This window comes from Heloderma suspectum, chromosome 10, assembly GCF_057233095.1.
Source record: "Heloderma suspectum isolate Gila_16-S chromosome 10, 16-S_ref, whole genome shotgun sequence".
Taxonomy (NCBI): domain Eukaryota; kingdom Metazoa; phylum Chordata; class Lepidosauria; order Squamata; family Helodermatidae; genus Heloderma; species Heloderma suspectum.
This window is the reverse complement of record NC_139467.1, coordinates 24,899,591-25,021,792: the sequence shown is the minus strand read 5'-3', so window position 1 is coordinate 25,021,792 and position 122,202 is coordinate 24,899,591. Positions and strand designations below refer to the sequence as shown.

Sequence of the window (122,202 nt, the reverse complement as noted above, 5' to 3'; positions counted from 1 at the left end):
TGTTCAGTGGCACAAACCTTACAGCTGTGAACACCTTACCATCCACCCAGAAGCGGCCCTCTGCTGTGCCACCACTGTGTCCCAAGCTGAATGGCTGTGTTGTCCTTGGGACTGTAGCACCAGATATTACCTGTCCAACAGCAGAGTGCCACATGGTCACCTCGATTCCAATCTAATTGTGGTTTAAATAAGTATTTACTCCTGATTTGTGCCAGAATTGGAATTAGGATTAGGGTTGACTTCAGGCTTAAAGCAGGGGGGGGGATCTCAGCATGGGGACCCCATGGCAGGAGGTGGCCCCTTCTACCTGGATGTGGAGGCTAATAGTTGAGCTTGCAGTAGGAGGATGGAAGATGACCACCTGCAGTTTTAATTGTTCACAATGCCACAGAGTAATATAGCTAGGGATGTACGAACCCATCTGGGTTCTCTGGGCACGTGCCCAGCCCCTGCTTGCCGGTCTCCACACCACGCTCGAGCCCCTCCCACGCTCGGAGAGCAGCCCGTGCTCAACCTGGCAACCTCATCGAGCTCTGCAGTTGCCATTTTTTGAAAAATAAAATGGTGTTTGCAAAATGCGCGTATTTGTGCATGCACGGAAATGTGCATTTTCACACATGCACAAAAATGCGCATTTGCAAAATGTGCATGTTCACATCCGCAAATATGTGCATTCGCAGAATGTGCATGTTCACATTTGCAAATACATGCATTTGCAAAAACGCGGATGTGCAAATACATGCATTTTTGCGATCATTTTTGCAATTTCATAAAACATGAAATTTTATGTTTCAAGAAACGGCAGCTGCGGAGCTTGACAAGGCCGCCAGGTTGAGTGCGGGCCATTTGCCGAGCACGGGCAGGGGCCCAGCAATGGCAGGGGCCCGGTGACTGGGGCCCCGGGGCTGCAGGTAGGGGCGGTTCCACCGGATTCCCCGACGGAATCAGGCACCCACGCCATCCCTAGATATAGTGTCGTTGTGGGACACTGTGACAATTAAATGGCGGCTGCCCTGAGCTCATTGCAGAAATGTTTGGAAATGGGTCCAGGCGAGCAGCGTCAGCAGTGGTGGGCCTCCAGCAGCTGCTTGGGATGCCACCTGATGTTGCACTTGACAGGGATGCACATGGACAACCAGATGTAAATTTGTATGCACATCAGATTCATTTCGGCAGTTTCTTCTCCAGCAAGTGATATTTACTATTTGTTTACAGTGTTTGTATACCACGCCATATCTAAAACAGACTCCAAAGTGTTGAACATAAGAAGTAAAACAGTAAAAAAAATACAAAGAATTAAAACACCATTATTAAAATTGTTATTTTAAAAACAGAATGCCTGTAAAAACTGTGGCTGGTTAGTTAAGGAATGCTTCCTGGAAAAGTGCCCCTTTGCCAGGAAGCATTCCTGATGCCAGAAGCAGCACAGGGCTGGGACCTGCCTGACCTCCAGGGGCGGGGAGTTCCAAAGAAAGGGGGCCACCCCCCTGAAAGCTGTTCTCTGGGTGAACTCCAATCAGGCCGTAGGTCCATGTGGAACCACCAGGAGCAAGCCCTCTGATGACCTCCGGGACCAGGCAGGTTGGTAAGAGAGATGGTGCTCTCTCCAGTATCCTGGTCCCAAGTTGCTTAGGACTTTGTATACTAGTATCAAAGCCTTAAACCTGGCCCAGTAGCGAATGGGTATGCACACTGCGTTGTTTTCAGCTGTGTTGTTTTATTGTTGGAATTTTTTTTGGTTAAACTTTTTTCGTTCAGTTTTTGTTTTGTTGTGTTATGTTGTTTGCATATATGGTCTGTATGCTTTTATGTAAATGGCTTTTAAACTTTGTATATTGTAATGCTTTAATTTCTGTAAACCGCCCAGAGAGCTTCAGCTATGGGGTGGTATAGAAATGTAATAAATAATAAATAACAATAACGAAGACCTGCTTACATACGCAGGTCCCCTTAGCAGGATCACGGCTCTTTCAGTCCAAGGGCCAAATTTAATTTTGGAGACGTTCTTGTGGGCCGCATTCCAGCGCTGGGTGGGGTCAAAGTCAAAACAGAGCAGGGCCAAAGAGTAAAGCGGCAGAGGCAGAGGCAGAAAAACAAAACGAAAAAAACCCAGCCTATTTTAGCTTCAAGCTCCTACTGCCAGTAGCTAAGCCTTCAGAGAGGCATTTCAAGATTTAAAAAGGGGAAGAACTGCACAAAAGCCAGGAAATCAGCAAACCATGGGTGTTCGGCATGGGGCCAAGGGAAGAGGACACGGCTGCCTGGGGAACACGGGAGTGCCAGATTTGGCCCACAGACAGTGGAGGCTGGTGGCTCCGGTCAGTAGGGTGGGGAGTGAATCAGGTTTGGGCTTCAGTCAGAACTCTAAAGGAGTTCAGCATCTAAGGTACTCCTCTGGGTGCCTCCTCCTGAGGGAAGCTCAGAAGGTGGCAATGAGGAAGAGGGTCTTCTCAGTGGTGGCCCCCCACCTGTGGAATGAGATCCCTGCTGAGGTCTGCCTAGTGCCAGCATTGTTATCTTTTCGGCACCAGGTTAAGACCTACCTCATTTCCTGGGCATTTGGCAGCACATGATGAGTTTTAATTGGTCTTGGATGTGTGTTTAGTTATGACTGACTGTTCGAGGTTCTTTTTAGTGCTTCACTGACTGAAACCCCAAGTGGATCCACCGCCCCACTGACACCAGAGCCACCAGGCTCCACTGCCCACAGGCCTGCAGTTCAACACCCTTGCTTTAAAAGTATAAGGAAATGGTTTATCATGGGCTCTTTAGAAGAACTGAACCACATAATGAAAAAACCATGGATGTATTAAAAATAAAAATAAGAGCTCCTATATTTGGCTCATCAGGAAGTGAAAAAGAGTCTTGAAGGCAGGGAGTGCAAAAACACCACCCATTTTAATCCGTTGAACTGCACAAAGTCAGAAAAATACACAAAATCCAAGCAACTATTATTTGATCAAACATATTTGACTTTTAAAATTACAGAACTGGAAAAAATATTGACATTACAAATACATTTATATATATATATATATATATATATATATACACACACACACACACACACACACACACACACCAAGCCAAAGATTTCCAAGCACCAGTGCCATAATCTGTGATTTTTTTAAAAAAAGATTTTTTAAAAGGGGGAAGTTGATGCACAAAAGGAAAATGGATTTATTTGCTACCAAATCTTGAATTGTGGCAATTTTGGGGCCATCCTTCAATAAATACACATGCACATACACATTTTTAACCACAGGAGATGAAGCACATTCTCATTTTTTTAAAAAAATACCCTTAAAACCGGATTGATTTTTCACTCATGCTTCGATCTGTTTTTGAAAACGGGACTACAACCAGGGTTGTAGACAACAGGGTTGCAATGTTAGGCCCACTTACCTGGGAATGTATCCTATTCAAATTATTGGGACTTATTTCCAAGGAAACATATAGGTTGGGTGGCACTTCTATGACACAGTGATGATGGCACACTTCATGAAAGCCCATTTTACACTCTGCTGACTGATTTGCCAGCCTATGTATGGAAGGGCACCCATTTTGCTCATCAGGAAGGGAAGGGTGGGGAGAAGTAGCTTTCATATGACTTTGCTAGGGGACAAAGGGCCCTAAGCCAAGCTATTATCAAGCTAATTACCAAAAGTGTATGTTAGTATGAAACAAGAACGGCAGGAGTATGTCAACTAGAATCCCAACATTTTGTACGTGATCAGAATTAACCCCCGTCCTTCAGGAAAGCATTTCAGGTCATGGGTAACCCATGTCTTTCTGTATTGGCAGTTTTCACCGTGGCTGATCTAGCATCAGATTGGAGGCGAGGGGAAAGATATTGCAAATAAAGCCCAGGACTCAGATGGGTGGGATGGAGTTTTGCAGTGGTATTGGTTTTGAACAGACCTTTCCTCCAATGCTAGACCCCAGAGTGGTTTTAAGATGAGCAAATGATCATCCCGCATTCTGGGTGGCTTTGTCACAGCCCAACCAGGCAGGCAATTCACCATGTGGACTACATGCCTATCACAAATCCAGCTGTCAATCGCCCAGTACCAGACCCCCACCCTGCATATCCTCACTAAGGTGGGAACTACGTGACCCTGATCCTGCAAGGATGTTTCCTGGAAAGAACAAGATGTCCAGGTTAATGGGATATTAGGGAGCCAGTGTGGTGGAGTGGTTAGAGTGTTGGATTGGGACTCAGGAGATCTGGGTTCTAGTCCTTGCTTGGCCACATGAAGTTCACTGGGTGACTTTGAGCCAGTCACTGACTCTTAGCCGAACCTACCTCACTGGGTTGTTGTGAGAATAAAATGGAGAGGAAGGAGGACCCTTTGGGTTCCTTGCAAGAGGAAAAAAGGCAGGATAAAAATGCAATAATAATAGTAATAGTAATAATAATATGATGCTGCATCCATTGTCCAGCACCCTTAAATCCAAATGGTCCTGCAGCTTAAGGAGGCAGGGGGGACAGAACTGGCATGATCTGGAAAGAAGGAGTACTACAAAAAAAGAGAAGGGCTTAGGTAGGTTTACTTTCCACTGAATGCAATAGGATGGGTGCGGACCTCTTTCAGCCCAATGGCCAATTTCAATTTCAGAGAAGCTCTCAGAAGCCACATTCCCGCAGTGGCTGGGGCCAAAGACAAAAGGAGCAGACGGGGCCAATAATAATAACAACAACAAAGTACAAGCATGTTTTAGCTTAAAGCTCTTACTGCCAGTATTAAGGCTTAGGAGAGGCATTTCAATCTTTTAGAACGGGAAAAACTAAACAAAAACTGGGAAACTACCAAACATTCAGTGGTTGGGAGAAAGGGATGGAGCCAGGGAAAAGGGGACAGGGCCTTCTGGGGACCCCAGGAGGGCTGGATTTGGCCTGTGTTCCTAAGGCTCTGCACCCTGCAATAGAGCATGGGCGCCCAGTTAAATTTGTACATTTTATTCACTTCAGTGGCATTTAGGCGTATCCAACTTTTTTGCTCATTGCATGCCAAACATTTTGTTCTGCCTCCAACAAAACTGAAAGGTGAGCATTAGAAAAGTGATGATAAAATTATTACCAAAAAAGGGAGCAATCGCTTTAGATGATGCGAGGCCACAGGCTGAAAGAGCAATGGAAAGGGACATAAAGTTAGCTTGTTAAAGCAAAATGGGTCTCAGCCCGGTCAGAAGACAGAGAGGAGTTGTACTGGAGCCCCCATGGAAGGGGAGGCACCAGAGATCAGTGGCAGTGCACCCGCTTTGCAGGCAGAAGGTCCCAGGTTTGATCCCTGGCATCTCCAATTAGAAGGACCAGGTAGCAGGTGATGTCAAAGGCTTTTCCCTGAGAACCTGGAGAGCCACTGACTGTCAGAATAGACAGTCCTGGGCTAGATAGACCAGTAGTCTGACCAGGTATAAGGCAGCTTCCTATGTTCCTAAACCACTTTGAGCTTCTCAAAGGAAGATTCAGATCCATGTGTAATAACTGAGTGCCAGCGTGGTATAGCGGTTAGTGTTGGACTGGGACTCAAGAGATCTGGGTTTTAGTCCCCACTCAGGCCATGAAGCTCACTGGGTGACTTTGGCCCAGTCACTGTCTCTCAGCCTAACCTACCTCACAGGATTGTTGTGAGGATAAAATGGAGAGGAGGAGGACCAAGTAAACCATCTTGGGTTCCTCGCAAGAGGAAAAAAATGTGGGATAGAAATGTAATAAATAAATAAAAACAAAATAAACTTAAAAATACTTTAAAAAATGCTGCAACGACCAAAGGGGGAGTAAATGCAAAGGAGATTAGTACAACTTTATTTCATTTTTTTAAAAAAAATCAGAGAGTGTACTTTAGAGTCGAAATGGAATGAAATTTGGGGTGGGGAAGGATTTTCAAGGAAATGCTCCTAACTTGAACTGGCTTGCAGAATTTATATTGGGGCTGCATCATTTAATCTATCATGGATGTAAACACTTTGACTAAAAGAGCATCTCCCATTAATCTGGCAGTAGATTTAAAACATGGGTACAGAACAGTATTGGAGGGCGGGGGCAGATTGACCACACCAGGCCCTCCGTGGGCCAGAAGCCAATGATGGGTGTGGCCACACCCCCTGACATCATCACCTGCCCCGCCCATTTTCATACAAACAATGATGTGTATTTTTTTTAATTCAAAGGTTTATATAAACAGCAGACCTCAGGGACAACCTTACCAAATGCATTTCCACTTCTCTCCCACATACAATGCCCCTTCTGAGATTATGCCTGCTGCAACGCATGTGCATCACTATAAAATGGCACCCCCTTCATGCGTTACTCACATGGAATATTATGTGAGTACTGGGGAGCAGGGCCATGCTCCTGGCCCCACCCTTGGCAGCAAGCGTGCCTCCTGGTCCTGCCTCTTAAGTCTACATTAATGTTGTTTGCAGTGGAGGATTCTGTGTGTGAACTGATGCTTGCTCATAGAATTTCACGCAATTAGAATACCCGATTGCACCAGCGTCCCATTCACATGGAAGCCTGCACATGAACAACTGCTTGTGCGTAGGACTTTTCTTTAGATGTACCATGGCCGTGCCACCATGTGTACGTCTAGACATGGGGCCAGGGATGGAATTCCAGTCCCCAGCACTTGTGTGATGCTCTTTTCTCATGAGTAACGCTCCTGAACTATTTTAGTCCTATGCAAAATGAATAAATTAATTCATCAATTCATTGACCAAAAAACTGCAACCAATCAGCTACGGTGGCAAGCCTAGTTGCTTATTGGGGAGTTAAGTTCTACTGAAATCAGTGGGGCTTACGTGTGCATAAACAAAGACAGGATTGTGCTGGAAGAGTTCTTTAGTCATGTGACAGTCTGAATTTATATCTTCCCCTTTCATCCCCCTGTCCCCTGGATCAGTTATGGATCCTGTTGGAAAGGAGGTTTTAATGCAATATTTATTATATTTGTATACTGCCGTATAGCCAAAGCTCTCTGGGCAGTTCACAACAATAACTTAATAACATGAAGTTACAGCTTGCAAAATGTTGTAAGTTGTAACCTAACATCATTGCATTAAAATTAATCAACAGTATTTGTGCTTTTTATTTTAAAGCAGCCCTTGAACTCAAAAAGTAAAATTCGCAACATTCAAAAAGTCAAAAGAACTTCTGAAATATTGCTCATATTTTTAATTTGTAAAATAATAATAATATAGCTTTAAAATAAATTAAGGACACAGTCCTATGCATGTTTAGACAGAAAAGAAGTCTTACAGCTTCCAGCATGCTCCAGCCAACCATGCTCCAGCTAAATGATGCACAGGACTGTGTCCTAAATTGCATCTGTAAAAAAATGTAGCGTAAGTATGCTACATTGGCTCCTTAAAATGCATCTATTTATCTGGAACCGCATAACAGCATTTCATTTTTCAGTATTACCCGAGAATACAGACGGGCCTATGCTGGCCCATTTAGGAGCAGTTTCAGTGAATGTTGATGTCCTTCCTTGCTTGACAGTACAATCCTATGCATTTTTATACACAAGTAAGTCCCACTGTATTCAATGAGGTTTCCCACCTAGTAAATGTGTTGGGATTGCAGCCTGAAAAATCCAAAATCCATATTAGTGTCATACCATTCTTAGGTCAACCAAAACATCATAAGAACTGTGCAAGCTTTCAAGATCTCCAGATCTCCTCCTCAGGTAAGATGTTACACAAGCAGGTTGGGGGTGAGAGGAAAGTGTGGCGGGGGGGGGGGACCTCACTTGATGTTGAAGTCATAGCATCTGCTTGATCGCAGTCTTGAGAAGGAGAGGAGGAGGAAGGGTCTATAGAGATCCAATCTAATCTCAATCACAGCCTGAGCAAAGTGGACTGGAACAGCAGCAGTATTGCTATTCAAATACATAGTTAAAAAACATAAGAAATGGGTATGTCTGAATTAAAAGTGGGTCATGTGTCTGAAAAGGCTGAAGGTTACTGCTTTAAACAGGTGATGTGATTTCAGATTTCACCTGCTGTTGCTGGAGCTACCGGAAGGAAGGAAAATTTTTGATGCTCCATTTTTGAAAATATAAAATGCAGCTGTTTCCTCAACAATGTCTCCATCTTGGGCAAAACACACAGGCTCCTTTGGCAGTGGAAATGAACAGAAAATAGGCTTTCCAGTAACAAAACTCAACAAAGTGATCTTGAAAGCTTGCCTACTTTTGACAACCTTTGGGTTAGGCAAATAAAGCAATTACACCTGGGCTCTCCAACATGGGCACCAATGTGTCCAAGGACACCTCTCTTGGCACCTGTCAGGCCCCCTGCCCGGCCCCCTCCTATTCTTTAATTTTATTAAGATTTGATTATTTTTTAAATTGGAAGACTGGTGTGCTGCAAAGCGCTACCCTTCAGTGCCATCTGTATTTGAGTTCAAAGGAGGGGTTTTGTGTTTTGGAGCTCAGCCCCCACCTCTGCCTTATACTTAGGTTTTGGGGGAAGCTACTTTTCTTTTAGTGTTACCAGTTGCCTTTTGTGTTTCGTAACTGGCCATGCCCACCATGGTGGCCATGTTATGAATGGGCAAGTCCAGTCCCCACATGGCGCCCATTTTGTGAGAGGCCCTATGGCACTCTCTCAAAATTCCAAATATGCCCACTGACCCAAAGAGGCTGGGGATCCCTGAATTACACCAATATAGCTTTTCGAATTCTGCTTATGGTCAACACGGCCACATTTTCTTTTTGTCAGTCTTAAAAGTGGTTTTGAGAGACAAGATTTGGAAAGAGTGTATGTCAATTACAAATTCAAGTGAATGGGTTTAGGGCAGGGTGGACTTAGGGAAAATTACAGTCCATCATTGTAAAGGCCTAAATCCAACACTGCTCCATTTGTTTCTGTAAGAGGAGCTCAGTTTCTCCAGTTCAACAGCCCCTGGTCCCCATTATTACAGAACAAATCCAGCCAGTGGAAAAAGTATTACTTCAGATGAATCCAGCCACTAAGCTTGCAGGTTGCTTTGTCAAGCAGCTCATGTCAGGCATATTTGGTTCAGGAACAAAAAAACATGATGGCACATTGATTTTCCTATTCTTCCAGAAATACCAGTTGGAGGCAGGGAAAAGGAGCAGACCTCAGCACCCAGGGTGCTTCCATCTATAGGTCCCCAACTCTTATTTGTCTCTTTCTGCCATGTAGAAGACTTAGGAGATTTTCAACTGCCCCCAGTAAAACTGACACATGGCCCTACCATTAGGCAATGGTTACATTTGGTACAGAATTAACCAGATGGTTAGAAAGTTGTCTCATCCCACATTTTTCTAACCCAACTACTTATGGTTTTTTTTTATTTAAAATATGTATGCCCCACCATCAAGCCCCCACAGCTGTTAACAAATCCAGAATAAAATCAAGAGAGAAGCAAAGTAAAATTCATCCAAACATACAAGTCAGTAAAAGAAACGGCAGCAAGGAGGCAAAAATTCAGCCAACGAATGCTTGAGAATATGACCCGGTTTGCACGTCACAGTGGCAAATCATGGGTTATTTAACAGAATTCGCAGGGATGAATGCCTTTTGCAAGCCACTTCCAATTTCTGAAAACAACCTCAGATCAGAGGTTGTTTACAGAAAAGAGAAGCAGTTTGACAGTGCACATTCTAACAAATGGTTCATGATTTACTGGCGTGATGTGCAAAGTGGTCCTATAAGACTGTTTGATTTGGCGCCTAACACATGGTTGGCACCAAAAGAACATTTCTGGTGTGGGTGGGGGCACCACCCTATCCCTGTACTTTATCTCTGATCACCCGCCACCCACCTAAGCTGTGGAATTAGGGGCAGTCGTAGAATTTAGTTTGATTTTACTTAATAAGCTTTATAATGCTTTTCCAAAGAGTTCAAAGCAGGTTGCAGCATGAAAAGAATAGAATAATAAAAACACAGTACAAATAATTCCAAATGAAACAACAGCACACATTAAAACAGCCACAGATGAATCAGATCAGCCAGGTACCGGTCAGAAAGAGAATGGCCTTTCAACCTCTCCAAAAATTGAAGGAGGAGATAGGTTTCCCAACCTCTTCAGGAAGTAGGTGCCATAACTGCAGAACTGTCACCAAAATTTCCAGTCCCTAACAGGTGCCATCTTCACTTGCCATAAAGACAAAAGTGCAGAGGGTGGACAGGACAGCTATCTGTTGGCGATGCTGCAGTAGCATTCTGCATTGCAGATCCTATACTGAGCAAAGGTGGTGGGGTTGGACTGGATGACATCTAAGGTCCCTTCCAACTCCTGTGATTCTAGGAACGCTTAATGGCTAGACCAAAGTTGGTGAGAATAGGCCCTCAGATTATGATCTTAAGGAATGGGCAGTTTCATGTGGGAAGGTCTAAACCAAATGTGACCGTCTCCTAGGGATGTCGGAGGAATCCAGCCAGGGGGGTGAAGCTCTCTGAGTTTTCATCAGCTCGACCCCCTGGACTTCAGCTTGCTTTCCTGTGAGCTGGCCAGACTCAATCTGCATGAAGTCAGGCCAGTTTGCAGATTTTTTGGTGTTTTTTTTTTTAAAAAATCCACGTAAAAGCAATTTCCGCAAATCTCGGCCCAAATTTGTGTGATTTGTGCATATTTTAGCTGTAATTTCTGCAAATTTCAGACACAATGTGAAATTTCAGACTACAATTTGACTGTCATTTGCATCATTTGCATAAATTGCTTTTTATGCCAATTTTAAAAACAACTGAAAAAGTTCCCAGATTTCAGAAAAAAACTGAAGCTTGGCTCGCAAATGCAAGCCAAGTTGGTGACGGCACAGAAATCCAGTGAGCCCAGAAAGGGTGGGATTTCCCAGCCCTACTGATGCCTAGGTGTAAGGGCATCAGCCAGCCTCCTCCCACCCTCCAGCCCCCAGCCAGGCCACTGAAAATCCCACAACTTAAACAGGTTGTACGCAATTGACTCAGTGCTATCAAGGGTTTCACTGGAGCCCACACTTACCAAGGCTCAGCCCCATTGTGTATTTAATGTCAATCTTGGAACGTATGAAATGCTAAGAAATAAAAGAGTTTTCTGAGCATGTGCAGACTGTATTTCTCCCCACAGTGAAATAACTATTTCTTACACCCACACCCCTGAGATTAGGGGGCATAGCTTCCATGACTGAGTGTGCAGAGCAGGGGTGGGCAAGTTGTGGCCCCCCAGATGCTTTGGCCTACAACTTCCATCAGCACTCACCATTGGCTGTGCTGGATAGGGCTGTTGGAAGCTGTAGGCCAAAACATCTGGAAGGACACAGGTTGCCCATCCCTGATAAGCTGACATACTCAAGTCCCAGGACAACTTTTTCTAGGTTTTAACCACAAGCCATGTATCGTTCACAGTGTTTGGTCAGTTAACTCAACAGATTTCCTCTACTGGGAAACAAAATCAGCAAGATAAATGAATGGTTTCTGCTTTTCTTTAACCATGGGAGGGTACATTTCGACTGTGTAGAAATGAAACGTTATTGGGCAATGCCCAAGATGGTCTCGAAGCTCACACTATGTGCTGTAGTCAGATGGTCAACTTCTACTCCAGGCAGAGGTCAAATGGGGAGGGAGAAATGCTTTAGTGAGTTTGCAGCAGAATTAGATTGCACACAGCACTGATTGCCTTGTTCCGAGATGTCAAACCCCCCCCCCCCAATCTAAGGAGCAGTTCTGTAACTTTAAAAAAGGATTAAAAAAATAACAGTAGGGCAATGGACAAACATCTACTTGAATATGTACATACCGTGATTTAAAACATTAAAAGGTTGATCGTTCACCTGAAATTTAGGGATACGGGCAAAATAGATGACTGAATCAACACTGGATTCACAGGTGTGTACATCTGTCTGTCTTTTGCATAGTGAAGTTGGAAGGAAGGTGGGCTCACCCAGTGGGAGAAAATAAATGATATATATGTATATGTCAAAGTGGCTGCTGTTGTAATAGTATGCTTGTATGCAGCCTTACAAGAACAAATGAATTTGGAAGAATAGCTGAGACTGCGATCCTCATGGTAAGAAATATCTGCAAATATAAATATGTGACAATGCTAAAGTGGTGCTCAGAGCCAGAGAGAGAGAACTCTTTCCTTGTCAGCCTTCAGTGGAGAATATATTATGATGATGCCGTTGATGAAAATGGCTTGACAGAAAAGCAGAGAAACTTTGTTACTCATGGGCCCTCACACAGAGCTGTTAAATTTGCATTTGGCTTGGATCGACAGGAAGCGCTTGGAGCCAGAATGAGGAACTGGCAGCCAATTTTGAACAAGCTTGTCCAAAAAGCAAGTGGAGGCATTATGGGTCCATAGTAGCCTTCCCCAACCAAGAACCCTCCAAATGTATTGGACTACAACTCCCATATTCCTCAGTGAGTGGCTGGGGAGGATGGGAGTTGTAGTCAAGCACCAGATCAAAGAAGGCCAGCGTTAGGGTTATGACAAGTTATGGCAACACAGCCCCAAAGTAGAAATTCTGGATTCCTATTGACCGGGGAGCATCCAGCAATGGGAAATTACAGAAATGGTCATTCTTTGTGGGAAAAAGGAGCCTGTACCACCAATTTACAAATAGAAATCCAAAGAGTCAGCAGTTAGTAAAGTGATACTCAGCCCCTTCGGAAGACATTTGTCATCTTACCAAAAATAGTTTTCAACAACCTACAGGAAGCATCAAGTCACACATAATCTTGTTTCGAGGACTTTTTAACGTGAAAAGGTACCATTGCCAGCTCAAAAGGAAACCCACACATTTGTCACAATATGTATGAACTGAACTCTGACTTCATGATTAAATAATTATTTTTGCCTTCAGGCAGCACTGGTATTTGTTTGTTTTAACTGATGCTCGTTTAAATCAAGGTTGGGAACCTTTTTTTTAATTTCGAGGGGAGCATGCTGGCAGTGCCAAAGACAATAGTGTCACCCCTTCTCTCTCTCTCTATCTGTTTCAAAAGTGTCACCCCTTCTCTCTCTCTCTCTCGCTCTTTTTCCCCTGTCCCATCCAGTGGACTGCCAGAGGAGTAAGGGATCACTCTTGCCTAGGGATGGATGAGAATTCATTGTTCACAATTCACAAATTTCTTCATAAATGTGACAGAAAGAACTTGAGATTAAAAAAAAGGAATCAAATGTGGGAGAAAGCAAAACTGACAGATTCATGCAACCAAGCAGAGGGCTCTGAGTGCTTAGCTCTTGGAAGTTTAGATTTGAATCCCTGTGTTTACTGATGGAATTTGGCCTGTGCAGATGGGTGAGAATTTGGTTTCGTTTGTTGTTGATCAGAATTTACCAGAATCCACAGATTTCTTCATAAATGGGACAGAAAGAATGTGAGTCTTTTTTTTACTTTTCTTTTTTACCCAAATGAATGTGGGAGTAAGCAAAACTGACAGATTACTCTTTGTCAGAGAGAGGTCTGATCACTTGCTGGGGGCTTTTCAAATTAGGCAGAGGGCCTCATATGGCCCACCCCTATTTTAAACGGTCAAACGGATTAGAAAACATTGTGAGGAGGAGGAGGAGGAGGAGGGGAAAACAGATTTCAGACCCTAATGAACCCTCCCTTTCCAGGTGTCACCTATTTCACTCTTTATTGCAGTGTATTGCAATGTATGGGTCACCACATTGCAAAGCCATTTGCCCAGAAGCAAATGAGACAATAGGAAGTACTTTTGTTTAAAAAAAAAAGAAAAGAAGAAGAACACTGGAAAAAGGTCTTTCTTAGAAAGGGCTTCTCCTTGTCCTCTCTTTGAAGCACAATATCGCCCTTGCTTGAGGTTCTTTATTTGCTGGGGTTACCAGCTATACTACAAACACTGGCCAGCAGGTGGAGCGTTGAACTTCTTTTGGTTCCTCAGTCTTTGAGTGGAAACCATTTGCACATATAGGAGAAACACCCTTTGCCGAAGGTTCAGACGGTGCATGGAAACTCTTGTGGCTACCCAAACAAAGGGTGAAAAAGAGCGTGGGAGAAAGCAAGATGGAGTCACTGTGTTGTCTCTGGGCTGAACGCGGACCACACCAAATCTCTGGCAGAGATGTCTGCCGTTTGCCTTTGGAACGGCTTATCATATTCAGCATCCTGCTTGCCTTGCATCTTTGCAAACGTCCCCAAAGGCCAGTTCACTGTAGGTAAGGAAACAGTTATCCAGAGCTAAAGGGACAAAAATAAGCAGACCGAAGGCGTAAGATTTAGGCCAGGGGCTGGAACCAAAGCACAACATGGTGCAAAACAATTCTAAGGGTAATGTGTCCATTTCAGAATGAATGAAAAAAACCAGAGCAAATGGAGGTCCCATTTGGTCTGAATTTCCATTTGTTTGGAAGCAGACGAAGAGAGGAACAAATGGGTATAGATGAGAATTTGGAAGTATAGATGAGAATTTGGAACTCGCATTGGTAGCCATTAATTCCTCATCCGTATGCACACACACGGACAAGCCAAAGGCCATGAAAGAAGGAATATCACATCAAAAAAATACAAATAACTAGGAAATAAAAAAAATAAATAAAAAGAGGACTATGTATACAGTACAGTTTGAATCCTAGACCCTGGATTCTTCCAACATACCAACAAAGTTTGCTCTGATTTTCTTGGTTTTCCTTGTCTTCTTTCCCCCGAGCCAGGGGTGGACAACTTGTAATCCTCAAGATATTTTGACCTACAACTCCCATCAGCCCTAGCCAGCATAGCCAATAGTGAGGGATGATGGGAGTTGTAGGCCAAAACATCTGGAGGACACACAAGTTGCCCACGTCTGCCTCAAAAGAACCATTGCTGTGTTGTTACAGGGTAATACGGAGGAAAAATGTCCACTACCAGTGGGGGCCACTTTATCTTTGTGGAAGCTGCCCCTGTTTTTCCCAGAATGCCCTGGAATGGCACAATGTCTGGGTATTCAGAGGGGTGGGGAGGGTGGAATGGCAGCTGGCTGAAGGTGCCCCCAAAGTCAGTTCTAGCCCTGCTGCCATTACCAAAGCAGCACCAAAAAAGAAAAATTGTCAAAGCAAAACAAAATCCAGCCACCAGCAAAGACTAACATGACTTGAAACAAATACTGGAGTCATGTGAGTTAGTTGCTCTGCAAGCATATTTTTCCATCCTTTCTCCAGAGGAATACTGCATTTTGGATTGCATAGACTAGGGTGAGGGAATCTGGTGCCTCCCAATATTTCGGACCACAAATTCTATAATCTCTAACTATTGGCAATAGGAGCTGTAGTCCAAAGCATCTGGAGGGTGCCAAGATGCCTAAGCCTAGCCTGAAGAGCAGATGATGGGGATGGGTGTTATTGTCACAATATCTAGGGACATCAGGCTGGCAAGTTGTTGGAAACAGGATCCTGGGCTGGATGCACCCTTCCTCTGACCTAGCACAGGCAGCTTACAGGTCTTTATAGGTGTCAGGGCAGGCTGGTGGGTGAAAAATCTCACCGAGCTGCAGAAGCTGGACTGGACCAATCTAAAAACCATCTGATGTCCTGCCCCAACTGGAGTCCTGCTCCTCTGAGGGGTACCCCAGACCAGGGACTGCCACCAGACCCACAGGAGCCCGAACCCTCAGGGGAAGTGGCTGCAGAGCCATCCTTGCCAGGATAAAGGGACTCTGCCTCAGAGGCTGAGCCACCCCGTGATCCCCAGGAGCATCGTCACCTCAAGCGACAGGCTAGCAGGGCTCCTGTGCGAAGGAGTGCTTGCCTCCAGAAAAGAAGTAGGCTCTGGAAAGGGCGCTCTGATTGCTGCAGCTGAACTCTGGGTGGGTCTGGCTGGCTCTGGGCTTAAAAGCCTTCACTGGAAATCCAGCCAGCATTGGAATAGCTTGGTCCATCCAGCCTCTGCCATGTGCCTTGCCTCCTGAATTGTGCTCTGTGTCTGATGCTCTGTTTCCTGACCTTTTGGACTGCTCAATGACCCTGATTCTGGACCATGTAACATACCTGACTGTTTTACTGCGTTTGACCTCTGGTTTGTGATCTTGACGACTCCTGCTGCTGCCTGATCCTTGTTGTCTGCCTGACTGCCAGTGTTCTGACCTCTGCCTGGATTTTGACCACTCCTGCCTTAGCTTAAACCTCCTTGGACTGAAACTTGTGTGCTTGACCATTTGCTTGCCACCTTGACTACTCTATTGCCTTGCTCCCTGTACTTGCTTGCAAACAGCCAAGACTCGATCTAGAGCCATCCCCTCTCTTGTCACTCAAGAGCATCTTTTTGTCCCACCTTGGGCCACATTGGAGGATACGCTTTATCCACACACCTTTATGCGAATGGGGAGTGAGCATGGGCTTTCTCTCCTCACCAACCCAGTTTGCCCTTCCTGTCTTCTGCTGCCACTCAACACCCGTGTTTCTGTGGAATGTTTAAGTAGAGCAGGAGTAGGCAACATGGTACCCACAGGCACAAATGTGCCCCTAGACACCCTTCAAGAGTTGTTTAATGTGCTGGTGCTCGGACCCCACCTTTGCCTTGTAGTTAGTCTTTGGGGCAGGTTACTTGCCCTTTGCCACACCTCCCATGGCAGCCATTTTGCATTAGTGCCCAGGACAGTTTCTCAAATTGCTAGGTATGCCCACAGCCCCCAAACGTTGCCTCTTCCTGAAGTAAAGGGTACATCAGGCCTGCGGAGCCTCCTGGGTTTCTCCAGGGGGTGGGGCTCAGCTTCCAAGCCCCACCCCTGGGAACAATCCCCCCTGTTATCTCTGATCCCAGATTGGGAAATACATCACGGAAGCAGGCAATGTCTTCCTTCATGCGTCCCTTTCTCCATGCCTCTCTCAGCACCGAGAAAGGAAAAATGGGGCTGGGGTGATGACATCAGTAGGCGTGGCCACACCTGTTGACTTCATCAGGCCCAAGAAAAGTCTGGTAGGGACAATTTGCCCCCTCACCTTAAATGAATTCTGCACCCTTGGAGGACTGCATATGCTCAGATTATATGGCTACCATCCCAGATAAAATTTAGGAATGCTTCAAACATTCTACCCACATACAGATAGCTAATGGAATTAGAGGCAAGGTAAGCGCACCCTTTTGGGAGGGGGAAATATGCTATCACTCCCCCCCTGCAACATTTAGGAAAGAGGATCTGGGTAAGGGTATCTTCTGATGGCCCCTTGAGCTCCTCCGTGCACATCCCAAATCCCCAAGTATGAGAAATACTCACGTATACAAAGGCTGTAGCTGCAAGTGTGACATCTTTTGGGGTGCCTGGTAGCCATATGAATCAAACCCTCCAATGAAATCAACTGCAGGATGAAAAGATGAGAGGTAAAGCATCTATATCAAACAGCTCAGGTGCAACACACTAAGACATATATGTATATGCAACCTCTTATAGGCATATATATGTATGCCTATAATATATATGTATATGCAACCTCTTATAACATATGCAAATATGTTATAAGAGGTTCCTCTTGACCAGGTTTGGAAAGACTGCAGGCTTGTCAGATCCACTAGTGTTTTGCTTTTGTTTTTTTACTAGAACCCCCAAATCCACCAACCAAAGCCAGATGTAAATGACATACAGTTACAATTAAAGAACAAAGGTGCCTCTGAGCACATTCTGAGTCCAGGAGTTTGTTTTTGTTATCAGAACTGAAGTGAGTTGGCAGTCCTTTCAAGCTAAAGTCCACTCCTGGTTACCCTAAGTTTGCTTCATTAACATTATGGTTTTATATTATGTTTTACCATCTTATTGTATTTTTATGGTTTGAAACTTTGTCTTGTAAAACACCCAGAGAGCTTTGGCTAATGGGCAGCATGGAAAAGTTATAAATCAATAAAATAAATCCAGCAGCCTAATCAGGAGAGCAATCCTATGGCCCCCAGACAACATTCCGGGGGCGGCATAGGATAGTTTGGATTCCTGGATCTGACGTCGGGGCCAGCACTCTGACCTCTCTGCTCCTTCCCCCTTGCAGCCAGTGCAGGAAGAATAGCCCTAGCTGCCTCTCCAAAGTTGCTAAGGGAAAGGGGGGAGTCCTGTGTGTGGAGAGGGGACTGGGGAGGCCGGCTTACAAAGAATCCTCCAGCTTCCTCAGCCTCTTTCCCTCCCACTCCACAGATCCCCAGCTAGATGGGTGAAAAAGCCAGCCTAGCAAAAATGCAGAGTGAGAGGAGCATGGAGGCAAAGATTGTCTCCACACTCCTCCTGGTCTGCATAGGATGCTCATCAGCCTCCGAGTTTGGAGGCTGACAGCGGTCCTGAAAGGATTACACCCTTAGAGATTAATCCTATGGATTGCTCTATCAATAGACAGGAGTCCTCTGAGCCCTCTGTCTATAGTATGCCCTGTTGGCAAGAGCCAGGCAAAGTGGGAGGAAGACAGAGGCAATTTGGCCTCCTGTCCCCTTTTTAAAAATAAAACTTTCATCATGGTTCTCTCCATGCTGGGAAAAGCTGTACCTATTGAATTTGGCTGGTGCAGACACGTGAGAATTTTCTTTGGCTCATTTTGTGATAAAAACTCACCAACATTCATCAATGTATTCATCAACAGGACAGAACAAACTTGAGATCACAAAAGAAGCAGGACAAAAGTATTTTAAAATAAAAACATAAAACAGGTGTGCAATTTTTCATGGGTGAAGCTTAAACCTCTAGCAGGTTTTCACTCTCACTTGCAACTATGCCTGTGTGTGTGTAACACTTAAAGGATGCACAAGACTCTACAGAAAAATATGCTGCCTTGTTCCCTCTCGGATAGAGCTGTTTTTATTTTATTTTTGTAGCAGCACTTCCATGCCTTTCGCAAAAGCAAGCAAAGCAGAAATTTCCCAGCAAATAGGTTGTGCTCCTAACCACACTTGCTCACAAGTAAGCCCCCGCCAAATGTAGCGGGACTTAACTTCTGTGTGTCACCTCCTTGTCCTCTCCCTTTGCAATCAACACACGCCAGGAAACAAGGCTTCGAACTACACTTCTTTATTAGTTAACAACTCTCTAAGAACCTATCAGACTGCATAGAAGCAGCCAAACCACACAGCTACGAATATCAATAGAGGAGCAGACTGCATAGAATCAGCTAATCCGCACAGCTACAAATATCAATAGAGGAGACAAAGTGGAAATTAGAAAAGTTGCCAGCAGTCCTGGAAGGAAGATCATGGCCAGACTTGCTTTGCAGGGATGCCCCTCCCTTAGGGTGGCTCCCTCCTATGCTGGCTTTCATGAAGGGCCAACTTGGCATAGCATCCAAGCCCTGCCCCTAACTTTTCCCACTTCACTCTGTGATGGGCCCTAGCATCCCTCAAGTCATGCCCCTCACGCTCCTCCTCCTCCGAAACTCATGGGGGATCAGTTCAGCCTGGGCCATCTGTGTGTCAAGGTCTTGGGAAGAAAGTCTCGCTGTATCTGGGCTCACTAGAGAGGGTGCCTCCCTCTGGTCTGGCTGTTCTCATCCTGATTCTGAATCTGGGCTGCCAGACATCTCCACATGCTCAGATTCATTCCTCACACTGTGTAAACACATATAGGATTACACCATAAAACAGGGGCCCAGAACCTCTTTCAGCCTGAGGGCCAAATTCCATTTCGGAGAAGCTCTTCGGAGGCCACATTCTAGTGGTGGGTGGGGCCAAAAAGACCAGCATATTTTAGCTTAGAGCTCTTAGTACCAATAACGAAGCCTTAGGAGAGAGATTTCAATCTTTTAGAATAGGGGGAAGAAACTGCACAAAAGCAAGGAAACCTCCAAATGATCTGTGGTTAGTGAAAAGGGGCTGGGACCAGGCGTGGCCTTCTGGTGAACCCCGGAGGGCTTGATTGAGCCCCCCAGAATGCCAGATTTGGCTCCTGGGGTGAAGGTTCTTCACCCCTACTGTGAACGAAACAGGGGATCGCTAGAGAAAACACTGGCAAAGCTACTCTGACATCTGATCCTAGTTTTTGCAATTAAATACATGGAAGGCATTAAAGATTACAGCTGTGCACAAATGGCCTCTCAAAATTCTCCAGCCTATTTGTGGGCAGAGAAATGGGGAGGGGGGATATCACCGAATTTCTCCTAGGGGAGGAGAAATTCTCCCACACGTTCTCGCAGATAGGGCTCACTCTTGATAGGGGTTGCAGCACAGGTTTGTTCTTTTTTCCTAAGGGTTTTTGGTTTATTGCACTGCTTCTGTTAAGTGGCGACAGCATCAGCTGTGTTGAGGCTTCCACATTTCTGAGGCAGAATTTTGAATGTCTTTTGGTGTTTGAGCTTACCTAATCACTGCGAGGTGGCCAAGGGTCTGTATGTGTGTTTCCCCTCTCTATTATACATCTTTCCATTGCTCTGCAGCCTCCCCAGCCACCTCCACATCCTGAACTGAAAAAGCCCCATGGAAGGAATTGCCTCATGACATCTTCCTCATGATAGTTTTCACTGAAGCCAAGGAGTCTACAGGCTGCCAGAGTTTATTGCACGAATACAGACAGGACATGCATGCACATTCCTCAGCCACCTCATACAAGAAGCCCAAACCTAACCCATGATAATTTCTCCAAAATCTCTCCTCCTTTGAATTTCTTTTCAAAAGCAATTTCTTTTCTATCAAATTGAATGAGAATGGTCGAAAAAAATGTGCGAAATTTTTTTGGCACAGCACTATTAAAGATCCTCTCGTCAATAACAATAGGTAGTGTGATCATATATCACCCACCCATTATGTTCTACATAATACCTAGCAAAACGCACAGCCACTCTGATACCGCAACGCCCCTTTTCATGCTTTTTCATTCTGTATTGTGTGAGGCATTCAAAGCTGCTTTGAATTCACTTTCAATATTAATTTTGCTGCAGCTGAAGCTCATTCTGATCTTTTTAATGGAGTGTCTTATTAGATTTGGAAATGAATGAATGAATGTCTCATGCACACACACAAAATCCCAGAGCTCCCTGTTAGAAAAGGCAAACAGACTAGGAGGATCTGCTTTTGCCTTCATTCCAAGCTCTAGGACTCAGGATATGATAATACATATCATTTACTGTTCCCTAAACCTTTATTTTTTTCATGTGTCAGTGTTATTAATAAAACTTCATTTGTGTCAAATAATACAGTTCGGAAGCCATGAGAAGCAAATACAACACAAGCAGCTTATTAACAACAGATAAGCAGCGTCCTTTTTCACATAAAAGTTTTAATTTCCCACTACATCTGTTTGGAATGTTATCGGAACATGAGCCCTGATTTCTTTGGAGAAATGCCCTAGGTTTCACTATGCAATAAGAAACATTTATTTAATTTTATTTAACTCTAACTACCATGTAAGCTGCCCTAAACAGTTTGGGGAAATAAAAGTGGTAATTTATGCTGTCAAGCATGCCTATTTTGTGCGTGTGTGTGTGTTTTAAAGAATTGTCTTTGCTGCAATCTGCCTTGGGAGCCATTGCAGCTGAAAAGAAGTCAATAGATATAGTCAATAACACACTGGTTGAGTTCAGACAGCACGATAACCCACAGTCAAGGGTTGAGTATGGGTTGCTGTTGAACTGTGGGTTATTGCTGAAATGTGGGTTAGCGTATTGCCTGAACCCAGCTGCAATAATAAACCATGGTTTCTTAACCACATGCAACCCATAGTTCACAACCCAACAACAAATCATGGGATCTCTTCAATTTTGGAGAAGTCTCGAGGACGGGTGGGGGGTACGTACCTGTGGTGGAGAGGGCCAAAGGGAAAAGGGGCAAGCCAAAAGGTACCAGCATATTTTAATTTAAAGCTCTTAGTGCCCAGTAACTAAGCCTTAGGAGAGGCATTTCAACTAGTGCTGTGTTGAATCCTGCCCCCTATTTTCAGGAACTTTTTCTCTCCCTGCAAAAGAAGCATTGTTTTTTCTACCTCTTTCGCAGGGAGGGGGAGAATTTCAGAGGATTTTCAACTTAGGGAGTGGGACAGGCTTTCCGCATACCTTTTTTAAGCATAGGCGATTCTTGAGGGTTCTTCTTTCTATTTTTCTTTAACACGTCTTGCCCTTGCAGAAGCCCAGCACTCTTCTCCAACTGGGAGTTCTTCCTGAATGCCTACTGGAGAGGGAGGGGTCACATGGTCTCCTGGGAGTTCAGAAAGAACTGCCACGCTGGAGAAGAGTCCTGGGCTTCTGCAAGTGCAGGGGGTGTTTTTAAAAGCATAAAAATTAGAATGAAGACTCCTCAAGAACTGCCTACACTTAAAAAGGTACCCTGTCCCCCTCCCCAAGGAGGAAATTTCCCCAAGGAGGAAATTTTCCCCAAGGAGAAAATTCTCCGAAATTCTCACCTCTCAGCCTCTTTCACCAGAGTTTTCATCCCCACCCCACCCCACCCCACCCCAATACCAAAAATGGAAGAATCGAAAATTTTGGCACAGCACTATTTTCAACCTTTAGAATGGGGGAAAAAATCCGCACAAAAGCTGGGAGACCACCAAAGAATCGGCAGTCAGGGGAAAGAGACTGTGGCCAGAAAAATGGGACATAGGCATCTGAGGATGCCAGTCCAGGGGGTCAGACTGGAACTGCAGGAGAGTGAGATTTACCCCACATGCCTGAGGTCTTCCATCCCTGGTGTCAGTAAATACACCTTGATGTTCTGTGTTATAGATACGTTTTCCAATATTCTAACCACTCACTATACTGCCTCTCCTTTATATGGCCTTACAGAAACTCCGCTGCAGAAGAATTCACATAGAAAGAGTTTGAACTCTGTTCCACCCACATTATCAGCAGCATTGCTGGGGCAGCCCGAGCCTATGTATCCCGATTTTCCCTCCCCATTTGGCACTGCTGTCACTTTGTTCCATGTGATGTGTGGCCAAGGTACTTACAGCTGTCTTCCTCCTCCATAAACACTTTGCTGACATAGCAGGCATAAACAAATCCGAAGAGCTTCAAAACATAAAAAATAATAATAATTAAAAACCATCATCTGAAAGCAAGGAAATTGCAACGGCTTGGTATCAGACATTCTCATGATAGCTTAACCCGATGAGAGAAAAAATGCAGAGAGCCATGTTGGGGGTGGGGAAATCCCAGTATTGGGACCAAGTTAAAAGTCACGAAGGAGTGAGCAAGGTTTCGAGCTCATCAAAACTCATCATCACCTGGATGTTGAAAACAAGATCCAGGGGCGGGGCAGAGAGGAACTGTTGTTGGGAGGTATTATACAGGCTCAGACCTCAGTTCTATATAAACACTTACCAGGGAGCAAGCTCCAATAAACTCAGTGGGGTTTATTTCTCAGTTAGACATGCAGATGGTTGTGCTGTTCTTATCTAGCCCAGTAACATCATTTGCTCCTGTCTCCATTTTGGCTTCTTTTTGTTTCACATCCAGTGTGATTAAAAGTCTTGCTGAACTCAAAAGCTTGCACACTTTTTGTGATGTTTTAGTTGGTCCTAATAAAGGCAGGGCCCTACTCCTGTCTCTTTTGGATTTATGCAGTGGAGGCTGGTGGCTCTGATTTCGGTGGGGCTGTGACTCCATTCTGGGTTTCAGTCAGAACCAGCCAGAACTCTAAAGGAGCTGTTCTGGCTGGTTCGGACTGAATCCCAGAATGGAGTCACAGTCCCACCGAAATCAGAGCCACCAGCCTCCACTGGATTAATGCAAATAAAATATGCTTATATCCAGGATCAGGTCTATACCGTGAGTCTCTATAAAAAAACACCAAATCTGTGTCACCTCTGTAAGTCATACAATTTCATCATATAAATCATGCAACTTAATTACCTTTTTGCACAATTTATTATGAAAGCCATAGCAGCCAGGCCAACACCCTTTGGAGGTTACTAAAAGAGCCCCCTTCCCTAGATCTTTTGAGACCTCATTCGGGCATTTTCTACAGACTTCCGGTCACACTAAAAAAAAAAAGGCTTCTGGCAGAAATATATATACATCCTATTTTTTTAAAGGTTCTGTGGAAAGAATGAAGTCAGGTTCAGGTGTGATGCTGAGTGTTTGGTTGGAGTTTCTTATACAGCAGCCTTCCCCACCCTGCTGCTCATGCGATGTCTTGGACTACAGTTCCCATTTTCCACAGTCAATGGCTGAAGATGGGAGTGGTAGACCAATGCCCCAGGAGGGTGCCAGGTTGTGGAAGGCCTGTTTGGGTAGGGTCACACTTGCTCTGAAGAATCACATCTACAGCCCCGGGGGGGGGGGTGCTCCTTGACTTTTTAAAGCAGGCTCCCCCAATCCTTTTGGGTCAGTAAGCACATCTGGACTATTGAGTGTCGTGGGCACTCTCACAAAATGGCTGATCCAGTCACAAAATGGCTGCTGCGATGGGTGTGACCAGTCATAAAACACCCATTTCCGAGAAGGCAAACCGGTGAGACAAAGAGAAAAATAACTTCCCCCAAAAGGGCCTTCTCTGCTGTGGCACCCCGGTTGTGGAATGCCTTCCCCTTGGAGGCCCAATTGGCATAGACGCTGGTTTCATTTCAGTGCCAAGTGAAAACATGGCTTTTCACCAAAGCCTTTGAAGACTAACTGAATTCCCTAAAGTTGCACACTGCTTTAACGGTTTTATTATTTTCCATTTTCTAATTGGTATTAGCTTGTTTAATGGTTTAATATGCTTTTAGTGGTTTAAATTATTCACTGTTTTATACAGTTTAAATTGATTTTATCTGTATGCCGCCCTGAGATGTTAATGATATAGGGCAGGATACAAATGTTTCAAACAAACAAACAAACAAACAACTAACCAACCAACTAACCAACCTAAGTGCAAAGCAGAAGTGGGCCCAAAACACAAAACCACTCCTTTGAACCCACATATTTCTGCTCCAGCACTCATTTTACAGAAGGCAAATTTGTGGCTCCGAGATGGAAAGCCCAGGGGCCTGCTTGCAGGCTTACGCATGCCAGCCTCCCAGTTAATTTGTTTTAACTAAAATTTAAAAAAAAAAATCAAAAGGGGCAAGGCGCTGGGCCAAGAGAGATATCCATGGGCACATTGTTGCCCACAGGGGACCATGTTGGAGATCCCAGTGTTAGAGGCTCAGGTGATGGTGGGGACCACAAGCACCTTTTACCAGCTTTGGCTGGTATGCCAGCTGTGTCCCTGCCTGGAGCACTTGCACATGGCCACAATTATCCATGCCTTAATAACCTCCAGGCTTGATTAGCGCACTGTGCTCTACGTGCATCACATTAACAAAGACTGGCAGTTACTAAAAGCATCCAGAAACATCAGCTCTCGGAAGCAGATCTTCTATTTGGGGCAGGTTCATTCTGGGAGAAGGTGATCACTACCACAAGATGGAGTGATGGACGCCAACTTGGACGGCTTGAAAAGGGGATGAGACACATTCGTGGAGGATGACACTATCATTGACTGCTAGTCAGGATGGCTGTATATTGTCTCCAGTATCAGAGGCAGTTGTTCGGAAATATGAGCAGAAGGGTGCTGTTGCCCTCATGTCCTGCTTCTGGGCTTCCCAGTGGGGCATCTGGTGGACCTCTGCAGGAACAGAATGCTGGACTAGAGAGGCCTTTGATCTGATCCAGCAGGACTCTTCTTATGTTGTTACAGTTCCTTATATACCCTAGTCTCAATCAGTTAGAGCTTTACAAGGTTAAGACTAAGACCCTCAAATTGAGCCCTACTAGAAGTGGGAGCAGGTATTTTAAAAGCAGGCACTGCATTCAGAATTTAGATCAGGAACACAGCACAAAAAAGAGGACTGAACACACCCACTCTCCACCCACTTCCCTGACCCAGCGCCGCCTCCCACACCATGGCTGCATTCAGTAAACACATTTTAAAAATCAAAAGATCAATCAGTAGATCTTCCAGTGAAGCATGTAGCTTGGCCTTAGCCTCAAGGCTGAGTTCTGGGTCTCTTGCTTTTCGTTCTTAATTTGCATCCTCTGCAGCTTTGAATTTGTTCCTTTGGTAGCAATTATTTTTGTGCTGATCATATTCAAATTCATCTTCCTGGACCTGCCCTTTGTCCTCCTTCATCTGTGAATCCCACCCCACCCGCAAGTCTTTGTGCCATTTCTTCTCCATGATCTTCTTGTTTTTCTTACATTGAATTTTTCAAACACTGAGGGACAAACTAAACGTGGTGTTCATCATATAGTTTGCTGATAAGTAGGCGGTTAAAAAAAATAGCTGGCATGTAGGAGGAGGGCATGACAGTGTTTTTTTTTAATCCTTTGCCCCCACAGCCATCGTGATCGGACCATTTGATTACATTTCTATACCATCCAACAGGCAAAGCTCTCTGGGAGGTTCACAACACTTAAACCCATAGAATACAGTATGATAAAAATTTAGAAGTGTAAAATGACAGTATAAAACCAAAGTAAAACCAACAGCAGTGTAACGATGTGAAAATACAATAACAGATTTAAAATAAAATAAAAACCCTGAAGAACTAACATGCTTGGAAGAATAAGGTCTTCATCTGGCCTCCACCTCATAGACAGAATAGATACATTGGCCTCCACCTCATTCTCCTCTGTCAAATGAGGTCAGTGGCTACTAAGAAGAGGGTCTTTTTGTTGGTAGCCCCCTGGTTGTGGTATACCCTCCCCAGGGAGTCTCACCTGGTGCCAACATTGTGGTCTTTTCGGCACCAGGTGAGGACCTTCTAGGTTTCCCAGACTTTCTAACCCTTGAGTTTTGTTTTGCAATGTTGTTGTGTTTTTAGATCTTTCCCTGCTGCTGGGTTTTACTCTGGGTTTAAACCTTTACAGTTTTATATTATGTTTTATGTTGTTGTACATGAGGGTTTTAATTTTTGTGAACCACCCAGAGACCTTTGGCTATACACTAAAATACACTCAACCAATACACTAAAAAAAAGTGTATAATTATTATTGGACTTAGGCTGCAATCCTATATACACTTACCTGGGAGTAAGTCCCATCGAACTCAATGGAGCTTATATCCAAGTAGACATGCATAAGTTTGCACTGTAAAATCAGCTAGAAACCCTACTAAAATGTGTAATGAAATCTCAGAAGCCAGAAGGGGTTGATCGATTTTCCATGGGTCAAGAGGTGCACGTAACAGGAAGAATTCTGAGGAATTCTGGCTTGCTGGAAATGAGTAAGTATGCATGTCTGGTGCATGTTGTTTAGCTACCACCTGCAGTAGCTAAACAAACCAGGAAATCTCCATCTCTGGTTTGTTTTGTGTTATGTCTGAACCAGGATCCCTGGCTTCTTGCACTCCTAAGAAGCCAGGATCATGAGCCAGGGTTTGTTCTTGGCTTATGATTCCAGCTTGTTAGGACAGCAACCAGCCAGGGATCTTAGTTTGGACTCAGTGGGGATGTTTACACAACATGCTAACCCACACTCGGTGGTTGAGTGTGGGTTGTTGTTGAACCCTGGATTGTTTGTTGAATCATGGGTTAGCATGTTGTCTGAACCCTGGACATTTTCTGCAGGGTAGCTCACTAACCATGCAGTGTGGCGTGTTAACCACCCTGAACAACCCAACAACAAACCACAGGTTCTCAAGGTTACTTGTTCAAGAAAAATAAGCCACGCTGTATGGTTAACAAGCCAACCTGCTGAAAATGTCCTGGGTTCAGACAAAATGCTAACCCACAGTTCAACAAACAACCCGTGGTTCAACAACAACCCACACTCAACCACTGAGTGTGGGTTAGCGTGTTGTGCGACCCCAACCAATGATAAACAAACCATGGACAGAGGTAACATTACACACCAACCGGCCCAATGCCTGCACAGCATTTAGTCCTTCCCCCTCATTAGCAGAAGCAAATAAGTTATGCAAATCGATCCCTTTGCAGGAATTTATACAGGGTGTTCAGCTTTTATTTTGTTGGTATGTGTGTGTGTTTTTCATTAGGGGTGTGTGTGTGTGTGTGTAAGGCTTGAGTGCTGAAGGCCCCCAATACTGCCAACGCTAATAATCTACCCAGAGACAAGTTGCTAGGACTTTTCATTTTATGTGCACTGCAGAGAATGCATCGAAGTGTTAACATGCAATGCCAGAAAGATGTAAATGAAAACCTGATCTCTTGCACAGGTTTCAGAACATAAGAAGAGCCATGCTGGATCAGACCGAGGGTCCATCTAGTCCAGCATTCTGTTCACACAGTGGCCAACAAGCTGTCGACCAGGAACCCACAAGCAGGGCATGAGTGCAACAGCACCCTCCCGCCCATGTTCCCCAGCGACTGGTGTACATAGGCTTACTGCCTCTGGTACTGGAGGTAGCACATAGCCATCAGGACTAGTAGCCACTGATAGCCTTTTCCTCCAGGAATTTGTCCAACCCCCTTTTTAAAGCCATCCAAATTGGTAGCCATCACTACATCCTGTGGCAGTGAATTCCATAGTTTAACTATGCACTGTGTGAAGAATTATTCCCTTTTATCTGTCCTGAATCTCCCACCAATCAGCTTCGTAGGAATACCCCAGGTCCTAGTATTTTGAGAGACAGAGAAAAATGTCTCCCTATCCACATTCTCCACAACATGCACAATTTTGTAGACCTCTATCATGTCTCCCCCACTCTCCTTTTTCCCAAGCTAAACAATCCCAGCTGTTGTAACCTTCCCTCATACGGGAGTTGCTCCAGCCCCTTGATCATTTTAGTTGCCCTTTTCTGCACTTTTTCCAGCTCTACAATATCTTTTTTTAGGTGTGGTGACCAGAACCGGACACAGTATGTCCAAGTGTGGTCGCACCATCGATTTGTATATGGGCAGTATGATATTGGCTTTTTTATTCTCAATTCCTTTTCTAATTATGCCTAACATGGAGCTTGCCTTTTTTACAGCAGGTGCACACTGGGTTGACATCTTCATTGAGCTGTCCACCACAACCCCAAGATCTCTTACCTGATCAGTCACCACTAACTCAGACAACTGAGTTTGTAGTTGCAAAAGTTAATAACACTGATCAAAACGTTAAAATGCTCATGATATATCTATATAAAACTCTCCAGTCTTCTGGACCAAAAGAGAAGCAGAAGCAAACCCAACTTAGTAAAGTTAGCATTCACGGGAGAGAATTTTGTTACACGAGTGGGCAACATCACCATCAGTGTCTCAGTCAGTGGAGGCTGGTGGCTCTGATGTCAGTGGGGTGGTGAATCCGCTCCAGGTTTCAGTTAGAATTCTAAAGGAGCTATGCAAGGTGCTTCAGCAAATAATAAATACATTATTTAAGGGTGAATAATTGGGGCACTTCCCGCCATCAGAGCACTTCTGAGGGTGACCTCACTGACATTTTAACAACTCGCATAAATCAGACTTTTAAAAGTGGCAGGGCTTCACCAGATGCGAGGGGAGACGCAGAGCGCCTGGCGCAACATGGCCCCTCATAGCATCTCCATAAGTTCAATCAGTGGAGGCTGGTGGCTCCGATGTCAGTGGAGCGGTGAATCCGCTCCAGGTTTCAGTCAGAACCAGCCAGAACTCTAAAGGAGCTATCCAAGGTGCTTCTGCTTCTTAAAGACCAGTGTGGAGGAAGAGTCAACTGCAGACGGATGCTGGTACCACCTACCGCAAGGAATATCTGCATTGCACTGCTCACCACCTCAATATACTGATAATCAAGCAAGCACCCAGTGACTGTGATGACATGGTGGTCTTCAAGGGCCAGATTGGAGTTGATCACCGGGGTCACCAGGCAACCAGGGCCATTCTCCATCCACCATGAACGATGCAGCGAGGTGTTGAAGGTCATGATGAAGTCTCGGTCCTAAGGAAAATGGGACACAACAAGGCAGACTCTGTCTTTGGTGCTGGGGGTCTCTATACCAGGGGTAGGCAATGCACTGCCCTCCAGATGTTTCAGGCTACAACTCCCATCAGCCCCAGGCAGCATGGCTGATGGACAGGGATTGTGGGAGTTGTAGTCCAAAGCACCTGGAGGGCACCAGGTTGCTCTGAACGGATAGGCTCTCGTGTATACAATGAACCACAGATTAGCACAGCTGGAAGGCTGCCTAAAGCAAATTTTTAAAAAATCAGATGGCAGCACCTTCTCACCTGCCTCTCCCATCTCCCTTGGCCTCCCCAACAACACACCTCCCCAACAACACACATGAGCAAATGATCTGAGCACAGGGAGACAGGCAGCCCAAAAGCAAGGTGGCTCCTCTAATTAGAGCAAGGGTAGGCAACCTGATGCCTTCTGGATCTTTTGGGCTACAACTCCCAGCAGCTCCAGTCAGCATGGCCAATGGTCAGGAATCATAGATCATAGTGATCATAGAATCATAGGGTTGGAAGGGGCCTACAAGACCATCGAGCCCAACCCCCTGCTCAGTGCAGGAAGCCTAATTCCCAGGCGGTCTCCCATCCAAGTACTAACCAGGGCTGACCCTGCTTAGCTTCTGAGATGTCCATGTAGAAAAGCCACTTGCTCTTAGAGTCATAATGCAAAACATCTGGAGCACGGGTGTTGAACCTCTTTCAGCCCAAGGGCCAAATCCAGTTTTGGAGAACCTCTTGGGGGCTGCATTCCTGTAGTGGGTGGGACCAGAGGCATAAAGGGGGGCCCAAAAATAACAACTGGCTTAGACTGTGTTGTCTGAAGCGAAATCACTCACAATCTTTTCACCTGTCAAGCACTTGCGCATGCTCTGATTTTTTTGACCCCCTGGCCGCCAGCCATCAGAGTACCATCTTAACTGCCAGGGCCCAGTGGCTGGAGGAAAAGGAGAGATGGGCCAAGCTCAACAACTCCCCCTGACTCTTTCCCTTCCTCCAGCCCCAACAGAGCATCATCTTGGCTGCCAGTGTAACCCACTGGTATATTCTTGCACATGCTCAATAAGGGAGTGAGATGGGGAGTGGCCACCATTTTAGGCAGTTACCAAAATTGCAGTTGGGAAGAAGCTTGCTTTCTCCTCCCTGTAAGACCCTGAACCCTTGAGACAGGTTAGTAGGGAGGTTTCCTTTTGAATTTTTTTTTAAGGGTCATTTTTTTTTTACAAACAGAGCCTCGTGTGGTGCAGAGTGGTAGGCGGCAGCATTGCAACCGAAATTCTCCCCACGACCTGAGTTCGATCCCAGTGGAAGCCAGGTCTCAGGTAGCCGGCTCAGGTCGACTCAGCCTTCCATCCTTCCGAGGTCGGTAAAATGAGTACCCAGCTTGCTGGGGGAAAGGTAGTCATGACTGGGGAAGGCAATGGCAAACCACCCCGCTATAGTCTGTCATGAAAACACCAGCATAAGCGGCATCCCTCTAGGGGTCAGTAATGACCCGGTGCTTGCACAGGAGGAAACTTTCCTTTCTTTTCTTTTTTACAAACACTATGAATTCCTTGTTTGTTTACGTTCTTTTATATTGTAGAAAGGGCTGTTTATAAAATTGTTCCTGTGTTGCTGGATCCTGGTCCATTTTGAGAGGATTGCTGCAGAGCTGGAATGAACTGCATAGAGGCTGTTTTCTTTCCTTGGCCAGCAGAAAAAAATCAAGCTTCAGAGTGAAGTTTTATTTATACTTTTGTTGTGGACTCAAGCTGAAAGACAGAACTTCGGGAGGGCTGTGCTCTGTTTTATTATTTTGGTGATAAGTGAATTGTTATGCATGTAGAAGTATTACACGTGTATTATTATTGCTTTTAGTTAAGAAATTTAAATGATATATGTTAATTGTCCCTGTACAAGGCCTTTGCTGTGAGTCCCTTTAGAGACCCTCAAGAAAAGTGTTACACCAGGCTCTCCTGGAGAGGTGTCCAACCTCTTTCACCCTGAGAGCCAAATTCCATTTCAGAGAAGCTCTTGGGGGCTGCCTTCCAGTGGTGGGCAGTGCCAAAGGCAAAAGGGGCAGGGCTTTCAACGTTTTAGAAAAGGAAAAAAAACATGCGAATGCCAGGAAACTACCAAATGATAAGGAGTTGGGGAGAAGGGGAGTAGCCACTGAGGAAACCCTGGAGGGCCAGATTGGGACTCCAAGTAGGCCAGATTTGGCACATGGGCCTAAGGTTCAACACCCCTGGTCTAGTGGCTAAAAGAGAGATCTGCCTTGCTTTGCTTAGCTGTCAGAGAGATGACTGTACAATGAAAGACAGGACACTCGCTCACACTTCTTGGTCACCTCCTAAGCAAGGTGAGCACAAGAAACCTGAACCCAACCCATGGGAACTCCAAAGCTTTCTTCTCCTTTGAATTTATTTTCGAAAGCAGTGTTTTTTCTATCAAATTGAATGAGGACTATCCGGGAAAAAAAGGGGAAGACATTTTCGGCACAGAGCTACCCATAGCTGCCCTGAGTCTACTTGGCCTCTGAGCCAGCCAGCAGAACCTATTAAGAGGCAGATACTCTGTAGATGGCTGCCTCCAGGCACTGGCCATTTGGGGAGTGTTTGGGGGTAAGATGCATTTCATCATCTGTTGCAATTGCCCTGGAGCATTTATTGAAGGAATGGAGGTTCTCAGGATGACTTTGCTGCAATTTCTGAGAAGCCTCCAGAAACTCCAGTGAAATTGACAAGACTGGAATCTGAACCTCTGTCTGGAGCAACCAGGGAAAGGAAGCTGGTAGCAAGACTGATGGAAAGAAGAAATAATCTAAGAAGATACCCCGAGTCAGTGGAGGCTGGTGGCTCTGATTTTGATGGAGCTGTGCATCCATTCTGGGTTTTAGTCAGAACCAGCCAGACCTCTAAAGGAGCCTATCCCTAAAATAGGTTCAGCACCTTGGACAGCTGCTTTAGAATTCTGGCTGGTCCTGAATGTCACCTGGAATGGACGCACCGCCCCACCAAAATCAGAGCCACCAGCCTCCACTGCATGGAACACATGAAGGGTTTGAAAGTATCTATTCATTATACCAGAAATAAACTGCATTATTTCCCAAGAATGCATCGAATCTCTGCGTAAAAAGAAGCTGGGTCAAAAATGTCAGAAGAATGACCTAACATGAATGAGCGGTCTTCCATTGTGCCTGGGCATTTTCAATAACCTCATTAAGAAAAGTGAGCAAGTCCCTCTTGAGTTACAAACATTTCCTTGCACAGGGAATGCAAACTGTTAACATACGATTAGTAATGTACAAGTGGGGACTCTGCAACAAAATGTTGCAGTGCGGAGTTCAGGGTTCCAGCCAGCCATGCCTTCTTCTGGGATACTCCATTCCATTCCCCCCTCACCAGTTTTCCATTCCCCCCCCCCGCCCAAACATGAGTCAGCATTCCATGGCTACTGTTCATATTCTTCATTGGGCTGCTTCGGGGGTTTTAACCCCTTCCTTTGGATCCCCCCCAATATGTTTTTGTAGTTCTGGAAACATTGGGGTTTCCCCACACCTGCTGATAACCCCCTCTTTGCATGGTTGGTGCTGTTTTGGCTACATAAGGATGCACACACTTGGGAGAATCCATTCACTATTAGGGCCAAAACAGACACTCCTTTAACATGCGTGTCTAGCAGCTATGTAGTCTTTTCATTTTTACTCTAGAGTAGGTGCAGAGGCCCTGATCCAGATCTTAAACCACCCACCCCTACTCCCTACGCTAGGGTCCCAATCCAGCTTGGGGTCCCTGTACCTACTGTAAGGTAAATATAAAAAAAAAGAGCTATGAGACACACATTTAAAGTAATGTCTGGTTTGGCCAACCAGCGTATGGCTTTAACATAGTTTTGCTCCCTTTAGAATGAGATCAGCTAAAAATTGGATAAACAAAGAGACAGAAAAAAGGCTTGGGGCATCTCTCGCTCCTCAATGCTGCCAGCCCAGAGCCCGAATCTCTCTCTCCGACACCCCACCTGGATATCAGATGTGAGAGGCTCAATCTAAAATGTAACAGAGGCAGCAGGGGCAGTTTCAAGTTCTCTTCCAGGAGCAACTGGCCATTATCAATATGTCTGGTGGAACCACAAAACAGATTCAGTGAAGGGATTTGATTGGACTTAGAGCTGCTTTCACTTCAGAGGAAGCTACAGAACAAGGTCAGGGTTTGAAATCTCCCTGTACAAGAGGTGGGCTTAAAAGCCGAGGTCTGAACAGAGACCTCAGCCCTTCTAAAGAGCATGCAACTGAGAGGCTTCTAGGAGTAGGATGCTCCTGGACGCACAATGCTCAGACAGCTGCAACTTCCCAAGCACAAGTCAAAGCACGCAGCAGCAGCACAAATCCTTTTTGGCATTATACCTCAGAAGCTGTCAGAAATGGCACATTCTCAGGCTACAGCAGCCTTCCTCAATCTTGTGCCTCCTAGATGTGTCAGACTACCACCCTTCCCAGCCAGCACGGCCAAAGACCATGCTGGCTGGGAATAATTGCAGTCCCAACACATCTGGGGGCCACCAGGTAGAGGAAGGCAAGGGTGTATTTCCCAGGGCCCCAGGTCTATTTCCCAGGACCCTGAAGCTATTCCCCAGGGCCCAAGAGCTATTCCCCAAAGCCCTGAGTGTCCCTTGATGCCAATGGAAGATTTCTTTCTTACCTTAATTGCTATGTGGGAGGGGAGGCAGTGTTCAAGAGGGATTGCAGCTGAAGAGGGAAAGGTTAACTCTCCCCTCCCCATATGCTGGAACACTCCTCAAGGCCTGCCCCACTCCTTCCATGGCAATTCAGCTGAGGGGGGAAAAATTTCATCGGTGCCAGGCCAGTGGAAACGTTTCTTTGAAGCTTAATTGCATGGGGTAGGAGCAATTTTCCTCCATGAGGAGAAAAGAAAGAAGGCGATGGGGGAGGGGGAGGGATGGCAAATTACTTGTCATGGAAGAGAAACCACTGATTTGGGGTGGTCTATGGCAGGTGCAAATTAACTGAAGGAAATTAACTGAAGAATTTATTTTATTTGAAGAGATTTGGACAAAAAATTAATTGGCTGGCTTTGCCTTCTGTGAAGTTTAAATAAATCCCGGTCATTATTTCTCAATCTGCATAGACAGATATAAATTAGCACATGAAAATCTTATGCAAATTTGTGGTCTATGGGCCTGGAGCCCGGATCTTTTAATTGCTTAGTGCTTCCGTCTACAGGTACAGCTGCCTCCCTGCCCAGCTTCAAGCTTAAGGTGGGAGCTTGGGGAACCAGGCATTGACTCATTCCCCTAGGGCCACGGCAGAGCACATGCTTTGCCTGCTTAAGGTGCCGGGTTCAATCCTTGGCAACTCCAGTTAAAGGACCTTTGGTAATGGGGCTGGAAAATGCCTCTGACTGAGACTTAGAGCAGTATCCAACAGTGACATTCTGCAAGCTCAGACAGTGCTAGCGGAGCTCCGCTGAATCTTTCCATTGCATAAGCTTGTGCCACTGGTTGTGTGAGCCATTGCACAATGCGTTGCACAACATGTTGCACTACTGATGCAAGCAGTTGTGTAACCAGCTGCACAATGGGAATGCACAACACGTTGCACAAGAATTATGCAAAACCACTTCAGTTGGATCCTTCCCTTGTGCATAGTTCAGCACATAGTTCATGTGCTAGCGCAATGCCATTTGTGCTAATGGAATGACACAGTGAGATACTGCCCTCAGACAGCCATTGTTAGACAGAGCAGACAGTAATCAAGGCTGAGTCCCAAGCTGCCAAGGGTATTTCTTTGACTCAAAATGGAGGTACGAAGAGGAACAAAGTTTCCTTGAACCTCACTGTTCTCCTTTTTCTTTTTTTATTTTGCTACTACCAGTTCATAATCCTAATGTCAGTTGCACTCCCTGGTGCTGCTGGGTGCTGTGTGTGCATTTTTCCTTTGCTTTTATCCACAATTCACCACTGGAGGAGCAGGAAAAAATGCTATGTCATGACTGGGGATGTACAGACTGTGCAAAATCCATCTGTGTTTCGCAGATCATTAGGCATCTTTCGTTTCATTGTCCATTCGCAGACAGATTTGATTTTTTTTTAATGCAGAAAAATACGCATAGAATTCTGTAAGAGGGTTCACAAAAATTTACATAATTTATGTTAGTACATAACATTTTGCATATTGTCCCTGCGTGCCATTCACCTTTTCCCCACGTATATTTCCAGCGTTAGCAGAAATTGCGTATTTTTGCTATAAATAAATTTGCGTAAATTTCAAGAAAGTAAATAAAAAGGTCCAAAAGTCCACAGACTCCACGTGGCCTGGGGAGACTGGTCTGCAGCAGATGCCACAAGTCAGGTTCTTAGAAATCCAAGCTCATTTTAGTCTATCTTGATTTTCTCCAGCATCCCTAGTCATGACGTCTAAAGGTTATGCAGAGTGAGAGCAATGCTTCCTGTCCTCTCTCTCTGTTGACTTGTGGGTGAAAATAAAGTGGGGAAAGGGTACCCACCAGCACTGGGGAGTTCACTCACCAGTGCTGTCTGACCACTGGTAAGTGGGGCAAATTTCACAGCTCCCCACCCCCGCAAAATGACAACCTTCTAACAGTGCACTTAAGTTGGGGCACGGCATTTAATCAGGACCAGCTAGATGGACTGATGGTCTCACTCAGTGAGTATGGGAAGCCAACCACATTCCACTTCCTACTATATAATCTCCAAACTTTATTATAGAGCTTTATTTTGTGCTACATGGGACAGAAATTGTGCTGAATTAATTCATGCAAGGTGGCGCTATAGGAGTATCTATCGAGAGTGTTTACTTGGCATATCAGGATGCCAATTAATTAATGAGCTGCATTGATTTCCATGTTTGTATTTTAAACAGAAGAAGGGGAGTGGCAGCGACAAGGAATGTATTAGTTTTCATTTGTTTCCGCACACCACCCAAATCTAATACTTAAGATTGTGAGCCCCTTTGGGGGATGGGAGTGTGCAGATAAATACTAACAAAATTGCTGTAAGCCATCCTCAGCCAATGGGATGGGGCAGGGTATAAACAGATAAATATTAGGGCTGCAACACTGAGTAGATGCATTGATTAGGGTAGGCAACCTGGTGCCTTCCAGATGTTTTGAACTACAACTCCCATAAACCCCAGCAGCATGGCCAATGGTTAAGGATTATGGGAACTGAAGTCTAAAACATCTGGAGGGCACACCAGGTTTCCTACCTTAGAATTAATTTAATTAAAAAATCACTTAAAAGGTGACCCAGTTAGTCAGGTGGCAGACCACTTAAAAAAATATTATTAATAATACAAGTACTTATGAAAAAAAAAAGCTACATATGGTACACACCATCTTAGAAGAGGTGTTTCCCCTTCCTTTTCACACACACGGGGGAGAAAGCCTCCTCCAAGATGATGAGTGACACCTGCATGCATCATCTGAAAACTACGGAAGTACTGTTTTGGGCTTCAGAAGAGCTATCTGCTCATACACATTTAATCGAGTAATTTTCGCTTAATTGGATGACAGTCCTAAAATACGTAAATTAAGGACTCAATCCTATACATGTTTAGACCAAAAAAAGTCCTACAACTCCCAGCATATCCCAGTCAGCCATACTGGCTGGGGGATTCTGGGAGTGTTAGGCCTTTTTTTTCTGTCTAAACATGCATAGGATTGAACCCTAAATTAGGTATCTCCAACCTTTTGGGGTCAGTGGGGATTTGGAATTTTGAGAGAGTTTTGTGTGTGCTCTCACAAAATGGCTGCCATGGCGGGTATGACCAGTCACAAAACACCCATTTCCCAGAAGGCAAACTGGTGAGACTCAAAGAAGAATAACTTTCCCAAGAATCTAAGAAACAAGGCAGAAGTGGGGTCTGAGCTTCAAAACACAAAACCACTCTTTTGAACCCAAATAAAGGTGATGTGGGATGGCAGCTCTTGATTTTGAGGCATGCCAGCCTCCCAGTTAAAACAAAAAATAATGTTTTTAAAATCTTTAAGACATAAGAGGGGAAGGGAGCCTGACGGATTCCGAGAAAGGTGTCCATGGGCACACTGGAGCTCACCGGCACCACATAGAAGACTCCAGCGTTCAATGCCGATGCGCTGCCACATTTTTCTTCCCTCCCCTCCCCTCCCACCACCTTGCAGAACATCCCAGCCTTCCCCCAGATGGTGAGAGTTTTAAAAAGCCATAGTGGAAAGTCAGCAAGATGATCCATTTCTGTCTTTCCAGGAGATGGGCAGCATATTTCAAACAAGAGATTGCACCATTCTTCGCGTCCCATTAAAGAGACATGAAGTGTCCCTTTCAAGGGAAGGCACACACATTCTCCAAATATAAAGAAACAGCGGCCCCTTGATTTATACCACAGGGCATCGTTTCACCAGCCCTGATGGGCCCATTCTGCTCAGCAACATCAGCACCGGGGGTGCGGGGAGGAAGAAATGAAAGATGTTTCGAAACAGCCGTGGCATCTTCATAACACACAGTTCACCTCCTGAACCCTTGTCTCTATTTGACTGGGCCATCGCAGCACAAAGATGATGGAGAGGGAGCCTCCGATTGTCAGACGGATCAGCGGTTCGAGAAGGGCATGCACTTGGCGCAATGGCAGAAGTAAATTACCTGTGACAGGTGTCCAACTTCCAGGTAAAAACAGATGATGAATGCATTCCATCCAACCCACAGCACGAGCCACACTGCATACTAGAGGGAAAGAGAGAAAGAGGCAGGGCGACAATTAAAAGTGCACTCTGGAGGAGGCTGCAAACAGCAGGAGAGGCTGGAAGCACGTTCCATCCCTCCATCATCATGCATTTAATAGAAAGCCAGCAACAGAGACTCCCCATTCACTAGACATGTTCTTTCTCTGCTCCAGCTAACAAAGCCCACCGTCTACAGACTGATGGCAGGACAGAGATCTGCAGGGTGTGGCCTAAAACCCTGGGATAGGTACCCACTCCAGTCAATGCCCCTTTCCAGCTTCCAAAATGATACTTACGCATTTGAGAAGCTTAAGAATGTAGAACGGATGTTGCTCTTGTTGACAGTCTGATGCAGCAAACAAACCCAGAGTTTTGTGGCACACTAACAGATTTAGGAGTGTCTAAGGTAGGCAACCTGGTGCCCTCTAGTTCTTTTGGACTATTCCCCATAATCCTTGACCATCAGCCATACTGGCTGGGACTTATGGCAGTTGTAGTTCAAAAGATCTGGACGGTTCCAGGTTGCCTAATCCTGTATTAGATCCTTCCTGATCAGACATAAGTAGTGATAAACACACATACGCACAGGAAGTGGGAACTGCAACACAGTATTGAAGAATATCCTAACAGATGCACTATTAGATGTTCTAATAGATGAAGCATTTCCTGACAGATGGAAATGTTTTATTGTTTTATTGATCTATTTGTTTTTATTGTAACCTTTTGTATTTTGCGTCTTTATTTTTACACTGCTCCGATATCTCTTGATCTGGAACCATCTATACATTTTGTAGGAAAATAGTAATAAATAAACCTTCACTGGGGCAGGGGGATTTCAGAAATGGGGAAAGGATAAAGGACACTACCCCTCTCCCTTCAGTCTTTTCCCTGCTATGCTACAGAGTGTTAAAAGAAGGCTGCCAGCTCCAAACCTGAACATCCGATTGTGAAATAGTAGGGAGGGCAGGCTGTTGTGGAGACAGCAAAAGAGGGAAGGTGTTGTTGTTTTTCCTTTCCTCTCCTTCTGAAATACCTCTCTAGAGTGGAAGGGGGAGGTTTTTTTAACCTCCCGGGATGCATTCCCCCGCCCTCCAAACCTACCTCTCAAGCATAATTACTATAAGCTGTCAAGGTTCTGAGCAAGACAATTCTTCCCCACTCCCATCTCCAGTTTCCTTTGTTTTTGTTATTTTCAATTAACACTCTGACCTTCCATGCCTCAACAGCTATCAGGCACTGACTGAGCTGATAGACCGACACAGTCTGCCTGACTTCTGGTTCCTGTAGACACCCACCCCCTCACTCACCCCCCCCCCCCACACACACACACACCAGCCCTATTCAGGTACGCAGTCAATCACTTACAGGGAAATGTGAGTGGGGAACAGGTCATGCCAAGCAGTCCTGCTCCACTACCACCACCTGGACATCATGAACATCATGTAGTCCCTCCCCATCATATCCGCGCATCAAGAGTGGGGCTACTCAGGGCCTCCCACTCCTCACTCGCATGTTCAAGTAAGTGATTTTTTGAATGGTCGAAGAAAGCTTCTTTCTCAGTCCCTCAGCTGCCACCAATATTCTGGAAGCAAACGGGTCCCTCCCTGTCAGGCCATTTTAGGTTGTTGTTTTAAAAAACAACTTTCTTTTAAGTTTACAAATTATAATCTTCTGCACATCTAGGGAGCTCCCTGAATATGTAGAAACTGGACTGTGCACAAATGGTCTCTCAAAATTCTCCACCTTATTTGTGGGCAGAGAAATTTGAGAGACAATTTCACCGAATTTCTCCAGGGGGAGGAGAAATTCTCAGCTGTGTCTCACAGGTAGAGTCCCCATTGGCAGGGCTTGTAGCACAGCTTCTTTCTTTTTTCATAAGGCAGTTTAGTTTTTTCGTACTGCAACAGCATCAACTGTGTTGGCCCCCATTTTGCATTCACCACAATGCAGGTGTGCGTGTGTGGCGGGGGGGGGGGGCAGGTTGTTTCTAGCTGAAGGGAAGAAATAGAGTTAGCGCTGAGCCAAAATCTGTCCTCCAGTTTCCTGAAAGTTTTCTTCCCCCATGAAAGAGCCTTCCATTGTTCTACCTCATTCTCAGGGTGTTTTATCATTTTGTGGCTTTTTTGAGCTTACCTAATCACTGCTACCCTCCCAGGTTGCCTGCACCTCCTGATCTGAAAAGGCCCTATGGGAGGAATGACCTCATGGTACCTTAAACTGGACATTAATTGAAGTGAAGGAAGCTGAGGAGGCTACAGGCAGCCAGAGAAATAACTGTACAATGGAAAAGCAGGACACTTCCACTCACTCTTCAGCCACCTCCTAAGTAAGGTAGGCCCAGGAAACCCAAACCCAACCCATGAGAATTTCTCTAAAATTTCTTCACCATTGAATTTCCTTTTGAAAGCAACTCATTTTCTTTCAAATTAAATGAGAATGGTCGAAAAAATGTGGAAGAAATTTTCGGCAGAGAGCTAGTAGAAACCACTTCTTTAACTCCTGGGTATGCTATTATTGGGAATATTATAGCAAATGGAGGGGGGTTAACCCTTTCAAAAATCTAAATTCAATGCCACTTCCCCCACCCCTGCTGCTATTTGCCCTGCAAGGGAAAACATGCTTACACTCCACTGAACAAATACCAGCTTCTGGAGAATTCTGTCCTGTCCCCTAGTTCTGAGGCTCTGTATTCCCTGAGGAGAACTCAGATTCAAACAGGGGAACTCAGATTCAAACACGCTTACACTCCACTGAACAAATATCAGCTTCAGGAGAATTCTGTCCTGTCCCCTAGTTCTGAGGCTCTGCATTACCCTGAGGAGAACTCAGATTCAAACAGGTCACAGGTCACCCTACTTCAGGGAGAGCCCTCAGCATACCCTTTTATACCTTCCTGGCCAGAAGACGTCATTTTCCCATTGTCTGATGCTGGGGATGACTCCTCTGCACCTTCTCCTGTACCTCAGAAGGTACCTTCTGCTGAGGTACCTTCTCCTGTACTTCAGCAGAAACAGACACTGTCTTTAAAGAACTACAGTTAGCATCCAGCAGGGGTGGCACCTCTAAAAAACCAGGTTCTGCTAGCCTCCTTAAGACATCAGTTGACTGCAGTCCTTTGCTGGGACAACAGCTCCTTATGGGAGAATACTCCAGCCAGCATGTCATGCAGTGCACTCTTCAAGGCCCTGTTGCAACTCCTGCTTTGCTTAATGCAACCCAAACCAGACAGCAGACGCTGTGGTGCAGTCTGCTTTCCCTGGGCCACATGCCTAGCCAGGGCAATTTCTGTTATGGGATACCTTTTGCGATATGTGAGTTTTCCCCAGCCTGGTGCCCGCCATATGTTTTGGACTAAAATTTTCATCACCCCAACCATTGGCCATACTGGCTGAGGCTGATGGAAATTGTAACCCAAAACATCTAGAGAGCACCCAATTGGAGAAGGTCGGTATATGGCATGGGGGGAAAGGTTAACTCCCCCCCACACACTGCCTTGTTGGAGCTGGTTTTAGCTCTGGGTAATGTGCCATGGGAGATCCAGTCACATCGCCCTGGTTAGTTGCGCCCTGAGATACATCCATAGTTGTTTTCCCAACTGGCCTTCAGGAGCCCTTTGCCAGTCACTATTTATTTATTCATTTCATTTCTATACCGCCCAATAGCCAAAGCTCACTACCAGCCATCAGGCCTTTTTTAAGGCATTATTCTCCCCACATTCACATGGTATAACATTCTCCTAACCCTGTTTTGGAAAAGAAAGCAGGACAACTACAAGACGGGGCTACTTTGGCCTACCTGGTACCTACCAGTATGAGGTATTTGGATCTGTACTGAATGGTGCCAAAGATGCCCAGGATGACAGCCATAATGTGTAAAAAATTTGCCAGGATAGGCACCCACTGATAACCCAGGAAGTCAAATATCTGCCTCTCTAAGGCTGCTACCTGTAAGAGAACAAAGAAAGGGGGGATGGGAGATAGAACAGAGAATTACTCATTCCACAGCATGCATGCATATATATATGTATGTATGTATGTATGTAAATCACATAATTAATGAGAAATCCCACAGACAATTGGTTACAACAGACCAAGATGTTGGCATGATTCATTGGTTGGTGTCGGATGAATATATCATGGTGCAAGAGGACTCATTAGGAAGAACTGGAAGCTGAAGAAGAGAGAAGCAGGAGTGTGTGACCAGAGGAAAGATATAAAAGTGTTAGGGACCACAGGATGAGAGCAACACTCAAATTACAGACAGGCAGAGGGAGCTAGTGTCAAAAGAAGAGCCCTGCTGGATCAGACCAAGGGTTCATCTAGTCCAGCATTCTGTTCACACAGTGGCCAACCAGCTGTCAACCGGGAACCCACAGGCAGGGCATGAGCACAACAGCACCCTCCCACCCATGTTCCCCAGCAACTGGTGTACATAGGCATACTGCCTCAGTTACTGGAGGGAGCACATAGCCCTCAGGACTAGTAGCCATTGATAGCCTTTTCCTCCTCGAATTTGTCCAACCCCCTTTTAAAGCCATCCAAATTGGTGGCCATCACTACATTCAGTGGTAGCGAGTTCCATAGTTTAACTATGCGCTGTGTGAAGAAGTCCTTCCTTTTCTCTATCCTGAATCTCCCACCAAGCGGCTTCATAGGACGACCCTGGGTTCTAGTATTTTGAGAGAGGGCGAAAAATGTCTCCCTATCCACATTCTCCACACCATGCATAATTCTGTAGACCTCTATCATGTCTCCCCTTACCTCTTGAAAAGACCCTCTGTGCTACTGATTTTACAACATGGATGTTCAACCTCTTTCTGCCTAAGGACCAAAATCTGTTTCAGAGAAGCTCTTGGGGACTGCATTCCAGTAGTGGGCGGGCCAAAGGCAAAAGGGGTGGAGCTAAAATATTAAAAATACCAGCATACTGTAGCTTAAAGCTCTTGCAGCCAGTATCAAAGGAGAGGAATTTCAGCCTTTTGGAATGGGGGTAGGGGGGAACCTGGACAAAAGCCAGGAAACCACCACATGATTGGTGGTCAAGGTTGGGGCTGGGGGAAGGGAGCATGCCCAGACAGCTGAATTCAGACCCTAGGAGGGCCAGGGTTGGCTCCCAGTCCTGAGGTTCCCCACTCCTACAATGCACAAACCTAAACTCAGTTATCCTTCGAAAGTGACATTTCTATGAATTTTGCAATGTAGTTCTCCAATCAAATATGTGTATATTAGGGAAGAGCGCAAACAAAGCTGCATATATTGGGGCAGATAATGTCCGAAACTGCAGTGTGTTAGGAAAGCAACACCCATTTTAGAAGGTGACCAACGAGGCCTTGCTTCGGCTAACATCGGGTAGGGGGTGATTTCATGTATTTATTTCATTCTATACCACCCAATAGCCAAAGCTATCTGGGTGGTTCACAAAAATTCCAACTAAGAATGCAACATGGCAGAAGCATAAGATAAGATTGGGGGGGGGGGGTATGGATTTCATTAAGCGCCTCCCTGCCAGTGTCGGGTTTAGGCTGGGGGCAGGGTGCTTGAGCAAGATGGTCCTTGTGAGCCCCCTCCGCCTTGCCAGTGTCACCACCACCTGTTCACGCGACCTCTCCCTCAGGGCCCAATCCACATAACAGATCAGAGGGAGAGCTCAATGCAAGTGGACGACACTGCTGCACCTCCTCACTCTTGCTGCTACTTGCATGCCTGGAGAGGGCAGGGGAACAGGAAGCAACAGGAAGGAGCAGCAGCAACTGGGCCAGGAAACTCTGGCAGTGATGATGCCCCCACTACCACCACGTTGTGGGCCTTGGCAAGTGCCCAATGATCACTGTGACCACGGACACTGGCCCCACTCCCTGCCTTCCCTGCCCCATCCTATCATTCAAGCACTGGATTTGGGTTTGCTCTCTTCTTATGTTCTTCTCCACAGAACTGAACACAGGGAAAACTAGTTCAGAGTGTTTGGTGCAGAAGCCATCTACGCACTGCACTGATTGGCAGCGGGCCTGTGAGATCATGAACCCCCTCTCCTTGAGAGCAATTTTTTCAACTCTTTAACAGTGGGGTGTATTTTTTTTTTGCTAAGGGAGGGGGCCATAGCTCAGTGGAAGAGTACCTGCTTTGCATGCAGAAGCTCCCAGGTTCAATCTCCTTTCCAGGTAGGGCTAGTGAAGAATCTGGTCTGAAACCCTGGAGTGCCACTGCCAGTCAGCGTCAACAATACTAGGCTAAATAGAATCATAGAAGAGTAGGGTTGGAAGGGACTATAGATGGACCAATGGTTGGAAGGGACTATAGAATAGAATAGAATAGTAGTAGGGTTGGAAGGGGCCTACAAGGCCATCGAGTCCAACCCCCTGCTCAATGCAGGAATCCAAGTCAGAGCATCCCTGACAAATGGCTGTCCAGCCTCGTCTTAAAGGCCTCCAGTGTGGGAGAGCCCACCACCTCCCCAGGTAATTGGTTCCATTGCCGTATTGCTCTGACACTCAGGAAGTTTTTCCTGATGTTCAGCCGGAATCTGGCTTCCTGTAACTTGAGCCCATTATTCCGTGTCCTGCACTCTGGGATGATCAAGAAGAGATCCTGGCCTTCTTCTCTGTGACAACCTTTCAAGTACTTGAAGAGTGCTATCATATCTCCCCTCAGTCTTCTCTTCTCAAGGCTAAACATGCCCAGTTCTTTCAGTCTCTCTTCATAGGGCTTTGTTTCCAGTCCCCTGATCATCTTTGTTGCCCTCCTTTGAACCCTCTCCAGCTTGTCTGCATCCTTCTTAAAGTGTGGTGCCCAGAACTGGACACAGTACTCCAGATGAGGCCTAACCAGTGCTGAGTAGAGGGGAACTAGTACTTCCCGGGATTTGGAAGCGATGCTTCTATTAATGCAGCCCAAAATAGCATTTGCCTTTTTTGCAGCCACATCACATTGTTGGCTCATATTCAGCTTGTGATCGACGACAATTCCAAGATCCTTCTCGCTCGTAGTGTGGTTGAGCCACGTATCCCCCATCTTGTAACTGTGCATTTGGTTTCTTTTTCCTAGGTGCAGAACTTGGCATTTGTCCCTATTAAATGCCATTCTGTTGTTTTCTGCCCAGCACTCCAGTCTATCCAGATCACTTTGAATTTTGTTTCTGTCTTCCAAAGTATTAGCTATCCCTCCCAATTTTGTGTCATCTGCAAATTTGATCAGCATTCCCTGCACCTCCTCCTCCAAGTCATTAATAAAAATGTTGAAGAGCACTGGGCCCAGGACTGAGCCCTGCGGTACCCCGCTCGTTACCTCTCCCCAGCTTGAGAAGGTCCCATTGAGAAGCACTCTTTGAGTCCGATTCTGTAGCCAACTGTGGATCCACATGATCGTTGTTTCATCTAGCCCACTTCGAGCAAGTTTGCTCATCAGGATATCATGGGGCACTTTGTCGAAAGCTTTGCTGAAGTCGAGGTATATGATGTCTACAGCATTCCCACGGTCTACAAGGGAGGTGACTTGATCAAAAAATGAGATCAGATTTGTCTGGCAGGACTTGTTTTTGACAAATCCATGTTGGCTTCGAGTAATCACGGCATTGTTGTCAAGGTGCTTCCAGATGGATTGCTTTATGATCTGCTCCAGAATTTTCCCAGGGATTGATGTCAGACTGACTGGTCTGTAGTTCCCAGGTTCCTCCTTTTTACCCTTTTTGAAGATAGGGACAACGTTAGCCCTCCTCCAGTCATCTGGCACTTCCCCGGTCCTCCATGATTTCTCAAAGAGAATAGACAGCGGTTCTGAGAGTTCTTCTGCCAGTTCCTTTATTACTCTAGGATGCAGTTCATCTGGCCCTGGAGATTTGAACTCATTCAAAGTAATGAGGTGTTCCTTGACCATATGCCTGTCGATCTCAAGCTGCAATCCTGCCCCTTCAGCCTGTACTTCGCCTTTGCCAGGGGGGTCATAGACCCTCTTTTGGGAGAAGACTGAGCCAAAGTAGGAATTGAGCACCTCTGCCTTTTCTTTGTCATCTGTTATCATTTTGCCATCCTTATTTAATAGCTGAACAACCATTTCTTTCCTCTGCCTTTTACTATGCACGTAGCTGAAGAAAGCCTTTTTGTTGTTTTTAGCATCCCTCGCTAACCTCACCTCGTTCTCCGCTTTAGCCTTCCTGACGCCATCCCTGCAATTCTGTGCTACCTGCCTGTACTCTTCCTTTGTTACTTGGCCTTCTTTCCACTTCTTATATGTGTCCTTTTTTGTTTTCAGGTCATCCCTAAGCTTTTTGTGAAGCCACATTGGCTTCTTCTGTTGTCTTCCACCTTTTCTTCTTGTTGGAATTGTTTGTGATTGTGCCTTGAGAATTTCCTTTTTTAAAAGTTCCCACCCATCTTGGACTCCTTTTCTCGCTAGCATTGTTTGCCATGGGACCTTACTGATCATTGTTCTGAGTTTATTAAAATCAGCTTTCCTAAAATCCAGGGTACGCGTTTGAGTACACTCGGCTTTTGCTTCCCTTAGAACCAAGAACTCAAGTACAACATGGTCGCTTTCCCCCAGAGTTCCTGTAACTGCTACTTTATCCACTAAGTCATCTCTGTTGGTTAGGATCAAGTCAAGGATAGCCGATCCTCTAGTTCCTTCCTCTACTTTCTGTAGGAGGAAGTTATCCGCCACACAAGTCAGGAATTTCCTGGAGGGGCCATGTTTTGCAGAATTTGTCTCCCAACAAATATCGGGGAAATTGAAGTCCCCCATTACTACTACATCATGCTTCCTTAAAACATTGGCTATTTGCTTTTCAAAAGTTTCATCCTTGGCTTCTCCTTGATTGGGTGGCCGGTAGTAGACTCCGACCACCAGGTTCCTTTTATTCTTTGCTCCATTTATTTCAACCCAGATGCTCTCGATGGGGCTACCAAGCTCCTCCTCCTGTATTTCTGTGCAGAGATATGTATTTTTCACATACAGTGCAACCCCGCCTCCCTTTCTGTTCCTCCTGTTCTTTTTGAACAAGTTATATCCTTCAACTGCTGTATTCCAGTCATGAGAGTCATCCCACCAAGTCTCAGTTATACCTATCAAGTCATAATTTCCCTCCTGTATTAAGAGTTCAAGTTCGTTCTGTTTGTTTCCCATACTCTGGGCATTAGTATATAGACATCGAAGACCATGTGCTTCATAGTCTGGCTTTCTTCCTACCTGTGTCTGAAGACTATTATTGGGCGCTATCAGCGCTGTTCTCTCCATTGCAGTGCATGCGCCTACGTCCATTGTTACCCCCAACATTACATCTCCCTTCCCCGTAGGATTCAGTTTAAAGCCCTCCTGATGAAGTTCTTCATGCTGTGTCCAAACACATTCTTCCCAGCCTTTGTGAGGTGCAACCCATCCCTAGCCAACAGCCCATCTTCCAGGAAGTATAGCCCGTGGTCCCAGAATCCAAATCTCTCTCGTCGGCACCACCTTCGTAGCCAGTCATTCACCCGGAGTATTTTTCGTTCCCTTTCTATCCCTCTTCTAACTACTGGAAGGATGGATGAGAAAACTATCTGGGCCCCAAAGTTCTTGAGTTTCCTTCCCAAAGCTTCAAAGTCTGACGTGATCTCTTCGTAGCTCCGCTTGGCGGTATCATTTGTTCCCACATGGATGAGAAGAAAGGGATACCTGTCAGTGGGCTTTATGAGTGCAGGCAACCTTTCAGTCACGTCTCTAATCTGTCCTCCCGGGAGACAACATACCTGGCGAGTCCACGGGTCTTCGCGACATACTTGGGTCTCGATCCCACGCAGCAAGGAGTCTCCCACTACTACCACTCTTCTCTTCTTCTTCTTGTAGGCCTGGGTTTCATCGCCTCTGTTTGACTGACCTTTAGCCTCTTGCTCACTCTCATGCAGGTTCCCCTGTGATTCTTCCTCTGCAGGCTGTCCTCCAGTCTCATCTGCAAGTACCTGGAATCGGTTCCACAGCTCCACCGCTTCCACTGGTGCAGCGTGGCGTCTAGTTCTTCTTCTCCTAACTGTCACCGTTTTCCAAGGAGTATCCTCTACTCCATTTTTCTTCTCCTCAGCATTTCCCACTTCTGCCTCATCTTGCTGTTGCTCTTCAAGCTTCTGGTCTGCCCTTTGCTTCTGTAGTTCCCCCATTCTGTCCAAGAACTCTTCGTGTTCTCTTATTCCCCGGAGGGTCGACAGTCGCCGCTCCAGTCCACTTACTTTTTCCTCCAGCAGCGTGATCAACTTGCACTTGTTGCAGGTGTAGGCCATGTTGTTCTCAGGCAAGAAAACAAACATTGCACACACCTTGCAGGTCACCACCACCGGAGAGTCTTGTCCTTCCATAGCCTCTTTTCCCTTTTTGTGTCTAGCTTTGTGATTGTTCTAGACTAGCCTGTGCCTGCTCCTCTACTCAGGAGAGGTTAAAAGCAGAGTCCCACTGGTGTGAAAGTGTGTGTTACAAGACAAATAAATGGAAAAAAGTTAGTTAAAATAAAAAATAAAAATAATTTTAAAAAAAATGTTAGGGGCCTCCCCCTTGACCTCCCCTGCTGAACTCCCCTGGCCAACTCCTGTTTGCTCCCCCTGTTCGCTCGCTCTGTTCGCTCGCTCTCTGGGAGCTTGCCTGCTTCTGTAGTCCCTGGACCAGCTGGAGCAGCTTGCTCTGCTCTGCTCTGCTCAGCTGGGAGGCGGGAAACAGACTGGAACAGACTATAGATGGACCAATGGTCTGACTCAACAGAAGGCAGCTGCCTAAATTCTTGAGTTGATTCCAGTAAATAAAGCATTGAAGGAATACTAACTTGGATAGACTTGGAATCAACACTTTATAAAATAGATTGAAAACAGGCAGACATCCCACCTAAAGCTTGGAAGGAGGGGCAAGATGGACAACTCAATCAGTGTGTCCAATTCACTGGCACGTATGTCTGTTACTCAAAGCTGTGGTTTTCCCAGTAGCAACGTACGGCTGTGAGAGCTGGACGATAAGGAAGGCTGAGCGCCGAGGAATCGATGCTTCCGAACTGTGGTGCTGGAGAAGACTCTTACGAGTCCCCTGGACTGCGAGGAAGTCAAATGAGTCCATCCTCAAGGAAATCAACCCTGAGTGCTCATTGGAAGGACAGATACTGAAGCTGAAGCTCCAATATTTTGGCCACAATGCGAAGAGAAAACTCCCTGGAAAAGACCCTGATGCTGGGAAAGACTGAAGGCAAAAGGAGAAGGGGACGGCAGAGGATGAGACGTCTAGATAGCATCACCGATGCAATGAATATGGACTTGAGCACGCTCCGGGAGAGAGCGGAGGACAGGAAGGCCTGGCGTGCTATGGTCCATGGGGTCACGAAGAGTCGGACACGACTGAACAACAACAACAAAATGTCTGTCAATAACATTGTGAAGGTGGGGGAAGCTAGGCTTGTTCTATGGGACAGAAAGACAATGTGGCGAAACCACTGTTTCAAAGGCGCATCAGTACATATCCTATGGAGTCACCCACATGTTTAGTGAGAAGTTTTTCAAAATTTAAGACTCCATTCCTTTTTGTCTCCACAGAACAGAGTGACACATATCTGTACCTGGTCAGGCTCAGACTAAGAGTGGAAGACTGCCAGAAAACAAGCAATCAGAAACCCAGCTGTTTCTCCATAGGAAAGGCCTTGCAGCTAACAAAATCACTTCATAAAAACTCAAAACACTGCTTCTGCCCAATTAACTATTGATTTTTTTTATTTACTGCATTCTATCTTGTATGTTTGAGGGTGTTTTTTGTTTTGTTTTTTAAAGCTGTCCTGCTAGGAGGTATTCAGCCGGACATTTTAGAGCCATACAGCACTTAAGAGTGCAATCTTATGCATGTTTAGACCAAAAAAAAGTCCTACATTTCTCAACATGCTGCAGCCAGCCATGCTGATTCACAAACTGATGCAGAAAAGGGGATGGAACAATCTCAACATTGGGAAAATGAGGAACTGAGCAGAAGTGAACTTGACGGTTTTGTTTGTCTCTAAAAACAATTTCATATGGCTTAGCCACTGCCTTTTCTTTTGTTAGCCTGTGGGAAAAGCAGGCAGAGAATGGCGGTGATTTAATCCCCTGTGAAGCTGCAAGCTCTACAGCACAGGTAGGCAAGCCTTTTTTGGCCATGGGCACATTTGGCAATTTGAGAAACTGTCCTGGGCACCACCACAAAATGGCTGCCATGGGAGGCATGGCAAAGGACAAGTAAAACAGCTCAAAACACTGGGTAAAAAAAGGCAGAGGTGGGGTGTGAGCACCAACACACTAAACAACTCCTTTGAACCTACAGGTTTCAGCCTCTGAGATCCAGCCTATATGTGAAATCCTCCCTAAGCAGGAGGACTGCTCCTCCTGTGCTGGACTGCTACTCCCATCAACCCCTTCTGGGGACAATGGGAGTCACAGTTTAGCATACCAGGAGGACACCCAGTTCTGCAAAACGGCCACCTTACTATTTTGTGGTGGCAGCTCTCAGAGTAATTGGGGGGTAGGGGCCATATGGCTTGGAGGTCCGTGTTCAATAGAGCCATTAAGAACCTAATTAGCCTAATCTAGAAGGTGAAGCCGCCTGCACTAGTGATTTATGGCCGGTTGTCAGGCTGCTCTCCTGAGGAAGATTGGCTTTGAGCGGAGGATGGGGAAAAAGGAGAAACACACACACGCACATGATTCTTGTCCTTGAGGTAGCTTATTTCAGTGGACTGCAAAGAACAGATGACAGGGACCCAAGGATCCTTCCTCTTTTCCATTTATGAGCAACATCAATCCAGAGGAGTGCCCATCTCATAAAGGAGCTGGCTCCCTTGTCCTCTCAAAAGTCTAGGCTGCCATTAGAGGGCAGCATATCTGTTCATCTCCCTTCCAAATTTCTATTTTCCCACATTCTTAGAAGTTCATCCACTCTCCCGCCCCCAAAGTATACTGCTTTCTTGACAGGCAGACGTCTACCGATGGAGCAGTGTAAGTGTTAGGGCACTCCATTGATTAAAGATGTTTCGGTGGATTAAATATCCGGCTTTTCATCGATTCATGACTTAGTTGATTTTTCAATTATTATATTTACTTCCTGCCTTTCCTCCACAATGTAACTCAGGGAGGTGTCCATGGGATTTCCAGGTAATCGTTCAAACACAGAGTTGCTTAGCTTCAACAAGATGGCCACATCCTGGGAAACAAAATCTTAATATAGGTGCCCTTCAGGACATGGGAGAGCAGAAGGTAAATCTACTAGTGCATCTCCAGATGACTTACAGTAGATCAGGGGTGGGGAACCTCTTTTAGCCCAAGGGCTGAATGCCATTTTGGAGAAGCTCTCAGGGGCCACATTCCAGTAGTGGGTGGGGCCCCAAACACCAGCATATTGTAACTTAAAGCCCAGGGCACAGTCTGAAGACACATGAGGCAGCCACCTTGCTGAAGCTAAGCAGGTTTGGGTCTGGCCAGTGCTTGGAGGGGAGACCACCTGGGAACCACATGTAGCCACCTTGAGTTCCATGATGGAAGATAGGTGAGATATAAATGTAATAAATAAAATAATACATGAATAAATTAAAGCTCTTTTTGCCAGTAACTAAGCCTTAGGAGAGGCATTTCAGCCTTTTAGAATGAGGAAAACACTGCACAAAAGTAGGGAAGCCATCAAACTATCAGTGGGTGGCGCCTGGGGAAGGGGTGTGGCCATCTGGGGAGCCCCAGGAAGGCTGGATTTGGCACCCAGGCCTGAGATTCCCTGCAGTAGATCATCAAGGCTTTCTGAGTGCTTACTTAGAAGCTGCAGCAGCAACCACAACAAAGCCTTTTTGGATTGTTGCTCATTTCCTAGATTAGCCTCCTGAAACTGAAGAAAGCTAGAAAGGAGAAAAACCAGGAGTGTATTTTTTGTGTACGGAAGGATTATGACCTCAGTTCTGGTACTGAAAAGAAATCCCTGGATGGAACATGTGTTCAAATTTTGTCCTTCTTGCCACTATACTGTTTCCCACACAAACAACTATTTTGCACCAGGCTTTGGTTGGTGGACCTCTAGGTTCTAGTAAAAAAAAACTATGTAGATCCAGAGAGCCCCAAGTCTGCCTGCCTCTGCTTCAGTATACTGAAAAAGGTGTGGAACTTGCAATTAAAGAAACAAAGGAAGAATCTGCAAATTATTCACAATTTAATAAGCTCATCCATTGGCTTGTTTCTGGGCTTTGAGGGCATTTTAGATCTCTTATCAGCTGGCAGCTGACTGCTAATTGTCCCAAACAGGAACGGATTCTCTATTCTGCCTAGAGAAAATAGTTGTGCCACGGTATGAACGAGGGAGGGGCAAGACAGATTTGAATGAGTGTTCAGTTCACCAGCCGGCACATCCATCAAAATGGGCTTCCAAGGCAAGGGGGGGGGTGAGAGGAGCTGGACAAAGCGTGGAAAGAAAACAAGCAATAAGCCCTGATTTTAAAGGTACGCTTGTTTGCAGCCGCATATGCGCTCAGGCTCTTCCTTACTCCTTCAACAGCCTCCCTTCATTATGCCCCATGAAGGCACATATCAACTGCTGTAAAGATAATTCAGTGCTGCACCAGATCAGAACCATCGCTGCATAGATGAACTCCGGTTCATCAAAAAATGAATCAGTTTCTGCTTATGACACTATGAGATGGCCCTAAACACTCATTAGCAGAGATGTGAGATTAATTACGTAGTACTGGCTGAGGTGGGGGCAGGATTTGTAAGCTTCAGAAACCAAGGAACTGCTAGTATCTCATTGTTAATTCATTTGTAACCCTAAGATGGTTCATACACTCGTGCACATCACTTCATTTCTCACCACTCGGCTCCTTGGTGCCTGAAAACTGTGCAGCTGCACATGTGAACAGATTCCAGTAGAATGTGCCATTAGGGTGGACACCCAACCTGATGCCCTCCAGATGGTTTGGACTACAACTTCCAGCATTCCTGACCATTGGCCATGCTGGCTGGCGGTTGTGGGAATAGGAATGTTGGAGAAATCCACAATGGAACCAAAAGAATTTGGATTTTCATGAAACCGACCCGTGGATTCCGCAGCAGACCGGGTTTTCCCGTTGGGCTGTTTCCATGAACTTGCGGTCCGGTTTTCTAACTTTCCCAAATTTTGCGCAAATTTTGTTGTAAAAAACACACACTGTTTAAAAAAAAACAGCCAAAAATGTGCATTTCCCCCATAGGCTAAAGCATGAAAATGCATATTATGGGGGAATGTGGGCATTTTGACATGTGCAAATTTGTACAAATTTGGAACCCACCCTCCCGATTCCAGTGATGGGCGGACGACGGAATGAAAGGTGCCTGACAATCTGCAAAACACAATCTGTGCATCCCTAGCTGGGGGTTGAAGTCGAAAACATCTGGAGGACATCAGGTTGGGGAGGGCTGTGTTATGTGGTGACAATGTGTGATGCTCCATGGACATACTGACTTGTGGATCCAAATCTACTTTGAATGACATTTTCTTAGTAGAAAGGCAGAATACAAATCACGTAAGTGTGTGTGTGTATACATATATATATATATACACACACACACACGTGCTATAATCTAAAATAGAAAAGGATTAAAAATTAGGAAAACTAAAACAAATTAAGGGCACACTCCTATGCATGTTTAGACAGAGAAGAGGCCTACAACTCCCAGCATTCCCCAGCCAGCCTGGCTGGGGCATGCTGGGAGTTGTAGGCCTCTTCTCTGTCTAAACATGCATAGGATTGCTCCCTAGAAGACTAAATATACTCTAAAAGCAATTTCCCATTTTTAAAATGTGTTGTATCAACAAGCACTTAAACACATCAAGACCATAATTCAATCAATGTAGTAGACCCACAGTCCAATGATTTAGTTATATCCCCAGACTTTGCCCAATAATTAAGTCTTTTCACTCCCTGAGCTCTTATTAAACAGCCACAAGCTAGCAGTACTGAAATGAGAATAAATAAGGTCCTCTTCCTCCAACAGGAGTCTGCCTCCAATGAAAAGAGATTTTCTGTCAGAGGAAGGGTACATTTGGACTCAACCAAATGGGGTGCCACTTGGGATACCAGCCTAGTCACAAGGGTATGGAACCTCTTTTTGATTTTGGAGAAGCTCACCGGGAGGGGGGGGGACATTCCAACGATGGGTGGGGCAGAAGGCAAAATGGGGTGGAGCCAAAAGCAAAGGGGGGAAGGGCCCAAACACTGGCATATTGTAGCTTAAAGCTCTCCCTGCCAGTAACTCAGTCTTAGGAGAGGCATTTCAACCTTTTAGAATGGGGGGGGGAACCCAAGCAAAGGCTGGGAAACCACCAAATGATTGGCAGTTTGGGGAAAGGGGTGGGGCGATCTGGCAAAATGCAGAGGACTGGATTGGAATGCTGGGGGGGGCTAGATTTCACCCCTGGGTATGGTGAGAATAACCCAAGAACAATGTTATTGGTAGGCACTGGAGAATGAAGATGCAAACATCTCCACACTAGCCTACCTGTGTCTTTCTCATGTCTTAAACCTGCCTTTGTTGACTGACTGGTACAGATGGCACTTTGGAAGAGGGACCGTGGCTTAATGGTAGGGCACCCTCTTTGCATGCAAAAGGTCCCAGGTTCAGTCCCTGGCATCTCCAGGTAGAGCTGGACAAAACCGCTGCCAGGCAGTGCCCTTGATGCCACTAGGTGGGTGGCATTACAGTCAACCATCCACTTTGTCCAGAACTCTGAGCCCATTGATATTCTGTGCCCATTGCACAGCTACCGCTCCACTCCAGAGCAACCTTGAAATTAATTGCACCCCGATGGACCATTATCCTTGAGTGCTGCTATGTTATTTGCCATATGCCTCAGGGTCGGTGGGGATTTTACTTAATTAAGCTGCACTGGAACTGACATTTGCAAAGTAGTGAACCTTCTGGAACCACCAGCAGAGATGCCATGTGCAGTCTCAGCCTCAAGATCTCAAGATTTGTGGGGAGGCTCTCTAGCAGGAAGGAAGCTCACCACTGAGAGTTGGAGGAAGGTGGAACACAAGTCCAGCAGTTCACCAGTCCTGTTCAAATGGGCACACAAGGCTGTTGGAAAAGACGGTGCAAAGAGTTTGGAGTGAGAAGTCATCTGTATGCTAATGACACCTCACTTGCCTCCTCAGATCTCAGCGCCACAGCCTTAGTGAAGTTCTACAGGTTGGCAGGATGGCTGAAGATGAACCCAAGGTAAGACTCAAATGGTTCTGGTACTTAGATGTTGTGGCATGAGCTTGGTCAGGACATTAATTAACTCAGCCTTCCCTACCTGGTGCCTGCTAGATGATTTGACTATAACTCCCAGCATTCCTGACCATCAGCTATGCTGGCTGGGGCTCATGGGAAATTTATTTATTTATTTATTTACTTACTTACTTATTTACAATATTTATATACCACTCCATATCCAGAACAGATTTCAGAGTGGTGAGCACAAAAGACCAAACAGTAAAAGAATAAAATGATTGAAACACCACATTCAAATTATACTTGTTTAAAAAACACAATGCCAATAAAAACCATAACTGATCAATTAAGGAATGCCTCCTGGAACAGTGCTGTTTTCAGGAGGCACTGGAAACAACACAGTATTGGTGCCTGCCTGACCTCCAGGGGCAGGGAATTCCAATACACTGTTGTGTATTGCTGACCTTGCTTTGTGATTGAACCTCTAAGCTATTTGACCTAGGATTCCTGCTTGACTCCTGCTTCTTGGAAACAGAAGTTCTGCTTATCTGTGTGTTGACCTTGGTTGCTCTTCAGACCTCTCTTTTAGAACTCCCTCTCTTGCCTGGTAAAACTGTGCCTCTGTCTGTTGCCTGTTTATTGACTTGCTTTTGGACTGGCCCTTAGTTTAACCCAACGCTGAGCCTGATTCAGCCATGGCAGGACACGCCCCTCCTTTATACTATCCCTGAGCCATGGCAGGACACGCCCCTCCTTTATACTATCCCTGAGCCATGGCAGGACACGCCCCTCCTTTATACTATCCCTGAGCCATGGCAGGACACGCCCCTCCTTTATACTATCCCTGAGCCATGGCAGGACACGCCCCTCCTTTATACTATCCCTGAGCCATGGCAGGACACGCCCCTCCTTTATACTATCCCTGAGCCATGGCAGGACACGCCCCTCCTTTATACTATCCCTGAGCCATGGCAGGACACGCCCCTCCTTTATACTATCCCTGAGCCATGGCAGGACACGCCCCTCCTTTATACTATCCCTGAGCCATGGCAGGACACGCCCCTCCTTTATACTATCCCTGAGCCATGGCAGGACACGCCCCTCCTTTATACTATCCCTGAGCCATGGCAGGACACGCCCCTCCTTTATACTATCCCTGAGCCATGGCAGGACACGCCCCTCCTTTATACTATCCCTGAGCCATGGCAGGACACGCCCCTCCTTTATACTATCCCTGAGCCATGGCAGGACACGCCCCTCCTTTATACTATCCCTGAGCCATGGCAGGACACGGCCCTCCTTTATACTATCCCTGAGCCATGGCAGGACACGGCCCTCCTTTATACTATCCCTGAGCCATGGCAGGACACGGCCCTCCTTTATACTATTCCTGAGCCATGGCAGGACACGGCCCTCCTTTATACTATTCCTGAGCCATGGCAGGACACGGCCCTCCTTTATACTATTCCTGAGCCATGGCAGGACACGGCCCTCCTTTATACTATTCCTGAGCCATGGCAGGACACGGCCCTCCTTTATACTATTCCTGAGCCATGGCAGGACACGGCCCTCCTTTATATTATTCCTGAGCCATGGCAGGACACGGCCCTCCTTTATATTATTCCTGAGCCATGGCAGGACACGCCCCTCCTTTATATTATTCCTGAGCCATGGCAGGACACGCCCCTCCTTTATATTATTCCTGAGCCATGGCAGGACACGCCCCTCCTTTATATTATTCCTGAGCCATGGCAGGACACGCCCCTCCTTTATATTATTCCTGAGCCATGGCAGGACACGCCCCTCCTTTATATTATTCCTGAGCCATGGCAGGACACGCCCCTCCTTTATATTATTCCTGTATGCGTGCTGATTTAGACCAGGTGATGATCATTCATGCCTTTGTTTTCTGCAAGCTAGACTAGTGCAAGGCACTCTTCTTTGATGACTGACTATCTTTCATCTCTAAGGATGTCATGAGATCCTTTCATTATTATTTTTGCTGCAAAAGACAAACATGCCTACCCCTCTGGAAAGTTCATCATGTTTATAACACAGCAACTTGGATCCTTAACAGGATGTTCAATGGGGCTGGCTTCCAATTAAGTGCTGCAGTCCGAAGGGTTTTTCCAGTTTTTTTGCTTAGCAGCCATTAGTAAATTAGGAAGCTTCATGTAACATATGTTAAGTAGATTTGAATAATTAAATTCCACCAGCATTGTTTGGGGTTCTAATATTAATTCATATCAAATCATCTCCTGGGTATCTTTCTAATTTGGATATTTGAATGCCAGGACATGACGACTGAATGTGTAAATGGTCTGCTACCATGAAACCACACATTAAAAACATTTCATTTGTGTTTAGTGATGTTCTTAAACCTGTTAGCTGTTTTGATGGTCTCAAAGACAGGATAAAAGATTATTGGAAGCAGGGAGGCTGGTGGATCAAATTTCGGTGGGGTAGAGAGTCCATTCTGGGTTGTAGTTACAACCAGCCAGAAGTCTAAAGGAGCTATCCAAGGTGCTTGACCCATTTGGGGGACTGGACAAATTCAGGGTGGATAAGGCGATCAATGGCTACTAATTCTGATAGCTGTATGCTACTTCCAGTATCAGAGGCAGAATGCCTAGGTATAACAGATGCTGGGGACACAAGCAGGATGGTGCTACTGCACTCATGACTTACTTGTGGGTTTCTCATTGGGTCATCTGGTTGGCCACTGTGTGAACAGAATGCTGGACTAGACAGTCCCTTGGTCTGATCCAACAGGGCTCATATGTTCTATTGAGAACATCTCACTGTACTCAATGGGACTTACTCCCAGGTAAGTGTGTCTAGCAGGATTTGGCAGCTTCTGAGGGTCAGGGGACCACATTGCCCCTGCAGAACCCACCAGAGGCTGTCCCCTGCCACTGCCACCTCCACCACTGAATTTGCTGTGGTGGCAGCAATATAAGAAACAGCAGTTGCAGAGGAAACAAAGCACACGAGGACTGTGTTTACTTGCAGAATCACACTCCTGGGAGGTTTCTGGCAGTGCAATGCTGCTTCTAAACAAGCCATGTGTTCCCCACACGGCTTGTTTTCTTCCAAAATCTGTTTGTTTTTGCTGCTGCCACCCCACCACCACATTCAGAGGGGGAGGGCCGCCCCCCAAGAACAGTCAGGGGTGTTGCCTGCAGTCCACAGGACATGAGTTGCCCACTCCTGGTCTATAGGAGTGCAGCCCAGAACCCATTAGTGAGTCCCTGTCTATTTATTTATTACATTTCTATACCGCCCAATAGCCAAAGCTCTCTGGGTGGTTTACAAAGATTAAAAACATTTAAGAATATAATATACAAATTTTAAAAGCCAATTCCATAAAAAAAAAACAACTAACAGACAATATACACAAGAACATATATCTAAACAACTTCAACAACCAATCCCAAAGCAAACAACCATAACCATAAGCCATTCCAGGATCAATTAAAACTTATCATATACTGCCAAATGCCTGGGAGAAAAGTCTTAACCTGGCACCAAAAAGATAACAATGTCAGCGCCAGGTGGGCCTTGTTGGGGAAATCATTCCAAAATTTGGGGGCCACCACCAAGAAGGCCCTCTCCCTTGTCACCGTCTTCCAAGCTTCCCTCGGAGTAGGCAGCCGGAGGAAGGCTTCAGAAGTTGAGTGTCGTGTACGGGTAGGTTTGTGTCAGGAGAGGCGCTCCATCAGATATTGTGGTCCCAAGCCATGTAAGGCTTTATAAGTTAAAACCAGCACCTTGAATTGGGCTTAGAAACATACAGGCAGGCAGTGCAAGTGGGCTGGAATCGATCTTATATGTTTGGACCTTCTGATCCCCGTTATCAATCTGGCCACCACATTTTGCACAAACTCCAGCTTCTGAACCGTCTTCAAAGACAGCCCCATGTAGAGTGCCTTGCAGTAATCTAACTTGGAGATTACCAGAGCATAGCCAACTCAAGCCAGGTTATCCCTGTCCAGATAGGCCCATAGCTGGGCCACCAACCGAAGTTGGTAGAAGGCACTCCGTGCCACTGGGGCTACCTGAGCCTCAAGTGACAAAGAAGGCTCAAGGAGAACCCCCAAGCTATTAACCTGCTCCTTCAGGGGGAGTTCAATCCCATCCAGAACAGGTTGAGCACCTTCCATCCAGTCATAAGAGCCACCCACTAACAGCATCTCAATCTTGTCTGGATTGACTTTCAGTTTATTAGCCCTCATCCAGTCCATTGTCGCAGCCAAGCACCAATTCAGCACATCCACAGCCTCACCTGAAGAAGATGAATAGGAGAAACAGAGCTGCGTGTTGTTAGCATACTGATGACAATGCATTCCAAAACTCCGGATGACCGCACTCAATGGTTTCATGTAGGTATTAAATAGCATGGGGGACAAAACTGACCGCTGTGGAACCCCATGCTGGAGAATCCACAGGGCCGAGCAATATTCCCCAAGCACCACCTTCTGGAGCTGACCATCCAAGTGCAGTGCCTCCCACTCCCAGCTCAGATGATCATCCCAGAAGGATACCATGGTTGATGGTATCGAAAGCTGCTGAGAGATCAAGGAGAATCAACAAGGTCACACTCCCCCCGTCTATATCCAGACCTCCTTGTGGTCCTCTGAAGAAGGCAAGAAAATTGGGGAAAGGCTTGCTTATCCCTCACGACTCTGACTCCTGATGTGTTGACTACAAGTTCCATCATCCCCAGCCACCATGGACACAGATGGTGGGAGTTGTAGTCCAGCACATCAAATGGGTGCCAGGTTGGGCAAGGCTGACCTATTTCAATGCCCCAGCTACATATTTGTACCAATGTATAAATACTGTGTATGTGCATATGGTCATCATATACCACATGAGAAAAGCCCGGGGCTTCTTGGGCACCGAAACCAAAAGGGAGAGCTTACAGACCATCCACATTTGCTCCTGATGTGCTAAGTGCAAGCTGTAGGCCAGTTTATCAGAGCAGGAAATTAGGTTTGTCTGGCATGATTTGTTCTTAATAAATGTATGACGGCTGGTAGTAATAATTGTTCTGTTCCTCCAGGGCGATTGCCAGTTAATTGTTTTATTATTTGCTGTATTATTTTTTCACAATTAGATGTCATACAGTTGCACATTTTTCATTGCTCTACTTGAGAAAATATTTGCCAGCCCAGAGTTTCAACATACAGTACGTGCAGACAATTTTCTTCAAGCCAAATAGGGACGTTGGCAGAACAACAAACTCCAGAAACTGGAACTCTTAAACAGGGGTGGGCAACTTGTGGCCCCTTCAGATGTTCTGGCCTATAACTCCCATCATGCCGCACCATCAGCTATGTTGGCTAGGGATGATGGGAGTTGTAGGCCAAAACATCTGGAGGGACACAGGTTGCCCATGCCTGCCCTAAAACAATAGCCTATAGATGGAGGATATGTTGATTTTTTAAAAGTTACACCTGAGTCTTCTTATGGAGAACATCCCGCTTGCATACTTAGCATTACCACAGCAAGGCTGTCTGGATGGAAAGACACAGGCTGATTGCTTAATCTGATTTAAATTGAGATGTCTATATTTCCTGATTATCGCTTTCTTTAGTAACTGCATTTAAGCTGCTGACAATTAGCCTTCACTTAAATTGCAGGTGAAGATTTCCACGCATGAATACTAATGCGTTCAAGTATTAATGCAGCGGGCACCAGATAAGCTATGAAAAGCAAACTGCACGGATGTTCCTCTTTGACCCTCATTGACTTTCCAGGGCAGCATCAAGTGGAACATAGGAAGCTGCATTATACCCTTGCTTGGTCCACCTGGTCTGGTCACATATACTCTGACTTGCAAGTAGATATTTAAGGTCTGTTGGCCCCACTACCTGAGATCCTTTAACTCAGGTGCGGGGAACCCCCTAGCCCATGGGCCACATGTAAACCTCCAGGCAGGCCTCTCCATCTGGACCACTGGGCTCTCCGCAAGCCATGCCTCCATTTCCCCAGGCCATAGCCCTTGCTGGCCTGGCTCTAATTTATTGATACCATTTACTCCATCCTACTCTGTCCTCCAACTACAAAGCTGATGGAGGGGCAGAAGAGCACACAGATGCAAATGTCTTTTGCTGTTGTTGCCTCCTACTGAATAAAAGTAAGAGCTACATACATAACTCTACCCCACGTTGGGCTGTGGCCGCACCCAGTGCCAGGATGAGAACCTCCAACAGGTTTTGACCAAGGTAATGCAGACCTCAACAGGAAAACATTTCCCCATCCCTTCTTTAACTGGAGATGCCATGGCCTGAACTAGGGCCCTTCAAGAAGCAACCTGATCAGATTTGGCCCTCTCAATTTATGGCTACCAAAACACACACAGGGCATTGACAGTGGGTTCCGTTCAGCAGTGGAATTTCCTTCCCTTGATGCTCACTAAGGTTCAAACAGGAGCATCTGCTGAACTCAATAAGGACTGTGCATGCTTAGTTGCCACACTATGCTGAATGTCTGTGGCGAGGGGGAAGAGAAGGGCTGGAATCCTGAACAGGGAGCACTCCACACTGCAAAACCCAAATGGTGGGGGACTCAAAACAGCTTAATGAGGATACAGCATGCTCAGTAGTCACAGTGTGTGTGCGTGTGTGTGTGTGTGTGTGTAAGAGATGGAGATGGCAACTGGGGGGAAAGGAGAATGGAATTGAGTCTCCTGAACAGGAGCACTCCATACTACCTCAATTGTTTGAAATATCTGAACACACAAAAACAGCAGGCAGCAAACATGATACAGAAGTGTTTTTGCTCCTGCGTTGTGAGAAACAGAACCCCTCTTCTCACAGAGCTGCAATGTGTGCAGCCATCAACTAAAAACCATGCCAGGATGCTTGTTTTGCACAAGACTTGTAGTTCCTACTGATGTGAAATTGAACTGATGCATGGATTGATCCATTGACTAGAGTTTCTTTTAATATAATTGTTCGCCTGAGCCTTCACGATGGGTTGGTGTCCACCGTAGGTTGTGTGTGCAGGGTGGGGGACCCTTGAGCAAAGATGCCCTCTAGTAAGCACCACCTCCGTGTCTGGGCCCACCTCCTCCATGCCACCATCACCACTGCCCATTCGCTTGCCCTGTCCTTCCAGGATCAATCTGCACCACTGCTCAGAAGGAGAAGGCAAGGCAGATAATGGAGGCTGCCCCTTCTCCTTGGTCTTGTCACTTCTTGTGCATGGGGAAGAGGGGGCAAGTGAACAAACAGAAAAAACAAAGAGGAGGAGGAGGCGGCTCAGAGGTACATGAATCCACAATGGTCCACTTGGTGGTGTTTAGGGACTGAGCGGGCACCCAAAACTCACCCTGGGTATCAACTGCATACATACTGGGCAATGGCCTGAGGACGAGACTCTGTGAATTTGAAGAAGTATTACGACACCATGGTTTCCATTCATTTCCTATGCTGAGGCACTTCAAACTTTTGATAAAGTTCCAACAAAACACAGTTGGAACTCTATTTTTTCCCGATTACTATGCACAAACCACCGTGGTGCAGTGGCAAGAGTGTTGGACTGGGAGCCGGGAGATCTGGGTTCTAGTCCCCACTCAGCCATGGAAGCTCACTGGGTGACTTCGGGCCAGTCACAGACTCTCAGCCCAACCTACCTCACAGGGTTGTTGTTGTGAAGCTAAAATGGAGAGGAGGAGGAGGATAATGTAAGCTGACTTGGGTTGCTTGCAAGAGGAAAAGAGGGGGGATATATAAATGCCATCATCAATCAATCACACAAAAAATGGCATACACCTGCACACACACCTTTCACTATGTTGTAGAACTTGCATTTTTACTTTCATTAGAAACTGAGCTCCTACTCAGATTTATAGTTAGTGAATGCCTTTGTTCCTTTAGTGATTGTGATTATTATGCACGTTCCATTTTTTGTTGCCTTTATTTTGTCAACCCCATTAAAATAAAACGTCATGATTAAAAAAAGTAGGCCATGGCCTACATCAGGGTTGGGGAAACCTCTGGCCCACTGGCCTAATCTGGCCCGCGGAGGTTCCCTATCTGGCCTACAAAGGCTTGGGCTCCCTCCATGGGCCCAGACCCCTCTCCAAGCACCATCCCCTGGAGCTTGCCAGGAGCTTGGGGAGGAGCAAGGAAAGGAATTCCCGTTATCTCCCATCTGTGATCAGAGATAAAGTGGGAATTCCCCTGCGTGTTGCTCCCTCTCCCAAGTGGAGGGGATTATTGGAGTTAATAGCGGCAATTCCCCTTACCAAGGCCCTACACACTCCCACGTATAACTCACAGAAGGCGCTTCAGATTCCCCCCAACACACATGCACACGCACCTATTGTTAGGGTTGTGTTCCAGCTCACACACACACACACACACACACACACACACCCTTTTGCTCCTTCCTGGTCTGTCAAGTGCTCCCTGGAATGCCCGCAAATTCTTGCAGCACCATGGCTTTTTGTTCAGCTCTATGAATTAAATTTAACAAGTGACTTGCAGCCTGCAGACGTTATTCGGGTTGGATTTGTGGAAGGGAAATTCTTCCTGAGCCAGACCTAACCCTCCCACCTCCAAATGAGATGTTGCTATAAGAAAAGAAGAAAAAATGCTACATCGGTTGTGCTGATCAGAGAATCTCTTGAGTCAACAGAGCTCCATTGTATACCTGCCCACCCCCACCTCCCTACAATACCTGGAAAGAGGCTAGTGTGTGACTCCTTCCCACTTGAGATCGGCTTTTCCATGGCTCGCTGGGCTACACCAGAGGCAAGCATTAGTTAAAGGGATATGTTCATCTCAGGGGAAAATTACTCTATTGGAAGCTAGAGGGGAGTGAAGAGGGAAAGCAGTTACCCAAAGGTAAGCATGTACATTATTTTCCATTGACAATGTATGCAGGCACCAGCCTTATCCAACTTGGCACCTTCCAGATGTGTTGAGACTACTCCATCACCCCCACCCATGCTAGCTAGGGATGATGGGAGTTGTAGCCCAACACATCTGGTTGGGCGAGGCTGGCATTTGGTGTGCTTCTGAAGGGATTGTTGTGGCTCAGCTTAGGTTGCTAGGATTTAGCAACGCTGGAAAAAATCGACAGGAGGAATTCCACTTGGCCTGCATCTCCTGATCGCCCAAGCAGAGGATTCCCACAGAAAATCCATCTGTCTCTTTGAGCCTCATTTGTGCTGCCATTTCTTGAAGATTGGCAGTTGCTCACTTCGGTTCAAGGCCCTAGATGGCTTCGTACATGTGTCACCTTTCTCAAGCATACGGCGCTTGTCTTGGGGCTAAAACAGACGGTGCATCAAGTCTGCGATTGCATGTTTCCATCTGTTAATAGAGGCATTAGGGGAGGGGGATCAGGATTGCAAGAAGGGGGATAAGCCCCCCCACACACACACACACACCACGATACTGAAGGAAATCCTACTCCCTAAGCTGCTATTCACCCAGGAAGGGGATACTGCCTCTGCTTGGTGGGCTGTCAGGAGCCCACTTCAAATAAGGATGACAGCACATGGGGATAGGCATGGGCTGTTGCCTCCTTTTTGTATCAGGGGTGTCGAATCTCAGACCTGCAGGCCACATCCAGCCATCTAGAGTTCCAGTCCAGCCCACTGCTTTTCTCTGCCATACAATTTTTTCTCTACCCTTTTTCTCCCCATCATCATCCATCCTCTTCCTCTCATACACACACCCCACATGTTCCATTCATTAATCTCTCCACACAAGCTTGCAATACATATATCTATCATCCAGTCATTTTCTGTCTGTCTGTCTGTCTCTCTCTCCCCCCCCCACTTCTCTCCCTCCGTCTCTCTCTCTCTCTCACACACACACACGCACACACACACACACCAGGAGGCGGGACAGAAAGAGGAGAGACCGGGCTGGGTTGAAAGGCTTAGTGGGCCACATTCGGCCCAGGGCCTGCAGGGCTCCCCATCCCTGTCTTAGATCTTTGTTTTTAGCCATCTTGGGAATCCCAGCTATGGGCAGATAGATGGCAGGGGAGGAGAAATACTTTACTCTGATCCAACACAATTAAATGAACTTTTAAGAAGTTGAAAGGTTTCTAGATCCAAGTCAAATCCCTCAGAGGAGCTTTCCAGAGCAGAGGGAATAGTTCCTGGTTCCTGCAGCAAGCAAGAGAGGAGTCATGGGTAGGGATGGCGGAGAATTTCTCCACGAATCTCCGGGAGGCCGAATGCCAACGCATTCGGCCCCCCAAAATTGTTGGGGAAATTCTCCGCCACCCCCCCGGGATGGGACTTACCTCATGCGAATGTCCCTCTCGGCGGTGGGTCCCGGCAGCGTTGCGGCGGTGGCCGGTCTTCCGACCGGCTGCCACCACCGCCATTACAAAGTAAAGTAAAAAAAAAAAAAGTGATAGGCTACGTAACGATTTACGGAGCCTATCATGGCCAGATTTTCAAAGTCAGCCGTGATAGGCTACGTAAATCTTTACATAGCCTATCACGGCTGACTTTGAAGGAAAAAAAAAAGCGCTTACGCAAATGGCGGCGCCCATGGACGCTGCCATTTGCGTTCCTTATTTGGGCACGGGTAGTCTACATAAAGATTTACGTAGACTATGGCGAAAATAAGGGCAACGCAATAGCGTTGCCCTTATTTTCGCCGTAGTCTACGTAAATCTTTACGTAGACTACCCATGCCCAAATAAGGAACGCAAATGGCGGCGCCCATGGGCGCCGCCATTTGCATACGCGCTTTCCCCCCCCCAAAGTCAGCTGTGATAGGCTACGTAAAGATTTACGTAGCCTATCACAGCTGACTTTGAAAATCTAGCCGCGATAGGCTACGTAAATCGTTACGTAGCCTATCACTTTTTTTTTTCAATTTACTTTTTTTATTTCGCGGCCAGGGAGACGGGGTGCTCCCCCCTGGCCTGAATTTCGGCGGCGAGGGATGGGGCGCCTCCCCCCCGCCAAGAATTTTGGGGGGAGAACCGGAGCGCCTCCCTCCCACCGCGAAGCAAGCTGCGGGACCAGGTAAGGGACTTTCGTCCATCCTTAGTCATGGGCGAATTTACTACTGATGATTGCTTGGGTTCCTGACTGGAGGCACGTGCACTTACATAACTAGTAGGAGCAGCTTTGCTATGATGCTGGGTTTGCCCCTGACAGCTGTAGGACTACAGAGCAAACAGCCCTTATTCCTGCCCTTGCTAACAAAGGACATGACAATTAAACTTTTTATAAGGTAAGCGGCCACCTACACAGCAGCATTCTTAGTTTCATGGAACATCTGACAATATCTGACTGTGGCTGAATACATGGTCAATTGACCGGTCAACTAACTGGCATGCTAACCTTGTCAGTGATCAAAATAAGCTTTATTATCTGTGTGAAGACAGAAAAACACTGATTGGAATAAATCATCATACTTGAACTAGGAATGTTGGAGAAATCCGCAATGGAACCAAATGAGTTTGGATTTTCATGAATCTGACTCGTGGATTCCACAGTGGACTAGCTTTTCCCCTGTTGGGTGGATTCTGCAGACTTGCAGACTGATTTTCTAACTTTCCTGAATTTTGCACAAATTTCAATGTAGAAAAATACACAACATAAAAAAACCCAGCCCCAAATGCACATTTCTCCATAGGCTAAAGTGTGAAAATTCTCACCTGGGGGAAATGTGAGCATTTTTCACACATGTGAAATTGAGTAATTGCGCATTTGTGTGAATTCGGAAACAAAAAAATCCAATTCCGTTGATGGGTGGATGACAGAATGAAAGGCACCTGATAATCTGTGAAACGCAGATGGAGTGGATTTTACACGTACATCCTTAACTTCAATTTAAGCACACAAATCAACCTGCTCCAAGAGAAAATATAGACAGTTGCCGCTGGTAAGAAAAAAATGAGGTGATCTTAATGTGCATAAAATAGAGCAGAAAACGAACTTCACAAAATAAAGTTTCCTTACATTTGGAAATGAGGCAGATAAATTACTGGGCTGTCAAAGACGGGAAGAAAAAGTAAACACTATACCTAAAGTGAAAGACAAAGACACTAATTATCTGTACAAAATGATGACATTATAATATAAATTTTACAAGTAACTTTACAACTCAGAAGATCCATCTCAAGAAGATATTGCTAGTTTATTTTATTTTTTTTACCACCTGATGTTAGGAGAGTTATTAATATAACAAAATTGAAAAATGAAGATGATTCAGCTATCTTATTTATTTGTACATGCCCAAAACATGGAATGGAACTTTTAAACAGAGCTGTCATGTTTATATTGGGTGCTATCTCACAGCAATTTATTTAGTTCATTTATTATAACATTTCTATCCTGCCTTTTTTCCTCCTGCAAGAAACCCAAGGCAGCTCACATGATCCTCCTCCTCTCCATTTATCTCCACAACAACCCTGTGAGGTATCATAGGCTGAGAGTCAGTGACTGGCCCAAAGTCACCCAGTGAGCTTCATGGACACACGGGGATAGAACCCAGATCTCCCAAGTCCCAGTCCAACACTCTAACCACTATACCACACTGGCTCTCCATGAAGAACAATGGTATGGTTACAGTTATGGTTAACTAATCGCTCCCTCTAATAGCGAAGTCAACTGCTGAGTGCCAGTGGCTATGTAGCCAGAACAAGCAGCTGAAACACATGCAGAAGGTATCAGCATGCTCGGGGGAACACCCCCACCCTAGAACAGCCATCAATGAGAACTCAGAATGCTCAATGGCTAAGGAATGCTACGTGTCTGTTGGTGGGGGGAAAACCTGGAGTTGAAGGTATGGAAAAGAATGCCCTGGAAGGAGTACTCTACACTGCAACCTCTTCTTGTAGGTTGTTGTGGGATGTGTCTGTTGATGTTTATTCGGTCAGTTGCTCCCGACTCTTCATGACTTCATGGACCAGCCCACGCCAGAGCTTCCTGTCGGCCGTCGCCACCCCCAGCTCCCCCAAGGTCGAGTCCGTCACCTCCAGAATATCATCCATCCATCTTGCCCTTGGTCGGCCCCTCTTCCTTTTGCCTTCCACTTTCCCTAGCATCAGCATCTTCTCCAGGGTGTCCTGTCTTCTCATTATGTGGCCAAAGTACTTCAGTTTGCCTTTAATATCATTCCCTCAAGTGAGCAGTCTGGCTTTATTTCCTAGAGTATGGACTGGCTTGATCTTCTTGCAGTCCAAGGCACTCTCAGAATTTTCCTCCAGCACCACAGTTCAAAAGCATCCATCTTCCTTCACTCAGCCTTCCTTATGGTCCAGCTCTCACAGCTCTCGCAACCATAGGTTACTAGGGATGTGTCTAGCCAGTGCCATATGACACTGTTGTTGTAAGAACTGCACTGGCTGCCAATTTGCTGTCAGGTCAGATTTAAGGTTTCGAGAGGAGATTTTAATTGAACCTAAGGAGAAACATCTCGGTGATAAGAGCAGTTCAACAATGGAGCCAGTTACCTGGAGAAGGGCCTCTGCCTTACTGCAGGCCTTCAAGCAGAGGCTGAACAGCCAAGTTTTGGGGGATGCTCGAAGCTCAGGGTCTCCTATAGGAGCAGAGGATGTGGCTAGATGGCATAAAAGGTCCCAATCACCTCAATAATTCTATGAAGCAACAGGGTGGCAATGTGGCCTCTACTATTCAGGATCCCAGCGTGTCACTAAGAAAATGGACTATTCAGGTGAATATAGCAATATTTCAGGTGAGAAACATCATGAACTTAGAGCGGAGCTTTTGATGCCAAATTGTCTGTAAAACCCAGACTAATAGCCACATTCACATGTAACACAAACGCATAACTCAGTGCTACATGCATGGGTAAAAATAAGCCCGCATAAAGCACCAGGGTGCTTTGCTCCCCCTCTCACATGACCAGGAGGAAGTCAGGACTCAGTTTTACTTTAGCAGATTCCAGGCTTGATGTCATGTACAAAAATCATAGTTTTAAAGAGAGCTGTGCGCAAATGGCCTCTCAAAATTCTCCAGAGTATTTGTGGGTAGAAAAAATAGGGGGGGGAGGTTCAACAAATTTCTCCAAGGGGAAGATAAATTCTCCAACAGTTTCTCATAGATAGGACTCACAATTGGCAGGGGTTGGAGCACAACTTCTTTCTTTTTTCCTAAGGGCTTTTGGTTTTTTCTGCTGCCACTACAAGTGTTTTATTATTTATTTGTTTATTTCATTTCTATACCGACCAATAGCTGAAGCTCTCTGGGCAGTTCACAAAAATTAAAACCAAAAAGCACAGCATAAAACAATATAAAATATTAAAACTTAAGAAGTGCTGAGGCTTCCACTTTTCTGCATAATTCTCAGGGCATTTTACGATTTATTTTGGTGGTGTTTTTGAGCTTACCTAATCTATGCAATGTGGTGAAGGGTGCTGTGTGTGTGTATGTTTTCTTTCTATTACATGTCTCCCAGTTGCTCTGCAGCCACCCTGTGCTTCCTGTGCTTCCTGATCTGAAAAAGCTCTATGGGAGGAATGATTTTATTATGTCTTCCCCTGGGCTTTAACTGAAGTGTGGGAAGTTGAGGAGGCTATAGGCTGCCACAGAGATGATTGTACAATGAAAGACAGGACACCTGTGCACATTCCTTGGCCATCTACTAAGTAAGGTAAGCGCAAGAACCCTGAACCCAACCCATGAGAATTTCTCAGAAATTTCTTCTTTGAATTTTTTTCGAAAGCAATTTATTTCCGATCAAATTGAATGAGAATGGTCAAAAAAATATGGGAGAACTTTTCGGCACAGCTCTAGTTTTAAATGAACTCTAGTCTGCTTAAAAAAAAAAAAAAGCTAGCAAAACAATCCAGGGGTGGTTGTTGTCTTATTGACTAGAGTTTCATTTAAACGACAATTCCTGATTTGCATATAAGGACAAGCCATAAATCTGCTAAAGTGAAAGTGAATTCTGATTTATTTCTCCTCCCATTGGAGAGGAGGGGAAGCATGTGAGCCCAAGACTTCACATGGGCTTTCTGCTCATGCATATAGCATGAAACCAGGGGCAACCCATGGGCCAATCCCTGAATGCCAATTGTTTGGTTGTTTCTGGCTTTTGCAGAGCGTTTCCCCATTCTAAAAGGTTGAAATGGCTCTCCTAAGGCATAGTTACTAGCAGTAAGCACTTTAAGCTGAAATATTATGGTGTTTTTGGCTTCATCCCCTTTGGCCCCACCCACCACTGGAATGCAGCCCCAGAGAGCAACTCCAAAATTAAATCTGGCCCTTGAGCTAACAGAGGTTCCCCACCCCAGCACTAAATTACATGCAAATGAGGCCAACGGGATTTGTAGAAAATAGTTCTAAAGTAGTTAGCTACCTTTGGTACTGCCATAAAGGGAGACTTGGAAAGTTTGTTAAAGACTACAGTTTTTGTTGACAGGACAAATTAGAGACAATGAACAAAGTACTCCACTTAAAAATTTGTTGCTGTTCATGTAAGTACACTACCTAAATACATACATCAGGCACTGTATAGATTTTTAGTTTGCAAAAATAAAGAAAATAAATTTAGTTCTCACAGAAAAAAACCCCTCTGGAGTTACATGTAGTCCCCAAATTATACTTCAAGAAAATAACTAGTTCTGGTAATCTTAAGGATCGACTGTAGAAATATTTAAAGCAAGATAAACAAGCATTTCTGAACTGATGACTTGTAATGAATTACATCTAAAGATAGAAATCTGATTTTAAAAAAAAAACTAGATCTGGAATACCCTTTCAAAATACAGAACAAATTGCCTATTTGACTGAGGGCACAATCCTATCCAAATAGGAACACAGAGGCTGCTGAGTATCCAATGTAGGGCAGGAGGAGAGTGGTGGGTCTGCACTCCAGCCACCCTGCATTTCATATATGACTGAGGGCAAAATGCTATCCAAATAGGAACACAGAGGCTGCCGAGTATCCAATGCAGGGCAGGAGGAGAGCGGTGGGTCCGCACTCCAGTCACCCTGCATTTCTGCTAGATGGGCGTTTTCCTCTGTCTAGCAGTGGCATCTCAGAGGGTGAGGGAAGGAGGCTGGGGTAGTCAAAGGAAATGGTGTAAGGCAGCTGCCCTGGCCTCCTTCCCTCCCTGGCCCTGGAAACACCCCTTTTTCCCTGTCTCTGTGCTCCATTTTCTGAGCACAGAGAGGTAGCTGGTGTGATTCTCTTCATGCCGGCTATGTGGGGGAAGGGGCGGGGAGCACGGTTTCCTGGCTCCAAGCTTGGAGCCAGAAAACCGAACTATCCTATGCTGCCCCAACCGCCCAGACACTGTCATGGGGACATAGAATTGCTCTCCCTGTATTCCAGTATCTTCAGCCATGTTATCGCTTTTTCCTATAAGGAAGTAAAACCACATCCTCCTAAAAGTCACAATTTTAAATGAGACTGTATCTAACTAGAATTTCTGAGTTATGTAAATAAGTAATTATGCTTTTTTATAGAAAAACCATGATAAAATGAGTGGAAAAATTGGGAGAGAAGAGCAATCCTATAGTTCCAGGGACCATAGAACTGCTCACATTGCCCCCCCCCCCGAGGTTGGAGACAGTGCTCCAACCTTGGAAGAGGGAATCAGCAATCAGGCCCCCTGCCTTTGCCCCCTCACAGCTGGCGCACAGAGAACTGCACTGGCTGTCTCTACGAGGTCAGGAAAATCAACTTTGGAGAGTGAGTAAAAGGTATCATTTCAGTGGGCGGGAAGAGAAGGAGACTTGGAGAGGCCAGGATATAATTCATCCTGAGCCTCCTTCAGACTCCTTCCCTTTCACTTTGAAATGCCCTTGCTAGATGGGCTGAAAAGCCCATCTAGCAAAAAACAAACAAAGACACACACACACACACACACACACACACACCAAAGACTGGAGGATGGGGTGGCAAAGATCACCTCCACCACTCCTCCTGGCCTGCCAACTTTAGCCTGGAAGGGCATAGGAATCTCGGAAGCGTCCGCGTTCAGGGGCTTCTGAGCAGTGAGGGAGCAGTCCATAGAACTGCGCCCTGTGGCTGCAATCTTATGCATGTTGAGACAGAAAAAAGTCCTGTAACTCTCAGCATCCCCCAACCAGCATGGCTAGCTGGGGCATGCTGGGGGTTGAAGGGCTTTTTTTCTGGTTCAACATGCATAGTATTGCACCCTAAATTACCTAACAAAATGAACACTTAATTGAATTTAGGAGACTTTCGGTTATGGGAAAGGTACAATCTGATTAAAATGTGTGACTTTTAGAAGGATGTGATTATGCTTCCTTATAGAGAAACATCTGATAAAAATAATCAGACGTATCGTTACCTTGTCGTGGTGCTGGAGCTTGAGAACCTCAATGACGTCATGAGCTAAACTGTGAAGGAACACCCAAGACGGGAAGGACATGGCAGACAGGTCAGACTAAATACGATCTCTGGGGAAGGAAACGGCAACCCACCTCAGTATTCTTGCCATGAAAACTAAATGGATCAGTACAACCAGAGATATGTCGGTATACCATCGGAAGATGGGACTCCCAGGTCGGAAGATGGTCAAAATGCTACTGGGGAGGAACAGAGGATAAGTTCAACTAGCCCCAGATGTGATGACACAGCTAGTTCAAAGCCAAAAGGATGGCTAGCAGCCGATGGTGCTGGTGGTGAACAACGAATCTGATGTTCTAAAGATCAACACACCATAGGAACCTGGAATGTAAGATCTATGAGCCAGGGCAAATTGGATGTGGTTACTGGGGAGATGTCAAGAATAACTATAGACATTTTGGGTGTCAGTGAACTGAAATGGACTGGATTAGGCCACTTCACATCAAATGACCACCAGATCTACTACTGTGGGCAAAAGGACCACAGAAGAAATGGAGTAGCCTTCATAATTAATAATAAAGTGGCTAAAGCAGTGCTTGGATACAATCCAAAAAATGACAGAATGATCTCAATTCGAATTCAGGGTAAGCCATTTAACATCACAGTGATCCAAATATAAGCCCCAACCACAGATGCTGAAGAAGCAGTAGATCAGTTCTATGAGGATCTGCAGCACCTACTGGATAGTATGCCAAAAAAAGATGTTATTTTCATTACAGGAGACTGGAATGCTAAGGTGGGTAGTCAAAAGACACCTGGAATTACAGGCAAGCATGGTCTGGGAGAACAAAATGGAGCAGGACATAGGCTGATAGAATTTTGCCAAGACAACTCACTATGCATAACAAACACTCTCTTCCAACAACCTAAGAGACGACTTTATACATGGACTTCACCAGACGGTCGACACCGAAATCAGATTGACTACATCCTTTGTAGCCAAAGGTGGTGGACATCTATGCAGTTGGTAAAAACAAGACCTGGAACTGATTGTAGTTCAGATCATGAACTTCTGATTGCACAATTTAGAATCAGACTAAAGAGAATAGGGAAGACCCACAGAGCAGTTAGATATGAGCTCACTAATATTCCTCATGAATATGCAGTGGAGGTGAAGAATAGATTTAAGGGACTAGATTTAGTAGATAGGGTCCTGGAAGAACTATGGATGGAAGTTCGCAACATTGTTCAGGAGGCGGCAACAAAAAACGTCCCAAAGAAAAAGAAAACCAAGAAGGCAAGATGGCTGTCCGCTGAGACACTGGAAGCAGCTCAAGAAAGAAGGAAAGCAAAAGGCAACAGTGATAGGGGGAGATATGCCCAATTAAATGCAAAATTCCAGAGGTTATCCAGAAGAGATAAGGAATTATTTTTAAACAAGCAATGCGCGGAAGCGGAGGAAGATAATAGAATAGGAAGGACAAGAGACCTCTTCCAGAAAATTAGAAACATCGGAGGTAAATTCCAGGCAAGAATGGGTATGATCAAAAACAAAGATGGCAAGGACCTTACAGAAGCAGAAGAGATCAAGAAAAGGTGGCAAGAATATACGGAAGATCTGTATAGGAAGCATAATAATATCGGGGATAGATTTGACAGTGTGGTCAAAGCCAGACATCCTGAAGAGTGAGGTTGAGTGGGCCTTAAGAAGCATTGCTAATAACAAGGCAGCAGGAGATGACGGTATCCCAGCTGAAGTTTAAAATCTTGCAAGATGATGTTGTCAAAGTGATGCATGCCATATGCCAGCAAATTTGGAAAACACAAGAATGGCCAACAGACCCGTGGCCACTTACTTGTGGGGTGCCACAGGGTTCTATCCTCTCCCCGATGCTATTTAACATCTATGTGAAGCCGCTGGGGGCTATCATCAGGAGGTTTGGGGTGCAGTGTCATCAATATGCGGATGACACGCAGCTCTACCTCTCATTCAAATCTTCACCAAGGTTGGCCGTAGAATCCCTGTCCAAATGTCTGGAGACGGTGAGTGGCTGGATGGGGAGGAATAAGCTGAACCCTGACAAGACCGAGGTACTTTTGGTGAGAGACAAGAGGAGGTTGGGGGATGTTGACCTGGTGTTGAATGGGGTACGGCTACCCTTGAAGGACCAGGTCCGCAGCCTGGGGGTCATTTTGGACTCCCAGCTGTCCAGGTGTCAGCTGTGAGCCGGACAGCGCTGTATCAACTCCATCTGATACGGCGGCTGTGCCCCTTCCTTCCCAACCATCTGCTCCCATCATGCATGCCCTGGTCTCCTCTCGTTTAGACTACTGTAATGCGCTCTATGTGGGGTTACCCTTGAAGACGGTTTGGAAACTGCAGCTGGTACAGAACGCGGCGGCTCGCCTGATTAAAGGCAGCTGCCGGCGAGATCACATCACTCCAGTGCTGAAGGAGTTGCACTGGTTACCAGTTGTTTTCCGGGCCAAATTCAAGGTGTTGGTTTTGACCTTTAAAACCCTATATGGTTCCGGCCCAGCCTATCTTAAGGAGCGCCTCCGGCAGCACCAGACAGGCCGCTTAACAAGATCAGCCTCGGATGGCCTTCTGTCTGTCCCATCCGCCAGGACAGCTAGACTGGTGGGGATGAGGGACAGGGCCTTTTCCGTGGTGGCCCCACTCTGTGGAACTCCCTCCCTAGGGAACTCCGTCATGCCCCCTCTTTAATGAGCTTCTGTCTTGCATTAAAAACGTGGTTGTTCAGGCAAGCATTTGGGGTGGGTTAGGGTATTTTAGAAAATGTTTTTATTGTAGAATTTTATTGATTTAAACTGTTTTATTGTACGTTGTACATCGCCCAGAGTGGCTGGGTGACCAGCCAGATGGGCAATTAATAAATTTAATAATAATAATAATAATAATAATAATAATAGGAAAAGATCAACTTATATCCCCATACCAAAAAAGGGAAGCACCAAAGAATGTTCAGACTATCGAACAGTGGCACTTATTTCACATGCCAGTAAGGTAATGCTCAAGATCTTGCAAGGTAGACTCCAGCAATTCATGGAACGAGAACTGCCAGATGTACAAGCTGGGTTTAGAAAAGGCAGAGGAACTAGAGACCAAATTGCCAATATCCGCTGGATAATGGAGAAAGCCAGGAAGTTTCAGAAAAACATCTATTTCTGTTTTATTGACTATTCTAAAGCCTTTGACTGTGTGGATCATAACAAATGGTGGCAAGTTCTTGGTGGTATGGGGATACCAAGTCATCTTGTCTGCCTCCTAAGGAATCTGTATAACGACCAAGTAGCAACGGTAAGAACAGACCACGGAACAACGGACTGGTTTAAGATTAGGAAAGGAGTATGGCAGGGTTGTATACTCTCACCCTACCTATTCAACCTGTAAGCAGAACACATCATGCGACGTGCTGGGCTTGATGAAGCCAAGGCTGGAGTTAAAATTGCTGGAAGAAACATTAACAATCTCAGATATGCAGATGATACCACTTCGATGGCTGAAAGTGAGGAGGAGCTGAGGAACCTCATGACGAAGGTGAAAGAAGAAAGTGCAAAAGCTGGCTTGCAGTTAAACCTAAAAAAAACCAAGATTATGGCAACCAGCTTGATTGATAACTGGCAAATAGAGGGAGAAAACGTGGAGGCAGTGACAGACTTCGTCTTTCTAGGCGCAAAGATTACTGCAGACGCTGACTGCAGCCAGGAAATCAGAAGACGTTTACTTCTTGGGAGGACAGCAATGACAAATCTTGATAAAATAGTTAAGAGCAGAGACATCACACTGACAAAAAAGGTCTGTGTAGTTAAAGCAATGGTATTCCCTGTAGTAACCTATGGCTGCGAGAGCTGGACCATAAGGAAGGCTGAGCGAAGGAAGATAGATGCTTTTGAACTGTGGTGCTGGAGGAAAATTCTGAGAGTGCCTTGGACTGCAAGAAGATCAAACCAGTCCATACTCCAGGACATAAAGCCAGACTGCTCACTTGAGGGAATGATATTAAAGGCAAAACTGAATTACTTTGGCCACATAATGAGAAGACAGGACACCCTGGAGAAGATGCTGATGCTAGGGAAAGTGGAAGGCAAAAGGAAGAGGGGCCGACCAAGGGCAAGATGGATGGATGATATTCTGGAGGTGACGGACTCGACCTTCGGGGAGCTGAGGGTGGTGACGGCCGACAGGAAGCTCTGGCGTGGGCTGGTCCATGAAGTCATGAAGAGTCGGAAGCGACTGACCGAATAAACAACAATAACAAGGTTTTCATACAAGGAATGTGACTGAACTGGAAAGATTAAAGGGTTATCTTCCTTCTTACTGGAAGGAAGTTTTTTTTCCTTTGTTAAACTAAGAGCAAAGGCTCAAATTATAACTATTAAAGGATGCTGCTAGCTAACCATGTAGGAGGAGCTTCAGGCATTATCATGCATGGTATCGGAGAAACAACAGAATGGCAGCAGATGCACCACTCCAGTTAATCAAAACTCAGTGCAGACAAGACAGAAGTCAGCACCAGCACTGTTCAGGCCTATTAGAACTGTTCAAGGGGTTTCCTTACAGGTCTGGCTAGTTACCTTGTAGTACCCTCCTTTGCCCAGAGTTAGGAACCTAGGAAGCTGCTTTATACCAAGTTAGACCATTTGTCCATCTAGTCCAACATTATCTACTGCAACTGGCAGAGGCTCTACAGGCAGGGTGGCTACTTGCACATCACCAAAAGGAAGGACAAAAGAGGATACAGATTTGCATAAAATGTGCATATGCTAATGAACAGGCACAGCAATAAATTTGGAAATAATGACTATCATTTAAATAGAAACACAATACCTCTCACCATAGTGAGGAAAACTGACCAAAGAGTGCTTATCAATGGGATCTTCTCAAACTGGGGAGAGGTAACGAGTGGGGTACTGCAGGGTTCAGAATGCAGAATGCAGAATCCCAGAATGCAGGACACGGAATAATGGGCTTAAGTTACAGGAAGCCAGATTCTGGCTGAACATCAGGAAAAACTTCCTGACTGTTAGAGCAATACGACAGTGGAACCAATTACCTAGGGAGGTAGTGGGCTCTCCCACACTGGAGGCATTCAAGATGAGGCTGGACAGCCACTTGTCAGGGATGCTCTGACTTGGATTCCTGCACTGAGCAGGGGGTTGGACTCAATGGTCTTGTAGGACCCTTCCAACCCTACTATTCTATGATTCTATGACCAGGTGACCTGTGTTCCTGAGTGCTCAGTCTGCTCTCCAGATCCTAGCAGTTGATGGACAACTTCAAGGTTCAATCCCTGGTATCTTCAAGTAGGGCTGGGAAAGACTCTTGCCTGATACCTGGAGAGCCATTGCTAGTCAAGTGTAGGGATGATACTGAGCTAGGGGTACCAATGGTTTGCCCCAGTATAAAAGCAGCTTCCTGTGTTCCAGATGAATTCATCACTTGATTTTGAGTTTGGATTAGGGGTACTTCTGGTTCTATTCCCCTCCCTTCCAAGCCCAGTTATAAATGGAGAGGGGAAAGTATGTCTGTAAGTTTATATGCTTCCTGGGATAGCTACATGTAAAACATTTATTTACAACTTTGAAAGTGCCTAGTTTGAGAGTGTACCATTTTCTAAAAACAATACATTTTTAGAAATGGTCTCTCCAGGAAAATAAAGAGGGAAATCTACTGCTCCCTGACCCACACACCACCAGCAATGGGTCCTAAGGCAAAAGGAACTGCCTCTCCCCCTGCCTCACAACCTTTCCTTGAAGGCGCCAAAAGGAAATCCTGAACGAAAAGCTATTCAAATCAGGACGGCTAGCACCCAATTGCCGTACTCGCACCATCATTTTCCTGGCCTCCCAGCAGACTTGGTGGTCCCCTCTTTTTCCTGGGCCCCCTCTTAAAAAGAGCAAATGGCCGACACCATTTTGACAGGCACACCCGGATTTTCACGGTGCTCATCTTCGCGTCGTCTGCAGTGAGCTGTTTTCCTTCTGTATTTCAGAATCTCAAGTCAACTGCATACCCTATTGCTATTGGGGGGGAGGGGAGAATCTCAAGTCAATGCAGTAAATCTTTTGAGCTGACAACTCTCGCCAACTCTCAGCCCTTATTCAATACAAGAAACCATAAAGCAAAGATATCCAATTGTTCAAACAGCTTCCAACTAAGCGAACAAGAGCAGACAAGGGAATGAACACGGGAACAGGATTCTAAAGGATGGACTGTGAGGGTGCCAAACAGCAGGGTCCGATTTAGTTGTGCCAATGTGTTTCTCATACCGAGACCTGATCAACACAATCAATATAGTTCGCAATACTAGCAATATCCCCCAATTGAATTTCTCAAGGCCTGAGTTGCGCTCTGGAAGGTTGCTTCCTACGAAGATATTCCTTTATGGTTTACATCATCCATACCCTCGTCATTTTCAAGCAGCATGCTTTGTTGGTTTTTTTACGCAAGTTTAAGAGACAGAGGACATAAGCCACCCTGAAAATAAGCCACAGTGAGATGGTTGTTCACTCACAACCCATGTTACTCCCGATAAACCATCAGGCGCTCAGCAGGTTGCCATGGCTGGCTTGTTTCCCCCTTTAGTCTTCCTGCCCACTCCCAACACATATCCCATGGGCCTTTGTGGTACAACCTCAGCAGCCTACTCTGCTACTCTGCTAATGACCACAAACGTGCTCATTAGCAGAGTAGATGTGATTTTGTAGTTTTTTCCCACCTTCGGGGAGATTTGCATATATTTAATTTTTTCCCACCTTCAGAAGATTTGTACACATTTAACTGTTTTTAACTTTTGCCAAGATTTGCACACATTTGCTAAAGTGCAGTAATTACTGCAAATTTGCATAAATTTCCCCAAAAGTTAAGAAGTTTTGTGCGAATTTCCCCAAAGGTGAATTTTTAAAAAAAATATGCACAAATCTCCTCAAAGGTGGAGAAAAGATATCACTGTCTAGGCAGGCTAAAATGTATTGGAGCAGGGGCAGATGCCGAAGGAGGATGGAGATGGAAGGTGGAACTAGTGAGATCGAAAGGAGCAACTAGGTTTTTCACCGCTCTTGCCAGGTGGCTCTGTAGACATTTCCAACAAGCCATGCAGAACCCACGCTGCCAAGTTCAAACAGCACATCAAACCACTCTGAAACAAGCCACCCTGGACAACCCAAAGACAAGCCATGGGTTGTCAGGATGGCTCATGTGTGGTTAACAAATCATGCTGAAGAAACCGTGCTGGGTTCGGACATCACAACAAGCCACCCTGAAACAAAAAAGGCTGACAACCCACCATAGGTTCATGCGAAGCAGGTCAGAATCTTTCCTGTGGTCATATTGAAATTGTGGAAAGCCCTCCCCAGGGAGATCCATCAGGGAGCTTCTGCCCTTCTGGTATTTATGTAAGCACGTAAGATCCATCCCTTCCAGCCAGCTTTTCAGAGTCAAACTACATGTTACTTTTAAAAGGTAGTGTGCAGCTACTTTGGTACTTTTTTTACTCAAAAGGGTGGAGCCAGATCTGGATTGGGACTACAGCACACCGAAAGGGAAGCTTTGGCATCACAGGGAGCTTCTTAACTATCCCTAACTGCCACAATGGAGGAGGGTGGGTGGGATGTTGTGAGAGATGCAGCTGTGGAGGGAAGGGTTGAGCGCTGCAGTCCTGATTTAGATCAGGGCAGGGGGAGGCAAGGCCCGCTAACTTTTTGAGTAAGACAAGGGCACAGACATAGCAGCACGCTACATGTTAAAAGCAACGTGCAGTTTGACCCTCAGTTTTGATGGTTGCTATGGTGGATCTTTTCATTTATGCATTGATGCCGCTATTCAATCCATTATGTTTGTTTTATTTATGTTTTACCAATGAGGTGACTGATTTCTGTTAGCTGCTTTGAACGCAGATAGAAGAGGGGTATATATTTATCAGCATAAATGATGTGTACATGGGATCTTATAGGTAAGAGCCTATCTATCTATCTATCTATCTATCTATCTATCTATCTATCTATTACATTTCTATACCTCGACTTCAGCAAAGCTTTCGACAAAGTACCCCATGATATCCTGATGAGCAAACTAGCTCAAAGTGGGCTAGATGAAACAACGATCCGGTGGATCCACAGTTGGCTACAGAATCGGACTCAAAGAGTGCTTATCAATGGGACCTTCTCAAGCTGGGGAGAGGTAACGAGTGGGGTACCACAGGGCTCAGTCCTGGGCCCAGTGCTCTTCAACATTTTTATGAATGACTTGGAGGAGGAGGTGCAGGGAATGCTGATCAAATTTGCAGATGACACAAAATTGGGAGGGATAGCTAATACTTTGGAAGACAGAAACAAAATTCAAAGAGATCTGGATAGACTGGAGCACTGGGCAGAAAACAACAGAATGGCATTTAATAGGGACAAATGCCAAGTTCTGCACCTAGGAAAAAGAAACCAAATGCACAGTTACAAGATGGGGGATACGTGGCTCAACCACACTACGAGCGAGAAGGATCTTGCAATTGTTGTCGATCACAAGCTGAATATGAGCCAACAATGTGATGTGGCTGCAAAAAAGGCAAATGCTATTTTGGGCTGCATTCATAGAAGCATCGCTTCCAAATCCCGGGAAGTACTAGTTCCCCTCTACTCAGCACTGGTTAGGCCTCATCTGGAGTACTGTGTCCAGTTCTGGGCACCACACTTTAAGAAGGATGCAGACAAACTGGAGAGGGTTCAGAGGAGGGCAACAAAGATGATCAGGGGACTGGAAACAAAGCCCTATGAAGAGAGACTGAAAGAACTGGGCATGTTTAGCCTTGAGAAGAGAAGACTGAGGGGAGATATGATAGCACTCTTCAAGTACTTGAAAGGTTGTCACAGAGAAGAAGGCCAGGATCTCTTCTTGATCATCCCAGAGTGCAGGACACGGAATAATGGGCTCAAGTTACAGGAAGCCAGATTCTGGCTGAACATCAGGAAAAACTTCCTGAGTGTCAGAGCAATACGACAATGGAACCAATTACCTGGGGAGGTGGTGGGCTCTCCCACACTGTAGGCCTTCAAGACGAGGCTGGACAGCCATTTGTTGGGGATGCTCTGACTTGGATTCCTGCATTGAGCAGGGGGTTGGACTCGATGGCCTTGTAGGCCCCTTCCAACCCTACTATTCTATGATTCTATTCTATGATTCTGTACCACTCAGTAGCCACAGTTCTCTCTGGGCCGTTCACAACAGTTAAAACCATCAAATGCAGCAACATGAAAACAACACACAGTACAAAATATTCAAAGTGTAAAACTACAGTATAGAAACAAAGTTAAAGGTAAAAGTAAAAACCAGCAGCAATGTCAAAATCTAAAAAGGTTTGGGGTCCAGGTCTCTGCCTTTGCCAGTGAGGTCACACAACAAGACATAATGGTATCTGCAAAACTGGGACTATTATTTCTTTATATGGATTGTAATACACAAATAAGACATGAAGAGCGCCTGACTTTTTTCTGGACAGCAGCAAAGTTGGTCATAGCTGCTAACTGGAAGTCCTCAAATGAATTTTCTCTTATCATATGGAAACAGAACATTTGGGACCTTGCACTAATGGAGAAACTCACTGAATATCTTCAGGTACAAAGAGGCCAAGCAGAAACTGACATTTTATGGAATATGGTGCCCATTTATTGAATTCACTAACATTAAGAATACACAACAACCTCCTAAGGTACCAAATCTAGATCCTGCATGATCAGAAAGACCGTAAAGAAACTGACTCACATGATGCGTATTTGGATTTGTTACTGTTCACTGTTAGTTTGAAAAAAAAAGAAAAAGAAAATAAAGATCTAAAAATAGAGTAACCAGTGGTGGCTGGTGCCTCCAGTTCCAGAGGGGCTCTAATTCCATTCAGAGTTTTAGTTAACACCAGCCAAAACTCTTAATGGTGCTATCCAAGGTGCTGAAACTTATCTCCAACATGGGTTCAGCACCTTGGATAGCACCATTAGAGTTCTGGCTGGTGGCAACTAAAGCTCTGATTGGAATCAAAGCCCCTCTGGAACTGAAGGCACCAGCAGCCACCACTAACAGTAACATATTTAAAACAATAAAAACTGAAGCACTCAAATGCCAGGGAGAATTAAAAGGTCTTCACCTAGCACCAAAAAGTCCACAATGTAAGCTCCAGGTAAGCCTCTCTGGGAAGCGTATTCCACAACCGAGCCCAATTTAAAGCGCTGGCTTTGACTTTTAAAGCCTTAAACAGTTTGGGACCAAGTTACTTGAAGGACTGCCTTCACTCATATCAGCCTGCCCATACTCTAAGATCAGAAAGAGAGGCCCTTCTCATTTGCCTACTCATGAAAGCAGTTAGGTGGGTGACCACATGTGAGAGGGCCTTCTATGCAGCAGCCCCATACCTTTGGAACAAGTTGCCATCGGAGGTACGCCACGCTGCTTCACTGCAGGCTTTTAAGAAGGCCTTGAAAATGTATTATTTTACCTTGGCCTTCTCTTTATATGACTGCTGCTGTTACTGTTTTTGCTGTGGCCGTTGGTTTTATTGTCAGCATTTATTGTTGCTTTTATTGCTGTTTTATTGTGTTTATGTTTTTATCGCTTTTAATATTTTAACTGGTTTTACATATTTTATTGCTGTGAGCCATCTTGGGAGGGCTTCTGCCCTGAAAGGCAGCAAAAGAAATTTTTAAAATAAAATAAATCAGGGTGCCACAACAGAAAAGGCCCAGAGATGAAAGTGAGTGCTTCTCATATGCATGCAGTCATGGGCCTGCCCATTCTAGTGACTGCCTGATGTGTTATAACTACAACTCCCATTATCCCCAGCCAGTGCAGCTATTAGAACCAGGCTAGGTACAGCTGTCACATGCAGTGCCTTGAAATGCACAAAGTATTTGTTTTTTTGCTCAAAGGAACGCGAAAACGGAGTCACATGTTCACAAAGGAGATAACCGTAACAAAACACATTTCCAGTTCAGGAAGCCTTAGAAATGCCCCCACCCCCAGTCTGTTTTCATCTTCTCATGAAGCAGAACAGCCTTTTGTGGGAATGTTCCATCTTCACAGCCTTCCCCAGGACGTTTAAGTTATGTACCAGAACATATACACACACAAGGAGACATGAAGCACTACAGCACTTACAATTCTGGCATTTAAAGGGCACAATTCCCTCTATGCTCACAGTTAAACTCACATCATTTTGGCTCTGTGACAAAGCATAACACTCACAGCAATGGAATATCTTGCTTCAACATGGGAATATCAACTTGAAATGTAGGCCTAGTTCTCACAGGACAGAAGAGGAGGTAGCCAACTTGCACCTGGGCTGTACCGCTTATAACAAGCCTGGCATCAACACAGAGTAGCCTTCCTGAACCTGGTGCCCCCCGAGATGTTCTGGCTTTCACTTCCCAACTGCCCCAGCCAACCTAGCCAATGGTCAGGAATGCTAGGAGTTGTAGTCCAAAACATCTGGACAGCACCAGCTTGGGAAAGGTTGCCATACAGCATTCTCGAGAAGGTACTGAGAACCCAATGCCTGGTGGGGGGGCCCACTTACACATGCCCTGGGCCCCCCTTTTGTTTAAGAAAGGTGCTTATTGCGGAGTGGCCACCACTTTAATTTCTCAAAATGCCCCTGACATAGCATCATTCTAGAGTAATGCAGGAAGTTATAATGGTGGACACCCAGCACTGATCAGAGAAGTGCTGTCACTGGGTGGGACCACCCACTGGTATAGGAGGAGGCCCACCAGAGGACATTATGCAGATCAGGACTCACATTTATTTATTAAAATATTTCTGCCCTGCCGCCCCCTTTCTGGCTCTCACAGCAGCTAACCATCATAATAAACGCAGCAAAACAACAAAATAAGTCAGGTAGAATGCTTCCATATGGAAAATAATTTCTTTGCACCTGGAAAGGTAGCATGTCAGGAGAAAGGCCATGTTAGAACCCTTCCCCTTAAGTATCTAGTTTTCTATGTGCAGGGGAAATGTTGTTGTTGTTCATATCAAGGAGTATTCAGTTACAGTCAGGGCCAGAAATATTAGAACAAAGATAACTGTTTTGGCAGTTGGCCTCTGTATACCACCACATTGAAGTTGAAAGGAAACACACCCAGATGGGAGCGAAGTCAGGACTTTCAGCTGTAATTCAAGGGGTGTGACAAAACTGGAGCACTAACCATTCAGGAAGTGCGGCCAGTGGCATACACACACACCCATCATTGGTGGCTCATAAGTAATGGAACGAATGGCTGACAAGCAGCTGCATGGCCAGTTGTGGCCTGTTTCCTGGACACCCCATGACCAATCAAGCAGATAAAAGGCCTGGAGGTGGTTCTGAGTGTTACATCTGCATTTGGTAGCTGTTCACTGGAACTCCTCACATGAGGTCCAAAGAGGTGTCCATGTGAGTGAAGGAGGCCATCATTAGGCTGAGGAAACAAAATAAACCCATCAGAGAGATAGCAAAAACAGTGGGAGTGGCCAACACAACGGTTTGGAACATCCTGAACAAGAAGGCATTAACTGGCAAGCTCAGCAACAGCAAAAGGCCTGGAAGACCACAGAAGACAACTAAAGTGGATGACCACAGAATGCTGCTCATGGAGAAGAGGAACCCTTTCACAACATCTTGCCAGGTCAAGAATGCTCTTGCGGAGGTAGGCATGTCATTGTCAACATCTACAGTCAAGAGACAGCTTCATGAATGTAAATACAGAGGCTTCGCAACAAGGTGCAAACCACTGGTAACGCTCAAGAACTGAAAGGCCAGATTAGCCTTTGCCAGCAAACACCTAAAAAAGCCTGCCCAGTTCTGGAATAAGATTCTTTGGACTGATGAAACCAAGATTAACTTGTACCAGAACAATGGGAAGAGAAAAGTATGGAGAAGGAAAGGAACAGCTCATGATCCAAAGCATACCACATAATCTGTCAAACATGGTGGAGGCTGTGTTATGGCATGGGCATGTATGGCTGCCAATGGAACCGGGTCACTGGTGTTTATTGATGACCTGACTGCTGATAAAAGCAGCAGGATGAATTCTGAAGTGTATAGGGCTATACTTTCTGCTCAGATTCAGCCAAATGCTGCCAAACTGATAGGACGCCGCTTCATATTGCAGATAGATAATGACCCAAAACATTCAGCAAAAGCTACCCAAGAGTTTCTCAAGGCAAAGAAGTGGGATGTTCTTCAATGGCCAATAATCTCAACCCAATAGAGCATGCTTTTCACTTACTGAAGACAAGACTGAAGGCAGAAAGAACCACAAAAAAGCAGCTGCAGTAAAGGCCTGGTAAAGCATCTCGAGGGAGGAAACTCAGCACTGGGTCATGTCCATGGGTTCCAGGCTTCAGGCAGTCATTGACTGCAAAGGATTTTCATCCAGGTATTAAAGGTGATCCTTAAGTTTGAAATTATGTTGGTTTGTTCCATCACTTATGAGCCATCAATGATGGGTGTGTGTGTATGCCACTGGCTGTACTTCCTGAATGGTTAGTGCCCCACTTTTGTCAAACCCCTTGAATTACAGCTGAAAGTCCTGACTTTGCTCCCATCTGGGTGTGTTTCCTTTCAACTTCAATGTGGTGGTGTACAGAGGCCAACTGCCAAAACAGTTATCCTTGTTCCAATATTTCTGGCCCTGACTGTATGTATGTCTCTGAATGAAGATGGTAGAGCCTCCAGATCATGGGTGGACAAACAGTAGATTGGGATCTACTGGTACATCTCTGGATAATTTGCAGTAATCAGCAAGGAGTTTGACTCCCATCTGTCAGACAATCATTTTCCAAGATGCATTCTATGAATGAAAGAGGTGACAGAAGGCTGGTAACTATCCAAGGCTGGAAAACATATTACAGGTTCTGATGCATCAGGCTCAATGTTTTATGGAAGAGTATCACAATTTAAGGTGAGGCTGCAGGAACAGGGTGAAAAAAGTCATGGTATTCAGCCAGGTGGGATTTTTCTGGCACCATTAAAATCAAATTTTAAGGGATGGCATGACCCAGAGGTTCACTTACCCATCTTTGGGAGCAGGGCTATAGCCCTGCACCATCAGCATCAACAGCTACTGAACCAGGCCAGGCCCCTTTTGCTCAGATGGCTTCACTGGCCAGAGGCAGAGCTAGCCACCCAGATGGAGCTGCAGCTCTAAGGCTCAAGGTGGCGATTGCTCATCACTGAAGCACCACCTGGGCCTGCTTGCGTGACTCTCCAGCCTCAGCTTCACAGGGAACTATTTGGGGTGCTACCTGCTTTGCTTGGATTACCCCTTTCTGAAAACTGAACTTGGACTTCTTGATTTCACCTTGCTCCCTTTGCTGGAATTTGAATGTGTGCCTAACAATACGCCCCCCCCCCCCACACACACACACACACACTTGGTCTGACTGAGGCCACTGCCCAGGACAGAACATGGTGGTGCTGAAGTCATAAGATTACTCAGTCAAACTTTTTTTATATCAAGTCATAAGCTAAATATAAAACCTGAAAGCATTTCTACTGTATTTGCAGGCATGCCATACTGCAAAGAGCAAGTAGCAGTTGCAACACCAGCAGCAACCTCCTTTCTGGACACAGATCAAGGTGCTGATATTGACTTACAAAGGCTTAGAAGGCTTAGAACCTCAGGGACCGCCTCCACCCACAAGAACCTGCCCATGCATTAAGATTTGCCTCTCTCTGGGTTCCAATACAACCATCAGAGATGAGGCAGGCAGCGACCAGATATTTAGGTGCCACCACAGAGAAGGCCGGGCTATAACTACGGGACCTCAGTGGAAGAACTCCCCTCACCCCATGCGCCACATGTGCGAGCAACATTTGCATAATTACCATGATGCAGCGGGAGCTGCCTTGTCACCCGAACGTGGCACATGGTGGAGGTGGCTTCTTACCCATACAATGGGTAAGAAGCCACTCCTCCTGCACTAGGTTCGGACAACACGGCACCCCAGGCCGCATCACAGGTAACTGTGCAAATGGCAGTCATGCGCGAGGGTGGGGAAAGAAGCCACAATGGCTTCTTTTACCAACATGATCATCCAAACCCTGTCAGTATGACAACGTATATTCCTCTGACAAGTTTGCCCGCTGCCAATTAAAAGCATTTTTCTTAAAAGAAAAAACACACCTGCAAACCTTTGGGAATCTGTTCTTAGCTTGAATATTACCTGATCAAGCTGCTGCTTATTGTGTTCTTCTGAATTTTTGAATGTTTTGCTGTTTTATATTCTCATGTTGAAAGCCGCTCTGGGTACCTGGTGTTAAACGGGTGGAGAAACAAATGCTTAAATGCTTAAATAAAATAAATACCCACCACGCTTAAGGGGTTGATCTTACAATGTGCTCTCTCTTGTGCTTTTTGGCTCAGCTCGCTTGCTTCCTGGCCAGACTTTCATCAGGAGCGGCCTGTTCTCAACACCGTCCAAAGTCGGCTTCTGTAGCCCCATCGCTTCCCAGGCTGCGATGCCCCCTGCACTGAAGACACTGTCCCCACCAACAGCCCCCATGGCCAGCCTTGTCCCTTCAACAGCCACCGCTTTCCCCTCCCCAGCAAAGAAGTGCCACCACCTTCCATATGAGATGCCATTTGTCAGCTCCAAACATGATTTCCATGGCAACCATGCAAATGTGGAAGCATTCTATAATCATTAGGGAGAAGGGCTGAGCAGTATAAACAGTGACTGCAGTAGATTACATGCCTATTACGAACAGTCGCGGCTCCTGAGCACTGGTAATTATACCTAATTGCGCCTTTAATTGTGTAATTGAAAACTCACATATAGAAGAATTCAGACTGCCTTTCTTCCCCTACCCAGCCATCTATAGGGAAAAGCAACTAAAGCCAACCTCTTGACCTACTGGCCTACAGCTGTCCACTGTCATGCTGCGGCTGCAACATGTTTCCACAAACACTGCGCGCAAAAGGCCGTCTTTTGCCAGCCTAGCTGTTCAGTAGACTTTAGAAACAAGGGCAGATGCAATCCTTTCTGCTGCCGAATCCAGAACACAATTCACACTTCCCTGAAAAACTGGGTGACGAGCTGGAGAGTTACCCAAATGATGTGTGGTATGCGTGCACATACACACACACACGAAGAGACCAAGGGGAGCGAGGTATACAGACCGCCAGAAGGAGCCATAAACCATTGCCAAGTTCAAAGTGGCAAGGGAAGGGACGAAGGGTAGTCCTCCTACTTCACGGCAAATGTGAAGTAGGCAAACTCCCCTAGAGAGCTGCGGCTGTTGAGCGGTATAGAAATGTAATAAATAAATACATAAAGTACCTGTGACTGAAATAAATATTCTTCCCCCATTTATCCCCTGCCTCCGCATCTCTCCACTTCCTCGTCAAAACATTAAGACTGTAACCCTCTTGGGGCAGGGACCTGCCCCCTTGAACATGTACGTTCTACTTCTATTCAGATTTCTGTTTAGCCATCACGCATACTCCGGTGGCCCTGAGTTAATCACAGTCCCTCAGCCTAGCTTCTTCCAGTGGGTTGTACTGCGAATAAAAGTTGATGATGGAAGCGGTGGTGGGAATAAATCACCATTCTTGGTTATATTATTTTTTTAATCATGAAATTTTATTTTATTTCAAAATAAAGGCAACAAAAAGAGCATACATAATAAATCAAAATCACTGAAGAAACAAAGGAGTTCACTCATTATAAATCTTAGTCTGTAACTGATATGCTTATGGAACATCTATAGTAAAACAGTGTAAGTAGGAGCTTGATACATACTAAAAGTAAAAAATACAAGTTTTGCAATATATAAAAGGAGCGTGTGCAAGTGTATGTCATTTTGTGCGTATGTGTGTATTAATCAGAAAAAAATATAGGCAACTGTACTTGGTTGGAATTTGATCAAAAGTCTGAAGAGTTTCAAGGTAGGAAACTATGGTGCCATAATATCATTCTTCAAGTTAGAATTCCTTGCTTGCTGCACTTGCTGAGTAAGCTTATACATATACATATAATACACAAGACACATAGAATATGGTTATATTCTATATTAATACAACCATTTCCCTAAATTCTATCTAGGCCATGCAGTTATCTCATAGTCTTACTGGACTCAGACTTTCAGCCTTTCTAGTGCTCATCTACCCAGAGACCAGCACTAAACTAGAACAGGATATTTTGTTTGTAATACTGGAAACGTAAAATCAAGAGTTTTAAAATTACCAAGTGTGCAACCACATCCTACTGAAATTGATAGCAAACCCCTATTCAGATTCCATGGGCTAGCTACCAAAAATGTACTCAAAATACACAGCTTTTTAACAATGTAGCCTTTAGCCCTTGCTGTGAAGCTCATCACTTCACATTTAGAAGTTATCCTTCTTCTACTAACCCTACTGGATAAACCCTCCACTCAAGAAACCTGAGCCTCCAAATTCGTATATCTGGGCAAATGCTTCCTCAGTCATACACCTGAGTCATTAAAAAAAAATCCTCTATGTAAATACAAATTAAGGAACAGGGAGACTAGAAAGAGACTTGTGGCACTAATAAAAGACTTAACACATTAATTATTATGCCATAAGCTTTCATAAACTAGCAGTCACTTCATCGGATATACACATACACACACTGTTAGGGGTGGGGTAGATGGGCAGAGCGTAAGCAGCTAGGTTAGAGGGAAATGAAATTCAAAGAGTACATACCGGCAATTACTTTAAAACTGAAGTGTATGTAAAATCGTGGCAGTAACCATTCACAAAGACAAACATCCTGGCATTGGGAAGCTAATTAATAAGTACAGTGGGATGAAAACACAATTATCTTGATTAAAAAAAAAAATCAGCTTTGCCCAACACAAACCATGATACCACTCCCCCAAGTCCAAGCAAGCCTTGACCAAATCTAAGTATACAGCTAAACAAATCAGTCAACCTTTCCAAGTACTGCTCACAGTTCTTTGGAGCTACAGGCAAGTATGTATGCTTCTGGGGTGATCCCCACCCCCACCCTGCTAAGAACATCGCCTATCCTTGGTTAGGGATGGGCAAACATGAGATGTTCAAGCTCACTGAGGTTCTCCGAATTCCTCCTGGAAGATCAGTTTGCCTCATTTGCATTTCCAAACACAGGTATCTAATTGCATGTTACCCCCCAAGACTAAAGTATGAAAATGCAGATACTTTCGAATACACGTGCAAAGTTCAGGAAATTGCAAAGATTTCCCAAGAATTGTTTTCCTGCTCACGTTTGGAATTGTGAATGGGAGACCTTCACATGATTTGCCAACAGAAATGAAATTCTTCAACATCCCTACTCTTGGTAAGCTACAGTTAGTCTCAAAGATACAGATCGTGGACATCAGAAGTCAACTGTCAGGATTGATTCTGAGCGCAGGGAGATAGTTAGCAGCTCAGATTCAGAAGAGGAGCAGCCAGAACTGGGGGAGGCATTTTCTCAAGCCAGTTCAGATATGGGTAGGCATGCTTCTCAGGTTACCAACTCCCAGATGGCCGGGCATGAAGCTTCCTCCTTACCCCCCTCTGTGAGAAGCAATGAGCAGGAGGAGGAGGGGCTTGAGGACTGTGACCTCAGAGACGAGAAACAGAGACACAGAGCTAAGAGGGAAACATCAGGGGCAGAGTGCGGACAGTCGAACTGGTTGGCGATACGTGAGAGGCTATGCAGGAAGCATCGCATGAAGGGTGGGACCTCCCTCCCTAAGTGAGCCTAGCCAGATAGCCTCCCTTTCAAACTGCGGGCAACTTTCAGTGATCCCATTCAAATCCCCTGGAGGCCTTCCTTTGCAGCCAGAGTCTTAAAGGATTTGCATCTGTAATGAAGCTGCGAACAATGAATTAAAGGCATGAGACAAGCCTCTGTTTGTGTGTGTGTGTGTGTGTGAGAGAGAGAGAGAATGCTGAAGGAAAGAGGGGCCCAGGGGGTTTTGTGACAGCAGCATGGTGGGGCACCTGCTGACTGCTCTGGGGCCTAGAAGGCCCATTGCTGATTCCACCACTGAGCCAGAGCACTTGGCCATTGATGGTCATCAGTCCCAGGGTCATTGTGGGCCCTGGCTGTGTCAAAAGTGAAAGCCTGGGTGCCACACACCTCAAGACTGCCTTTGTGCACAGGGAGCCCAACGTTCCTCAGCCTGCACCCAACAAGAGAAAGCAGGATCAACTACACAGCCAGACATGGGCAGCACTTCTTGCTCTTCAGAAAGGGAAGGAGTCAAAGAATAAAGAGCAGTAGTTGGAGCAAGGGGCAGGGCCAAAGAGCAGGAGCAAAGGGGCCACACTAAACCCCGTTGCCCAAGAGCCCATGAAAACATGGGAGCAGCCCTGCTCCCCAGCAGTGATCTGAAGTCTTAAGAACCAGACATCCTTCCAGCTAAGCAAACCACCACAGCAAGGTGATAATTGCTCCTTAGATAATTCTAAGGCTTCACCTTTCAAGCACCTACTCAGCTGAGACGGATGATAAACAGCAACATCATGGTTGCCATCAGGAATGAATCTGAGGGTGTGGAGATGTCTGGCAGCTCAGATTCAGAATGGGAACAGCCCGAACAGGGGGAGGCACCCTCCCTAGCGAGCTCAGATATGGCAAGACTTTCTTCCCAAGACCTTGACACATAGGTGGGTCAGCCTGAATGCCCCCCCCCACTTTCCTCCACCATGAGAACCCAGGTTTCAGAGGAGAGCGAGGGGCATGACTTGGGGGATGCTAGGATCCGTTGCAGAGCGAAGTGGGAAAAGTTAGGGGCAGGGCTCAGATGCTCTGCCAGGTTGGCCACTCGCGAAAACTTACATAGCAGGGAGTCACCCTAAGGGAAGGGCATCCCTGCGAAGCTAGTCTTGCCGAGAAGTTCTTGCCCAGACTTCTGGCAACTTCTCTAACGTCCACTTCAGCTCCTCTATTGATATTCGTAGATGTGTGGATTAGCTGTTTCATTGCAGTCTGGGAGTTTCCTAAAATCTGCATTTGTAAAGAAGCTAGTCATTTACTAATAAAGTAGTGAGCCTGATGCCTTATTTCCTGGAGTGTGTTGACTGTGAAGGGGGAGGACGAAAGAACGTGACACTATCATCAATAATGGTTCACTATCATCAATAATCCCCTTCATGGATCACTGCCTTGTTGTGGCGAAGGGGCTTGCGTAACTCAGTGAAGCTATAAGCTATGCCGTGCAGGGCCACCCAAGACGGACAGGTCATGGCAGAGAGTTCTGACAAAATGTGGTCCACTGGAGAAGGAAATGGCAACCCACTCCAGTATTCTGGCCAAGAAACCCCATGGAACGTAACACAAGGCTAAAAGAGATGACACCGGAAGATGAGCCCCTCAGGTTGGAAGGTGTCCAATATACTACTGGGGAAGAGCAGAGGGTATTTCCAAGTAGCGCCAGAAAGAGTGAAGCGGCTGGGCCAAAGCCGAAAGGACACTCAGCTGTGGATGTGTCTGGTGGTGAAAAGAAAATCCGATGCTGTAAAGAACAATTTTGTTTAGGAACCTGGAATGTCAGATCAATGAATCAAGGTAAGTTGGAGGTGGTCAAACATGAGATGGCAAGATTGAACGTCGACATCTTGGGAATCAGCAAACTAAAATGGAAAGGCATGGGCGAATTTAATTCAGGTGACCATCATATCTACTATTGTGGGCAAGAATCCCTTAAAAGAAATGGAGTAGCACTCAGAGTCAACAAAAGGGTGGGAAAAGCAGTACTGGGGTACAATCTTAAAAACGATAGAATGATCTCAGTACGAATCCAAGGCAAACCATTCAACTTCACAGTAATTCAAGTCTAAGCCCCAACCACTGAGGCCGAAGAAGCTGAGGTTGAACGGTTCTATGAAGACCTACAACACCTTCTAGAACTAACACCAAAAAAAGATGTCCTCTTCATCATAGGGGATTGGAATGCTAAAGTAGGAAGTCAAGAAATAACCAGGATAACAGGCAGGCATGGCCTTGGTGTACAAAATGAAGCAGGGCAAAGGCTAATAGAGTTTTGCCAAGAGAACACGCTGATCATAGCAAACACTCTTTTCCAACAGCACAAGAGACGACTCTACACATGGACATCACCAGATGGTCAATATCAAAATCAGATTGATTATGTCCTTTGCAGCCAAAGATGGAGACGCTCTATACAGTCAGTCAAAACAAGACCTGGAGCTGACTGTGGCTCAGATCATGAGCTTCTTGTTGCAAAATTTCGGCTTAAATTGAAGAATGTAGGGAAAACCACTAAACCATTCAGGTATGACCTAAATCATATCCCTTATGAATACACAGTGGAGGTGAGGAATAGATTTCAGGGATTAGACCTGATAGACAGAGTGCCTGAGGAACTATGGACGGAGGTCCGTAACATTGTTCAGGAGGCAGCAACTCAATCCATCCCAAAGAAAAAGAAATGCAAGAAAGCCAAGTGGCTGTCTGATGAGGCTTTACAAGTAGCTGAGGAAAGAAGGGAAGCGAAAAGCAAGGGAGAAAGGGGAAAATATATCCAACCGAATGCAGAGTTCCAGAGAATAGCAAGGAGAGACAAGAAGGCCTTCTTAAATGAACAATGCAAAAAATCGAGGAAAACAACAGAATGGGAAAGACTAGAGATCTCTTCAAGAAAATCAGAGATCTCAAGGGAACGTTTTGTGCAAAGACAGGCATGATCAAGGACAAAGAAGGCAGGGACCTAACAGAAGCAGATGAGATTAAGAAGTGGTGGAAAGAATACACAGATGAACTATACAGGAAAGATCTGAATGTCCCTGATAGCCATGAGAGTGCGGTCACTGAACTTGAGCCGGACATCCTAGAAAGTGAAGTCAAGTGGGCCTTAGGAAGCATTACTAACAACAAAGCCAGCAGAGATAGAATCATAGAATCATAGAATAGTAGGGTTGGAAGGGGCCTACAAGGCCATCGAGTCCAACCCCCTGCTCAATGCAGGAATCCAAGTCAGAGCATCCCTGACAAATGGCTGTCCAGCCTCGTCTTGAAGGCCTCCAGTGTGGGAGAGCCCACCACCTCCCCAGGTAATTGGTTCCATTGTCATATTGCTCTGACAGTCAGGAAGTTTTTCCTGATGTTCAGCCGGAAACTGGCTTCCTGTAACTTGAGCCCATTATTCCGTGTCCTGCACTCTGGGATGATCAAGAAGAGATCCTGGCCTTCTTCTCTGTGACAACCTTTCAAGTACTTGAAGAGTGCTATCATATCTCCCCTCAGTCTTCTCTTCTCAAGGCTAAACATGCCCAGTTCTTTCAGTCTCTCTTCATAGGGCTTTGTTTCCAGTCCCCTGATCATCTTTGTTGCCCTCCTCTGAACCCTCTCCAGTTTGTCTGCATCCTTCTTAAAGTGTGGTGCCCAGAACTGGACACAGATGACAGTATTCCAGTTGAGCTATTTAAAATCCTAAAAAATGATGCTGTTAAAGTGCTGCATTCAATATGCCAGCAAATTTGGAACACTCAACAATGGCCGCAAGACTGGAAAAGGTCAGTTTACATTCCAATTCCAAAGAAGGGCAACGCCAAAGAGTGTTCAAACTACCGCACAATTGTGCTCATTTCACATGCCAGCAAGGTGATGCTCAAAATCCTACAAGCTAGGCTTCAGCAGTATGCGAACCGAGAACTACCGGAAGTACAAGCTGGGTTTCGAAGAGTCAGAAGAACTAGAGATCAAATCGCCAACATTCGCTGCATCATGGAGAAAGCAAGAGAATTCCAGAAAAACGTCTCTTTCTGCTTCATTGACTACGCTAAAGCCTTTGATTGTGTGGATCACAACAAACTGTGGCAAATTCTTAAAGTGATGGGAGTACCAGACCACCTTACCTGTCTCCTGAGAAACCTGTATGAGGGTCAAGAAGCAACAGTAAGAACCAGACATGGAACAACCGATTGGTTCAAAATTGGGAAAGGAGTACGACAAGGCTGCATATTGTCACCCTGCTTATTTAACTTATATGCAGAGTACATCATGAGAAATGCCGGGTTGGATGAATCAGAGGTCGGAATTAAGATTGCTGGGAGAATTATCAACGACCTCCGATATGCAGACGATACCACCCTAATGGCAGAAAGCGAAGAGGATCTCAAGAGCCTCTTGTTGAGGGTGAAAGAGGAGAGTGCAAAAGCTGGTTTGAAACGCAACATTAAAAAAACGAAGATCATGGCATCTGGCCCCATCACTTCCTGGCATATAGAAGGGGAAGAAATGGAAGCAGTGACAGATTTTACTTTCTTGGGCTCCAAGATCACCGCAGACGGTGACTGTAGCCATGAAATTAAAAGACGCTTGCTCCTTGGGAGGAAAGCTATGGCCAACCTAGACAGCATAGTAAGAAGCAGAGACATCACCTTGCTGACAAAGGTCCGTCTAATCAAAGCTATGGTTTTCCCAGTAGTAATGTATGGCTGTGAGAGCTGGACTATAAGGAAGGCTGAGTGCCGAAGAATTGATGCTTTCGAACTGTGGTGCTGGAGAAGACTCTTACGAGTCCCCTGGACTGCAAGGAGGTCAAATCAGTCCATACTAAAGGAAATCAACCCTGAGTGCTCATTGGAAGGACAGATACTGAAGCTGAAGCTCAAATATTTTGGCCACCTAATGCAAAGAGAAAACTCTCTGGAAAAGACCCTGATGCTGGGAAAGACTGAAGGCAAAAGGAGAAGGGGACGGCAGAGGATGAGATGGCTAGATAACATCACCGATGCAATGAATATGAACTTGAGCACCCTCCGGGAGAGAGCGCAGGACAGGAAGGCCTGGCGTGCTATGGTCCATGGGGTCACGAAGAGTCGGACACGACTGAACGATTGAACAACAACAAAATCATCAATAATGGTTCATCACAGTCCTTCAGCTCTAATACACACAAAACAAACACATCCACCAAATCACTCCCTCCACTAAAACAGCCAGTGCTAAAAACTACAAGGAGCAACCTTGCCTCCTTTACGTCGGTACCTCTCACTCCTGTTTTCAAGGTACAATTCCAGGTTAGGGCAAACAATGCCGGTGCTGTACACGCTTCTGCAGATAGCTGAAGCGTAACTGCAAGTCCTACAAAATATAATCCTGCATGTGTGTGTGTGTGTGTGTGTGCATGCACACACATACATATACATATTACTGTACTGTTCCTAAATTGCCCAAAAATCACTGGAACTGAACGTGCAAATAAGCCCCACCCTGACACAAATTGAACACCCTTGAATTTACTTCTGCAGAAAGTACTTGCTTCTCACCTTTATGTGGTTACAACTCTGAGGTTTATCTCTTTTCGAAGGCTAATATTTCATACCCTGCTGTGAGGAGGCAAACATTATTATTTATTATTATTTATTCAATTTATAACCCACCTATATACAAATACTCTAGGTGGCATGCAAAATTAAAAACAATTTAACAAAAAATCCAACAATGAAAACAACACAGCATAAAACCAGTATATAACAGTCAACGAAGAGGAAACACTTGCTCTAAAAAGGGAAAGCCTGCCGGAATGAGAGAGTCTTTAATGCCTGTTTAAAAACCTTCAAAGAGGTCAGCAGGCGCATTTCAACCGGCAGGCCAATCCACAACTGAGGGGCGGCAAAGGAAAGGGTCCTCTTGCGTGTGACTGCTAATCTCACAGTAGGCAGCTGCAGCAGAGAGCCCTCAGAGGACCTTAGGCATCATGATCCAAAATGGCATCATCCATACCCAGGAGGGAGGTATTGGCAGGCCTGGGGGAACCCCTAGGTTTGCAAAAGTATGACAAAATATTAGGGAAAAACCCTCAGGGCGGGGGAGGACCTCCCAAAGCAGAGTATGCTCAACGGCCACAGAACACTGAATGCTTATTGTGGAGGTGGCGCGGGGGGGCATGACTGAAAATCGGGAAGAGGGAAAATGGAATGGAGCTCCCTGGAAAAGGACATGGCTGGCTAGAACCCTGAATAGCAGCACTTCATACTGCAAAGTTTTGTTGCATGTCCTATTTGTTCCTTAACTTCAAAGTACGCTGCTGCACTCACCCAAGAAATTTACTCGTGAACAATGATGTAAGCTTTCTGAAAACTTCTGAATTGGAAAATGGTCTAGAAAATTTTCTGCTGCCCTAAATCAATGGAGATCTGAGTTAACCATGTGTGACATATTTAGTCAACATTTTTTAAAAAAAGAAAACAGGATGCTATGTTAATCTTAAATGCTGCATAAATATCTGAACAGTGGTTTTTCCCCAATAGCCAAAAGTGGTTGAACTGAATGATATGATGAGGGGAAAAGAGGAAGGCCTGGTTCGCACATAAGACTAAGCCATGGTGTGGTTTGCTGAAATCTGGCTTGTCCAAACCAATCCCTGCAAACAAACTATTATTTGTTAATTAGCTACAAACCTCAAATAGAAACCATGGTTTGTTGTTGGCTTACAAAGTCTGGCTAGCTTAAACCATGGCCTGTTGTGATGTCTGAATCCAGAACTATGGCTTATCTCTGGCTTGTTTGCACTGCTGTCCATCCTAAAACAGAGGCACCCAGCAAGAGCAGCCTGAAAACAAAACCACCCTGAAGGCTGCCAAAACAGATGGGAGAGAAACAAACCAGAAATATGGAAAACAACCCATGGTTTGTTTGCTTGCCTGAAAGACAATTAATGGCTACAGCAACAAATCATGGCTAGGGATGGTGGCCAAGTCCAGTTGGGGGCTCGAGCTTGGTGGATTATCGCCAGCTTGGCCCCCTGGACTGGAGTCCGCAGACCACTGCACTCGCCTGACTCTGCATGAGCTGAGTCAGGCAAGTGCAGCGGATCCGCTGCTCTGCTGAGCCACCATTCCGTGCAAAAGGGCGGCTTGACCTTTCCCATACAGGCTGATTTCATGTAAATGGCGGCTGTAAAGAGGCCCATATACACAACATTACAGGCATAAATGGTCTATTTAGACAATTTACACCTATAATATTGTGTAAATGGACCTCTTTATGGCTGTCATTTATGTAAAATCAGCCTTTACAGAAAAGGCCAAGCCACCACTCAGTGGAGGAGTGGGATGCCACTCGCTGCACACCTGCGGACCACGTGGAGAGCAGGGTCAAGCGGACAGTGGGGGTCCGGCAAGTGGCACACAGCACAGATAGCGGTGAATTTGCTCATTCCTAACCATGGTTAATATAAAACCATGGCTCAGTGTTATGTACAAATGCAGCCTGGGTAAATTGCATTTAAAGGGTTGATCCTATGCAAGTTTAGATAGAAAAATGTCCTACACCTCCCAGCATCCTCAAGCCAGCATGACTGGCTGGAGCACACCAGGATTTGTAGAACTTCTTTCTGTCTAAACATGCATAGGATTGCACCATAAGTGTGGTTTAAATGTTATATTCAAATTCAAAGCTTTACTTGGAAATTAGTTTTAGTGGAATTCCTGTAAGTATTTCAAAACATGACAACTCAGTAGCATACAACTCAAAAGCATTCCATTTACATTATGCAGATTATAAGGGAGAAAAAACACACAAAAGCACACACAAAGGCACTGTTAACTGTTGGCATCCTAATTTTAGTATGCCTGAAGAACTATGTGCATAAATTTATATGCCTTCTTAGGGGCAGTCACCTGAAAAAAAGTTAATTACAACTTTGATGTTAGATGTGACTGGAATTGAATCCATCCCACTTGCCCAATTTCACTTGTATTATACTGATCCATTTTCTTACTAATTAATTTTATGAAATAATGCATTTCTAAAAAGGGGAAATTTTGCATCTGGGAAAAATATAGCAGCGGAAAATTTTCCACTCCACGCTACTGCTCAGAAGTGTGTGTGTTACAGAGTATCATTTCAAATGGCAAATGAGAGAGAAAAAGCATGGAAGGAAACCAAGCACAACAGATGGGCACTTCCACTGGGGCTCTGGTGAAGATTTATCCCACTTTTCTTCCAAGTAGTTTAGAGTGGTGTGTATGGTCTTCCCCCCACACAAGTCATTTTATCAACATTGAATCCATCCCGTTTGCCCAATATTGAATCCAACCTGTTTCTGAGAAGTAGTGTGGAATGGAAAATGTTCCACTGTAATGTTGCATAAACGGATCTCTTTACGGCTGCCATTTATGTAAAATCAGCCGTTACACCATTTTGTGCAGAATGGCAGCTTGGCGGAGGAGTGGGGCACTGTTCGCCGGGCACCCGCAGACTGGGCAGGGTTGAGCAGCTGGCAGGGGTCCAGCAAGCGGAGCACAGCGCAGATAGGGGCAAGTTCACCCATCCCTAACCATGGCTAACATAAAACTATGGCTTAGCGTTATATGCAAATGCAGCCTTGGTAAATTGCATTTAAGGGTGCAATCCTATACATGTTTGGACAGAAAAGGGTCCTACAACTCCCAGCATCCTCAAGTCAGCGTGACTGGCTGAAGCATGCCGGTATATCCAAACAGGAACACAAGTAGTCATCAGGGGCAAAGGTCACTGCCTGAAACCACCTATGCCTCCATCTTGTTTGCTGAGGAGTGCCTTCCACTAACAGTGTCGGAAGTTGTAATAATTCATTACATTTTTAAGTTAATTGTATTGTTTCACAATATGTTAACCAATTTGTTTTTTATGATTAGCTCAAGAAATCAACCAGTGGATGAATAAAGGATTTTCTGCCATTATAACTACAGCAATAAAGTGTTGAACAACAATAAAATGTTGTTGCAATAACATTAATATTTTAAAAAGAGTTGACCATTACTTGATAACAACTGGACCTGCAACAAAATGTTACACTGTGGAACAGTGCTTCTGTACTCTTGTGTGGAGATGGTACCATACTGGCTCCATAAGGACCAGCATTCAGATCACTGAGATTGCTGTAAACAAAGGGTGATGATGATATGTGACCAAGTCATTTTTAATTGGTCAAATAACCAACCCTAGCATTGCCTCCCAGCAGGATACCAGTTTCATGGTTGGGATCCGCACAGTCAGCCCCTGCCCACATGGCATTTAAATATTTTCCCAGCTGCACAGGAGCTCCTTGAGGACAAGAAACATCACCCAATAAAAAACAAATATCTGGTTACATTAAAATTACTCAAACCAGCTTCATTCTAGTCACTGAATGCTAGCCTAAGGAGAAAGTGATGTTTCTGAACAGTCACCAAGGGGAGCCCAATGTAGAGAGTGTTACGGTAGCCTAGCCTCAAGATGACAAATGTATGAGAGCCAAGTCCTGGTTGAACAGAAAGGCTCACAGGCTTTTCACAAGAAAGAGGTTCTGAAAGGCACATCTCGCCACTGCTTCCACCCAGGGAGAATCACAGATTGAGAACTTGAGAAACCAGGGAGCATGAATGTTATAGCTGTTTCTTCCCTGTAGCCAAAGTCATAAAAATAAGTTATGGAGAAGTGACTCACCACATGGTGATGATAACAGTTCAAGGCCCTCAAACTGGAGTGGTGATTTGAGACAAAAGACTTGTACAGTCTGCACCAGCTATTTGAGAAACATTCGAGTTCAAAATCATGCCAAAAACAAACAAACAAAAACCCACTGTGTACAATTATCCCTGAAGAATCAAGGGTAAGCACAGTAGCTTTGCACTGTACAATGGAAGGAGCAGAACTTCTGAGGATGGAATGAGTCAGCTGATGAGTCAGAGAAAAGAGCATAAGACACTAAATAAGAGGCCAATCCAATTATCAAGCGTAGCCAACATCATAAGAAAGAGGATGCTGAATTGACAGACTGCTACAAAGCATCTGACAGATTACAATAGGCCCAGTCACAGAGTACTTGGGAGATAAGGGCCTTTGGCATATGAAGAGCAGATGGGGAAATGATCACACTGAGGCAATTCGCCACACCGGTCTGGCAGCAGCAGCTAGCCTCACGATGGCTCTAGGGAAGCCTTCCCCAACTGGGCACCCTCCAGATATTTGGGACTACAACTGCCAGCATTCCTGACCATTGGCCATGCTGGCTGGGGCTGATGAGAACTGGGAGTCCAAAACAGCTGGAATTTCCAGCCACCTCCAGATTGGAGATGGCTGCTCTGGGCAAAGTCCAGATTCAGAAGCTGTATGCCTCTGTTCTTTGGCAGGGGGTGGGAGAAATAAAATATTTTTATGCACCCTTGGAGCATCGTCTTCCCCCTTCTTCTTCTTTTTCATTCTGAGTTCAGGTTATTCTTTCACTACACCATTCCAAAGGAATTGATCAATTAACTTCCATATTACATCCATTCATAACTAAAAATAATAATTTAATAAAAGACCGGTAAACATAATCAAAGTCATATTTATTTATTTATTTATTTATTTATTTATTTATTAAATTTATTAATCGCCCATCTGACTGGTCACCCAGCCACTCGATATCAGTCGAGTAGCCCTTAATAGTAAATAAGGTTGCACTGAATCCTGAACTTTCTCATCCCAATATAAAATGAAGAGACTCTATTTTTCTGCAAAATAATTATTTACTAACCATCCTTCTCTGACTCTCATCATAATAGTTAATTTCATCCTAAAGGCCACATCCCAAACTCTCACACACCAATCATCAATTGTTGGAGGGTTAACTTTCTTCCACCTATACAGGCAGCTGCCAGTAAATGAAGACCCATTTCCACACCTTCAGTTGAGACTACATCCTTAATACATGTAAACAAAATCACCGCTGGGTCTAAAGCAGGGGTGGCGGACCTCTTTCGGCCCGAGAGCAGAATTCCATTTTGGAGAAGTTCTCGGGGGCTGCATTCCAGCAGCGGGTGGGGCCAAAGGCAAAAAGCACAGAGCCAAAAATACCAGCGTTGCTGTGAACTGCCCAGAGACCTTTGGCTATTGGGCAACAGAAAAATGTAATAAATAAATAAATAAATATTTTAACTTCAAGCTCTTCCGGCCAGTAACTAAGCCTTAGGAGAGGCATTTCAACCTTTTAGAACAGGAAGACAACAGCACAAAAGCCAGCAAACCACAAAATGATCAGTGGTCGGGAGAAAGGGACCAGGGAAAGGGGTGGGGCTACCTGAGGAACCCTGGTGGGCTAGACTGGAATCTCACAAGGGCTAAATTTGGCCCCCAAGCCTGTGGTTCCCCAGCCTTGGTCTAAAGAGGGCTCCACACCTACAATTTTTGTAATTTCAAAAAAAGAAGGAAGGAAAGAAGGAAGGAAGGAAGGAAGGAAGGAAGGAAGGAAGGAAGGGGAGAAGATGTATGCCTTTGAATGCCCCTGTTGCTGGGAGGACAACCCTGGGGAAGGGGGACGCTATTGCAGTCACACCCTGCTTGTAGGCTTTGCCAGAACCATCTGGACATTGCAGGAAACACAATGTTGGCCTAGACAAACGTTTGGTTTGACCCAGGAGGGCTACTCTTACCAGACAAGAATGGTTCAATTGGGAAACTGTCCACTAATAAGATCAATACTGAACAGTCTGCTTAGACAAAGACAGCAACCGTGCCACTCCAGCGAGGGAGAAAAGTTTCCATTAGTCCCACTGCTAATCTTCTTTCCAAGCCTGCCAGTGGCCCACAAAAAAGAGGATTCTCTTAAAGCAGTCCTTGGGAGGAGAGGACGCTGAGCGTGAAGGCAGACACCCATCATGTCCACACACGCTGTGGCCATTCACTCAAAGCTGGTCACCGGGAACAAACCCGAGATGCACAGAGTCACTGAAGCATGCCATCGGAAAGGCAAAAGAAGTATCCAAGGAGAAGAACCGTGGTTTTTTATATTTAAAAAATCTTTATTCCAAAAGCCTAATAGCATAATCCAAACCAGTAAGGAAAAAAGTGGGGCTGCACACACATGAAACAATTAAACTGCCTTATATGTACATAGGCACATAGGAAGCTGCCTTATACTGGGTCAGACAATCGGTCCATCTAGCCCAGTATTGTCGACACTGACTGGCAGCAGCTCTCCAGGGTTTCAGGCAGGGTTCTTTCCTCATCCCACCTGGAGAAGCTGGGGATCGAACCTGGGACCTTCTGCATGCAAAGCACATGCCCTATCACACTGAGCCATGGCCCCTCCCAAATGTAACTGCATTTGGATGAAATGCTTGGGCTTATCAGCATCCTCCTCTCCCTCTGGAGCAGCCGTGAGGCCGTTGGTAGCTTTCCCTTCCATTTTTAACTAACAGCAGCTTGATGTTACATCCAAACACAGACAAACTGTGGCTAGTCTTAACCTCGGTATATTGGAGCCTTCTCTGGCCTACATCCAGAATTCCTGACCTTTGACATTCTAGCAGGGGCTGATGGGAGTTAGAAGTTGAAATCATCTGGAGGGCACCAGGTCAGGGAAGGCTGGTTTACTGAAACAAACCAACTTCAAACCATGTTTGATGAAGTTGGCTTGTTACTTTCAAGTAGGCACTGGCAACCCTCAGATGTTTTGGACCACAACTCCCATCAGCCCCAGCCAGCAAGGCTAATGATCAGGGATTATGGGAGGTTTAAGATTTTGCTAATAGTGTAGAAAACCCTAAGCAACTTGGGACCAGGATATTTGAGATAGTGCCTTCTCCCTTATTAATCTGCCCGGTCACTGAGGTCATCAGATGGGATGCTCCTGGTGGTTTCGCATGGACCTATGGCCAGACTGGAGTCCACCCAGAGAAGATCCTTCAGCATGGTGGCTCCCTTTCTGTGGAACTCCATGCCTCTGGAGGTCAGGCAGGCACCAACATTGTGTTATTTTTGGCACTCATGCAGACCTCTTTATTTCAACAAGCCTTCCTTGATTGACCAGCCAGTTTTTATTGGTATTCTATTTTTTAAAAAACTTTTAAAAATGTTTAATATGGTATTTTATTCTGTTTTTTTTTTCTTTTATTGTTCAGCACTCTAGAATCTTTTAGATGTGGAGTGGTATATAAATATTACAAATAAATAAATAATGGGAGTAGTCATCCCAAACACCTGGAGAACACACTTCGAGATTGCCTGCCTCTGCAATGAACTATACACAACATTAAACTTCCTGGCAGTGAAGATTTCTCATGCTCTGGATTCGCCCTGCCCACCGAGGCTGGCTATTGGGCCAACCCTAGACAGGAAGGGCTATAAAAGGCTTCCTGTTTGGCTGGAAACAGCCATCTTTCTGGTTCTTGTTCATTTTGCTACATCATTTGGCTCTGGTTTCCATCTGGACGCTGCCTAAAGCGCCACCCTGATATTCCCAGATCCCCAAAGGGCCATACTATACTTTCAGGTAGCCCCTAAGACCGCAAACAAATAAAATGAAAATGCTGAAGGCCCTTTACAGCACAACCAATGATGTATTAAAATTGAAGCCCCTTCTGTGCTCCTATGCAGCTGTTCTTAATATGCAGAGTGAAGTGACATTACTAATAGTATGAGAGGCGGGGCCTCAACAGGCAGACATTTCAGTGGCATACATGTGCAGACTTCATGACATTTCCTTTTTCCTTCCCTCTAGCACCACCGCATCAGAGGGAAGAAGAGAACCATGCTTTAGTTTGGAAACTTTTCAAGCAGACTCTTGTATGAAGCATTCCAAAATATAAAATACAGAATCATCTAAAAACATTCAACACAAAACAGATCTGCACAGCAAACACTTAGAACTATAGGAAGTTGCCTTATACCAGGTCAGACCCTTTGTCCATCTAGCTAAGCACAATGTTGTCCAGTCCAGGAGCGGGGAACCTATTTCAGCCCAAGAGCCAAATTGGTTCTGGACATGAATGTCAGGGACTGCATTCCAGCAGTGGGGCAGGATCACACCCCAAAGTACGTGGGACCATATCACTGCTGGCATGCAGCTCCCAACATGATTGCACAGATCCTATTCACTCACATGCACATACACTCACACCAACCCTTCCCCTTTTTTAAAAAAAAGCCTCCATTGGTACCAGTCAAGGTTCTTTTAAAGCCTTAAACAGTTTGGGACCAAATTGCTTAAAGAACCACCTTCACCATTATCAGCCTGCCTGCACTTTAAGATCAGCTGGAGAGACCCTTCCCATTTGCCTACCTGTGGGGGCAGTCAGGTGGGTGACTACATGTGACAGGTCCTTTTCTGTAGTAGCCCCACACATCTAGAATAAGTTGCCATCGGGGGTCTGCCAGGCCCCAACATTGCAGGTTTTTTAGAAGGCCCTGAAAACTTACTATTTTACTCCAGCCTTCCCCTGATTATGTTTTATCAGACTGGGTTGTAGCTCCACTTGCCTGTTGCAAGGCTTATTTTATGCTGGTGCTTGCCATTTTTTAGAATGTTTGCTGCTTTCACTATGTTTTTACTACCGTATCTAGTTTTATTGTGTGTTTTATTGTTGTGGCCACCTTGAGAGGGCTCCTGCCCTGAAAGGCGGCCAAGGAATATTTTAAATGCATAAATAAAGAAAAGAAATGAAGCAAGGGAAGGGCAATTTCCCCTCCCCAGCAGTGATCCCCCAAAGTGCCCCCACACTGTCATAAAGTTTTTAGAAGCCTCCATTGTCACCAATGGAGGCATTTTAAAGCCTCCCTTAAAGTGTGGGAGGGAGGAGGGAGATCTCGTATCCCTGATCTCTGACTGGAGGACAAGGGCAGTGGCCAGATGGATACCTCCCACAGGCCATATCTGGCCCATAGGCCAGAGGTTCTCCATCCCTGATCTAGTCTGACTGGCAGAGGGTTTCTGGCAGTGGTCTTACCCATCATTTGTAACTGGAGATGTCAAGGCCTGAACCTGGGACCTTCTGGATGCAAACTATGGGATATGCCACTAAGCTATGGCCCCCTCCCAAAACTCTGCCACTAATCTAGGACCCTTCCCTCATTTTAAATACAAAAAACAGCCACACGATTCTCAACCAGGTGTGTTAAACTGTCAGGGCCAGCCCTATCATTAGGCAGAGTGAGGTGGCCACCTCAGGTAGCAAATGCTGGAAAGCAGCAGAAAGTGATTGGAGGAGAGAGACGTGGGTCATGCAGTATGCCCTACGCCCCCTAGGCTGGGCTGCCTGCCGCCTTCAAGAGTGATGAAAGATGCTGTCTCTTTCTCAGTTGTTGACGAAAGGTTCAGCTGCCAGTCCAGTCAGCTTTTTACATGGAATGGGAGGGAAGCAAAATGTCTCGGCCCAGCCTTGTAAACTGTTCATGCGCAGGCGACATAAGGATGCCTATCTCCATGTATACATGTGGGCGGGGGGGGGGGGAGAGCAGTGAGGCCGGTGCAGCAAGTGGATGGGGAAAGAGCTATGGGCACCTACTCCCCTCCACGCACTCGGCTGGTTCAGGGGTGGAGGGTTAGACATGTTGCCTGATCAACCCCAAACACGAGGAATTGATGCTACACCCAACAACGGCAATTTCACTTGGACCGAAGACAAGACTTGCAGCTTGATCCTGACCAGGTTTACTAAAGCAATGATTTCAAAGGAACTTCTTTCCAAGCATGTATGTTTAGGGCTGCAGCTTTAATCTCCCTTCAAAGTATTTTTCTAGTAACATGCTTTCCAAACACATTTCATACGAAGAGACATTCACAGTTTCTGTTTCATGCTCTTTCCAGCAATGGGGTCCAGGAGTGACTTCAGCAGTCTCTTCCTCCCCGCCTTAAGTCTGCATGCAGTTGCATAGGTTGTAAATCAAGGGTGGCTGCTTCGGGTGGTCCAGGTAGGGATGTTGGAGAAATCCACAGAACCAAATGAGTTTGGATTTTCATGAAACTGACCCATGGATTCCACAGTGGACCGGCCTTTCCCCTGTCAGGCTGATTTCATGGACTTGTGGACCAGTTTTCTAACTTTCCCGAATTTTGTGCAAATTTCATCATAGAAAAATACACAAAATAAAAAAAAACTGGCCCAAAATGTGCATTTCCCCCATAGGCTAAAGCATGACAATGCACATATTGGGGGGATTTGCACATTTTCACACGTGTGCATTTGAGCAAATAGGTATTTGCGCAAATTTGGAAACAAAAAAAATCCGACTCCGTTGATGGGCAGATGACGGAATGAAAGGTGCCTGACAATCCATGAAACACAGACGGAACTGATTTTACACAGTCCGTACATCCCTGGGTCCAGGGGACGATTTCCACCCCCTGAGGCCACACTCCTGGCAGTGCACTGGCAGCAAAAAAACCCAGCGGTTTGTCACTGAAATTTGGTGGCAAACTGCTACAGAGACTCAAAAGGACATTTCACCTGAAAAAGAACTAAATTGGGCACTTTTGAGTCTCCGTAGCAGTTTGCCAATGAATTTCAACAGCAAACCAGCAGAGGCAGCGGGGGCCATGCTTGAGACCCTGCGAGGGCACACGCGGCCCCATGTTGGTCATCCCTGTTGGGTATGTTTCAAACCACCTCTGTCTGCTAGAACAGCATTCATTCCCTGTTTCCCGGTGTGCATGCATAGTTTCACTTGCAGCCTTTGGTACTTGGAACAGATTAACTTCATCCCAATGTCAAATAGCCCTAACATCTTTTACAGGCTTTTCCCCTCAGATGACAGTGTGGTACAGTGGTTAGGATGTCAGGCCATGACTAGGAAAAACTGTGTATGAACCCCACTCAGCCGTGAAGCTCATGGGGTCATGAGTGGTGACCTTCTAGCCAGTCACTGGCTGCATTTGCACAAAACTCTAGACCCTGTTTTAGGATTACATGCATGAGCTTCCAGGTGTGCCCTTCCCCTCTTCTGGTGGAACCAGGAGGAGGAGATTGTAAGCTTTCACTTCTGTTTTGAACTAACTGCAGTTACTCAGTATGTCTGAACCCGGACAAACTGTTGCTAGTGTTAACTATGGTTTACTGCAGGTGTGCAGAACATTATTGGGGGGTGGGGCTGGATTCCCCCCGACCAAGACCTCTGTGGCCAGATGATGTCAGTGGGTGTGGTCATGCCCACTTGTGTCATCGCCCCGCCCCTGGCCATTTTAGCCTTTCCCCATGCTAGGACTCAGCCTGACCAACTGCCTGGCTTCACACAGCACCAGGTGCCTCTGTAGGGGTGGTGCATGCTCTGCAAAGCTAGTGGGGCAGTGCCAGGAAGCACAGCCACTATTTCTGGTGCTGGCTGGGTCCCTGGCTTCATGTGGCACCTGGCAGCCACTCTCCGTAGTCCCAGCCAGCCTGCATCCCTCTATTTTTTTTTATTTGTTTATTACATTTCTATAATGCCCCATGGCAGCTGCTCTCTGATCTTGCTTGCAGGGAGTCCCTCCAGGGAAATCCTGGAACAGCAGGAATTCCCTCCAGGGGCGATTCCTCCAAGGGGCGGGGCTTCAGGGTTCTGCTCCCTTGGTTTAGTGAAACATGCCAACTTCAACTCGTGGTTAATGATCCTGGCTTGTTTCACTAAAACTGGGGTGTGGAATGTGTGTCCCTCTAGATGCCGCTGGACTGCAACTCCCACCCGCCTTAGCCAAAACACCCAATGGTGAGGGATGATGGGAGTTGCAGTCCCTCTCGAGGGACACATGCTCCCCATCCCTGTACTAAGTCATACTTAACACAAGCCTTACCCGACCTGGTGCCCTCCAGATAATTTTGGACTACATTTCCCAGCATACCTGACCACTGGCCACAATGGCCGGGGTGGATGGGAGCTGCAGTCCAACAACATCTTGAGGACACCAGGTTGAGGAAGGCTGTTTAACACGACCCAGTTACTTCAGCACAGAAGCAAAGGCTTCCCATCTTCTCCTTGGAGCAGTACTGGAGCAGGACAGACAGTAGTACACAGGCCCAAGATTCATGCACAGAATGCTAAACCAGCCTTTCCCAACCTGGTGCCCTCCAGATGTTGTTGGAGAGCAACTCCCATCAGCCCCAGCCAGTATGGCCAATGGTAAGGAATGCTGGGAGTTGTAGCCCAAAACATCTGGAGGACATCAGGTTGAGGGAAGGCTGCACTAAACTACAGTTAACATTATATGCAAAGCAGGCCACTATCTCTTTGTCTAACCTACCTTACAGTGTTGTTGTGAAGATAAAGGGTTGGAACCAAGTTTAAACTGGATCAACTGGGCTAGCGGAAGTGGACTTCCCCACCCCCTCCTTCCCATGGCAGAGAGTCCAGAAACCCTGCTGAATGGGGTGTGCCGTGGGAGGAGGGGGATCCCCCCAAAGAAGGACTTTCCATGAGCAGAACCTTTCCACTTGTGGAAGGCAGATTCTGGATCCCTTATTGGAGAGGAGAACCAGATATGCTGCCTGAGCTCCATGGAAATGGAAGAGTGGGATAAAAACAACTAATTAATAACACACAAATGTGTAAAGTGTTATATGATTTTAAAAGAGAGAGGGGGGCAGATCTGGGTGGAATTCTAAAGCTGCAAAAAGTGTGGGAAAGAGGCCTTTTAAAATTTGCTTTCTAGCACTCTCAGGCAATCTTTGAAGCACACTATCCCAAATAAGTCTGCTCAACAATCAAGGCAGGGCAGGAAGCATAAGGATGGTGCCCCTGGCATGGGAAATAAGGAACTTTTGCAGGGAACTTTTATGCAAAGCAGCAACAAAGTTCCAGCAAGAATTGTCTAATGACAGACACTTCTTTAAATTTATTATAGCTTTGGAGCTCTGCACACAATACTATGCCGCCCGATTCTCATTGATATTCAGTTGCAGTATGAAATCATAGCAGCCCACTTTTGCAGATGCATTAACCCCTTAGTATCATGTACGTCATTCCTGTACACAGAAATATGACTTTTTTCTGGATTCATCCTCAGCCACAGCCTCTGAACATGCTGGATTTAAAAAAATAAAATAAAATAAAACAAAATAAAAGTACCTATAAGGTATATTATAAAAATGCCTTAAGCAAACAAGAACAGCCACAACATTGCCCGAGAGAATTCTATTTGCAATTTTAAAAAGGCAGTAAGTGTCTGGATGTTCCCCAGTTTCTTGCCCTGGGCAAGACTTCTGTTAGGCAGAACTTCACAGGGAACCTTCTCTCGCTTCCTTGTTATCCCTCTTCATTATTTCTATAGCACCATCAGCGTGCATGGCCACTTTCCAAAGCACAAGAGGACAAACTCCCTGCCCTGAGAAGTTTACAATCTAACATTTGACACAGGAGACACAACAGAGAAAGGAGATAGAAGACAGAGTAAACCCGGAAGGAACAAGTAGTTATTTCTATTAAACACACTCAGGTGTATTAGCGTATCAGAATATCAGATGCAAAATGCCTATGTACACCAGTCACTGGGGAACATGGGTGGGAGGGTGCTGTTGCACTCATGTCCTGCTTGTGGGTTTCCTGTTGACAGCTGGTTGGCTACGGTGTGAACAGAATGCTGGACTAGATGGACCCTTGGTCTGATCCAGCAGGGCTCTTCTTATGTTCTTACATATCCTCATCAGAATCACTTCCTCTCTCTCTCTCTCTCTGGAATAGACCTTCCTAAGAATCACTTCCAAGATCTTCCATAGATTAGAAACCCTCTTGATCATCCCCAAATCACTTCTTCCTCTCTAGTTCCTGATCCACTTCCTGCTCTCTGGTGGTTCTTGGCCAACAAAAAGAAAAAAAGTGGTTGCCGGGAGGGGAGAGTTATACTCATTTACTGAGCTGTCTCCACCCTAGACCCAGAACTAGACCAAGTTTGCTTTTCTTCTCCTTAGTCACTGTGACCTTCTGTAGTTGGCAATCCTGGTAAAGAATTATTCACTTAAGGGAGTTTTTTAGGTGTTGCCTTTTGTTTTAGGTTTTCTTCCTCCTCCTCCACTTCGAAACTATTTAAAGTTTGAGCTGGGGGAGAGGGGAGGAGAAAGATTCGAAAGAAAAAAACGCCGATCGGCCCACCCACCGCACCATCATCATTATCCGGGGCCCCCTCCACCCTCCTACCCCAATCTGACCCAACAGAGCCGACCTCCCAAGCGCACATCTCCAAGCAAGCCACGGAGGGCGGGTGGGGGTGCGCGTCCTCCGTCCTGGAGAGCCCTCCCTCCCCCCGCCCCCGCGCTGTGGGGCTTGACGGCAAGGCCACATACACGCGCGCGCATGAGGACGCGGCAGTCGCGACCTTCGACGGCCAACGATCCCACCCCCGCCACCATCAGCGACACAGCAGAGAGGTGGGGGGGGCGGGGAAGGCGAGAGAGAGACGGGCCACGCGCAGCTTACCAGTTGCAGGCAACAGAATCCAGCCAGCGTGCAGCGCCCGTTGCATCTGCCCATGGTGGCCGGGGCGGAAGCCGCCTCCCTCCGGCGCCAGCAGCAGCTGCCCTCGCCTCCCGTTGCCAGGGACACCCTCACTCAAAGGGCAGCCGGCGGCAGCACACGCAGCAGCCGCCGGCCATCGCGCCCAGACGGCGAGACGCGAGGGACTTTCTTCGCGCCTTTTGTGCGAGGCGGCCCCTCGCCTCCGGCGTCCGCGCGCGAGCCAGGCGCGGCCGGCGGGAGAGGCGGCGGCGGCGGCGTTATCTTCTCCCGCCGCTGCCCTCCGCGGGCAGCTCCGGGCAGCAGCCCGCGCGCTCCATTGTGCCGCCCGCGCCGGCGTCTCCGGGGGCGCGCTGGGTGTTTCCCTGGCCGGGCTCAGGCGCTGCCGTCCGTCTCCCGGGAGGGGGGCGAGGGCGGGAGAGAAGGCGGCGGCTGGGCGGGTCGAGGGGCCCCGGGAGCTGCCCGGGATTTGCCCGATTTGCGGCGTGGGGAAAGAGCGTCTCCCGGCGCGCCCTCACCGCCTCCAACTCTCCATTGTTTTCCCCGCCTCCTCCCTCCCGTCCTCAGACACACCCACGGGTCGCGCGTGCCCCGAAACGCCGGGGCGGAATCGTGGAAAGGCGGCTGTGGACGTGGCTGATGATGATGCCTTCCAAGAGGAGGGACGCGGCCAGCATCTGCTGGCGCCGTGGGGAAGGCGACCCTCGAAAGCAAGGCAAAGCCCCCCCCCCGCGAACACCCACCCACACGCCCCGCCACAACCACGTGGCTCTCCGGCCGAGCTCTGGGGCAGAGAGGGAGATGGCGGGGGGGGGAGGGCAGGTGTACCCCGGCCCCTCTCCGCCACCTGTGTGGCTGCCCCGCCTCCCTTCCGTCTTCCAGGGAAGAAGCCGCGCGCCGTTGGATGGCACGAGTGGGCCCTCTCCCCTCTTTGTAGCTGGGGCTCTTTAGGACAGCGTTCCGCAGCTCGCCGCCCGCCAGGCGTGTTGGACTACATCTCCCGTAATCCCCCAGCCTAGCTGGCTAGGGGCTGATGGGAGTTGTAGTCAACACATCTGGAAGGCTGCTGGCTGAGATAAACGTGAGGGCTTACGAGTCGTTAAACATCTGTCAAGTGCCTCCCAGTGCAACCAGTTGGGAAGGTGGTGGCTATCTTGGTGAACCCGAGCCGTGACCCCCAAGCCCAGTTCACACATAACGACAACCCATAGGTTGTTTAAACCGTGGGTTGTTGGAGCTGCGTGGGAGCAAATGCTTGCTGCTTCTGCTTTTCGTTCTGTTTTCTCTGGTTGTTTGATGCGACATCCAAACCCAGAACTCTGGGTTGTTGGGGAACAACCAGTCCAGAGTTTGAACCCATAGTTTGTTGTTGGGCTAAAACTCTGGGTTGTTTGCTTGTTTCCCATCAAGAACACAGAGTTCTGGCTTTGGACGTCCCATCCAACAACCCAGGAACATTCCTGGGTTGTCTGAGAACCCAGATGCAAAGTTGCTCCTGCATGGCCCCAACAATTCATGGAGTAAACAACCTGTGAATTGCCACTACACACAAACCAGGTCACAGGGTTAGCATCACCATGGAACCTAGAAAAGCATAGGAAATATGTCAGACCATTTAGCTCAGTAATGTCTACCCTGGCTGACGGCAGCTCCCCAGGATTTCAGACAAAGGTCTTCCCCAGCTGTATGTGGTGATACCGGGGATTGAACCTGGGACCTTGTGCGTACAAACGATATGCTCTACCCCAAGCTACCACCTGACATTCAATTTTGCACCAATTCCAGACAATCTTCAAGATAGCCCCACATAGAGCATATTGCAGTAGTCTAAGTGTAATGTAACCGAAGCATGGATATTTGTTGCCAAAGCAGACCAACTCAGGAAAGGTTGCAGGTGACACACTGAAGATAATTGTGCAAATGTACACCTTGCTGCTGCTGAAGATCCAGGAACAGTGTGGGATAAGGAACGCTCCCGAGCAGCAAACCAGACCTTTCAGTGGAAGCTCAGTCCCTTTTGGAACAGGTTGAGTCCCAATCTCCGAATCAGGCTTGCTACTAACCAACAGCACCTCCACCTTGTCTGGATTTAACCTCGCCTTGTTCACGCTCATCCAGCCCATTATTGAACCCCGGGCAAAATTCAAGGATATTTGCTTCCTTGGAAGCAGACAACAGGGAGCAACAGAGGTGGATGCTCCACCTCTCCAAAAGCTCTCCAAAGCTCTGAGTTTCATGTAGGTATTAAATAATATAAGGCACAGGTAGGTCATGTGGTGCCCATGGACACCAATACATCCCCACTCACCTTTCTTGGTGCCCACCAAGGTGTTCTACCCCTCCCACTTTTACTTTTAAAACACACTTCTTTTTTTTACTGGCAGCTGGAATTGCTTCAAATAGGGATGTGTGTATTGAGTAAAATCCATTCCGTCTGTGTTTTGTGGATTGTCAGGAGCCTTTTCATTATGATATCTGCCCATCCACAGAATCTTTAAAAAAAAAAAAAAATGCGCAAATTCACAATTTTGCACATGCAAAAATGCTCAAATTTCCCCTGAAATGCACATTTTCGTGCTTTAGCCTATGGGAGAAGTGTGCATTTGGGGGCAGTTTTTTTTTTTAAAAATGCATATTTTTCTACAATGAAATTTGCTCAAAATACAGGAAAGTTGAAAATCAGTCTGCAGCTCCATGGAATCTGCCTGACAGGAGAAAAGCCAGTCTGCTGCAGAATCCCCAAGTCAGATTCATGAAAATCCAAACTCATTTGGTTCCGCTGCGGATTTCTCTGATGTCCCTAATGTCAAAGCAGACCTGTGACTTGTGCTCAGGCTTTGGGGCAGGGTCCTTGTCCTTTGTGACTAGCCACACCTCCCACAGCAGCCATTTTGTGTTGGTGCCCAGGGCAGTCTCTCAAATTGCCAAATGTGCCCACATGTCCAAAACATTTGCCTACCCCTGACATAGGGGACAGGATAGAACCCCAAAGGACACCATGAGCCAAAGGCCATAGAGTGGAACACTTCTTCCCCTTATGTTCAATTGGATGTGGCTTGGCTGAAGTCTTCCGCCCTTTGCTTCCTTACTGTCTACAATGTGACAGACAGGAAGAGCTGTGAGGTCATCAAGAAACTTCCCCAGAGAGTTCTGGAAACTAAGAGGGTCCATGAGTCACCAAGAAGGAATCATTCTGACACATTCCTCAGAGGTCATGAGGGCAATATATGTTCCCCACCACCACCACCTTACAAGATAATGGCAAGAGCATGGAAAGGAACAAAACCACTCATCTCTTGGCTTGTGAAGCAAAACAAGTTGAGTCACATATACCCTGCCGTGTACATGAGGACAATAACAGCTATGGAAAATCCCATGGTCGTTATGGAGGAATTAAAACGGGAACAGTATCAGGTCAGGTAGCCGTGGCATGGCTGTGGATATTTGTTTGTTTATTGAAATATGCATATATTCCACCTCTGTGTCCAACCAATGAGACATCCCTCCCCAAAGCAGGTAAGACACAAGGATTAAAAACAACAACCATACAATGTTAACTTTTTTTCTTAAGTGGAACAGCAGATAAAACAGTGCCACTTTTAGTTGGCATCTGAGTGTAACTAAGAACAAGTGGCACAATCCCATGGGGATAGATGGCTACCTCCAAAGCTGTGGACTCTCCAATGAAGGGCAGGGACAGCGCAGAGGGGATCGTCTGCATTTGCAGCTAGACAGCTGATTTCGGCTGTGTAGCCAGAGCACCTTGGAGCAGGGGACAGGGAGGCCAGACAGTGCACAGAAAGCATTTTAACGGTGCTTCCGCCATCCCCTTCCCTCATCACCCCCAGGAACACACCCTTTCCCCCCACTCCACACTGCTCTTATAAGCACGGAGTCAGGGACAAACCGTGCCACCTACAAGGGGGAAGGGGAGGGGTGGAGAGGCAGTTTTCAGGGAACTGACCTCAGAGTGCTAGCTCAGAGCTTGGTTCCCAGAAAATGAAAAATCCTGTGGCTGTCTAGCTGCTGTCTATTGGCCATGGAATTGCACCCTAAGTTTGCTTTCCCCCCTCTTCCTTCCTAGTCACTTTTTTAGATTGTGAGCCTGAGGGCAGGGGCTGTCTTATTATTAATCTTTATAAGCCATTCTGGGAGGCTTTTTTTTTCAGCTGGAGATCAGGGTAAAAATGCTATAAATAGGAAGGGTGAGCAACTAAGGCTGCAATCGTATACCCATTTACCTGCAAGTAAACCCCATTGAATGTCACAGGGCTTAATTCTGAGTAGACATTGCACTGCAAGTTTCTTAGAATGAAGAGTTCCTCAAGTCTGACCAAGAAGGCTCTATCATGTAGACCCCACAGCCACATCTTTGCAAGAAGTGGAAGCACACCATCCATTTTTATTTTCTTTATTTATTATTACATTGATATCCTGCCTTTTTTCCTATTGCAAAGAACACAAGGCAGCGTACATGATCCTCCTCCTCTCCATTTTACCCTCACAACAATCTTGTGAGGTAGGTTGGGCTGAGAGTCAGTGACTGGCCCAGAGTCACCCAGTGAACTTCATGGCCAAGTGGGGATGAGAACCTGGGTCTCCCATGTCCCAGTCCAATACTCAAACCATTATGCCACACCATCAAAGACCTGAGTGGGCAGGCCCCTAAACCCCTAAAATGTGTGTAGTGTGTCTGTTTGTTTTTAAATTTGATATTTTGATGTTTTTACAATTTATTTATTGGTTTGAGGGGGTGCATTTATTCATTGTTAACTGTCCTGGGTTTGATTCATGGAAAGGCAGGATATCAATATTTATATTTAAAAAAAAACAAGCAAGCAAATAAAGGTCAAAGTCTTTACACTTTGATTGATGTCTAGCATACTAGCTGGGATTCCAGACATAGGGCAGTATTGTGCTAATGCAAATGGCATTGCACTAGCATAAGGGACCTCAAGCGCAATACCAATAGTTTTAGCTTCTGCAATAGCTTTTCTGGGGAATCCCATTGCTCAAGCTGCAACTTGCACAATGGGATTCCCCAGAAAAGCCGTTGCACAAGCTAAAACGATTGGCATTGTGCTTGAGGTCCCTTATGCTAGTGCAATGTAACTTTTCTTAGCGCAACAACATCGTTGGATACTGCCCTTCGTCATGCCTAGAGTAGTAAGAGTAGACCCAGTGAAATCAATGGGATTCAACTTAGTCATGGCTAACTTGCCCCATTGACTTAAATAGGTCTCTCTAAGCATGGCTAAGTCTGGATCCAAGCGATATGTTTTGGTCAAGTGTGCAAACCAATCTACTTCAGAGTTGAGGCTGGAGAAGAGAGCAGAAGAAATGTAACATCTTAAAGAACTGTACCATACAGGGCCAGCTGAAGACATTTTGCTGCCTGAGTCGAAGGAAAAGATGGCGCCTAACAAAAGCTGACTGGGCTGGTAGCTGAACCTTTTGTCAACACTGGCAATGGGGCAACATCCCATTATTTTAAATTCTGGTTGTACTGTTATATTGTGGTTTCAAGCTTTCAGATTTTATATTGTTTTATGCTGAACTCTGTGGTTTTAATTTTTGTGAACTGCCCAGAGAGCTTTGGCTATTGGGCAGTATAGACAATGAAATAAAATAAATAAAAAATAAAAATAAATCCTCCTGCAGGCAACCTTCAGGGGCAGAGGGAAGGCAGCATGGTGCAGCCCACAGCTGTTTCCTCCAAGACCTGGCTGCCATCTCCCAGCATCTGCCAGCAGAGGCAACCACCTCACTTTGCTTTATGGTAGGGTTGGCATTATTACTGCTAAGCAGGATAATTATTTTCATGTATGGTATGATGTATCATGTATCATACCATAGGAAAGGAAAGGTTCCTCCTGTGCAAGCATTACTGACCCCTAGAGAGACGTCGCTTATGCTGGTGTTTTCATAGCAGACTATAGCGGGGTGGTTTGCCATTGCCTTCCCCAGTCATGACTACCTTTCCCCCAGCAAGCTGCGTCCTCATTTTACTGACCTCAGAAGGATGGAGGGCTGAGTTGACCTGAGCTGGCTACCCGAGACCCGGCTTCTGCTGGGATCGAACTCAGGTCGTGGGGAGAGTTTCGGTTGCAATACTGCCGCCTACCACTCTGCGCCACACAAGGCTCTATCATTTTTGTTGTTGTTTATTCGGTCATGAAAATAATTATCCTGCTTAGCAGTAATAATGGCCATAGAAATGAACAATGGCAGGTGTATGTGACAGACAGACAGACAGACAGACAGACAGAGGCTGTGTAGTGGTTCACACCAGAAAACATGGTCAAGACTATAGGAGTATAGTGAGCTTCCGCAGTCATGTTCTACACAGTTTGTTAAGGGCACAGAGGCCTGGGTTAAAGTAGTACAGAAAGTGGCTTCTAGGTAGGCTGTCTTACATGGGACTGCTGGTGCCAGATAAGGCCAGTTGTATATGTCTGCAAGTGTGAAGCTGCTTGATTCTTGCCAGGTCCCTCTTGGCCCCTCTAGGATAAGAGCATCGTGTTATGTGTCTGTAAAGAGCGGAGAAGCTTTTTCCCAGGCAGGTATGTTGGGGCCTCTTTCTCTTTGAAGGAAGTAGTTCTGACTGTGATGCTTTATGCATCCACTAGGGCGTAGAGGAAAAGGTATATAAGCATTGTTTAAAGCACGCCAAGTTGGTCTTGCTTCAAGAAGAATCTGCATGCATACCAACTTAGAGAACTGATGATCAGTCCATGGAGACTGTGTATCTTGCCTGGGACCCAGATACACACGTAGCTGTGGGGGAAGTTTCCAGCTTCAGTCAGCAGAAGGGACATGTGAAGTTCTTTGCTTTGCTTTATTTCTGCATCCATTTACCATCAGATGTGTAATCAATAAACTGTTATACTGATCCATTTGTGACTTTGTCTCACTTTGGCTTATCCTGAATCCATTTTGGTAAGGATCCTGACAAGGTCAGGACTCCAGATTATTACAGGCAGGGAGGGGATATAATGTGTCTGTTGCCTCATTGTTCCTGCCGCCACCATCTCATCACCACAGGTAAGGCTGGTGCCATGTTTATGCATTGCCCTTCCCTACAAATTCATGCACGTATACTCAGTCCTAGCACTGATGACCAAACTTAGAATCATAGAATAGTAGGGTTGGAAGGGGCCTATAAGACCATCGGGCCCAACCCCCCCTGCTCACTGCAGAAATCCAAGTCAAAGCATCCCTGACAGATGGCTGTCCAGCTTCATCTTGAATGTCTCCAGTGCGGGAGAGCCCACTACCTCCCTAGGTACTTGGTTCCATTGTCGTATTGCTATAACAGGCAGGCAGGGTGTGCAGAAGGCAGATCTCCAGCTGTTTTAGACTTCAACTTCCAGAAGTCCCTGTCAGCATGGCCAAAGGTCAGGAATGCTAGGAACTGAGGACCAAAACACCTGGAGATCTGTTCTGCCCAGCCCTGATATAGGGGACAGACTGATTTAAAAGCTCTCTGGCACATTTGCCCTTGTGCTGGGGTTTTGTCCGTTAAAATTGATGCCATCTTGCCCTCAAGAATGCATGCGCTCTTTTGCTTTCTCAGCACTTGGTGCCCAGAGTAGAACAGACTAGTGAATACATTTTAAGCTGTGAAGGATAAGCTCACATTCTCACCGCTTGATCTTGTATTTTATTTATTAACCTTAAAATGTTTATGCGCTGCTTTCCCACTATCCCACCTTGCAAAGCAGCTCACAAGGTAAGATGATGAATCATGATGATAAGTAACCATAAAAGCCAACAACCGATTTTTAAAAACTGTATAAACCACAGGCAAATCAATGGCTCTCTTATCTTAATTTGACCTAGGGTACACTTTGTATATACGATGTTTGGCAGCTTTGCTCAGTGGTGTAGGGAGCCAGGGTGCGCAGCATTGCAGCACCAGGACTTTTTGATTAGCAGGAATGATGACCTCATCTGCCTGTGTGTGTCCCCCCCTGCCCCCCAGACCTCTCTGTTCCCTCTGAGCTTAGCTGCAATCCTCACAGTAGCCGGTTGGGAACATGGATTTTCTCAATATATTTTTGTGAGCTATCCGTGCTGTAATGCAAAGTATTTTGGGGTGGCCTGGTCTGGAATGAATAATTAAGATCCATTAGCTTTACATAACAACTTCAAAACTGTACATAAGACTTACAAAGACTGGTTCACATATGCAGATATGCACTTGATTATTTATTATATGCCCTATTATGAATGCATGTATGAATATGAACAAAAGGTTAGTCCCTTTGGTGCAGCACTCACTGTCAGAGCCCAGCTTGGAAGGAAGAACCGTAAGTATGGTCAGGATCAGGGCCCCACTAGTACTTCAGATAGGGTGGATCAGCCAGGCTGAGAACTCAACCTTCAGTTGCTGCCTGGAATTTGCTGATGCAAACCTCCATAAACCTGCTCCTAGGCGAACAATCTTATGGACAGCTCCTCCCTTGCTCAGTCTTAGGCTCTCTGACAGCTGACACTGCTGGACAGCTCCCTTGCCTGGTTAAGAAGGCTACACTGGGACAATTTTAAACGTTTTTAATCAATTGATCTACCCCAGGGTTGGGGAACCTTTGACCCTCCTGATGTAGTTGGAGCAGCCCCATCCAACTTGGACAATGGTCAGGGATGTTGGGAGTTGTAGTCCAGCAACATCTGGAGGGCCACAGGCACCCACCCTGATCTAACTGATGGATCTATTAAAAGTCACATCCTCCAAACAAAAGAAATAAATAATTGAATAGATATATGTATTATGTAACACCTCCTGGCCTGTGGTAAGAAGCCAAAGCCCGCTACTATTTTGTGTAGAGCTGATACTTTAACTGACTGAGGCAGTCTTTTCCAGCATTATTACATGGCCTACCCCAGTGGTTCTTAACCTTTAATCCACAATTGGCCACCAAGTATGCAGCATTATCACTGAATGCTCTCCAAGCCAAACATTTTTTTAAAAAAGGAGGGGGGAGGACATGAAAACAACTCTCCAGACAAGGCAGTATATTATTCTCATGTATAGGTGTATGATATATTTATTATATATGCATATGATCTGGCATATAGAAGGGGAAGAAATGGAAGCAGTGACAGATTTTATTTTCTTGGGCTCCAAGATCACCGCAGATGGTGACTGTAGCCATGAAATTAAAAGACACTTGCTCCTTGGGAGGAAAGCTATGGCAAATCTACACAGCATAGAGAGAAGCAGAGACATCACCTTGCCGACAAAGGTCCGTCTAATCAAAGCTATGGTTTTCCCAGTAGTAATGTATGGCTGTGAGAGCTGGACTATAAGGAAGGCTGAGCGCCGAAGAATCGATGCTTTCGAACTGTGGTGCTGGAGAAGACTCTTACGAGTCCCCTGGACTGCAAGGAGGTCAAATCAGTCCATCCTAAAGGAAATCAACCCTGAGTGCTCATTGGAAGGACAGATACTGAAGCTGAAGCTCAAATATTTTGGCCACCTAATGCAAAGACAAAACTCCCTGGAAAAGACCCTGATGCTGGGAAAGACTGAAGGCAAAAGGAGAAGGGGACGGCAGAGGATGAGATGGCTAGATATCATCACCAATGCAATGAATATGAACTTGAGCACACTCCAGGAGAGAGTGGAGGACAGGAGGGCCTGGCGTGCTATGGTCTATGAGGTCATGAAGAGTTGGACATGACTGAATGACTGAACAACAACAACAAATGATCTCAGGCATACATTCAGTGAGACCATTGTGCCCAATGGCCAACCACTCAATGTTAGGTTTATCTGAGCCTAATTGGCACTTTTTTGGTACCTATTACAGTGCTCTGTTGTTTTCTTCCTGGGAGCTCAGCACATATAACAAATGTGCAATCTGATGCATGTCTACTCAGAAGTAAGTCCCACTGAGCTCAGTTGGACTTGGTTCCAGGTTGCATAGGACTGCAGCCTGTAAATGGATGGAAGAGTATCATTTTGGGTTGATTTTTGCCCAAGCAGGAAGCAGGGGGGGCATTGCTCTTTGATTCCTCTTTTGCTGTGTGCCACTTTTTTTAAGGGATTGGGGAAAATAAATCTAGGATCTGGGATTTTATCCTCAGAGTGGGTTGAGCAGTATACAGCAAATGTTCTCTGCTGTGTGTCAGAGAAGCCATTGCAAGTGTGTAGAAGAGGCTACCTAACAACCTAAAATCCCAAAT

The 122,202-nt window shown here is 45.8% G+C and overlaps 1 protein-coding gene across 3 annotated transcripts; it reads right to left on the bottom strand.

Moving 5' to 3' along the window:
- Positions 1-12,699: 12,699 nt before the first annotated feature.
- On the bottom strand, positions 12,700-112,574 carry NKAIN1 (sodium/potassium transporting ATPase interacting 1). Of its 3 annotated transcripts, XM_084814398.1 has the most exons (8): positions 111,976-112,159; positions 88,072-88,158; positions 42,209-42,346; positions 38,323-38,403; positions 29,471-29,668; positions 22,795-22,855; positions 17,170-17,251; positions 12,700-14,131 (listed from the first exon to the last, which is right to left on the bottom strand). In XM_084814398.1, exons 3-8 carry the CDS (start codon positions 42,266-42,268, stop codon positions 14,080-14,082), a joined length of 534 nt encoding a protein of 177 aa, XP_084670524.1. In that variant the 5' UTR covers positions 42,269-42,346; positions 88,072-88,158; positions 111,976-112,159; the 3' UTR covers positions 12,700-14,079. The 3 variants fall into 3 exon arrangements, with proteins under 3 accessions (XP_084670524.1, XP_084670522.1, XP_084670523.1); XM_084814396.1 differs by lacking the exon at positions 88,072-88,158 and having other exon boundaries at positions 111,976-112,574; XM_084814397.1 differs by lacking the exon at positions 88,072-88,158 and having other exon boundaries at positions 13,729-14,159; positions 111,976-112,029.
- Between the last annotated feature and the right edge of the window lie 9,628 nt (positions 112,575-122,202).

Bases quoted from the DNA above. Each gene is read 5' to 3' on its own strand.
- NKAIN1 (XM_084814396.1), bottom strand. From the start codon at position 112,029: ATGGGCAGATGCAACGGGCGCTGCACGCTGGCTGGATTCTGTTGCCTG. The intron at 38,404-42,208 runs GTAGGTACCAGG...CTTTCCCTCTAG, and splicing joins GATCCAAATACCTCATACTG to TATGCAGTGTGGCTCGTGCT. The intron at 29,669-38,322 runs GTAATTTACTTC...CATTTTCCTTAG, and splicing joins AAGTTGGACACCTGTCACAG to GACCGAGACTTCATCATGAC.